The sequence below is a fragment of the Vidua chalybeata genome, chromosome 1 (assembly GCF_026979565.1).
Source record: "Vidua chalybeata isolate OUT-0048 chromosome 1, bVidCha1 merged haplotype, whole genome shotgun sequence".
NCBI classification, from domain to species: domain Eukaryota; kingdom Metazoa; phylum Chordata; class Aves; order Passeriformes; family Viduidae; genus Vidua; species Vidua chalybeata.
In genome coordinates, this window is record NC_071530.1 from 16,354,968 (window position 1) to 16,476,863 (window position 121,896).

Here is a 121,896-nt window from a genome sequence, read left to right on the forward strand (position 1 = left end):
ATAAGTGTTACCTGGGGAAAAAAAGGGTTTTCAATTCAGCCATACCAGTACATTAGGGATGAAAAAATTCCAGACACCAGCTTTAGATCAAAATGGAACCCTCTGCCTGGCCACTGAGCTGTCTGCCAGCAGAGCAGCCTCCTCGTGCTTCGATCCATTGATTAGGATGTTGGCAACCATGGCCAAATGACCTAGCTGAAGTACAGCCCAGGAGTGTCATTAACACGGTGGCTGTGCCCTGCTGGGGGCTGATGGACAGGGTGCTAAATGTGCCTTGGCACAACACACACCCTGACAGCTTCCCAGGCCAGTCACACCACTGCCTCCTTCATTCTGCCCTGGAGCAGGGCTCTCCTGGGCTGCTTGGGCGTGTTTACACTTCCCTGTGAACACAGGCCACCGGTCATAGTCAGAAATAAAGGCAAGCAAATAAAAGAGCTGGGACTGTTTCCATCTGCTCTGCCCCAGAGCACTGAGCATCTTGCATGCAGCACAGCTGAGACCTGCTGCTCCTGCTCCTCTCTGCTGGGAACAGCCTCATAGAGGAGCTCATCATTACCAAAGAAATTCCCTTCTGAAAAACATAACCTGGTGTTTCAAGACCTGGGGCTATTTTATTCACCATTGTGCTGCTGCAAAAAGGTACCTTCTTGCTAATCACAGATCATCTCTTGTGCTTTCTTGTGCTTTTAAACCTTAGGAGCTGTCCCTGGGAGTTTAGACTCACACTATAAACTCTAAGTAAAAATCTTGTTGCTTCAGCAGGTCTAACCAGTTTAATAAAGGGATTATATTTGCTGTAATACAACTTCAGGGAGCAAACTTTAAACAGACTTTTGTCCAAATAACATTTAAGGCAATTTGAATCCTTGTTCATTGACATTATTTGGAACAAGAATTTTTAGCAAAAGAATATTTCACATACACATAAGTCCCATCCTGAAAACTCTTCTCAAACAGATCTCCCTGAAAGTAATGCAAGCACAGCAACTGTGATACTGCTTAGAGGGTGGTTTCTTGATTTGGAAGAATATTGCAGCATCAGCAAGTAAGTTACATGTGGATTTAAGCAGTTTCCGAAGAAGCAGATACATTCTGCTGAGTTTGCTCAGTGCCATCCTGACCACAAATTGGATTCCACATTGTCACCATAAGCCACATCTAGCCACAGCAGCCACCATAGGAGGTGAAATGACAGGAAAAATTGCCCCATGCCCATCTGGCCTTGTAACAAAGGGGTTTATCAAATAACAGCTGAGAGGTGAAGAACTGTTAATACATAAATTACAGCAAAAACAGATGAGGAAACAAGCAAAATCCAGTCATCACCACTGTTTCCCATGGCACTTTCAGGATGTAAAGCCAAGAAGATTTACAAGATAAAACAAGGGTTAGATTCTTGGAAGCCTAAGGAATGACTGTCTGTGTGCTAACTGGGGCAGGCTTCCACAGCTCATGAAAAACAAAGTTATTTACTTCATGGAGAACTGTATTAGAGTCCCCATGCTAAAAATCTGAAGTTTCAGATTGCAGTAACATATCTACTCAACAAGAAGACAGCTCACACCATGCACATTTTCTGCTGTGTACACAATGTTTTGATATTAAATCTTTCTAATAGTATTTCCATCATATTAGTTTTGTTTGTTCCCAGAAATGATCAGTTCCATCACCTAGTGGCTTTATTACTTAAAAAGCAGAATGACCAGCTTTTTTTCTCTTCAGTTCACCTATGGAAGTAAAGGTACATTATGTCAATATGAAACATTGCATTCTCTGAATTTCTTAATAGTTTTGCAATAAATGGTGTCATGACAAGAAATTGCATTTCTATACAGAAGCCTGTTCTTGCTGTTCTGAGTGTTGAAAAGAAACCCATCAATTGAACAAAATCTTCCTTTGCTCTTACATGAAAGATGTGTGTCTTTCTGAGCCAGTACTACGGCTCAAGCAGTTCCATCAGCTCTCATCTGTGTCACAAGCATGGACAAGGCCACTCATCTGCTGGGGGCTGATACATCTAGACTGGAGTAACACCATTATGAATTTTGTCTGACATTTTCCATACTCAGCCCCCTGTCCAGTTGCACAGGCTTCTGCCAAACATAGGCCAGAAGGCTACAGATTTTCCATCAATGCTTATGCAAATTGAATTTCTGTGAATATTGAACAAAATCAGTTTGGCTGTCTCCAAGAGAGCACTGTGTGAGCCAACTGCCCTGGATTCCTCCTGCTACAAGTGGTAAAGCAGATATTTTAGAGAGGAGAGTCATTAGGCCTCATTCAAATCTATTGAATGCTTTTATCTTGGAAAAGATTTCTTTTTTCTTTGTGTATGTGTGTATGGAGTGTCTGTGACTAACTTTGCATCAAAGATGTCACTCTGCTAAATCCATCCATGAAAATAAGAGGAGAATGGGTCAACTTCTTTTTTGCAGGGTCACATGCTGTTGTCCATGTAGTCAAAACTAACACTGCAGCTGAAACAAGCAGCCTGTCTGCTCTGTGAGGTGTGTCACCTATTCTCAAAGTACTGTTCTCACCATCGACTAATCAAGAATGATTTGGTCTGACCTGAAGAGTCTAACTGAAGAGGGTCTTTGCATGAAGTGGTAGAAAAGACTGTCTGTTGTAAAATGCGGTGACCAACCAGCGAGAAGAATGATGTCTGAACTCTAATGATTTCAGAAGGCTAATTAATTACTTTATTATACTATATTACACTATAACTTTATTACACTAACAAGAACTATCACTAACTAACTAACTAGAAAACCCGTGACTCTTTCTGCCCTAGTCCCGACACACACGTGGATCCAATTGGTCAATGAATCCAAACACCATCAGCAGAATCCAATCAAGCAATCACCTTGGGTAAACAATCTCCATACCACATTCCACATGGGCACAAACAGGAGCAGCGAATGAGATAAGAATTGTTTTGATTCTCTTTTCTCTGCTTCTCTCACAGCTTCTCTCAGGAGAAATCCTGAGAAAGCGAAGTCTCTCTGTTCAGAGGGCATGTGAATACCACAACTGTCATCTCCTAATGAATTCCAGGTAGCATATAAAGTCATAGGTAATGACAGCATGCATGGAAAGCGTCTTTTGTGTTTTACTGATGCATGGGATTTCCTTTTAAGTTTGCAATAGAAAATGCTTTCTTAAAGGTATAAAAATTATATACTATAGTTAGATGTCAAACTGAATATGATGGTCTGATTTTTAACAAAAATACTTCTAAAAATACTCTGGAATTTGTGGAATTGTCTTACTAATACACAAATATCATTAAATTTGTCTCTCTGGGCACTTCTTTCAACAGTGGGGGGTTGGTCTTCCCTGAGAGCATGAAGGGTGGTCAAAAGGGATATAAAGGGGAAAGAGGGAGATCAGTCACAAGCTTCTGAATTGATTGGGGTTTTTTTCCACAAGGTTCTATTTAATGTGTAGTGTCACACATTACCCAGGATTTGAACTGATGGAGATGATCAAATCCATCTGCCAATGGATTTCACAGAATCACAACAGCTTTGGAGAGATCTCCAGAAGCCATTTGGACTAACTCCCTGCTCAAGCCAGAACATACAGAACCTGTTGCCAGGACCATGTCTAAAAGGTTTTTGAATAGCTCAAGGATGGAGACTCCATAGCCTCTCCAGGCAATCTGTGCCAGTGCTTGGTCATCCTCGCAATAAAAAAGTGTTTTCTGGTGTTCAGAGGGAACTTCTCATGTTTCAGTCTGTGCCTGTTACCTCTGGTCACTGGGCACCAGTGGAGCCTGGCTCTGCCCCCTTTGCACCCTCCCCTCATGAATTCATATACACTAATAAGATCTCCCCGAGCCTTCTTCTCTCCTGAACAATCGCAGCTGCCTCAGCTTTCCTTATATGTGAAGTGCTCTAGTCCCTTCATCATCCAAACAGCCTCAGGTATCTGAGTAATTTTGCTGTAGCTTTCCAAGGATCTTGCAAAATGTATGTCTTGTTTTGTTATTAATGTCACCATTTCTTATAACTGGCTCTGAGATCACAGGTACAAACACTGAGTAGCAGAGTCAGGATTACATTCCACCAGCACCATAGGAACAGCCTGTTGAGTAAAACATGTCTTAATCTGTTGACTACATTAAGTAAAACATTTACATGGGTCCATTTAGGATACAGCATTTTTGCTTTACAGTGAAAATCAATGTTTGGTGCACTTGTAAGGTATGACTGAAAGAAGCCATTATCAGTATCATTCCCACTGCCAACTGAATGCCTACTTCTCTGGAGTGTCATCTGAAGGAGAAAACACATGTTGGCTTCATGAAATCCTGGAGTTTGGCTGCCTGGATCTGGGGCCAAGGCAGATCAGCTGGGACCATGGGGAAGAGGCTCCCAGAGGCACAGTGGGGAGGCCATGGATACAGCCAGCCCTGGTCTTGGGCCCTGGCAGAGCTTTGGCCACCGCTGTGTCGTAGTCCTGCCACAGGCTGGTTGTGGCCCTTGATCCAGGTGCAGAACACACCTCGGGTGCAGAACACACCTCGGGGCCAACAGGGATGTTATCAGGTGTTTTATGATCCAGGCAAAACCAGAAACAGACATTGGTTTACTTGCAGGATAATGCATTTATTAGTTCAGCCTGCAAGGTCCTGTTATGCAATAGGAGGATGTTTTGATGAAGTGCCTAAGCAAAAAGTCCATCCACGACCACATTTTCCAAAGAAACATTAGGGCTCTGTGCCATTAATTCTGTATTTATGTTGCTTCTGTTTAGAACATATCTGAGTAATTGCATTTATGGTTGTACTCAGAGAAGGGGAGCCAGGTGTTTTAGCAGTTTGTCCAAATGTTATATCACTTCAGGCTCTGCCTGGAAAAATTAATAGTTTTTCAAGTATTGTCCCAGAGTCACATTTATCTGATTACTGAATACGCATCCTGTTAATGGGATCCTTCCTCTAATAACAGTGTTGAGAGTTTGGAGACTGAGGGCTCAGAATCATTAAAAAATACCCCTATGTAGTCAACTGTTTGAGATTAATTGCAAACACCAAAGAACACTGTCACTAAAAGCCTTTTGTAAAACACAGATACAGATTTTTTTTTTCACAAGTAATTTATCTAAGTACAATTCAGGTTTTGAGAAGAACATCATTTTTTCAGGAGGAAGTGGCAGCACAGGTCTCTGCAGTCATGTTTGAGAGCTGATGAAGAAAAAAAAAACCTTTTAAATCTATTTAAACTAAACTGGCTGAACGCCAGATCCCAGAGGTGATAATCAGTGGCACAGGGTGTAGCTGGAGGCCTGTCACTAGTGGGGTCCCCCAGGGTTCAATACCAGGCCCACTATTGTTTATCTTATTCATCAATGGCTTGAATGAAGGGGCAGAGGCCTCTTCTGTTCCAGCAAGTTCACAAAGCTGGCAGGAGTGGCCAATACCCCAGAGGGCCATGCAGCCCTTCAGAGGGCCCTCGACAGGTCGGAGAGATGGACAGAGAAGAACTGTCTGAAATTCAGCAAGGGCAAGTGCAGGGTCCTGCACCAGGGGAGGAATAACGCCCTGCCCCAGGACAGGCTGGGGGTCAACCTGCTGGAAAGCGGCTCTGTGGAGAAGGACCTGGGGGTTCTGAAGGACAACAAGTTGTCCATGAGACAGCAGCGTGTCCTGGGGTGCAAGAAGGCTGATGGTACCCTGGGCTGTATTAGGAATACATTGCCAACTGCAAAGAGCTGTTAATCTGTTCAATTTATAATGTTTGGTAGGACAGAAGAGGACTCAGGACTTTCTCACTGCTCTTACAGTACTGCAGGTTGTTTCTGGTTTTGCAGTCCATTCTGTTGCTTGTAGATATCTTTGCCTTCTCCTCCAGCTAGTTGCTGCCTTCAGGACATCAAACAAATCTCTGAGCTATTTTGTCATCTGTGTGGATTTTCTGGGCTATTTTTCTAGTCATATGTTCTATGTATTTATCAGGCACAAATGAAAGAGTAGTCAGTACTCTGCTATTGCTGCCTTACCCTGTCTTACAAACTGCTAATTCTAATTGCCCTGGCTGCAGCTGAAAATCCCTTTGCCAGAGCATTTTTTGAGCTTCGGTTTCTCACTGTATTTCTGGAGGCTGGCAATGGTCTTGTTTTTGTTCAAATATTTTGACTTTTGGGACATTTATGGCAGACTCACAGAAGCAGTCAAAAGCAAAACACATAGAAGAGATAAGAGAGGGATTTCACAGTGCTGACTGTGCAGTGATGGCTTTGATGAGAGAAAACCAAAGAGCTGTAGCCTGCCAAAGTTGGTGCTTCAGAATCAGACCTGTCTGTAAAAAGGCTGAAATCAATAGATTCAGTCACAACTGTGCAATGTGGACATCTATGAGAGATTGTCATACACCTAACATCTGCCTAACATACCTTTATCTACTCCTGCTGTGCAAAGCAGCCCTGTTGGATTACTGCTTTGACCTTGACATCAGTTTTTGCACAGGGAACAGCACAGAAAATGAGTACAAAAAATGTGTGTTTCTATGCTTTGTAATTTGCCTGGCTGTTGGTCAGGTTATGCCACACCAGAACCACTCTGGATTTGAAATCCTCCCTGTGCTTTTCTGCATATGTATATGTATAGAGTTAACTGCTCCTCATTTCATTACCATATTTCCCTCCAAAATGTTTGGGCAAAGTCACAGGGATCTCTGCCCATACAGAACCATAAGCTCAGAATGACTCAGGTAGTAAGGGACATGAACAAAGTGGTTAGGAAAAACCATCATGGATTTTCCACAGAGATGTGGTGGCTGACTAGCCTGAGAATGAATGAAAACACTGAGGAGAGAGAGATTTTATGCACTTTGATTCCATAAAGACTTTCAGCAGTGTCCTAATGCATCCTTGTAGCCAAACTGATGCTAGATAGATTGAAGATAACTATAAGCTGGATGGAGTGTTCACTGGACTGCCAGGCCTAAAGGGTGATATCGCTGTGCCAAGTCCATCTGGCAGTGAGCCAATAGCAGCACCCTGCAGGCTCTTTATTAACTGCCTAGCCAACATCAAGTCAGGTAGGAGCATCTGGCAGATTGAAAGGAAAAGCCACTATTCACAAGGACAAACAGCTTTACAGAATCTTCATTATTTCCAACCATAGTGAATGCAAGGCCTTGCTCCTGGGATGGCTTAGCACCCCTGCACCTGTTCCACTCATGAGACAGGAGAAGCACCACAGCATTACAGTGCAGGAACTGACTGGCTGCAGAGCAGCCTGCATGAAAAGGACTGGGGGGTCCTGATGGGCAGTGGACTGGAGTTCACTGTGCACACTGACAGCAGTGAAAGCCAACAACCAGCTGGGCAGGGAATTCTGCATCACACTGGTGTCCACCAGTACACCACACTTGACTCATTACACCCCATCCTGAACCCTGGTCCAGCTCTGGGCTCTCCACTATGAGAAAGATATAGATGGGCCTGAGCACTTTTGGCATAAAACAGCCAAGATCTTTGGGGCTGGCACATCAGAGCTAAGAGAGACTAAGGGAACTTTTCAGCCTGGAGATCAGATTATTTCAGGGGGACTTCATAGACCATGGATACTCTACACACTGGAAAATAGAACCACATCTGCAAGGGACAACTCATCAGAATTAGGGAGAAAAGGGAGAAATAATACAATACCCTATTCCCATATTAAAAGACTATAAACAAAGTTTTCTTCAGTGTCTTTGTGGAAAAGTCTGTTTTTTCTCACTGGAACAAAAGCAGGGCAGGTATTAGGGTTACAAAAATTTGAAGTAGGAGAGCAGATAAGGGACAAAAAAATCAAATAGGATAAAAATACACTTCAGGAATTTTTTAAAACATTTTATTACTCTTGTTTATTTGGGCTTTCATAAAATTTTGTTAATTCATAATAAAAATATTTGCTTTTCTGTATGCTTCACAATTGGTAACAATTGGTAAATTGTTAATATTTTTGAAAACATAAGCAAAACACTAGGATTTTGAAATTGACAACATCAAACTTTCAATAATTTATAAATATTTGGTAATATTTAAAAAATAATGATATGTTAACAAGAGAATATGACAAAAATGCTGATAAGCTTATGCAGCCTTATGTGTATATTTACTGTTTAGAGTTGCAAACATACAATTTTCATCAAATCTTGAATACAATTTAAAAAATGCAATGTGCAATAAAATGTGTAGGAAATTACCAACTTACTTCCAGTTAAAACTATTGAAAATTAAGGTAAAAGGTAAAAGACATTGAAAGTAAAAAGTCAGACAATTGACTGAAATTAACACAGCTAGCAGAATAATGGCAGAAGAACCTGGTGTGGGTTTTTCTGAGTCAGTGCAGATGAGTACATTCAGCATCACCAGATGTTCTGCAATTACACATTCTGACATGCTACAAAGGGACTGAGTATTGTCAAAGTTACACAGCTCCTGATTGGGAAGAGTCCTATAGCCAGCTCCCATTTTCTGCACTTTCAACCACAGCATTCTTCTTTTCAACTGTTCCATTTGCATTGCTTGTTTCTTCTAACACTACCACTAAACTTGACAGAGTTGTGTGAGGATCAAGCAGTTTCACAAGGGGTATGTCCACCTTTCGCTCCTGAAAGACACGGTTCTGAATTGTCATAGCTAACATAGAGTCTATGCCCAAAGACGAAAGTGGTGTATTCATGGTAAGTTCATCTGCGTTCACTCCTGTGAGGTCACTCATCAGTGAGGTGATGTAGTCCTCAGATTTGAGAAAGGCAGTCTCTGGGACTTCAGTTTCCTCAGATGTTTCAATCTTGATCTTGAAATCTTCTGACATAAGTGATATGAAGCGATTTTTGAGAGAAGTAATCTGAGTAAAAACATGATGATGCAAAGCTTGAAAGTTCAATTTGACCACAGCTTGCTGTGGTTTGTTTATAAGTAAGGTCTTCCTGAGATAGTCATGAATTTCATGCACTTGCAGAATGTCTATGCCCTTGGATCCCAGAATGCTCTGAATGTAGTTTTGGTTGAGCAGAATGCCGAGATTCAAAGCACCCCAGTTAATGGCCTGGCCTGAAAGCCCACAGTTCCTCCTGTAGAGGCAGAAGACATCCAGGAAGGAGTTTGCAGCTGCATAGTTTGTCTGAGTGGCATTGCCCAGAAAGGAAGTAACGGAGGAGTAGCACACAAAGTAGTCAAGCTCCTGGTTTCTGGTAGCCCAGTGAAGATTTAGGGTCCCTGCTACTTTTGGGCTCAGCACTTTGTGAAAGTCAGCCAGCTTCAGCACTTCAAGGTGGCCGTCGTGTAAAGCAACAGCACTTTGGAACACCCCTTTGATCGGACTCCCCACAAAGGTGTTGGCAATGGACTGGAAAGCTTTCTCAACATCACTGGTCAAAGCCACATCACACTGCACAGACACTACTTTGCTCCCTTTGTACTGCTGCTGCAAAGCCCTTAACTCTTCTTGCTTCTCACTGCTGGGAATTCTCCTGGAGAGAATTGCAATACACCCTCCTCCGTTCTCGGCTATGAATTTCACCGTTTCAAAGCCAAGTCCAGTGAGCCCCCCAGCTACTACATAAACAGCATTCTGCTTGAACAGCTGCTTCTGGGGCTCGTACAGTGGGATATCTGAAAGCACACTGATGGCCTTCTGCCTTCTCAGAACAGCAAGGGGGACAGAAGTGCAGGTGAAATAGGACATCACAGAATTTAGCCCTTCAAAGTTCTCAGTCTGCTGAAAAACAGAACCTGAGAGATGTCTAAACTGTTTCATATCCATGGAACTGATCCAGGCATGCACGGTCTTCTGCACTTCCTTTAGAGGTGCTTTCCGGAAAAGGCTGGCAATGGCAAGGATATGAAAGCTGATGTTTTCATGATCAATTTCACTGACATTCTGGATACATTCAGACTGCTGACTGCCACACACGATCACCACATCTTTAAGAAAGCACATGTGGGCCAGATCCTCCTGAGACAGTCTGTTGACTGGAGGAAGAATAACCAGAGCACTGCACAGGTTGATATACTGGAACACATTAGGAGTGGGCTTTGCAAGGACTGTTCTCCAACCCATCTCTTCTGCTGCTGCAGAAAGAATGTAGCACAAAACTGAGGATGGCTCTGTAGTAATAATACCCAATGTTCTGTCATTTTTCCCTTTGGGTAACCTCTGAGTGAAGATTTCCCATGCAATGATGAAGTATGACACACAAGGGACATTCTGGAGGAATGGGAATTTCCTTGCATTGAAACAAACTGTTCCTGGAATCTGAACTCTGGATGATGCAGCAGTGGGATAACATGAAACCACATGATCTCCCACTTTCACTTTTTTCACATCACTGCCTGTTGCAATGACTGTGCCACTGAAATCAAGAGCTAGAAGCCTGTGTTTGTCTCCTGCCTGTGAGTTCCAATACAATGTATTACCAAAGTTGCAGCTAGAAACACTAATGGGAAAATAATCTTCTGAGTGCAGACAAATTTTATCCACTTGAATTTCAACACTCTGTTTGTCAAGCTGAGTAGCAGTGCCGGTGGATAACTCCCCAGACAAGTCTTTTGCTGTGTATGGATCAGAAGTGTACAAAGTGAATGATTGTGATTTCTGGAGAGATCTTACAGGTTGAATGTAATCTGCATCTACAAAAGGTGTGCGTCTGATTTCCGACACATAAAGTCTTCCCTGGCTGATGCAGACTTCTGGATAGTCCCCACCTTTGTACTTGACAAGAACATCTGCTAACACTGAGATGTCCAGGGAAGTGAAGGAGCTGAGGTCAATCAACTGAAATGCGATTTCTGGAACTTCAACAATACAAGTTCTGGTCATGCCATACAATGCAAACCCACAGTTAATGTGGTCCACATATCTCTCTGTTGTTCTGTACGTGATCACTCTGACGGAACAGCGGGATGTCTTCTCTCTTAGTGCCACCACTACCTGGCGATAGGCTTCGCAGTACTTTGCCAGCTGATCTACTGCTTTCCTTGGGGAATCTTCATTTAACTTTTGGATTCCCCACAAGAAAAGAATTTCATCATAATCCTTAACCTCTGCTCTCATTTTATTCTGTGTATCGCCTTCCACAAAGCATTCCCAGCCTTCGTACATAATATATCTCGAAGCAGGATGCAAGTATTTTTTGAGCTGCTCAGCTATCCCAAATTTGTCTGCAAACACAAGGACTCTGGGCTTAAACCCCAGATGTCCAATTGTCTGTGAAAGAGAGACTTCTTTCCATTTGTTTTCAAACAGAAACTCATTTTCTCGGGAAGATGATTCCTTCATGAAAGTGATGGCAACGCGCTTGAGCTCAGCCAAAACAGAGCCGTGTTTGTCCACAAAGCATCCACAGACCTCAAGGCAGTTCCCAGTGGATTTGCTCATTCTCATGTATATCATCATTTCCTCCTCCAGCGGGCGAAGCACCACAAGGCTGCCTATCCCCGAAGGAAAGCCTGCTCTGGACTGCAGTGTCCTTGAGGTCAGGACAGCGGTCATCTGCAGAAAACAGTCGAGCAGCACTGGGTGGATACAGTAGCTGTACATGTCTCTGGCAATCTCCTCATTCACCTTTATGCTTGTTATAGCTTCCTTTAGCTCCTGGCAATAATGCACATCACTGAGCTGCCTGAATATGGAGCCATACTGAAAGCCAACCTGAGACAGTGCTTCATAAAGCTCCTCTCTGCTAATCACTGACCTGCATCTTCGATAGATGGCTTGGAAGGAGATGCTGCTTTCTTCCACCACACCTTCAAGCCCCTTTGCCACTTGGCCAGCAGCATAAACTGCGTTGGAGGAAGAGAGAACCTCAAAGGTTGTCATGGCTTTTTGCAGACTCAGCTTGATACTCAGCACTTGGGAATTCTGTGTAAGAACACATGGTGCAGAAAAACTGATACTCAGCTGGCAAGTGCTCAGAGGCACTTTAGGTTCTGACCTGCTCATCACAGAGGCCAGACCAAGCTCCACATAGAAAGCACCAGGGACTAAGGCCACCCCATTGTTCTTGTGCTCATATAAGTATGGTGTCGTGTCCTGGGACACCAGGCAACCAAATTCCATGTTGTCACTGTTTATGCAGTAAATCAAAGGATGACTGGCACTGGCACCTCTTTGGTTTGCTTGGTGATGGATATCCAGGTAGCCCATGAGTTTTTGGCGATCAAATTGATATCGTGGAATGGCCACAGGAACACTTTGATACCCATTATAAAAGTGCTGCCAGTTGGGATTAAATCCCAGTTGAAACAGATTTCCTACCAGGGTGAAGAGTGTCTGATATTCTGCATCTGTTTGCAAAGAGGACAACACCTGTGTGCCTTTCCCTAGCGTTTCTTTTATGCTTCGCTGCAGTGCTCGGTGAGGACTTATTTCCACAAACACCACGTTTTCCCTGCCTCTGGCTGCAGTTTGGATGGCTTGTGTGAAAGCAACAGGCTTGCGAGTATGCTGTGCCCAGAATTTGCCCTGAGCAAAGTCATTTTCAGATGCAGCCACCCCAGTCAGTGTTGAAATCACTTCCATTTCCCCCTTCTGCCTTTCTAAAGGCTCTATCTGCTCCTCCAGCTCCTCAAGTATCATATCCATGCTGGGGCTGTGGTACGCAGCTGGAACATTTAAAACATGAAGAAAGATGTTTCTCTGTCTGAAAGCTTCAGCTAACTCTCTCTGGACAGCTTCCACAGCCTCTACACTCCCAGACAAGGTGCAGGAAACGGGGCTGTTGAAAGCAGCAATGCACACCTTTCCTGAGTAGGGATGCAGGCGTGCAGCAATCTCTTCAACAGGGATGTTTCCAACTACCAGCATTCTGCCGCTGGGAGTCTTTGCCTGCAGCCTGCTCCGGTGATAGATCACTTTTACTGCATCTGCCAGGGAAAGGTACCCAGCAATATGTGCAGCAGCAACTTCCCCCACCGAGTGGCCAACAACAGCAACGGGCTTAATACCCCAGTGCTTCAGGAGGGAAGCTACAGCAACCTGCAGGGCAAACAGTAAGGGCTGAGAAAGCTCTGGATTCAACAAGTCCTTTGGGCTATGATTTCTTGCTGGCAGGAGGCTGATGGCAGCGTGCTGCTGAAAAAGGTCTTCTATTTCCTTACACTTGTCTCTGAACACCGGCTCTGAGCTCAGCAGTGCCTCACTAAACTCCTTCAGCGTTACGCCATTGCCACAGAACACGAACACCAGCTGTGGTTCCACTTTGGATATGGCAGGTTCCATGCTCGCTGCCAACTTAAGCTCTTGCTGCAAGTGTTGGAGGGAGTTTGTGACAAACGCCTTTCGGTACCTGTAGCTGGCATGGCTTCTTCTGCAGGCAGACGTATAGGCCAGGCTTGGGAGAGTTACAGAGTTCCTTGTGCTCAGCTGCTCAGCTGTGTCGGCCATTGTCATCTGAAGGGACTTAGGGGATGCTGCTGACAGCAGAACTAATTCCAGGGGCTTCTTAAAGGCAGCAAGAGGCTCTGGCTGCTTCACCTGCCTAACTACAACATGAGCATTGGTTCCTCCAAATCCAAAGCAGTTGATGCCAGCAACTCTTCCATACTCACTGGATTCTTCCCAGGGCTCTACAGCTGTGGCAACAGCAAGGTTTAATTTCTCTGTATCGATGCTGCTCATCTCCTTTGAGTAATGCAAGGATGGAACAATCTTTCCATGGTGCATCATCAGGAGCACTTTGATTAATCCAGCTGCTCCAGCAGCTGATTCAGTGTGTCCAATATTTCCTTTCACTGAACCGATTTTCAGAATGGAAACTAGGGAGGACCTGTTTTTGCTAATGACACTGCCCAGGCTCTCAGCTTCAGTAGGATCTCCAGCAGCAGTTCCTGTGCCATGGGCTTCAATGTACTGCACAACTGAGGGATCAACATGACTTTCATAAATGCTGCGCAGTAACTTCTCTTGTTCTATTTGAGATGGTCTCGTGATTGGAGTCGTGGACCTGCCATTCTGATTGACTGCACTGATGTTTATCACACCCCAGATTTTGCTGTAGTCTTCCTTTGCCTGTACCATGAAAAGTTAAATTGTTTTTAATAAACTCATGCTTTCTTTGTAAAGAAGACAACAAAAAGACACAATACAGCCAAGAACAACCAGAACATGATGCTAACTTTTAAATGCGAGATCCTTTCCCTATGCTACAGAAAGTGAATAAATTCTAAAGAAATGCTTCATTAATCTTACACTTGGATTGGAAAAACTTCTATGGAATAGTCATTATTAGAGCTGAAGATAAAAAAATTCAGGCAAGCAACCAGTCTTATTTCAGGTTGCTTCACAAGCAATCTTACCTTTTTCAGTGGTTTGAGGAAAACAACACCGCAGCCTTCTCCCCTTCCATAGCCATCTGCTTTTTTGGAGAAGGGTTTGCTTATGCCCTCTGGAGAGATCATTTTGGCTTTACTGAGAGATACAAAGGTGCGGGGATCAATGATGCAGTTCACCCCACCACAGATTGCTGCCTCACAGTCTCCTGGAGTCAAACAGAAACATACTCATGTTGAGATGGCCCTGGTGATAGACAGAAATAGTAAGCAATCATGATTTCATTGTCTAGCACCTCATTGCCTCATTACCTGATTTAATGGCTCGCAAGGCATAGTGCAGAGCAAAAAGAAAAGACGAACACGCAGTGTCAACAGTCAGAGACGGCCCAGTCAGATTAAATGTGAAAGAGATCCTGTTGGCTGCAATGCTCATTGCTGTTCCAGTACCATCATAATGATTTATTTCACTCACAGTTCTGCTGGTTATGATTTCATAGTCTCGATTCATGAGACCTGGAAAACATCAGATACATGTCCAGTTAACCCAAGCCAAAATAGGCATGTACAGCTCAAAACCTGATGGTGTGGTTTGGTTTTCAGTGTTAAGATGAAACCATATGGCACCAGGGCTCCTGTCATGAAGCTTTGCTCCAACACAAGTCAAAGGCAGAAGTCACAGCAATTTCCCCTGGACCCAACTTACACACACATACCTAACACTGGAAATTCCTACCTGCCCAGGAAATGGCCTTTCCTGATGGCTTAGCTCACTCTATGATGCAGCTAAGATCTCCGTAGTCTGCTTAGACCCCTGTATCTCACTTTGAGTCTGAGATACAGTTTTGGGACTCAGGTTGTTTTAGTTTAGCTATGAGAACATTTATCAACAAGTTACAAGGAGGGTAGTTCAGACATAAATGTACAAGACATTAGCTTCCTCAGATGTACCAAGTTAAAGGTCACAGCACAAACTACATCCAATATTCTGTATTTATCTTTTTTTTCACACTTGCAACAGTAAGAAATAGTAAAGAAGAGCAGGGCCTGTGAGAGCAGGCCTTTCTGGGAACACTACACTTGAAATATGGTGGATCCCTAAGTCCATGAGCACGTGTGGAAAGTGCAGTAGCTCTATTCAGAGAGCAAGGAATAGCGCCCTCAGTGGAAGAAGAGCATCTCTCAGACTAAAAGGTAATCTAAAGCATTTCCCCTACAGGTACATCAGCCAAACACCCCTAGAAAACTTTTTTTTAAAGATACATAGATTGCACCAGAAATAATGTTCTGTTACTCTACTATTGTCTTTTAAATATCTTTCAACAGCATCTGATGCCATCTCCTCCGTAACTTTTTGGGTACTGACAAAGGCAGTTGGACAAGTGCACCTTGGTACCATTCTAATGGCCACAGGTGGATTTCTGCTGCTTTAAAAGGATATTAATCCCCAGAATACTTTAACCAAAGTAATACTGGAAAACAGAATATTGGGGGAAAAGTGTAGGTCTGTGTAGAAGCCCAGAAGATAAAGGGCTAATGTGTACGTGTCATACACCGATTGCCAGAGAGCCAGGGAGCCAACCAGCCAACCAAGGATTGTCAGTAATAAGCAAAAATTGTTAAAAAAGCCAAAATGAGGCGGGACCATGAGGAGGTAGGGCAGCACTTCTCTGGGATAAACATCCTTGTTCTGCTCCACAGAGACACAATCACAAAATCACAGAATCAGTTAGATTGGGAAAGACCACTGAGATCATTGAGTCTACCCTGTGCCAGAATACCACATTGTTCACGACACAATGGCATGAACTGCCACATCCAGTCTTTTCTCAAACATCTCCAGGGATGATAACTCCATCAGCTCTCTGGGCAACTAATTCTCATATCCAATCACCCCTTTCTGTGAAGAATTTCTTCCTAATGTTCAACCAGAAACTCCCCTGGCACAGCCTGAGGCCATGTCCCTTCATCCTGTCTCCAGTTGCCTGTGAAAGATGTTGATCCCCACATCACTACACCCTCCTTTCAGGCAGTTGTAGATAGCAATAAAATCACCCCTGAGCCTCCTCTTCTCAGGCTATAAACCCCCAGCTCCCTCATCTGTTCCTCACAGGACTTGTGCTCCAGAACCTTCCCCAGCACTGCTGCCTTTCTCTGGACTTACTGCAGCACCTCAATGTCCTTCCTCAATTGAGAGGCCCAGAAGTGGACACAGGACTCGACTTGTGGCCTCAGCAGTGCCATATCCAGTTGGAAGAATCATTGCCCTGCTCCTGTGGTGACACTATTGCTGATACAGGCCAGGCTGCCACTGGCCTTCTTGGCCACTTGAGCACAGACTGGCTCATGTTCAGCTACTGACCACCAGCACCACCAGGTCCTTTTCCACTGGGCCACTTTCAAACCACTCTGACCCCATCAATCAACAAAAGACAGCACCAGCACAGAAACAAGAATGAAATATTGACCCAAGTTCAGTCTTGGGACGGAGGGGATGAAGACCACCCAAGAACCCCAGTCTTTGATGCATTTCCAAAATGGTCTGAAAGAAGGGACTGGACATGATAATTTGCATAGAAAGAGAGCAACCTGTCTTCAGGGCAGGGAAACCTATTTATAAAAAGGTACCCCAAACAAACCTGGAGGGTCCTCCAGGACCCTAGACATCCCATTGGCCAGACCAATACTGGAACAAGGACTGGTGATCACTTTTTCCCTCTTTTTCTCTTTCTCCCTCCCCTTCTTTAATTTATCTCTTCCTTTCCCTCTTTTCTTCCACCCTACACCTTTATCCACAACCCACTGCCATGTGCTGATGTAGCAGGTCAACATTCCAATTTCCTTGCCAAGTGTGTAATTTACTAAGAAAATGTTTTCTGCAGATGTGAGAAATTATGCATCTTGGGTGCTCCCTTCTCCTTAAGGGTGGAACATCACAGCCTGGCTTGGGAGTGTCTTTTCTAAGAAGGGTTGGGTTGCACCTGCAGTTCCCTGTTCCCTTCAGTGCCTGAATACAGGAAGAAGAGTACCAAAAAGAATACAGGAATTGTACCATGAACTTCTAGAATAGCCTGGTAATTCTTACCAAAAGCAACCACTAGTGCCATAGCACAGTAGCCTTAGATCTCCAGTCTAGATCCAGCCTAGATCCAGTGCTAGATAACATATTGAAAGGTTATAAAGGATTGCTCCAATCTTTGTGAGGTTCAAACACACTTTCTTTGCCATGAATTTTTCATCTTACCAATGAAAACACCTGTTTTGGTGCCACTGAGAGATTCCACAGGAACTCCTGCATCCTCTAGGGCTTTGTATGTGCACTCTATCAGTAATTTCTGTTGCGGATCCATGCGTTCTGCTTCCATATTATTAATCCCAAACAGGTGGTTGTCAAATGAATTAAATCTGAAATACACAGACCAGAATAAAATATAACATATGTATATAAGATGCATTTACTTCTAGACTCACAGTAAACATTTTTTGCAACTTCATGAAAAGCCGAGCAGTAACTGGTGTTGAGGCCACACTTCCCGTTTATGAAATTCAGAAGAAAATGTTTATAAGCCAAAGATATTTCATGTCCCACTATAAAATATGTCATTTTATCAGTGATTCCGCATTTCAGAGTTAAGAGCCCACTCCTACCCATTTTTATTCTCATGGTTATTGCACTACTACCAACTGGATTCCTCAGACTGTGAAATGTGCAGAATGAGACTTCCTCTGCTATAATGTGGCCATAGCCAGTAAGTTATACACAAATAAGTTTTGTACCTTGTTTTTAGCCAATACAGACCAATGCTTTACAATTTAAAACCAAAAAGTGGAGGATCAGCTCAGGTGTTTTCAACAGATATCCATGCGTCTCTAACAATACATTCATAAATACTTTGTGTGTTTTTATATTTAAAAGCGTCTTCAAAATATGCCCATGCTTACAAAAGACCAAGTCCAACTTTAATCTTGTATCCCAAGATCAGATTTATATGGCCTTCTATAATTTCTTGATTTCAGAGCAGGATTCAATATCTAACATGGGACTAAGCACTAAAGTAATTCTAGGTCCCATGATTCAACCCTGCCAAGTATAAATTTCAGGAGACAATAAGATTTCTTCTGTGCATGTCAACTTCTCCCTTGAATGAAGCTCTACAGCCTGAGGATTTTAGGGGAATGTGGAATTCAAATTTTGACCTTACTGCAATTTGCTATTCTTCACCCTATCACAGCCCCTGAGCAGCCTCTTGTAGTCTAAGTACTACAAAAGTCAGTGGTGCAGCAGGGTAACAGACTCACTCATCGAGAAGAGCAGCTCGTGTTGTACATATTTTTCCTGGCTTGTTGCCATCTGCATCATACCACTCCTTGGCATTAAATCTCTCGGGGGGGATTTCTACAGTGCAGTTTTTGCCTTCCTCCAGGACTTTCCAGAAATTGTCAATTCCATCTCCTGTTGTACAAAGTTTTAAAAACAGATTAAATGATGTGCTCCCCATCCCCACGCAGACTCAGAAATACACAATCAGCAACAAGGACCTCTCACATGTAAATCTAGGCTGCTCAAGCAGACTTGCCACAGAAAGAAGTGATCATTCTTTGGTGAGAGGAAAATGATAAAGCATGATGATCCCCTCACTGCTTGTCTAAAAGCAAAGGAACCCCACAAAATCCTTAACCATCTTCTCTCCCTATTTCCCTACCATCTCACTGTATCTACTCCCCCTACTGTAATAAAGGAAGAAGCTTTCTTTTAGGAAAACCCAACCAGTTTATTTTACGGGCATTGCTGATAAGAATGTCCAGCCCTTTATCTGTCCTGTTCCTATGCATGTAGAGTCCTGTAACAATGCACAATCACCCAGCCAGTGAACACACAGAAAGTTCAAATCATCCCAGACCCATCCAGCTCATTTGTATGAGTTTCATGTGCAGCTCAATGCCCTGCCCACAGCCAGCACTGCAGCTTCTTTTGTCTGTTTGTTTGTCTGTCTGCAGGCAAATTCAAATGAATTTGTTTCCACCACAGCACCACCTTTCAAAAAGATCCCACAAGCAGCAAAGCAACAAATTCAACTAAGGGACAAACCGACAATTGTTTGTTTTCTCCATTTCAGCATTAATAAAAGACTCTGCTTTTCAATGTTCACTCACAGCCTGTTTTGCTTTTACCCCAAAGTTACCTCCAGGAAAGTTGCATCCTATTCCAACAATAGCAACTTCATCTGCAGTCTCGATCTCCATCTCCTGGGCTGCACAAGACAGAAGCACTGTCAGTCCAGTCCAACAATTATGCATTTACCATTGAATAAATATTAGGTTAAAAGGTAAACTTCCCACAGACACACAAACTTGTTCAAAACTTAGTTAATCTGAAATCATCTGTTGCTGGTTGTGATGACAAAAGACACTCCCCACAAGTGACCAGAGCTCTCTACTATGTTTTTCCTCTTGTCTCTACTTTCAGAGGGAATTCCCCACTTAATTCCCCAGACTTTCTCATGCACAAAAGACTTCCTTTTTACTTTTAACCTCTGCTAACAAATGTTAATCTTTTGATCGCAAAGATAAGAATTCTCTTTGGGGTCAAATCAAATATCCCAGGATAGAATTGACAGATGATTTATTTTTCCTTGATTCTGAGAAAGGAACATGTCAGATGAGAATCAGTTCAGTTTAACTAATTAGAACTCACTAGGATGCCAACTCTAAGCCCTGCACTCCTCCTGGACTTCCTTCAACCCACAAAGAGGAGAAGATTCTTCTAGAAAGGTTTTGTGGGGGACTCCTGGCAGTGGGGAGAGTTTCCCATCCCAGGGATAGCACAGCAGGTCCCAAAGAGCCTTTCTCAGTCACTGACTGACAGTAGTGAAGCAGAGATGAGGCTGTTTCACAGCCCCACACATCACTCAGAGTTATCACTTCTTGGAGGTTTGCTTTGAAAGGTGAAATTAGAGAAAACTGCTCAGATTCACACTGAAAAATTTACTTCTAGGTTCCATTAAGAACAGAAAAGTCAGAAAAAGTTAAAAGGCCACCTAGCAAAAATAAGTAGACCAGAACCTGGTTTTCTAGGAGTGAATTCTATTTTACCAGCAATGTCAATTCAAAATTGACACAACAATTCTTTCTATGATTTCTTATTTTAATGTAACTGCTAAACTAAAGCTGCAAAGCCCAACGAAGTATTTTATCACCAAAGTACTTTTAAGTATTTTTCCTAAGTAATTACTTAAATAGTAAGTAATAGAAAATTCAGGACCTTCCAATCATAACATAAAACATATCTTTGGCATCTCTGGAGCTATGTAACTCTTACCTTATATCATCCCAGTGGGGTGGAGCAGTAGGATGTCTGTGGAAGTAGTTTATATAGGATTCTGTGTGGTTTCTTTTTTAAATGGGCATGCTAAAATGTTAACGCCTTTTAAAGGAAAAATGAAAATGAGTCATGTGATTAGTCAGTAAACCCGACTAAAGTTCAAAAGTAATTCCCTGAAGTGGTAAATTCTTGATGTCATAACTTTTCACACCAAAACAGTAGTAAAAACCTCTGTCTTATCTTTTTACAGTTATCAAAACAGTTAATTTGAGATATCTTGTCATGAAATAGCTCAGAAAATCTTTATGATCCTAAGACTATGATTTAAAAGACTCTGTCTTTAAAGTAATAACTCAGTTTGGTTTACTCTTAATATCAATAAATATGAACTAGTGTAAAAGCCCTATCTATTTGTTTGTGGCATAATTTATGAAAATGAAAAATAAACTCTCTAGAAACTTAAAACCTGAGTCTCATGTTTGATTCCACAGCTACTTTCTTTTGCTGAGCACAACCTTTTAAATGTAAAAGCACAAAAGCCTTGTCAGAAGACAAAAAATCCCAAAATATTTCTAAGCCTACCACAATATTAAAGGCAGTATTGAACTTTCTTTCTAAAACCTGCCATCTGCTTGAAAGCCAAACAACACTGGAATATCCAGAAATAAGCTCTGAAGTGATCAAGTCCAGTAGTCACTGCTAGATCCCTTTTTCACTGTCCCTCATCTGAATTTATCCCAACCACCTAAACTCATCTTTCTCTTCTTCTGACTTTGTAATGGAAACACAGGATTGCATTCACTTATGATTTAAGTTTTCCTTGATGGTGGGATTCAACTCTTTCCACAAAGAAAGCAAAAAAGCATTGTGCTGTGAATAAAGAGTTTTTCTGCTTATAGACAGAATAAACAGCTTATTCTGTTATATTTTGCCACCAAGAAGTTTCATAACCTGCTCTGAAAAGTTTTAAATTTGTCTCTCCATTTCATAGCTGAATATCTCAGTCACTCACCTTTCTCAATTCTGAGACTGTTAGGAGTTATTTAATGATTTTTAACTAACATACTTCCTCGGTATCATTACGAGGCTTATTAACAAGATGGCTAGTCTGAAAGAGACTTGAGAATCTCCATAGTTTACACATCTCTAAAGAGCACTCTTGTTAGTGCTGGTACCACTAACATTCCCTGGCAGAACAGAATTCATCAACTGAACTAGGAATGCACTGTGGAACCTCTGTTACAGTTTCACAATCAGCACCTGAAAGCACAGGTTGCTAAGCCATATTTTGAGGTATTGGTTAGGTACTGGTAGAAAACTGAAATGAATCCTGCACACCTGTGGTCATCAATTTCAATGCAAATTAAACCAATCTGAACCCCAGTAATCCAAACACAATATGAACAATGGGAACACTAGTGCAGGACTAAGAAAGAGCTGTTCACATAATTGGTTCTGAACATTTTTGTTTATAGTTTAGCAGTGTGTTGCCTGAGTGCTGATGGCTTGCACTAGTCTCATCATAGTTGGAATATATTAATAAACCCAAGTGCTTGCCCAATCCTTTTGAGCAATGACAGAAACAGAAGTAGGAACTAAGTATGGAAGCAAATGTAGCAATAATGGATTGAGTCTGTTACTAACGTAGGCAGTCTATTTATAACTGAATTACATGTTGCTTTGTCATCAAGATGTATGATTGCAAAAACAAGCTTTTTATATGACAGTAAAGGATGCAAAACTGTCTGCATGCATTTGCTGAAAGCCTGAAACAATATCCAAGCCCTCATTCAGACTAGCTGTGGATAGTGTGGTGCCATTGCTAATAGTTTGAGCATGGACAGAAGCAACTACTTTCCTGATGATCAACAAGTAGAAGAGAAGATATGACATCATAGTATGAAGATGTTTGCAACATCTTCCTAAAATTTGAATGATAAGGAAAGGATGGAGCACAAGAGGATTTCTCTTAACTTTCTAGAGGTGGAATCTGGAATCTGCATGCCTTGTGTAAACTCTGAACATTGCTGGGACATGGATAGGGTTCCCCCCATTTAACCAGAGCTATGCAAATGTTATGCACATAGTCTATGGTAACCATCTAGCTTTCTTCTCCAAAGACAACAGAGAAAAACCTGCAGTGGGAAAATCAGATCAATTTAGAGAGTTAAAGTTATATAAAACCACTTTCAATAGCAAATGCAGTAGAACAATAATTTCCCTATACCTATTCAATATTCTTTTTCGTGTATGCAGGGATGACATTAATTTATTTTTCTATACACTTAATCTGAGATGTGAAATAAGATTATTAACTCACAGGACTCCCAGTTTCCTTTTCAGAATTGTAGCTTCTCAGAAGGAAATACCACATCCTGTAAAATCCCCACTTTCTCTATTCCTGTTACATGACATTGCATTCAGCTATCTCAGAAAGTTCCCCTGAAAATTTCACTGTTGAGTAACTGCATCTGGTATCAGGGCTTACATTTAGATGTTTAAGATATTATTTTTTTTTAAAAGATGGAACATAACTGGTCAGAAATAGGTACATCACAAAAAAAAAAAAAAAAAAACCAAAAAAAAACCAAAAAAAAAAAACCACGGGTAGAACTAGCCTTGAGCCATGTGCAGCCTTTATAGTAAATACAAACAATTTTCATAGTATCATAGAATACCAGGTTGGAAGGGACCTCAAGGATCACCTGCTGCAATCTTTTTTAGAAAAAGCACCAGATGGCCAGCACCCTCTCCAGCTGAATCTTAAAAGTGTCAAAACTGGGGAATTCCACTTCCCTGGTGAGATTATTCCAGTGACTTTTTCCTGTTGTGAAAAACGTTCATCTTCTGTCCAAGTAGAATCTCAATTGCTGTATTTGACCTCTACATAGTCTGGTTTTCCTTATCATACAGCATGACTCATTTTCCTCTTTATCCCTGCCTGTCTTTATGAAACAGTCTATTGCCATCCATTGTAATTCTTCAGTCATGTGAGTTGTCCCACCATGGTTCAGTTATTCCCATGATATCATAACTTTCTGACTGATGCATGAAATTCCAGTTCCTCCTGTTTCTTCCTCAGACAGTGTGCATTGATCAACACACACTTGATATGTCAGGTGGCTGTCTTCTGGTTCTATATGGCCAAGCAAATAAGGAAGATTTGTCATGACTCTGTTGGCCTGACTTATTCCATAGTTAGTTGCAATGGTGTAAGTGTTACCACTTTGGATCCCACCCCCAGAGTCCTCCTGTTTAAAGCCAAGCTTACTAAGTTGTCCTGCTACTGAAGATCATCCTTCCGCTTCCAGAGAGTTGGATTCCATCCCTCTTGAACAGACCACTGTCATCAAAGAATATCCTGTTCTCAGGCCCACAGATGGGTGCTTCAATACCCCTTAACAGTGCGTCACCCACTACAAGCACTTATCATTTCCTTCTGTGGCATCCCTTGCCTGCTGCTGGTATAGTTTCTCCTCACAGACCTTGTTCATGGGTGTCTATAGCAGTTAAAACTTCATATCTGGTTTTGATTGTAATGCTGGAGGGTGGGGAATGAAGCAGAGTCAGGTTTTTTTGGGTCATGAGGGCCAAAGATATCACATTCTCTGTGTTGCCTGCTACAGGTGTATGGTTCTGAAACCACTTATCTATCTCCATCTCAGCCTCTCTAGTACTGCACAGCCTTTTAACTGTTTCCTGCAACTCAGCCAGCTGATGCAACACCTTGTGCACATCTTTCGCAGAAGAGTGTGGCCACCTTTTCTCCAGAAGAATGTGGTCACTCATTGCAATCTACTGCTTCTACTGAAATCTCCTTCCCTAACAGTCCCATCTGCAAGGAAGCCTCAAACATCTCAGAGGCTTTCTCTGTAGAATCACTGGATTTATATCTGAGGCATGTGCCCACCATTATGGCAGAGACTTAGAGCACTTCCCTGGACTGTGGGCTCACAGGCAGGGTGCACAGCCCTTCTCATGTGCCCTTCTCTGCTAATGGCTGCACCCTCTCAAGCCCTGTTTGCCTTCTCGATCCCCATCTGCCCATTCTAGTCACATTGCTCCCCAGGGCCATTTCAGTCTCCCACAGTTGCTCCAGGCAAGGCCCTGCCTTGGGTGTCCCTGACAGCAGAAACATCCTGTACCCTTTGATCTAAGCTCAGCCATGCACCTTACCATTGCCATCCCTGCATGCCTCACTGACTTCCCTCAATATTAAAGAGTGATGCCGTTGAGCAGGACAGGAACAGAGAACTCCAGATCAGAAGGCTAAAAAAATTAACTCTGATTTATTTCAAATGCACCGCTCTATATATAGAGAACATCGAGAAGATTAATTTCATTGGTCTTAAAGTAAAAACATCCCACACCATTGGTGTGCAGTGAATGACACACAGTGGCAGGACATATCTATAAACAATGTGAATAACAAGATAGATTAGAGAATTATTTACATTCTTTTCCAACTGCTTTCCAGGCTCTTGCCTGGTTAGAAAGCCTTTCTCTTTCTCTCTGACTGAGCTGAGAATACCCACATTTCCTCCGTTTCATTTACAAAAAGAAAAAAAGAAAAAGAAAAGAAAAGGCGGTGTTTGCGCCCTCCTGCAGGGCCCTTGCAGGAAAGAGAACAAACACAGCTCGAGAGCCTTATCAACTCCAATCAATCAAAACCTCAATTTGGATGTTGACTCAGAACGGTCGAAGAGATTCCAAACTCTTATTATAAATTTCAAGAAATCAGTTACCAACTCTAGGATAGTAACAACTCATCGTCTGTCTGCCAAAGGACTGGGAGTCCAACTTGTCAAAACCCATTTCCCAGTGTGAGCAGATGCCCACAAAAGAGCAGATAATTTCTAGTTTTCTCCAGTACTAAATTATTGAACAATTAAGAATTTTAATGCAAAAATAAATTGTGTACATTTTAATCTAGCCTGCAACCAAAACAATTATAAGCAAGGCAGAAGCTCTCTGATAGCTTGACAGCTGATAAATTGCAGCCTGAGGCCCCAAATAACAGCTCAATCAACTCAAAACTGTTCCTTTAAGAAAAGCTGGTTTTCTTCCTGGGCCCTATAAACCTGTTAGCAGACCTCAACTTGAGAGCATGTATAAGCCTTTGCAGATTGGCAGGCTGTTACAGGATTACAGACAACAAACATGTTTTCACAGAAATTGCATCTTCTGGCAATTCACAAGGGTCTTATGCAAGTGGTGAAACAACCATAGAACTCTGTTTAAATATACATAGGTATTACTGAAGGGAGCCTCTAGCTGGCCAAATGTACAGGTTGCTTTGTCATTCTTGTAGGCAGCAATAATATATTTAAGTATTTTAATAAACTTCACATACATTGACACACAAGACTTGCACACCTCCCAACACATACCAGGTCATGAAGTGCAAATGGCTAATGTTAGCCAACAGAGTGATAAGTAAAGTCAAATGAATTAAATATTCCTTGCTAAAGACAAAGGAATTTAAAAACCCTTGCAGGATCTCAGATATACAAATTCAACACCTTCATACTCACAGTGAAAAAAGCAGTCAACATACACCTGGTCATGCAGATAAGCACTGCACTGTAGAGATACCTCTGGAACTGAGAAGTGAGCAGACTAAGAAACAGCTTCTCACTAACAAAAGTATTCCTAAAATGTAATATGTTGTTGTTACTAGCAAAGTAAACTTAGATCCACCTCAGACATTTGCAGTTCAGACTACAGTTCCAGTATTTATTAACAAGTCTTCACAGCACAGTCACCAACACAGGGGACAACAGGTGAACAACAGCCCAGGAGAAAGATTATTGGTGACTCTTCCATCCACCTGTGTGCTTGCTTCCCTGCAGGATGACTAATTGGCATGCCAACAAAAGTTGTGGCAATGCAAGTTTTCATAGAATCACGGAATGGTTTGTGTTGGAAGGGACCTACAGAGATCATCTGATCCAGCTCCCCTGTTCAAGCAGGAACTTAAAACTTGTCAACAGAGTTCTGTGAAAACTGGAAAGTTGAAATAAGGTTCCAAACCACATTATTAATGGAAGTAGAAAAAAAATACCAAATAAGTGAAACTGTGGTGTAGATGCCAGCATGCAATGGTACCATTTATTTTCTGTACTCCATGCTGCACTCCAACAAAGATTATTTTTGTTCTCTGATTTAAAACATCTTACAAAACATGTTCATCTACCACTGTCAACAGGAAGGCAATATGGACTATATCCAAATAAAGACTTCAAGACCTACCTCAGGATTTCAGTGAGTGTTTGAGACTTAACAGACAAATTTAATTAAAAATAAAACCAACCAACAAAAAAATACCCCCAAACTTGCTCACCCAGAAGACCAGAATGTCAGCTGATAAGATATCTCTATCTTCAGCTTAGAAGAACTCTGAACTCCTGTTGTTGCCATCCTGTTCACACCCAATAGCTCTGTGCACTAGAAAAGTAAGCATCCTGTTCTAGCAAGCCTATGAGATTCCAGAGACACACTAGGCAATCCTGTGAATTCAGTCTGGTCTAAAAGGCCCAGAGCACAACCAACACATGTAGATTATTTCAAAACATAGCACTGATGACATTCATTTCATTTAACTTTGTGGGCACTGAAAATGGTGACACATTTTCAGCCTTTAGTCAGAGCTAATAAATTGCTCACAATAATGAGGTTCTCTGTCATCTACACACCTAATCACTAGAGAATCACCAGGAAGACTTTGAATGATCTACACTGAATTATTTTGCTAGTGGAGGCAGTAGCTGTTTTAGATAAAAGCCTTCATCTTGATTCAGAAGCAGAATCAGTCATTTTCACCTCCCAAATGAGCACCCTATCTGCTAGGGTGCAGAGCCAAGCTCCATTGTGCTTGCCCTCTTGCCCCCTTTAACATCCTCATGCAGCCACTCAGCTAAAGGCTCAACCCACCTCAACCCTTCCTGGTCAGTGGCTGCAGGCAATAAGAGGCTATTGAAGAAGTTGCCAGCTCTTTACCTGATTGCTATTCACTTATCTTTAACTCCTAGTACACAGAATTACCCATCTGCAGCCTGTAAAACATGGGATGATCAGTGTCACCCAGAGTGGTCATTTCCTTTTTTACTGACAGTAGAGCTTCTTCCACTCCTCAACCTCTGCATTTCTTGTTGTTCTCCCTCCTGAGTCTCCCATTTCCTCATCCGACTGGGGGATAACAGCCACCTGCCTTTGGCTTCTGGATTCACTGTAAAGTCTGTAAGCCTATCAGCTAGGTGAGTGTCCACCATCAAAGTCTTAAAGTCTTACCCACCAAATGAGTTTATCCTTTCTGGCTACAGTATTCCTTATAAATCCACAGTTGATTTCTTCTGAAGACTGTAGAAAAGCTTCAAAGTGTCAAGTGAGATGACATTTCTTGACAACAAGGCTGACAACAACCTATGTCATAGTAAATCAACCTAAAAAGACTCATGAACTAATCTTCATCTTCCACATATTTTCTCAAATGACCAAAAAAAAAAAAAAAAAAAAAAAAAAACAGAAAAAAACCAAACAAACAAACAAACAAACAAACAAACAAAAAAAAAAAAAAAAAAAAAAAAAAAAACAATGAACCAAAAGGAAGATCCCAATCAGAGAATTACCCTGCTTATTCCTGAGCAGGGCACTCCCTACCAGGATTATGTTCTCTTGTTCTCTTGTATGACAAGAACTCTGTGAGAACAATCACAAAACAGAGGAAGGAACACAGGTAAATACGGATATTCAAGGAGTCTTTAGGAGAGGAACAGCAGTGTTCTGCTGTGCCAAAAGAAGTGCTCCTTCAGTCTGCCTCTCTTGCAAGAGGTTCTGTTCCACATCAACTAACAGTCCTCCCAATAAGGAAGAATGGGTTGGTTTCTTGGTCTTTTGTTTACTGATTTTTTTTAAAACTCAAGCCATTCCCACTAAGCAAGAGATCTCAAAGTAATTTGAAATATAATAGTTGGGGTTAGAAGGAACCTTTAAAGGTCATCTAGTCAAAACCCCCTGCAATGAGATCTCTTCAACTAGACCAGATTGATGAGAGCCCTGTCCAACTTGATCTTGAATTTTTCCAGGGATGGAGTACCTAACACCCTTCTGGGAAACCTGTTCCTGTGTTTCACCACTCTCATTGTAAAATATTTCTTCTTTCTATCTACTCTGAATCTATCCTCTTTTATTTTAAAACAATGAGACCTTGTCCTATTACTTCAGACGCTATTAAAAAATCTGTCCCAGTCTTGCTTATAAGCTTCCTTTAAGTATTGGAAGGACTTCCTGGAGCCTTTTCTTCCCCAGGCTGAACAACCCCAGCTCTCTCAGAGCTGTTTCATTGCTTTGATCTTTTTTGTGGCCTTCCTCTGTACCCCCTCCAACAGGTCCATGTCTCTCCTGTGCTGAGGACTCCAAAGATGAATGCAGTACTCCAGGACAGTATCACAGATTAAGTGATCCACTTCACCTGTAAGACAGAAGTAGCAATATGTTTATTGATATAAACAAGCAATTTAACAAAGTCTGTTAGTAAATGTGACAGTGGTTTAACAAGATTTAATTCCAGGTATACTTGATTTTTACTGCATAAAGGTCAGAGTCAGACAAAACTGTTGACTCATGAGGTTCAGAAAAAACCCACTGCTTTCTTAACTGCTTTCTGTGGGATGCAGACTTAGTCCCAGACTAGGTCAGTGGTTTATGCCTCAAGGATAATCTGTGCACAATCAATCCTTTATATCACTCAGCTATGATTTCAAAGTTTAGCATGCTATTAATCACTTACCAAGAATCTGTTGCAGTAAGAGGGCTCTCAGCCACAAGGAGTAGGCCTGAGAGATGCTCAGAGGGGGATTCTGGCATTCAATTCACTCCCATGCAGGACAGCTCAATGGGCCAAGGCTGTCCACTATTCATGGAATAAGAAGATTGACTTGCAGTCATACTTACACACCAAGTTGTATTTTGGGTTGTTGCATGCTCAACTAGCCCTAAGTTGCTGGCAAAACAAACTGCCCTTAGTTGTCGAGCAAGATTTAGGGCCCTTAGCTATTGGGTTGATATCTGTAAGTCAGATACAGCCATCACAACTACCACTGGTGGCTATTAAGCAGAAAAAGGCAGGGCAGGGACCACAGTGTCACAATGGTGTCCCACAAGAGGAAAGCACAGGAAAGCCAGATCTACTGGCCACACATCTTTTGATGCAGCCCAGGATGCAGTTGTCTTTCTGGGCTGCGAGTGCATTGCTGGCTAAGTCCAGCTGCTCATCCACCAGTGTGTCCCCAAGTTGCCTCAGCAGGGCTGCTCTCATTCCCTTCATCCCCCAGCCTGTATTGGTATCAGAGATTGCCCCAACTCAGGTAGAGAACCTTGTACTTGGCCTTGTGGACCCTCATGAGATTCCCATGGACTACTTCTTGATCTTGTCCAGCTCCCTGTGGATGGCATCCTGTCCTTCAGGGCTCTCAACCGCACCACTGAGCTTGGTGTAATCCACAAATTTGCTGAGGGTGCACTCAACCCCACTGTCTATGCCATTGATAAAAGTATTAAATACTACTGATCCCAGTTTGGAAGCCTGATGACACCACTGATCACTAATCTCAAATTGGATATTGAACTATTCAGCACTAGTCTCTGGTTGTGGAAATCTGGCTCTTCCTAAAAATTTGTTTTGGGAACCCTGCAGCTTTAGAATGAGCCAGAAGAAACTGAAGAGCTGATCTTTTGCTTTACTGACAGAAAAGTTCTTAAGAAGACATTATTCTTCTAAATAGACCTCATGGAAATGGCAGACAGGCATGTGAACTGCAGATCTGCATATTAATCTGGCACACATAAATTTAAGCCTCTTTACCTAGAACTAGAACATTCTAGATGGTGGCTGTGTAAGGATCTACTTACATGGGAGATGAGTGTCTAAGAGCCTTTAAGAGTTTATGGCGATCTGGTGTGCTGATTTGGGCTGGGATGGTTAACCATCTTCACAGTGGCTGACATGGGGCTGTGTTTTGGATCTGTGCTGAGCAGAGTTGATAATACAGAGATGTTTTTGTTATTGCTGAACAGGGCTTACACAGAGCCAAAGCCTTTTCTGCTTTTTGTACCACCACTCTAGCAAGGAGTGCGTGGGAGGTTGGGAGTAGACAGAGCTGGGACAGATGACCCAAACTGACCAAAGAGGTTTTCCATACCATATGACCATATGCTCAGTATATCAAGCTAGGGAGAAAATCAAGGAAGGGGTGGGAGAGACACAATACATTTGGAATGATGGCCTTTGTCTTCCCAAGTAATTGCATATTGCACATGACAGAGCCCTGCTCTCCTGGAGATGGCTGAACACACCTACCTGCCAATGGGAAGCAGTGAATTAATTCCCTTGTTTGCTCTGCTTGTTTGCACAGCTTTTGCTTTTCCTATTAAACTGTCTTTAGCCCATGAGTTTTCTACCTTTTATCCTTCTAATTCTCTTTCCTAATCCTGCAGGTGAGGGAGGGAGTGAATTAGTGTCTGCCTGGGCTTGGCTACTGAGTGGGGTTAAACCGTGATCATCCTTGTTTGGTGCCCAATGTGGTGCTTGAAGGGTTTGAGATAATGACAGATCTGATTGGGATGTGCTAGACTGAATTTATATCTGTCAGTGCTGTTTAGCTGATTGTGAGTGGGCACCTATGCTTGCCATGGGGTTCGCCTTCCTGACTGCATGTTAGAGCCTAGTGCTAGTTAGTGACTGTTTTTTGCTTTTGTTGCTTACTGTAGTGCTCTGCTACTTCTTATCTTATTGAATAGTGCCTGGGAACATCTTGATAACAGCCATGGTGATGTTTGCCAGCTTAGGCTGGCAGGTGGCCAGGGTGCTCCTGCTGGTTTTGTGCTGCTGCACTAGACAGGCTGGAACATTGGTCTGAACCTGAGCTGAAGTTCAGAGGGAGCAAGCAGCTGCGTGGTGCTTGGTTGCTGGCTGGGGTTAAACCACGACATCTGGTCAGTTAAGGCAATGGAGCACTGAAGAGAACTGGCTGTTGGTGGTCACTGCACTCCCATTCCAAGTGGGTGCAATGAACATGAGGAATGGCTGGGAAATGAAGGAAAAAGTCTCTTTCAGTTAGAGGATAATTCCTATCCAAGAAAAGTAAAGGGAAAGGAAGGCAGCCAGCGTTACATTTGTGTTTTACAATTAGTAATGTGAGAGCATTGCTAACTGAACAGGTGTGATTTCTCTGGACCATATTCCAGTAGCTGACCAGTGAAGAAAAAGAAAGGGATGAAGAAAGATAAAGGTACCAGAGGAACACCAAGATGAGATCAGGATGCACTCTGGTTCATTTATGAAAAGTAATATTTAATGTATCTGTCAATACCTAGGGATCAAAAAAGGTTTTTTTATAAGGATATGACATGTCAGAATTCTAAGAAAAACACTCCCAAGCTGACAGGAATTCAAGAAGCTGAAATTCTCTAGAGGGTTCTTCTATATTGTGTGTAAAGTAGGTACTGACATCTCTGCAAATATTCTAGCTTACAAAATGAAGTTTAAAACCACATGTTGATAAAAAAATACAGGCACAGATAGAGCCAGACAAGCAGACTTCCATGTTTGCACCAGCAACAGAAGATATTACCCTGACATGCACACCCATAATAAATAGATAGATGACAGGAGACTGGATTAACCTGACAAGGAGAAACCTTCTCTAATAGCCTGTTGGCACAGAAACACTGTGGAGTAGGAGGGCAATGGTTACATTAGTTGTGTGTTTGGCAAAAAAATTTGTTGTCAAGGAAGCATAACGTTTCCTTCCGAATGTAAATGAAATTGGAAGGGATTTGAAAGGTCATCCCCTCCACAGATAACAGAATAAATGCTCACATTAGCCCCTGCAATATCTTTGTTGTGTTTCTGCACTCTAATAAAGCAGAGTTCAGTTCATGTTCAGTATCAGTATTCTCTGATATATAAATAGACAAAATTATAAGGTAGTGTTTAAAATAAAAGCTACCACCAAAAATTTTCAAGCAGACATTGCCTGATCAAAGCAGGAGTAAAAGACAGCACTGTAGTTTTACTCTGCTTTTCTCCATAATAATGTGCACTTACAGTTCTGGAATGGCTGACCATTTTATGATGAAACCTATAAATATATATGGAAAAAAAAAAAAATAAAGGCAGACTACAAAGATAACACACCCGAGTAAAAACAACTGATCAAAGAGGTAAAAAATTTGCAGTTCTCATGGAAGAAAGTTAGGAAACCATTGTATATTAACCAATGTATATTAAAGAAAGTGAAATGTTATGGACCCTTTATAAGGATATACAAGTACAAAAGTTGATTAGGTTCTTTGGTGGAATGATGTTCACATTACATCATACAATTGCCTTCCAGGGTTTTATGCAGTCTTCTTGGGAAACCTCATGATTAAGAAATCACTGTGGAGACAGGAATTTTTCTTTAAGTCAACTTGGAAGGAAATATTCCCCAGAATTAAAGTAATAAAATCTGGCAGCATACCTTGCCTTTCTGGTATCCTACACTGATAAATGGAAATTCTGTTCATCATGACAAGGTTCAGTTGAAACAGACAGTTTCTATCCACAGTATCACCCACAGTTAAAACACTTAGGCACCTTCACTCTTCCCAAAAACAAAAATGAAAATCAAATGAATGCAATTTCATTGTGGCAAGCGCATTTCTCTCTCTCAGGATTTTTCATAAAGGTGCACAGAGAGAAATAAAACAGAAAACAATTTCTATTTCTGCTCCTTGTTTTTCTCTTGTGGAATGTGTTTGGGGAATTGTTTACCTGGAGTGAGTTCTTGGTTGCATCATGGTGGATTGTTTGGGCCTGATGGCCAATCAGATCCACCTGTGTCTGGACTCTCACGAGAAGGTCACAAGTTGTGTGTTAGTTAGATATGGTAGTTAGAGAAAGTAGCATGTAGTTTTTAGTATCCTTTTTTATATAGTATATTAATGTATTATAGCACAATTATAATAAAGAAATCATTCAGCCTTCTGAACTGGAGTTAGACATCATCATTCTTCCCCTTGGGTTTGCCTGCATCTACAATTTTATCATGCAGCAGAGGAGCCATTCATCCTGCCAGCACCCAGCATGTGGCAATTTCACAGCGTCACTGTGTGCTCCCAAAGCAAAGTGGCTCCTCAACACAAATAAACATCTGGTAGCTCTAGGTCCTGGTGCCAGAATAACTTCTGGAATTTCTTTGGAATCTTATATTCTAGAGAGACAAGCCACCCTAAAGGAAACCAGGAATTCACTTCCCATTCTGCTGTCACCATCACCCAGCCACTCCCACCATTCCTTTGTGGGCATTTTCCTGAAGGCCAAGGAAAATGTGATCCTTTCTTGCATGCTGGCTGGTGAAGGCACAGAGGGCACACATATCCCACTGGCAGCCCCCAGTTTGACAATTAAACTGTTCCCTTTGGACACAGGGCTCTGAGGTGCTGCATTTCCCACATGCATGGAAAGAACAGGATAGCACAGCATAGGATGCAATTTCTCTGTTAGGTTCTGTGGAGGGCACTGTAAAGATCAAGTCGATCAAATTTCCTTTAGAAATGGCACTGGCATAATTATGCTGCATCATGGTGGAAGAAATGGGGTGGAAGACTTCTTGATGTCACTTAGTTTTACCCCAGTGTCCGTGTGTCTAACACAATTTGCAAAGCACTTTCCAAGGGCAGACTGGATGCATTTGGAAATGTCCCTCTGTCCTGGCATTCCAAAGAGAGGGTCAGAAATAAGCCATCTATGCTCTGACTGAGAACTTGGAACTACAAACGTCCATTCCTGATGTAAGAACACAGCTCTGCATTTTGAAATTAAAATACACTGTACTTTCTGAGACTTGGTTGTGTCACACTTCACCACAGTCTGTGATTGAGCTCAAAGACTTTGTGAAAATAGACAAGCAAGACAAATTCAGTCCTTAGCTTCTGGAGAGCTGCACTGGTGTTCACAGCTGATTTTACAACTTTTCTAGACTACCTCTATAGTAAGAACCAAACCAAGAACTTTTTACAGTGAGGATTCTCAGGTACTGGAACAGATTACCCAGAGATGTTGAGGAGGATCTACCACTGCAGATGTTCAAAACTGGACTGGACAATGTCCTGAGCAACCTGCTCTAGTTGACCCTTCAGAAGGGCAGGGTAGACTAGATCTCTAGACTGCTTTCCAACTGGAATGATTTGGGGAAATTTATTTTGCTTTACAATTAATTATGATATTTTGATTTCCTATTTTTTCATGAAAGCAAACAGCTAAGAAATGAAAAGTAGCTGAAGGACAATATTAACATAACTTGAAATAAAGCATGGAAAAATTGTCATTTTTCCTGTGTAAACTAAACATTCCAACAATAGAATATACAAGCTAGAATTCCTGACGAGATTTTCAAGAAATTGGGAAAACTTACATGAAATGCTATCTCATGGCATTTTATTTCAAATAACATGATTACAAAAGATCTTTGCAGTATAAGGAAATTACTTTAGGCTAAAGGGATTTATTGAAAGGACAGAAATCACAAAGATATTTTCTACCTGTGAAACACAGAGTAGATAGGGATTTTTATTAATGTATGTTTGGAAATAAATACCCATGGAGCTGAGAAAGTTTGTTGACATCCCTTCCTCCTTATTTCATAAGAATTTACACGTCACAGGTTTATTTTAAGACTATGTTCACCACCCAGACAACTAAGCATGAGTTAACAAAGCATGAAGATGAGTCAACAACACGACCTTGTGGTGGCAACAGCCAACCACGTTGGGGGCTGCATTAGCAAGAGTGTAGCCAGCACTTTAAAGAAAATAATAATTTTCCTCCATTCAGCACAAGACTTCATCATCACTGCAGTGCACAAGAGACATATCAGCTCACTGGAGTGAGACCAGTGAAGAGGCACCATGATGGTTGGGCCCTGGAGCACCCAAATGTACCAGGGCACAGGACCTAGATCTCGTCTGAAGATGACCATGGGTAGGGAGCATCCTCTTGCTGTCTTCAGACATACGATGGGAAGGGTACAGGGAAGACACAGCCAGGCTGCTCTCAGAGGTATCTTGGGAAAGAACAAGGACAAACTGTCACAAATTGTATCAGAGAAATTTCAGTTAGGTAATGTCACAGGCAAAAACTGTTTCCTCCTTCAGGGAATTTCCATGAAAATAATTTATTTGCCAATTAACAATCTATTAATTACAGATTCTGGTATCAAGGGAGACTGAAAAAAAAACAAACAACCCTGAGGAAAAATCCTGCTTTACTTCATACTTCTTCCTTCCCCCTCAGACCTTTTGCTCCTCAGTGCTCTCACCCCCTGCTCATGCTCAGCTCCTTTGCTGAGGCAGTGGCCAGCGCAGGAGACTGGGACCAGTGCACACGGGGCTGGTTCCTTCACTGGCAGCAGCTTCTCCAGGCTGCACCTTTCAGCTCCTGCTCTGGCAAAACCTTGGACACAGCCCCTGCCCAGGTATGCTCTTCTCTCTTCCCTCCTCCTGCTCCACTGCAGATTTCTTTCCTCCTTTTCCTCCCACCCTGGCCTTGTTTCTCCGTCTGCTTGATGTTTGCCACTGTCACTTTAAGACACTTTTCCAGAGGTGCCACAGACTTCCCTGAGAATGGGCCCAGCGATGCCTTAGGTCGGGTCTGTTTGATCCTGCTGGCATTGACTGTGACCAGCTGAGGGCAGGCCTGGTCTCTCCTCACAGAGGCCACCCCTGCAGGCCCTCCACCAAAACCTTGACATTTATGAGGGGAAAAGTCATGATGAAGTAGTCAAATACTGAGGCAGGTTGTGCAGAGGCTCTGGAATATGTACCCTTGGAGGTAACTCTAAACTCATGTGGGAAAAGCCCTGAGTGACCTGGCCTAGCACCTGCAGCAGCCCTGCTCCGAGCAGGGCACATGTGACATGAGTGCCAAAGGATCCTTCCAACCCCAGTTATTCCATGATTCTACAAAACTGATGGAATCACTTCCAGGCTCAGTAAATGTTTGAAAGACACAAAAATGCAGAGACCAAGCAGCAAATGTTTGTTAGCATTACTGGGGACAGCTTTACCTTCCAAAATAAATACATATTACCACAGAGTTTGAGCAGAGACAACAGGCAGCCATGGGCAGAGCAGGAGACAAGCCCTGCTCCAAGTAGAGGGAAATGGAGGCTGAAGGGGCAGTCTGAAGAAGAGTTTTCAAACAAGAAAAAGGCTGTGAAGCAGGGAGTTTCACCAACCACACATATGTTGATTTTTAATTTCAAAGGCTGTGCAGAAGGTCACACATGCAAGAAACTGCAATTGCTCCCCCTAACCTGATGTCTCTTCAGCTAGGAGCTGGTTCAGCCCTGGAGCCATTGTGACATAAGTCATGTCTGCATTTGTGAGCCTGCCTGGGCTGTTTCTGAAAGACACCTGGGCTGAATTATTCTTCTTGCTTCTTGCAGGGTAAAAATGCCCCAGAGACAGACAGTGGACCCTGTTGTGGAAGAGAGAAGGTTCTGGCACTGCAGTTTCAGAGTGAGGTTGAGCCTGGTTCTCCTGCTCTCCCGAGAAATTATCTGACTTTGAGTGCTGTGCAACAGGGACACAACTCAGCCACCTGAACAGTGAACAATCTGTTTGTTCTTTTGCTTTTCAGGGTTTTCTTATAGCTGCTCTTGACTGGTTTATGTGGACTTCAAGTGGACAGTGTCAGGCATATTCTGACACCACCTAGAGATAAGGCCACTAGGGATATTAGAAATTAATTGATTATAAGGCTGGGTCCCCACAGATCTTGAAAAGAGGCAAATACAACCCGCTTAAATGTGGATCACCAGCTATCCCTGTCAGCTCTCTTCTTAGGCATGTCAAGTATCTATCAGCTTGTTTGACCATCCAAATAAAACCTCAATGGAGGTGAATAACCAACAATGGAGGACCCATATTTCTTCACTTGCACCATCACTCAGTGGATTTATTCCACATGATGATGAACAGTAACCAAAGTCCTTTGTCTTTTCTCTTTCCTGCTTCAATAGGAGTTTTCTCCTCAAGGTGAGATTGATTTCAATAGGAGTAGGCTCTAGATCTTTTATATAATTAAATCATAACGATAAGTGCATAATTAAATCATAACAATAGATAAGATACAACAAGAGCCGAATAATAGAATCACATCTTATAATTTCAACAAAGTTACACACACAAATATAATGGTGATTACTTGAGCCTATCGTAAGGTTGTCTACAAGTACAAAGTCACAATAGGTTCTCATACAGGCACATCCATTCCCTCAGAGTATTCCCTCCCACACTCTGTTCTCCAGGGGGTAGGCTGCAGCTCTGTTGTGATTTAATTCTGACACAATGATTTGGTATATAGTATATACCATACAGCTTTATGCATTGTTAAAACAAAAACTGTGCCTTTATTGTTGGCTGGGTTATAAATGAAATTAACTAGGTAACACCAAGAGTGGAATTCCCTTTTAAATCTACTTGCATTATGTCAAGTTACCCTTTGAATTTCAGTGGGCAAATTGCTTTCATCTCCTTTATAATTTCTGCCACAGTAAACTTCACCCACAACTGAGAAGCATATGTGGTGTAGAATATACTAGAGTTGCCATACTGATTAGCACAAATAAAAGAATTGACAGTGTTGTGTTCCAATGTGGGAAACTGTGACGAGTTCTTTTAAAAATAGATGGTCAGGAACGAAATTAAGCCAAACGAGGCAAACATTGTATCTGAGAACCGTTTGTTGGTAATGAAAGAGAAAAATAAAAAGGAGTTACCTTACTAAGAGGGCTAGAGAAGACAGAGCAGGAGAAAGAAAAATGGGAGAGGGTGAGGAAGGGAGAGGAAGGGAGAGGAAGAGAGAGAGCGAGAGAGAGAGGAGACACAGGGAAAAAGAAGGCATTACCAGCGGAGGTCAGGGAGTGCCGTCGACAGCCACGAGGCGGGGGCTGTGCACGCTGCCTGCCTGGGGACAGCCCCCGCGGCGATGGGCGACCGGACATGAGGTGCGGGGCGCTCAGGCAGGATGTCCTGAATCCTGGACAGGGTCGCGAAGAGGATCACGGTGGTGGGCAGGCTCGGAGGCGGGCAGGGTTGGACGCAGGGCACTCAGGCAGGGAGGCAGAGACGAAGCAGGCAGAGCGTCGGTCAGGGACACAGGGAGGCAGGACAGACGCGAGAGAGAGCAAGAGCCAGCGAGGGCAGAAGAGCCAAAAGGCTGGACTCCAAAAGCAAGTTCAAAAAGCCCCCAAAAAGCATCAAAAGCCAAAAGACACGACAGCCCCCAAAGAGTCCCCAAAGCTTGTGATGCAGTTATTTTTATGGCCCTGGCTCCTCCTAAAGACTGCCTAGTAATAGGAGACCACTGGCCCAGTCCAATGTCCCACTGCAGTCCGTTGCTAGAGACCTTATTCCATCTGACTGGAGAGTGTCTCTGGGGTACAGTATCTTCCGTGTTCCCCTGCTGACTGCCTGTCCCATGTGAGACATAAGATGGCTGCCAGGCAAAGTCACCCCAGAGACAAGGCTTTGCTCCATCTTCTCCTAGCTGCCTCCTGGACATGGCACACATGCACCCTTCCCCCATGTGCCCCTGAGAACTATTGGTGAGACATAACAAAACTGAATTGGCTCCTCACAGAGGGCCTCCACCTTGTGGGTCGAGCTTGTTTATGTGTGAACCAAATTTAGTTCATGCTGGCAATGATTGCTCCTGCAAGAAGGATAAGCAACCCTTTGATGGTTAGCTTGATGTTCAGTGCAGATGCACGGCAACATTCCCAGTATCATTCCTGGGAAGAGAAAACAAGTCCTGGAGGGGTTAGTCCAAGCTGTTGAATAGCTCGAGCTAGTGACAAAAGTCCTTTTTCCCACTCAGGATATCTCTGTTCTGTCTCTTTAAATGCAGCTGAGTTGAATAGTAAAGATCTCTTTGGTCTGTCAGGGACAGTTTGGTCTTGACATTCCTCAGGTAGAATCTTAACTTTCAATTCATTAAGTGTTTGCCATACTACTGTTGCTGCTTCCTCCACCTTTTTGGTGGATGGCTCCTGCGATTAGAGTTGCCCTCCGTAAAAGTGGGATGCTCTCTGAATTTGCCTTGCCAGTTTTGCAAAATTTAGCACAGCAGTGGTTAAAGGCATGGAATATCAAAACCCAGAATGTTTTCAATATGAATTTTAATTGCAGCGTGAGAAGCTGACATCCACTTCTCCATATCTCCTCCTCTTTTGTTTTTCCCGATGGCGCTCCGCAAGCATTTCCCCCGCCTGCAGCTCACTGTCCCTTTCCCGACCCTGAGCTCCCCCAGCTCGCTGAGCTGCGAGCAGCCCGTGTACCTGCAGCCTCTTGGAGCGCTCCAAGCAACGCGTCCGCCGGCAGCCTCTCTTCCTTTTCCTGACGGCGCTCAGTAGCGAGCAGCCTGCAGCCTAGTCTCCCTTTCACTATCGCACTCGGCAGCAAGCAACACTTGCTACCGAAGCCTATTTCCTCTCTCATTTAACTGATACTGCAGTCTTTTCACCAAACCCTGCTGAGATCCAACCATTTCTCCCCCTGTCTGTTTGTCGGCATACCTCTCCTTTTGGGCAAAAAAATAGCAGATAAAACTGCTTTACTTTCCCCCTTCCATACCTTTTGTTGACTTAACACCACATTTATCCATTTAAGCCCTGCCTCAGGGCTATTCGAATTTGCAAATACTGTGCCTGGGGGAGTTGGGCACACCTTATATTCTTCCCATCACTACTTGTCTGGAATTTATGGGTCATGGAATTCATCCTGTCAGTGATGCCAAAAAAGGGCTGTCACACCCTTAGGGTGAAGGGAGCAGCCAAGATTCGTAAATGCTCCTGGTTGAAAGAAACAACAAAATTTAGAGGGTTTGCAAAAAATCACAAAGTTTTATTATACACTTGGCATGGAAATTGGAGTGTTAGTCCTTGAGCTACTATACAAGTGGAAGGAAGGAAGGAAGGAAGGAAGGAAGGAAGGAAGGAAGGAAGGAAGGAAGGAAGGAAGGAAGGAAGGAAGGAAGGAAGGAAGGAAGGAAGGAAGGAAGGAAGGAAGGAAGGAAGGAAGGAAGGAAGGAAGGAAGGAAGGAAGGAAGGAAGGAAGGAAGGAAGGAAGGAAGGAAGGAAGGAAGGAAGGAAGGAAGGAAGGAAGGAAGGAAGGAAGGAAGGAAGGAAGGAAGGAAGGAAGGAAGGAAGGAAGGAAGGAAGGAAGGAAGGAAGGGAAGGAAGGAAGGAAGGAAGGAAGGAAGGAAGGAAGGAAGGAAGGAAGGAAGGAAGGAAGGAAGGAAGGAAGGAAGGAAGGAAGGAAGGAAGGAAGGAAGGAAGGAAGGAAGGAAGGAAGGAAGGAAGGAAGGAAGGAAGGAAGGAAGGAAGGAAGGAAGGAAGGAAGGAAGGAAGGAAGGAAGGAAGGAAGGAAGGAAGGAAGGAAGGAAGGAAGGAAGGCCCAAACAGTAATTCACTGGAATCTCATTTTGAAACTTCCAGCAAATGCAACATAACAACAAAGAGAGAGATTGTGCCTTCATCCAAAAAATACCAGAAACCTTGCTGGAAGTCCTATGACCAGTTCCTGGCCCTGCCCCAAGGAGCATATTTTATCTTATTATAACTTAATACAAAGTGCATGAATAGGCCAGGGAACAAGGACAAGCATTTAGATTCTGGGAGAAGATGGGCATGCACTACCTGCTTGAACACCACTCTGAACTGAGAATTGGTGGAGCCATCTTTCCATGCTGTAAGGCAGATTCCCAAGCCTCAGAGTTTACCTAAAGGCACTGGCTAGTGCCCAGTGGGTACCCTGACTGGATAGCTACTGCCACCAGGTCAGTTCCTAGGTTTCAACAAGTTAGGAGCTACAGGAAATAGCTTCTGTCTGACATACCTGTCTCATGGGAAAAGGAACACCTGTGCTTGGAAAAGGGAATGACCAGGATCCAACCTGCTCTAGGTGCTGAGTGCAGCAGGAGATACATAACCTTGCTCAGAGCCTGGCTGGCTCTTTTATACTCACAGGTGCCAAGTCTGTCTTCCCTAGATGGGGAGAAGAAATACCTACAACTTTTCTGCAAGTACTGGCAGGAGAGGAGAGAGTTGCTTTTCTCAAAGGCAAGGAGAAGCGCCTGCCTGTGGCATACTGTCCGGACACCTCCCTAGCACTGTCACATCTGAGCATAATGCTTTCAGCCTAAAACCACTCAAATCACTGTCACCAGGCTGCAGGATAGTTTTTGGACTTGGAAAGACCCTTTCTATCACTGCTACTGCATAAAGCTCTGGCATATCACACCACTGATATTCTGTGACTTGCCAGTTGGAATGGCTACTCCTTGTTTCAAAGTCTTTATTTCTTCCACTGTCACTTTCCCGTTTTCTAAACCAGTACATTGAGAGAGCAAACACTGAAAGATATACATCACCACTGTCTGTGTTTTGCTCTCAGATGGAAGAATAATGCATGGTAGTGAAGTAGCGACTGCAGCCGCTTCGGGGAAAACACTTAAAAAGTCCATGACCTCTAGAGGCTGAAAGAAGGCGCGGGGCTGTGCCGGGAAGCGGCAGGGTCATCACGGAGCCAAAGCCGGGCTCCGGGCAGCGGCTCAGCATAGCGGGCGCTGCAAACGGGCCGGACCCCACGGACCCAGAGCCAAGGGGGAAACGGAAGGCAGGGGGGACACGAACGCGAGCCGGCGCGCTACGAGGGGAGCCTCGTCTGCCCGCCCGGCCCCCACTGTCAGTCCCAGAGAGGTGGCGGAAGCCCCGCTGAGTCACGGCGGGGGCGGTTCCGCCCGCTGAAAAATCCGGTCCGAGGTTCTGCCGGGCAGAGGACGGTTGTGAACGCCTTTCCTCTCCTCTCCTCCGGCGCCGGCACAGACCGCACCGTCAGGCCCCGGCGTGGGACGCGCCCGCGGCGAGGAGCTGCGGCCGGCAGCCCGTGCCCGTCTCGCCCATGGCGGGGCCGCGGGACCCCGCGGAGCGCTGCTCCTGCCGCAACACCAACTGCGTGGAGCGACCGCTGCGCCGGCTCTTCGAAGGGCTGGCGAGCGGCGTGGCCGCCTGCCCCTGGCCCTTCGTGCTGGTGCCGCTGCTGCTGTCGGGCGGGCTGGGCGCCGGCTTCCTCTTCCTACCGCAGCGGCAGGCGAACGACATCGAGGGGCAGTTCACGCCGACGTGGGGGCCCGCCAAGGCCGAGCGCGACTTCGTGCGGCGGCACTTCCCCACCAACGACTCGGAGCGCTTCTCCGCCCCGCGGCTGCCCACCGAGGGCGCCTACGCGGCCCTCATCGCCGTGGCGACGAACGGAACCTCGGTCCTGGACCCGGCGGCGTGGGCAGAGGTGCTGCGGCTGAACGCGACCGTGCACGACGCCAAATACGAGCGGCTCTGCGCCCGCAGCGCCGGCGGCTGTGCCAGCCCCAACCCGCTGCTGTCGCGGTGGGGCGATGCGGGACCGCCCGCCCCGGGGAGCCTCCGCTTCCCCGTCAACGACAGCGTCTTCCTGGGGGCCGCGCTGGGCGGCGTGGAGACGGACGGCGGGCGGGTGCTCAGGGCGCGGGCCCTGAAGCTGGTGTATTACCTGCGGGAGGACGGCCCCGAGGCGCAGGACAGCCGGCAGTGGCTGGAGAGCTTCCTGCAGAACATCTTGTCCAAAGTGGCGGAGTTGCGCCTCGGCTCCATTCAGGTAACGCAGGGGCCGGGTATGGCCGTGCGGAGCCGCCGAGCCTGAAATGTCCGGGCAGCCCCGTCGCGGAAAGGGAAAGGGAAAGGGAAAGGGAAAGGGAAAGGGAAAGGGAAAGGGAAAGGGAAAGGGAAAGGGACGGTGGCGGGAGAAGGCAGGCAAGCTGCGAGGGCTAGGCCAATGCTTCTCTGCCAACTTGGTGTTGGGCCTTGCTTGTGCTTATGCAGAAAGGCCAAGAAGAGGAGAAGTGCTTCAACATTTCTTGTTGTTTTAACGGCAGGTGACTTACTTTACCTCACTGTCCAGACAACAGGAGTTTGAAGGAAATGCCAAGAGTGTGATTCCGCTCTTCTCCGTGACGTATTTCTTAACAATAAGCTTCGCAGTCATCTCTTGCCTAAGGTAAAACGTCTCTAAGCCATGGCTCAATGAGCAGTGATCTCTGCTGTTCTTTACCTCCCCCAGTTCATTTCTGCTCTTGTCAAGTGAAGGCATTCTTGAAGCTGCAGAATTTCTCTGACATTTTATAGGCAAAATTTATTTCTTTGCCTTTTACTGTCTACGTATGTGTATCTCCCAGCTGCTTAGATGGCAGATGAAAACTTGAACAAATGTTCAGGTAGATGAGCAGTAGCTTCATTGATTCCTGCAAGTCTGGGTACAGCCTTAGTTGTTTTGCTTGCTAGTAGAATCAGAGCCTTACCTGCTGTCCACAGAGAACTTAACCTGCCCTTTCTTTGTGCTGATGGAAAGTGAACCCTTGCATAATCAATAGCTGTACAGCAGTGTCTGTGTCCTGTACTTCCAAAAAAATTAGACTTGTAGGGTGAGTGGGCTGGTTTAGTGCTTTCATCAAGCATCATACCTATTATACCACATATACCACATATCTTGTGGAATGCTTAAGCCAGCCCTCTGGGGCATCTTGGCAAAAAGCTGGTAGCCAACCTGCCTGCTGAGAAAGTCTCTACGTGTCACATACTGCCTGAAAGGTGCTTCCACTGATATGCTACAGCACGAACTTATGTAAAATCAAAGATCTTCTAGAAATTCACAACTTTTTTGGGTCACCCAAAGTCTTGCCTCACTAGTAGAGCTTATGTATCCTTATTTTGCCATCTGTTGTTATTGATGTAAAGATCAGTACATATCCTTACTCTTCTGAATATAGTTGGGCAGTGGTATTAATGTGTATAACACCTCCTAGAGAAGTTAATTTTGTGTAATGCTGACACCTGGGAACTCTCCTAGCAGCTTTCATCAGGAGTTATTCTGAGAGGGTATCACTGGTACCTGTGTACTTTTCATGCCAAACACCTTGGTGAAATATTTGACACATAACTAAGATATTCCTTGAAATATTTTCAGACTGAGCTGTATAAGAAATAATATCTGGCTTGCAAGCTGTGGAGTGCTTTCTTCTGGCTTAGCTGTATTAAGCAGCTTTGGATTGATGCTCTTCTGTGGAGTGCCATTTGTGGTCACTGTAGCAAATGCACCATTCCTGATTCTGGGTAAGTAGAAAAAGTGAGTTGTATTCAGATACAAAGATCAGAGTGAAGTTAAAACAACCTAATGGTGTCAGTCTTTTATGATGTGAATGTCAGATAATACAACATTTTGTCCTGAAGTGAGTGTAGGAGATACTCAGAGGTGCAGCCCCCTCAGAGCACCTACAGGTAGGCAAGTCCTTCAGCTCAGCTCAGTGTGCCCACAGTGGGACTGGAGATGGGTTCTGGTCCAAGGGCAGTTTTCCCCAAAAGACAAGGCCTCATCTAGATCCACTGCTACAGCAGGAAGATTGCAAATGAGAGAGTGGTAAGGTTAGCACTTCTGGCATTGTTCTAGTGTCCCTGGAAATGTAGCCAGGATGATTAATCCTCTGCAATATAACATCTATGTACAAACCAGTTGCAGTCAGCTGCACAACTGAAGTGATGCACCATTTGTGCAAGCAGCTCCCCTCAAAATCCCAAGGAAGTTGGTATTGCATCCTTGTTTCACAGACTGCTTAACAGCCAGTGCTGAACATTCCAAATACCGCTAGTGTTGCTGCAATTAGATAATGTTTCCAAGTGCATAATGTTGCTGCAAACAAATTACTGCTTTTAAAATCCTTACTGGTCTCCTATATCATACCTTCTTCTGATGTTTTCTTTGGCTTGGTCTCATGCTGAGGAAAACGCATGGAGCTCCCTGGTTGACAGAGGCTGTGCATCATCCTAAGATGTCCAATGCAAATGCTCCTTTGGGCAGGCATTGTTTCTTTGTTTCCTGCATAATTCTAATGCATTTTTTAAATTTACTTTTGTTTGCTCATCAATTGCAGTGGCTCTGATTATACCTGGAAAAGGGCTTAAGCCAGTCTCTTCAGATCTTCAGAAAAAACACAGACTTTTGTCTTCCTTGCGTTAAAGCAAACAACTTCTCAGTACATCAGAGGATTTGCTTTGAAGGCTGCTAGCTTTCCAAAGCAGCCTGTCTCGCTGCCATCCAGTAATACCTTTTGATGTTCTGCTTAATTTATCTTTGCATGTTTACTGGCAATTGCCTGTTCAGGTAGCAGGTAGTGATTTCATCTCTTCTGTGCTTGGCTAAATCTCACTCCGCTATTTGCACAGCCTTGCTTTCCCTTTCGTGTGATTAATTTTCAGTGAATAGGAGAGCCCTTGACAACATGGCAAAATACTGAAAGGTGTGAGATAATAATCTGGAGGGTTAGCAGAGGTGAGAGAAGCCCATTGGCTCTTCATTTTTGAACTTCAGCTCACTCACTCTTAGCAAAAACCCGAACCCAGGATCCAGTCTTCCTGGCAGGTTTTCCCAGGGACCTGTCAGGTAATATTTATGCGCGCATCAGTATAAAGGTGAACAAAAATGAATAATAAATCATGAATAAGTGCTGGAAAATAAATTGGAGAGAAGTGAAGGGAAAGATCATAAAAAAAAAGTAAGCCACCAGAAAATTGGAATCACTCTTCTTCTGTGTGATAGCAACTGCTCTTCCTGCCTTCTGAAGGCAGAACAAGAAATTATTGGTCTGTGTTGCTGCAGTGCTGAGGAAGAGATTCCAGAAATAATGGGGGATGCTTCCAGTAAGAATAGTTGAGCATCAGAATATGTGATACTTTGAAATCTGTGTCATCTGCATCAGGGGACACATGGACATCAGCTGCAAGACACTTTTCAGAGATGCAGTAGGTGTGTTCAGTCCTTCATCAGGGTTGCTGAGGGATCAACAACACATCACCAGGAGGTGCTAAAAGGTAATACATTCAACTACACACAAAGGATCTGTTTTCCAGATTCTCTTGTAACTTGCATCAGCACTCCAGCAGTGTTAGTAGCCCAACTTCCTTTTTCAGATTTTAGGCAGAATGAAATGTGACTAATGTTGTAGTTTTGTTGGGTGTTGGTGGAAGCTGCCATTGGCAGTGCAGCGTTAACAGTCTCTCCTCTTGCAGGGGTTGGCGTTGATGACATGTTCATCCTGGTTGCTTCCTGGGAACAAAGTTCAAGGAAAAAAGAGAAATCCAGTGTTAAATCTCTGCTGGCTGAGACTTACGCAGAGGCAGCACTTTCTGTGACCATCACCACTCTGACGGATGTTTTGGCCTTCTTCATTGGCACCTGGACTGCTTTTCCCTCCGTGAGGTCTTTTTGCCTCTATACGGGCACAGCTTTTGTCTTCTGCTATGTATATACCATGACCTTCTTTGGGGCAGTTCTGGTATTAAATCACAGAAGGGAGCAAGGGAACCGACACTGGCTGACTTGTATGCATGTAGATGTAGGTAAAGATCAGGCTGAGAACTCCTGCTTGTACAATGCTTGCTGTATCGGCAGCTGTTCTAGGCAGCCATCTCAGCCAGAAGGTGAGCATCCAATGAGCACATTCTTTAAAAAGTATTATGGGCCTTTTGTTACAAATAAGTGGATCAAGGTGCTCATGGTGTTGCTGTACGGAGCATATTTGGGTGGTGGCATTTATGGGTGTACTCAGATCAGGGAAGGCATCGATCTCCGAAATCTGGCAAATGATGCCTCCTACGTTATTCCATACTATGATGATGATGACAAATACTTCTCCACATATGGACCCAGGGTCATGGTTGTCATTGCTGAGAGTGTAGATTACTGGAATGAGTTGGTGCGTCTTGACATTGAGAGCTGCGCACAGAATTTAGAGAACATTTCCTATGTAGATAAGAACCACTCAGAGTCATGGCTGAGAGTATACACAGAACTTGCCAAAAGGGGTTTGATAAATATAAACAGTAAGACTGACTTCTTAAATAACTTAAGTGTACTGTTCAGAATTCTTCCCAGTTTTGAGTGGGACATAAACAAGACTCGGGATGAAATAGAGGCTTCACGTTTCTTCATCCAGACAGTGAATGTGACATCAGCTGTGGATGAGAAGAATCTCCTCAATCAGTTAAGAGAGGCAGCCAAGCAGTGCAGCATTCCACTGAAGGTGTATCACCCAGCCTTCATCTACTATGACCAGTACCTGGTAATAGTGCAGAACACTGTTCAGAACATTGTCGTTGCTGCCGGAGCCATGCTCGTTGTCTCCCTTCTGCTCATTCCCAACCCATTGTGCTGCTTGTGGGTGACTTTTGCTATAGCTTCTGTTATAGTTGGCGTTGCTGGTTTCATGACGTTCTGGAACGTCAACCTCGATTCCATATCCATGATCAACCTGGTCATTTGCATTGGGTTTTCAGTAGATTTTTCTGCTCATATTTCCTATGCCTTTGTTACGAGTGGAGAGTCGTCAGCCAATAAAAGGGCAATTGATGCTCTGTCCCTGCTAGGTTACCCAGTTCTACAGGGTGCAGTTTCTACAATATTAGGCGTAGTTGTCCTGGCTGCAGCGAGCACCTACATCTTTAGGACATTCTTCAAGATCATGTTCCTTGTTATTTTGTTTGGGGCTCTTCATGGTCTTGTTTTTATTCCAGTGTTTTTAACATTTTTTGGAAACTTTGGCAGATCACCCAATACCAAATCTAAAAAAATTGAGCTTGAGAAATTATAAAGGTTGTTTGTGAGTAAGTTTAGTGTGTTATAATTTATATTTATTATATGTAGATTCAGTTGTAATGGCTGTCAGGGAATACAAGACATGAAGAAAATGAAAGACAAAAAAAAATACAACAGGGAAGCCAGGTAAGAAAAATAATAAATTAAAACTTAGAGATTGCATTTGCATTTCTTACTTTTGTGTCAACATGTTAATGTTGTTAAAATTATTTTGTGTTTACTGAATGTATTAAAGTTATTATAAACACTGTCCACTGTGTCAGCTTAATGGACTACATTAAATGTTTGTCAGGACATCTTCACAGTGGGAAAGAGCAATTTCATTGAACTGCATTTTCTACCTTGTTTGCCTTTGTGCTGTAACTCATCCCAACACTGAGCTGGAAGACAGTTTTTTGCCCAGGAGGCTCAAATATTGATGTTTTACAGAAAAATTACAAGAGGTCCAAACTCTCTCAGACTGCAATATCTCGTAAGCCTTCAGGAGACAAAATGTGCTTAGGTTTCTAATTCTCATGCAGCACAAGAAAGCCTTGGGGGTGACTCACCCCAAGCTGATTCCCATTTTCTATTCAAAGCCTTTTCTTGGTGTCCTGTTTTCTAGCTAAGGTTGAGCATCTGCTACCCTTAAGATGTTTGTGTGTAGCTTCTGTTGGCTGCAGTTTGCAAAAGGATGTGCTGTAGGTTATTGAACTTGCATGGACCTCCTGAGTAACCAACCACCCTGGGAGATGCTGTGCTATGGTATGACAGGGCAAGGATTCCCTAGAGAGAATCACAGCCTGATTCAGGACAAAGTGAAAAGGCAATTCAGGTTTAAACAGATCAGTCCTAAATCTGTAAACCCATAAATTCCATTCTGTTCATCCTGTGATCTGTTGATAGAGCACAGGAGCTTTCACTGAATAAGTGCTAAGAATATACGAGAAGTGGCCTTCTAACTTGTAGGGACAAGACAGTAGGTAAAAGTCAATTCATAATTTGTTGCCAATATCATGAATGACCCATTGGAAATAAGTGAGTGATGGTAACTGATGTAATTCTGGAAAAATTGGTGTAGAATGTATTAAACCATTCAGTCCAAATCTGCATTCAGTCCAAATCTGTGGAGGGTTTCTTCTGACTGAGCAAGTGGGACAGAGTCTGCCTCTGTTTCCTGTGACTTCTGGCCCATTTCATGACACTCAGTAGACAGGGCAGGATCCTTCTGTTTCCTCCAGAACAGTTTTTAAAATAGTAGTGAAAGACATAAAACTCATATTAATTTTAGAAGAAATCTGCTCCTGATCTCAAAGTCAAAACCCCATGCTGAATCTCAGAATTACAGCTAGCAGCATTAAGTTTCCAGGACAGGGCACTAAACACAAACCTAGATTCAGGAAAAAACAAATGCACTAGAGTGCACAACACCATGCACTAGAGTCCCCACTTCTCCCATTAAATGTTTCATGGTCTGTACTAGTGCTCTAATGGCAAATGTTGCAGCCATTTATGCACTGATGATGCTGTGGAAGGAGCAGACGATGCTCTCATGTTGACCAATGCCAAAGGAAGGCCTCTTAATAAACACATGTGAGTGATGGGTTTGGAAAAAGGGAAATCTACTTCTGAGGGAAGTAGAGAGACCAGCCCATTTAAAGCATGTACTCTTACCTCTGATTGTATTGTTTGGCCATGTTTTAGTAGCAAAAATAGTTCTCCTTACTTCTAGCCAAAGTTTCCAAGCAGATCAATAGAGCAGAAAGTTAAGAATGGCTTGATTGCTCTATCTTCATGGCCAGTTTAAAGGATTAAGATTTTCAAAACTCTTCTGACACTTCAGCTGACTTAGGTCATCACAGAGTAAGAAGCAGCCAGAAGGAGCAGGCCACAACTTTCTTTGTGTTAAGCTTGCTGGTAGAATTCTGGCATGCCAGCCTCAGGAATACATAAAATTCAGAAGTATGTCCAAGTTTGAATTTCTTATTTTTATGTGCCACCCTGCTTGTGACCACTTCAGAGGTATTTAAAAAGCAAAGTGTATCTAAGCACTTAGTTCTGCCCTGTTTTCAACAGTAGGCAGCTGTTCCTACTTAAAGGAACACCCGTCTGATTTCTGGAAGCTGCTTTTGTGGTTGTGATTTTTTGTGGTTGACCCTGGCTGGACAGCAGGAGCCCACCAAAGCCACTCTGTCACTCCCCTCCTTAGCTGGACAGGGAAGAGAAAACACAGCAAAAGGCCTGTGGGTTGAAATGAAGGCAGGGAGAGATCACTCACCACTTACCGTCATGGGCAAAACAGTTTTGAGTTGGTAAAATTAGTTTAGTTGCCATTCAAATCAGAAATCAAACCAAATTTTAATACTACTTCTTCCCCTACCCCTCTTCTTTCCAGTTTCCATCTTCACTTCCACTTTTCTCTACCTCCTCCTCCTCAAGCAGTAAGAGCAGGGTGGGGGTGGGACAGGAACTGGGCTTGCAGTCAGTCCATCACAGGTTGCATCTGCCACTCCTCCCTCCTCAGGGTGAGGAGGACTCTCATGCTGACCCTCCTACCTCTCCTTCAGTGACTTTGGTATCTGGAGAGCTGTTTCTCTCACATACTCACTTCTCTTTCTCTGGCAGCAATTGCTCTTGGGCAGAGCTTCTTCCTCTTCTTTAGGAGTGTTGTCCCAGAGGCTTTACCACTGGGGCTGATGGGCTCAGCCCATCAGGAGCAGGTCCTCCTAGAGTTGTCTGGCAGTGCTCTACTGCACACAGGGAAGCTTCTGGCATCTTCTCCCAGATGCCACCCATGTAGCCTCCTCACTACAAAAACCCTGCCACACAAACCCAATCCAGTGCTCTATCTCTGCCCAATAATATGAAAGGAGAAATTCCAGCTCCTAGGTGCTCCCAAGAGCACCAGCAATCAAATCCAATGCTTCAACAGACAATTTTCTTGGAATGTGTTACACATACAAAACCAACTAGGAATGACAGTCAACTCTTCAGTAATACTTGTGCTGTTAAGTTGGCCAGAAAGCAAAGAAACCCTTTACACTTTATGGCTGATCTTATAATAATCTTTCATGACCCAATGATACATCACTTTTTTTTTCCCCTTTTTGATGCTATCCTATGCATACAGCAAGAAGTTTTTAAATAAGAAAAGTTGGACTTCAAGAACTTACCCCCTAAACAAGATCATTCAATACAGATTTTAGTAACTTCAAACAAGAAAAAGTTTTTTTGCTTCTCTTAAATGCAAATTCACATTATTTAGCTGGGAAAAATCCCTTCCAAGTCCCACTACTGAAGCAGCAATTGAAAAAAGGTGTGAATTTCTAGTGAGAACATTCCCTAGAAATCTCACTTAGAGAGAGTGCAATTTTGCCATAATTCTTAAATTTATTTACAATTCAAAATGTTTTATACACCTCAATTTACATACTAGGGAACTTGGTATTACATTTTATAGCAATTTACAGTAAATAAGAAGAAAACAAATGTGCATAATTAAAATTAACCTTTATTACTCCAAAAACAGATGTCAAATATGTAGTATATTTCTGTTTCTGTTGGCATATTTCCAAAATACAAGTACAACTGTAACTAGTCAGCCTAGACATTTCCTATACCGTTTTATAATACTTGGAAGCTCTCCCACGCTGAGCAGGATGCCAGTATAGTAAGCTGACAAAAACAGGCAAAAAGAAAGTTGATCTTGTTTTGAAAGGGGAAAAAAAAAAAAAAGGCATGTGCTTTTACTAAAAAAAACTAGGTTATAATCAAGCATTACACTCAGAAAATTCTAAAATACTATGTTACTTCTAGTTTTCGGTGTAGCTACCAGTTTCCATTCACATTTCTTGGCACCAGCCCAACTATTTTAATGTCCAAGTATGGTAATCCTCAACATTAATATGCTAATACATGCCCTCTCTGCAACAGAAGCTTGTAATCCCACAACACTACAACTGATTGTGCAGAAGGATTATGATCAAGATGTGTTATTCCTAAAATCCAGTTCCATGAGATCAGAGGAATACTGGCATATAATTGCTAGCCATCACTTCCACTTGATTGGAAACTAGTCTTGTTTTCAAAACCTTTTTTGTATTCTCTTAAAATTTCCCAAGGTTTCTCTAAGGGTTGAAAGGAAAGGTTTTATCTGCCTACTTCTACCATAGAACAGAACTGGGAATGTTATTTGAAACAACACATGCTTCAAACATTTTCTGAATTACTCTTCGGTGAGCAATGTTGTCCTCTTCGAAGAGATTATCTGTTGGATTATCAAACGCCGTACATAGTATTAATAGAAACTAGTTCTGTAGACTCTCCAGCAGTGTAAAAGCACGGTCATCAAAGCACTGTCATCTGTCTACTGCAGTAATAAAAATTTTAAGAAACTTATCAGCAGCACATCAGAGGTCACAGGTATTTCTCTTATCCCTGCTATGGTTCTACCCAAAACATAGTCCCAAGAGGCTTAGACACATTTAGCCTATTGTTTTCACAATTTCTCTCCCAGCCATACATGTGTGTATTTTAACCCCAAGAGTACTGGAAACATGACCACTAACATTTTTGTGTAGCATGGTGCTCCCACAATGCAGCTTGTTCATTCTCTGAGATGTTTTATTACATTTCTAAATAAGAAGTCTTTAATAGTGGTCTCTAACCTCAAACAGAGTATGAGCAATAGCTACACAACATACTATTGCTTTACATCTCAGTCTGTCACTCTCCATAACATCCCAGAGCACATATTGTGAGGTATCACTTCAAACACACATGTAGCAGCATGGCCCAGGAAGCTGTGCCAACACACACCAGTGGATCTGCATGTTTTTCTGCTCAGCTTCAACACATTTGATTGAATCAAAATGCTGAATTCAACCCTGAGATTTATCCTTCTGAATAACTTCTTGTGCGAAGAGTATAAGGAGCAGAGGATGAGGAACTTGCTTTATTTTGTGTCTTATTCTGATGAGACACAACAAATAGATGAGTAACAGAAGCTCACAAGAGACAGACTAATATTAAAGTGACACTAATGCCATACACACATCAGGAAGAGAAAAAAAGGCTATGCTGCATAAGACTACTGCATTGCTAGATGTACATTCTTCAAATATCAGTTATATATCCCAGAAGTTATCATCTTACTTCTAGTTTTTTCCCCTCTAAAACAATTTGGATTTCTTTGGCATCCAAAGTCTCATATTTCAATAAAGCTTCTGCTAAATTCTTGTGTTCTTTTGCATGTGTCTTCAGGATGTTCTTCGCTCGCTCATAGGAGTCCTAATTTGAAGAATATGTAGAAAGAGATTTTAAGACTTTACAACAAAAACAACATCAAGATTCCACTTTAAAAATTGTTTCCAGGTAAGTACAACTTGAGACAAACATTTAAAGTCATGCCTTACGTTTCAAAGCTAGGACAGTTCCTGATTCACAAAGCTTTAAAATACAGCTGGCATCATTAATGAAAAGCAACCAAACAATTTATGCCATCTGTGCATTTTGCACAAGTAGGGCTAAAAGCAAAGTCCTGAGACAAACCTTAGTATTGTTACTCATGACTTAGAAAAGACTTACTAGATTTGAAAATTTCCTGACTTTTATAACAGTTTTTTTGCACTATGAGCAAAGCAACAGCATTCACAGATATTTCCTCAAAGACTAGCATTTTAAAATATTTATAAAACCCAAAACACTATGTAGTTTCCTGAAAGCTACCAGCTACTGCAAGTCATCAGTTGCAGCAAGTAGATGTGCACTGCCAGCACTACCAGCTTCAACTTTTAGTTCTACCCTGGTAGTTCTCACAAGGCCAAGTCAGTTCAAAAACAACTACAGCAAAAGTGTAACTCATTTAAATGTTACAATACAAGTAATTCTCCTGCCTGTACCAAAGTAAGTCAGAATACCAGAACAGTGATCAGGAAGTTCAGTGATTATCAAATGTTACAAATTTCCCTAAGCATCTGACACAGATCACTGTGAGGAACAGGATACTGGAGGCAACACTCTAATCTGATACAGCCATTCCTGTGATTTTATACAAAATTACTTATCTTGGCAGTTATGAAATGTGAAAGTAACATAACACATCCACATCTGTTCTAAAACAATCTGTAGCCATACTTTTCCTGTGAATTGAATAGGAAAAATACAAATCCTGACCAAATATAAGAGAAGTGTTAAGGAATATATTAAAGAGCCCAACACCACCAACTTGATTTACACTACTTGTGCATGACAATCACCAACAAGTTTTGATATGAAGAGACTCAAAGTTGCAGCTACAATAAATATTTGGGAATACTTCCATCCACATGTGTATTTTCACCAGTATACGTTACTTAAATGAATTAATCAATCAAGCAGGTGTTCAATTCATCTCAGAAGTATGAGAGTGGAGGGGGAGAGGCTCTTACCCGTAGAAGCGTCCTCACTTCCTGTTCAATTGCAGACTGGGTTTCAGGGCTGACTTTCCCTGTATCAGTGTAGGTCATAACACCAAGCTAAACAACAACAAAAATATCTTTATATTGCTACTGTTGCAGTTATACACATAAAACTCTATCAGTTTCAGCACCTATTGCTTCTGCATGCAAACAAAATCATAAGTCAAATGCCTGCTTAAGTGCTCTAAGCAGAACCAAAACAAGAAACCTATTCATCAGCTATGTAGTTACTGCAGAATTCTGTTTCAATAGGTCACAGTACAGATCCTAAATAGGTGCTTTCGTACTTAAAAACCAAAACAAAATGCCTAGACTACTAATACTTGATGGACAATCAACATGACTAAAGAAGCTTCTAAAGAAAGTCTAGAAAACCCACTGTTGTTACCCCCTTTGCCCTCCCAGACTCAGAATTATCCTCAATCCCAAAATGTCTGGCTTTATTATAACTATTTCCTGAAGACATTAGTAACTTTTGAGGCAATTTTGAAGTGAGGTGATTTTGTAAACTGTCAAATATACAGTTTTCTAGTTGAGCTCTCTATAGCAGACCAGGTCATAAGGCTTACTCTTTTTGTGATAACGACTTACCCTCATCTCAGAGATCACTGACAGACAAATAGCCTTTAGCTAGAGAACAGAACTTGGTTTTGCTCCATATAAATATTAAAGGATTGATAATAGTACCTTCTCACTCATTCCAAATCGAGTCACCATCAGTTTTGCAATTTTAGTAGCATTGTCAAAATCACTGGAAGCACCTAGAGAGCAAACAGATCTAAGTTACATTCTGAAACCACGCTAAACACGCCAGTCCACACCCTTCATCAAAAACTCTTTCAACTACTAATTAGCTGACCTGTTGTGATGTGATCACTTCCAAAAATGAGCTCTTCTGCTACTCTTCCTCCCATACAGACATCCATCTGTGCGAGCAACTGGGATCTGGTTTCACTCCATCTGTCATTTTCTGGGAGCAAAGATACCTGTAAGATACAGATCTGTGGTCAGGTAACAAAAACTGAAGAAGTACTGAAGTAATCTCAAAAATATTCTTGTTTATATCTGAAGCAGATAAGGATTTTGTAACACTTTGCACGCTCTGGCCTGCCTCTAGGATATGCATTCATCAGGATTGCTTGGAGGTGCTCAGTTGAACCATTGACACAGCCTCATCTGACCCTGAGCACCCCATCAATGTGAGCAGACCTAACTCACACCTACTGCTAGAAGAAACAAGAACAAATCAACTTGTCCAGAGGACTCAGACCAATGGTTTCCATTAACTGAACACATTAACTTGAAAAAGTTCAACAGGAAGAGACGTAATATTTTTCTGTTCAAATGCTTTTTAGATAAAGGCAAAACAGAAAAACGTATGGATATCTATGCAAAAAACAAGACAGGTAACCAATGAAACTTAAAAAAGCCAAACTGGACAAAGAACAACCTGATAAAGGATGTCTGTGTTAAAAGTACAGTTGAGCTTCTACCTACCAGTCCTTTAGATGCTCTTCAAAATTTTGCTGTTGGGTGCTATTTTAACTGCAGCAGAATCAAACTTACTTGTATTTCTCTTTCCTTGTACGTGTGAACTGTTATACCAGTGCACAGTAGTTTATTTAAAAATGAAGGAAGAAAGCTTTTTATCACACAGAAAAGATGACCTTGGGTTTTCCAAGAGACTGCTCATGACTGAGTATTTCAACAGACTACAATATTCATTAACATAATCACAGCACATAGCATCATTACAAATTCCTCTACACCACCAAACCAACATAAAAATAAAACTAAAAAAAGAAGTATTAATAAACTAAAGAAAATTTTTAAATACTAAAAAATGGATGAAGAAACACTCACATGTCCCAGTGTTGTTCCTCGTGTCATGATTGTGGCCTTGTTGATCGGCATCGCATCCTTGGTGTAATAGGCAATGATAGCATGTCCAGACTCATGGTAAGCTGTGATGGTTTTGTTCTTCTCATCAATTTCTACACTTCTACGCTCAGGTCCTTAAACAGAGGAACATTAATTTAACCTTTTTGTACAGCTGGCCACCACAATCCACACATTACATAAACTCAAACAGAGCACAAAGCAGCCAAGGAACAGCATGTGACCAAAGGGAACTAACACTTAAGTGCAAAATGTTTATGAGTCAGATTTTAATGTCTAAAAAATGGGCCCAAACATTCTACAGACAGGCTGCTTTTAAAGTAGTAGATTTAAAATGCAGTCTAAGTATCTGAGAAAACTCCATTTCTTCTCTCAAGCATAAACAGAGCAGATTTATAGTGATTATGTCTAAAATGTTTAAGATTTGTGCTACCACATGAGAAGTTAAACAAAAGCTCCAGGTTTCTGGTCATAGGTAGGGGAAGGATAAGAAATTAAGCCTGTGTCTCCCTCCAGGCTGAAGTATGACATGCAGCATTTTTAACTTTAAAAATGGTATGAAGTTTTAAATAATGTATTCCACACTAGATTTTATATACTACTCTCTGGTCTCAAAAGGTTCTATTCAGAAATAACTAATAGGAAACTTTATTTGTTAAAAAAAATCCAAACAAAAATTATAAAAAAGCCACTATAAAGAAGCCAAACCAAACAAAAACAAAAACCAACAAAAAAAACCTGACAGTGCAACTATCTGAAAAACAACACCATAAAAACTTCTCTATTCCCTTGTAAAAGTCCTTATCACAGAAGAAAAGCTCTGTGTATTGTAATATACGTTAATGTCTTTCATATAAAATCTTACCCATTAGAATTTTGTCCTTGGAGAATTCTAGTTCTTTCATGGTTACCATATCTTTTCCATCAACAGCTGCCTTTAAGGCAGCTTGATTTACAAGATTTTCAAGCTCTGCTCCAGAAAATCCTACTGTGCCTCGTGCAATTATTTCTGGATCAACAGCTGTAGAGGAAGAAAAAAAAAACAAAATAATTTTGTTTATTAGAGTCCATATTGCACCTGAAATTTTAAGCAAGAATCATATTCTATTAAAAATTATGTATTAAACAAAACAAACAAAAAATAAACCAGTTTTAAAAGAAATTAAGCCTAATTCTCAAGACACTATGAACTCTTAGGGACTAGAGAGAATCATGACATACGAGACAATTTTTGTGTTCTTTACTGATGCAGTGAAGCCACAATTGCTGATGGAGCAAAGGACTAACATGAGGGGGCTGATCCAGCATAAAAACTGTTACATAAAAAGATACTACAGTAAAATATTTACTTACATGGGTCATACTTGATTTTATTAAGGTACCACTTCAGAATTTCCGTGCGACCTCTTACATCAGGCTTGGGAACGGTAACTTGCATATCAAAGCGACCAGGACGTATTAGAGCACTAAGGGAAATGACAATTTAGTACATTGACTCAAAAGTGCTGCAGTAAACTTACTAATGTATATCAAGGAACAAAAATCCATTGTTGTTTCTAAAGATATCTACACATATGCAAAGAATATGGTTTTCTTATCTGCTTGTAAAAAGACAGATGAAAGGTATTTATTGACAACTAATTTCAAAGGTTTTTTTGCATTTGAAAAATTTGCATTGTGAACAAGGAATGCAGTATATCAATTTAGCTGAAAAACTTCCAGAAATTTCAAATGTTTGGACACATTATTTCTCTATATTTAACTCTGCAACCTATTAAATGCCAAAAAACAGTCAATACACATCCTTTTTAAGAGGGAAAACTCCAGCTATGACACTGTAATACTTGAAGATTATCATAAGCAACTTTGGTTTTGTTACTACATGGTCTGTAAAACAAGCAATGCATTATACTCACTTGTCTAATGCTTCAGGGAAGTTTGTTGCACCAATAATAACAACACCTTCATTTGGTTTAAAGCTGTGTGGAAAACAAGGTGTGAATTATTTTTTTTCTGGACACAGAATTTAGTTCTGTCAATAACCACTGCTACTGACCTCACTGGCCAGTAAAAAACATGCTTTCACACTACAACATGCGACCCAAGAATGACCATGGTTAACCCAGCAACTGGTTAAAAACATGGTCTAATCTCAGTGTTGAGCTTCTTTCTTTAAATATATAACCAGAAAACTGATTATATAAAAAAAACCTGAGAAATTATTTAAAATAAACAGCAGCTATTGTGCAAAAGCTTCTATATTCTTTACAGTGAGTCCATTAATGCTACTGTTTGCAGTACAAGAAAATAGCCATAAAAGCATATTAAATATATACCCTTAAAAGCATTACAAAAACTTACAACTTGAAAGCTGTCAAGAAGAAAAAGTTCACCCACATATCCAAAATACCAGTCAGTCAAGCACCTTCTGTGCACTCAGAATTCATATATTTACCCATCCATCTCAGCAAGAAGTTGATTAATGGTCTGTCTTGAATAGGGGTGCATTGGAGATTCAATTCTCTTCCCACCAACAGAGTCCAATTCATCAATGAAAATAACACAAGGTGCATTTGCTTTTGCTTCCCCTGACAAAAGGAAAATAGCAGAAGAAGCCTTGAACCACAAAAAAGAACAGACAGTCTATCAGGTAGTTCAGGATTCTACTGTTTCTGTTATTCTTGGATTATAAAGTGTTCTATTAGACATCACAAAAAAAAAACTGTCTTGCTTTTAGCCTAAGAAAAAGGAAATAGAATCTTGATTCTCTATCTTGCCATTTCAAAAATATATTTCCTCATCACCTTATATTTATCATGCTACAAGAAATCACTAGTAAAATAAACTATTGTCATATTTTGTATGAATTTCTTACAAGAGTTTATTTTATAGGCTTGGGTAGAGAATATTTCCCTATTAAATAAAAACAATATGAAATGTGATGGGTCTCAACACTAACTTACTTTAATCAAACTTGCTTGTTATTTTACAGCGAAGGGTTCACACTTAAGTTTACAGGTATTAAAACACAAAATAAAAATGCCATAATAAACGTGAAGACCATCAATTGGTACATGCATACCAGGATGCAATTAATCTCACCGCCCCCCCCGAGACATACCTGTAACATTAATATACCAGTCAGGCATCTACACTTCTGTAGTCAACAGAAGGAAATGCATTTTTAAGGTACTACATGTATTATATTTTGCACCCCATCCATGTAAAGTCACATTTTTTCTACAAATGCAAACTACTTTGTACATTGTACATACTTGAGCCTATCAATCTTCCATTTAAGAGGGAAACTGGATTTTCTCCTCCCAAGTAATATTTTCACACTTAAAATAGGAAGTCTCTCCTGTGAAAGTTATAAATCTAAACATTAATTTTGAAAGTTTTGTTATCATGCTCTTTATTCTGAGCCTGTTGATGGGTCTGAGAAAGGAAATATCAGCTTATTACCATGCTATAATGTCATAAAACTTTAATTCAGAGTAAAAAAAAAACTAAATATGAGGGCAGCAATTGAGAAGGTTAACACAATTTTTTAATCTTACATTTGCAATTAAAATTTACTACAATTTATCTAGTAAGTTACAATTTCAAATATTCAATTTAGTTTATAGAACACTACATTTCTAATTAAATTACTGCTTCTCTCTGGCACCATTGTAAAACCAGTTATAAGAGTTTAGCTATAATTTCACGTGATGGTTAGGAAGATTCTACAGTTAACTGATGCTCACGGAATTGTGACATTTACCTACACAATTAAAGCTTTATTTATTAGTCTCATACACTACTACTTTCCAGTAACTAGAATTGTACCTAATCAAGCCATGTAAACAACACTGAATACTTAATCTTACATGTGAAATGATTTCAAACACAGGAATATTTAACTTACTGAACAGGCTTCGGATGCGACTGGCTCCCACACCAACAAACATCTCATCAAACTCTGACCCGGACGCGTAATAAAACGGAACATCAGCTTCACCAGCCACAGCCCGTGCAAGAAGCGTCTTGCCAGTACCAGGGGGTCCGACTAACAAAATGCCTAGAAGACAAACAAAACAACCCAACAATACCACCACATCCACACAGTCTGCTTATATGAGTAGTTTCTTCCATGCATTAGAAGAAATAATATACACTTGGCTCCCAAAAGCTGTTAAGATCCCATTTCAGGTACTGCTCATTACTGCCAGTCTGAAGGAGCTTCCCGGAACAAATCTAGATACAATCTGATCCACATTTAAACAACAACAAAGACTTTAAGACCATACAAAGTAGAAGCCTGAAGTATTCTGCAGATTTACTCTTGACTTTATCAGTTGAATCCCTAATAGTGTTTGCTTCAAATTTACATTTTCCTGGCTGTTTCTGTGGATTTTTTTTTTTAATTAAATCCTTCCAAGTAACTGTCTTTAAACAGTGTAGAACTATAGAGCACAGTGTAGAGGAAACAGATTTCTCAGGTCTACACATTTCAGATTTATGTGGATTTTCACTACAATCTTAATCATCCTTTTACATGAAAACATTTGTTTCTGAACTATTTAAAGCAGTTAGGAAGATAAAGGTGCTAAAAGCCATAAGGAAGAAATAAAGGCCTTTTAAGAGTTCAGTTAATAAACCCCTGCTTTACAGGACAAAATACTACTGTTTATTAGTTCAATAACTGAAGAAAGCACAGTAAATTTTGTCTAACCCCAAAATTTTAATTTGCGTAACATGAAGAAATAGTAAGAAACTAGGCTGTAAAGTAGTCAGTACAGAACGTGCCTCACAGCTATGGCTACATAGGTTTTTCACTTCTGCTGAGCAATTATTCTTACCTTTTGGAAGTTTACCTCCTAATACAGTAAATTTGTGTGGGTTTTTCAGAAATTCCACAACTTCTTGCAATTCCTGCTTAGCTTCTTCAACCTATACATGAAAAACATGCCACGAATGTAACTAAGCATTTATAAAATCCTGCATGTATTTGTACGTTAAGTTTTGTATTAGAGATTAAGTCCCTAATTGTGTATTGATCAAAATACCAAGAAAAAGATAAAGTGTACCACAGAATTTGTGTGGATACCAATATTTAATTCAACCTATCCTAAAACTGTTTGCAGGACTAAGTAAGCATTAAACTTCGTAACAGTGAAGGAACAACCAAACAGTTCAAGACCAGGTGTGACCAAAGAAATAAATGCAAAATCAAAAATTCTACATCACAATATTAGTCTTATTAGTTAAAAAAAGATTAATTCTATCTATTTGTCCAAGGGGAAGGAAAGATGGAGGTCTGCATTTTGCCACTAACAGTCAAAGAACAATTGAACAGAAAAAATAGACGTATCCCATCAGCAGTGACATGCCCACTTTCTGGGAATCTCCATGTCTCCTGTCACAATAACACTGCCTGAAAGAGATGACACTCAGAGAGAAACAATCAAATGGCAGTATTATCTTCATATACTAATTAGCTTCTGCAAAAGGTAGATTAATATTGATATTTATGGCCTGCCATTTGCTATTATAGTCTTTAAAAATGTTATTCAACAAGTAGCGTGCACCTTTTATAAAGTGTTAAATGCCACAAAAACGAAGTAGAAAAAGAGTGGTTAAAACCTTCCTTCACCTTGGAGTAGTCAATGCATATAAAGCTTCACTTCATACAAAGAAATTTCTTGAACACACCAAGACATTCATAATGATTAAACAGACTCAATGATTACTTAAAACAAGAACTTGCACACATTTTATTTTTGATCTTACCCCTTTAACATGTTCGAAGGTGACATTTTTCAGCTGGATTGGATCAACTGCTGCATCAAAGATACTTGATGTTCGAAAGCGTACTAAGAGCAAACAGCAGATGACGAACAACAAATTTACACACAAAGTCATTTCATGGCAAGACTGGGTGCTGCACCTGAACACATGCCAGTAAGACACTGACCTTACACCTGCCCTTTTGACAGGGCATGTGTTCAATTACAACTGTCCAGCAGGAATAAGATTTACATTTCAAAAACGTCTTTAAAATATCTACAATTAATTCACTGATATGCTTTTTAGTCACATGTAGTACAGAAAACTCTTCATCCAGAAACATGTACACAAAGCCAGAACTTATCCCGCAATGTTTCTATACATATCCTAACTTTCTTGAGACCCAGGTGGTATCTTAGCATCAAGTCGAATGTCTTCAGTTACGTTAGCTCAGCCTTTTGATTGTTCCACTATTTCCAACAGGTTTCTCAAGATGCAAATTCAGCAATGCAAGTTCCTAGTTGCTATAAACTAGGCTGCGATTACAGATTGAAAATTCAAACCATCTTGCCTACAACTGATTTAGATAACACATCATCTAAATTGAAAATCAAATACATAACTGATGACCAGTCTGATTTCTCTGGTTCCAAGTAACTGCTTCACCAAAACAAATAAAGTAATTATACTGACACAGAACATTTTTGTCTTCATAAATGTTTTGCCATACTGTCATCTGCAAGGCTGTAGCCAGAAGCAGTAAATAACACTTAGGATAACTTTTCAGTGTACTAATAAAAACCAATCATAACGTCAAAACGTATTTCATTTATGCTAAACCTGCTGGAAGAAACAACACAAGTGAAACAGTGTGGGGAAAAAAGTTAACTAACCAGCATCAGAAAAGGAACCTTTCCCAGGTAAAAACGACGAATATATAGCAAGATAAAAACAAAGAACGAAGAGAAAGAAAGAAAGCAAACGTGATCTTCTTAAGGAATCTGTAAAAGAAAATAAAAACATATTTAACATGGGCTAAAATAAACTACTTTCTGATTGCAAAGACAAGATATGTGACTTAAAACAACTTACCAAGTGTTTTTTGCAGGAATACCTGTGCTTTCAAAAAGCCTTCTGCAAAACCAGTTTTAAAAGCATCCTGGTGTGCCTCCGGGATGTTTTTTGTTTTCATTAGTGTGTCTAAGTTTTCAACGTCAATTCGTCGCTTTCTCAGGATAAAACCCTGCAATGTTTTCCAAAGCAGTGTTAGAATACACCAAGTTTTCATAAACAGTTAACTTACCACCTGGCTAACATGGGTGATAGGAAAAAAATGAAATTACAACAGCATATAATTCACGTGCTACTGGGTTAGTTAAAGGCTACAGGCCAGTAACTCGAGTGTGGAATCCCCATGGTTTGAGCACAGGCATTCCCATTTTTGCTGAGCAAATCAGTTTTGGAGCCCTCTTGGATCCCAGCTCCAAAGCGAAGACACAGCCTAAGACAGATCTGTACCCAGCCAGCTTTGTTCACTGTATTCAGTGGGACTTATTAGCTTAAGCTTCTTGCTTTATTTCCAATTGCAAAATACCTTTGCAAGTATCATTTTGATGGAGCTTAAGCAAATACACCTCATATGCCCTGTCAAGTTTCAGAGCAGCACTGCAGAGAGCTAGCTCTGGTTTTATCTTCATCCACAGTACACCTAGTCCACAGATGCAATGAACCACATATGCCTAGAAGAAGGGAAAAGTTCAAAGATAATTTACACACATAATTGTGTGTAAAATGAAAAGCCTTAGTTAGCCTGACTTCTGTACAATCAGCAATTAGAAGCAAAGAGTACCCAGGTTAACTTGGTTTCCTTACTGCTTTGGATAATTACCTGCTGACTTGAAAACACACCTTCTTGTATGTTAAACTAGCTGTATTTCTGCTTAAAGAAATAAATTGTTTGACTTGAAGCTATTTTTAGTTTATAGTCTGTTTTAGAAACAGAAAATAAAGAATTTAATTTCTAGAGTTAAAACCATAGTTATATGCTGAAACTGCTCTCCTAAAAATTCAAATAACCTCATTATTGGTGACATATGGAACAAATATATTCATTAGTAAGAAAAAACAATACACTACCATTAGCTCAAGTTTTAGAATTAAGAAATATTTTTGTGCTAGTGAAAGAAATCACCCCTGGAAAATTTTGAAGCTTTATTCAAGAGAAAGAAATGGTTTGAGTAAGCCCAAAACAACTTAATGTTACTTGTATTTACCTTCAAAACTGAAGAAAGTGAACTTTTTGTTTCTGTGAATTGATCAGATGTTGACTGCAGACGCCTCGCTCTTGATCTCAGAGTCTTAAAGTTACGTGTCTGTATGTAAACTTTACGTAGTAAGAATAAATAGAAGTTAAAACATAATCATTACTACCACAACAAAAAAAGTCTTAAGAAATTTCCAAAATTTATTATATGAAAGAATATGGAATATAATCTTCCCAATATATCCACTGTACTGTAAGTGGATAGTTAGGTGATCACGAACTCTATCTGTCATCTGACCTCGCAAGCAAATTTCTGTTTCACACAAATTTTCATGTTAAAATAATCTGGGTTCATGTCATAAATTATAGCTAATTGGTCAACTCAGGGAAGAGGAGCTATTCAGACAATTAAATCCAGGCAGGCTGACAAAGATGAAACATTCAGAAGCAAATCCAGAAGGATGGGAATAGTGCTTTGTGAGCTCTGCTGGTAAGATGCCCTGAGGAGATCTGGAATGGCTTCAGTGTACTGTTAACTTTGTAAGTGACAAAAGAAATGAGACCATTTAATTATAGTGAGCTTATGACACTCTAAGTTCTCTCCTACCACACTAGAAACCTTGTGATGGACATTTTACCACAAGTGAAGAACATTTTTCTTCTTTTATTACTATACTTTAAAATAAACACCAACACCAGTCAATTAGATCGGTTTCACTGAGCTTTTCCTTATTCTAAAACAGCACCAGATAAAAAGAATTTCTGCAGTTGACCCTTAAGCCCTGCTCAAAAAAGGTCTAACATTTGATCAGGTAGTACTGGACCTTGTCCAGCTCAGTTCTGAAAATCTCCAAGGATTAAGATAACCACACTTCTCCAGATGATCTCTTTCAGAACTTAGCCATTCACATTGTGAAAATTTTCAAACAGGTTTTATTTTATTTGCTTTTACTTGGGATTGTTGTCTCTTCTTTGAGGTGTATGTGAGAAGGGTAACTGATATGGCTCCAATAGCATCCAGTTGGACCACTCCTTGCCTTTTATTCTATTCTATTTAACTAAAACCTCATAACCTTCAGCTTCCCCCCTATATAAAATCCTTAAAAATAAGCACCCTTCCTTGTGACCCATTACTGGGCTATCTCCATGTTGTCAGCATTTCTCTTTGCCACAGGATACAAACACAGATATACCTAGAGGTAGCATCAGAAGAACTGAATTTAGGACAATAAATACCTGAACTATTCATTATGTTTTCACTAATCCCTCCAGTCACCAAACCCTTCCAAAAATTCAACTGGTTGAGTACTGAATTCAACATATTTATTGATGCAAAAATAGTCAGTTCATCTGTGGTCTTTTGAGATTATGATCCACAAATACTGACATCTTGGCACAACATGGTGATTACTAAATTCTGGAAATACACTACTCAAGTGTAAAAAATATTTTTTACTCAAGTGTAAAAAATAACTTCATGATAAACCAAAGTTTCTCCTGGAAGCTTACTGGTATTTCATGCCTCTACAACAAATCAAAAAATACTTTTCCAGAACAGACAAATTCTGTAGATATTAAAACCAGGGTAGTTTAATGTTTTATACCTGGCCAACACCGAACATCTGAACAGAAATTTTGGAGGGGGTTAGGATGTTGTCCATACAAACAAGATGAGCGTAAAGCACTGAAAACATCCACAAAACCTGTAAAAAGATAAAACAAAGTGTAAATATATCCTATCTTAAATAGCAACTCAACATTACTTACGCAGTTTGTTTTAGTTTTTAAAATATTAATTCTATTTTGCTGTAGGACTCCAGGCATCTTTAATTAAACAAATTACTAGAACATTATAAAAGCTTTGAAGCATTTCCAAGTATTTATTTGCTTTCAGGCAGCGTCAATGAGCTATTTTTTTTTTATCTCACAACACAATGCAATTTAAAATCTTTTCTATTGCAGCCCTGCAATATTATTCCTTACACTCCTTCTTTCTAATGCAGTACTATATAGACAGTATCTCAAATGCCAGCTATATACTTCTTTTTCTAATAGATTCTTAAGCATCTGCAACAGTCTTCATTTCAGACTAATTCAAACAAAACATCTTCACCTGCAAGGAACTACTCTTGTTTATTTCAGCAATGAAATACTCTACATGGAGTGTTAACAGTTTGCTACCTTGAATTCCTTTCTAATTAGTATCTTTGTGTCACATTCCTTCAAGTAAAAAAATTGATAAAATTATCTACAGCACAAGAGATTAGACTAAAGAATAACTGTATTCACCTTTATAATTTAACTCTCACCAACTCTCATAAACACTTCACTCAAACATACCATGCTTATTTTCAAAGAAGGACTGAGCAGAGACGTACGACGTGTGCCACTGCGAGGAGACTTTGCTTTCTGTACAGTAGCCAGGAAGTAGTCTGTTCACCAACTCTCTGAACTGGTTAGCTTTCAAATCAGACAATCCCAGATCTCTTAAATTTTTAAATACAGACTGCAAAATAGAAATAAATGTTTAAAATGTATGTAAGATTACCATAGGGAAAAAATTTCCCGGTAGAAGCAAATACAGACTGAAAAAAACATATCAACCAAAACAAAAAACCCCACAAAAACCCAACAATGGAATCGCAACACAGTCGTGAGCAGTACAACCTATGCTGATTTCCACAGTTCTGCAGTTAGTGAGCGATTCCATGCTTTTTCTCCCAAAAAAGTGCTTAATTACAAAACTTGTAAGAAATGAGTTGAAAGAGAAGTGGCAATATCTAATACTACTTGGCACTGTTTTAATTTTCAATGTCAAAAGCAAGAAATACCCAATGATAATGAAAGATATTTTAAAAGAAAAATAAAACCAAACATGAAACCATGCCACTTAATCTCTCAAAAACCTTCAACACATCTTAAGTTACAGTCCTCATTTTCTCACAAGCAATAATGACACAAACTTTGCTAGAATTCAGAATAAAAAGGTAATATAGGGTTTATTAACAGAAAACTTATTGTTACTTTACAGAAAGAACCATTAAAATGGAAATGAGAACAAATCCGTTCCTCATTTGCAAAGTACTACTGAGACGAGTACCAGCTCATTTTTTAAATTAAATACTGTATTTTTGTAGAGTCCTTACTGGCAAAACACTGACTGACTGCAGTTCTGCCAAAAGGATACATTCTATGTGTTAACACCCTGTTTTGTTATGTCATATTACATTATTTTATAGACCAGTGCAATATTACATTCACTTAAACTCATATTACTCAGTTTTAATATCAGTTAAACCATCACTTTTTCAAAAAGTTTTTTGTACCTCACTCTTCTGAGGATCATGCTCTGGGGAGGTGTCCCTCTGGACAGGCTGTATGGATGGTTTGCTGGCAGAAGTTGTGGAGCTTTTTGGTGAGTGAAAGGCATTGATAAGGTGACTCAGAGGAACAGTAGCCTGGAAAAAATTAGATAAAGACTTAAGCTTATCTAATTGGCTAATTATTTAAATATACTTCTATTTAAATATACTTCTGTTCCAAACTCTAACTTATAATAGCCTATCTTGTACACTGCCTTTTAACTGAGGACTTAATTATAAACCACATGATCTTCAACACCACAGTGCTGGCTGATACCTCTTTTTAAAGAGAAAAAAATGAAAGTTTAAGCACTTTAGAAAACTCGTATTTTCATCTCTAAAGCAATATTTTTATAAGTTGAATTATCTGTGCTTTTTCTTGCATTATTATAAGCCATTCCCAAATGTTGCCTTTATGTTTTCTTCCTTGGGATCACACTTTCAGCTTAAGGAAACTAGGCAAAGCACACAGTCAAATCTGCAGATCAGCATTCAGCCAACTCCACCTCATGAATCAGTACAGAAGCCCAGGTGCACCACATATCAGGGCTCCTCCTCTTGACAGGACTACATCTCTTGTGAACATATGGGACAAACAACCCAGCAGTTCCAAACCGCCTCAAACTCAGTACACGTCACTAGGAAGGAGCTGGGACACAACCCTGGCTACTGGAATGATCCCTGATTGCAATTCCTGATTGAAGCACAATTGGGTCTGTCTATAAATATCTCCTGCAAGGACTACCATCTTTGTGTTGACTAGACAGAAGATCAAAAGAGACAATCCTGTGAGACATAAAAACTGCCTCATAATTAATTGTCCAAAATTGTGATTAGACTCAGAGTTTGTGGTACAACCATAAAGCCTCTAAAGTCAAAGCCAACATCCCAACCACTAATCAAACTTTCTGTCTGCATTTCCCACTCTGGTGAAATGACACCTTCCCAGAAACATACAAATTCTTCCATTTCACTACTCTAATGAAAGCTTTGAACACATTCTCCACATGTGGAAAGAACAATCAAATCCTACTGTGTTAACAGACTATCACATACTAATACAACACTTAAAAATAAAACCGAAACCACTGGTTAAGATCAAAGTCCATAAAACTCACCGGTCCAACCAGACTCATTGCCTAATTAAAGGTGCCTTCCCAATTGCGTTCGGACTGTTCCGTGTAACAAATTACCGACGGTTTTCCCTCGACTAAGTCATTTCCTCTTGGCTTTCACAACCCGTTAAATTAACAGCATAGTTTAGCTGTAGTAACACACGTCACCACCCCTTGCTTCTGCTACAAAAACAGACACTAAAAAGCGCCATCTAAGGTTATTTCGTTGTTTCAGAATGCTTTTACTGTACTTTCCTCGCTCCTCCATTTATGTATCTTTTTCTTCGATGCGGACCCCACACCCCCGTAGTCCCCACCCGCTCCTCTCCCTGCTGCGGCCCCGCTGACGCCCAAAGCGCCGGGAACGTGGCAGGCAGGAACTCGGCTCCTCCCGCTGCTACCCGCAACCCCCGGGCCTTCCGAGCGCCTCCGCTCGGACACAGAGCGAGCCTCCACCGGAGAGCGGGCCCCGGGCGCAGCGAACCGCGCACGGCACCGGGCCGGAACGCCCCGCCAGCCCCTCACCTGGGGCTGCACGGTGGAGAAGGAAAACATCCTGCCGGCGGGGCCGGCGGCGGCCGCAGGCGCCTCTTCCGCCTCGCAGCCCAGCCGCAGGAGCCCGCCCGCTGTGGCCGCCGGCGGCTGAGGAGACCCCGCGGCTCCGCTGCGGGAAATGTCCGCCCCGCGGCCGCGCCGACCGGGCCGAGCCGCCCCGGAAGGGGCGGCAGCCCAAAGAGCTTCCGGGCCGCCGCCGCTGCCCCGCGCAGCCGCCGCCTCCAGGCGGAGGCGGAAGAGGGGAGCGGATGCAGCCGGGGCCGGGGCCGGGGCCGGGGCCGAGGCCGGGGGGAGGGCAGGGCCCCGCGGGGGACCCGCTCGCAGCCGGCGGTGGTGCAGCTGCCAGAGGGTCCTGCCCCTGGTCGGTGTCATCGCCCCCGGGTGTTGTCCGGAACGCGGGTCGTTAACCGGCGCGCAGCGCCAATTCACACACCCAGGCGAGGTATTTCTAACTTTTGTTCTAGTTTGAGCAAAGTAGGGACATAGTGGTGACCCACGAAAGGCTGGCTTACAAATCATGTAACTTGACACTATCCATTTTAACAACGACATCAACATTCATTGGTTACAAATTGCATAAGTCTTCTGTTAATTAGACTTCAACCCCGTATTTGCTAGCTATAGATCTCGCTTCTCATGCTAATCAGTGTGTAGGTGCAGTTCTTCCTTCCACTTGAGTCTGGGGTCAGTTTCGAGTAGGTGGTCAGGGTGTCCCACTGCCAGAATTACCATTCCCCAGTTGCTGCTCAGTCCTGACTCCAATCCTGGCGGGTCTTGTCCAGACAGCCCATTTGTTTTGGGATTGTCTTTCATTTTCCTTAAAACAAGACATTAGCCACGTGTATGATGTTTCTAAAGCAATGGAGGATAGGGAGGTGATTCGAGACAGCCAGCACAGTTGAACCAAGGGAAAATCCTCTCTGACCAACCTAGTGGCCTTCTAGGATGGAGCAGCTGTATCAGTGCATAAGGGAAGGGCTACAGATGTCATTTATCTGGATTTCCATAAAGCCGGTTTTTGTGGGGGTTTATTAGCGTTTTCTTTCTTTCACCCGACCACTGCTCTTCATTGAAAGTGCTTCCCCACACCAACTTACACTGCTCTGGGTGAGCACAGCCCCACTGCTGCGTCCCCCTGCCTTTGTGTACATCTCTTCTGTTTTCCACTAGCACTCTCATGACCAAAGTCATGTAGCTCAGCTTGCTGATTTGGCAGAAACTTCAGCTGACAACAGCAAAAAAATCTAAAAGGTGATGAACATTTACCTAGATCCACTCCATGAAGCAGCTTTCCACTTAGCTATACAATGGCTCATGCTGCCTCGAGGGAAGAGAGAGAGAGAAGGTGTTACCCTCTCTCCAGTCAGCTCAGGCTCAGGTAGTGGAATACACGTTCCTGATGCACTATCATTGCTGGCATACCCTGATGTCTGCCCAGGGTGCCAGCACAAGAAGTAATCCCCCCTTCTCTCAGCTGGATTTTTCCACTGGCATTGCAGCCTTTGAGACACACCTAAACGTTGCAGAGTTAAATAACAAACACAAGCAAGGATAAATTGTATTTAATACCATTACAAAAAAAGCTAATTTAAAACACACTTTCTGCATTTGCTTATTAAATTGCATGTATTGCTGGGATCTGTGGGATAGCAGCTTGCCTTCACAAGTCACAAGCAAGGTCTCTCTGAGTAGGGTCAGATTGTAAGTGATGGATCTTGGAGCAAAACAAGGGCCTCATAACTACTCTGCTGTGTGAACGGACACCCGCTGTTGTGCACTGACCTCTGCAGCGATAGCTCTTTGCTGATACACAGACTGCAACAGAACAATTATGATCAGTGTGAACTAAACATGAACAGCCATGTACATGTGAAACCAACATAAAATCAGTAAGGCAAGGGTTAAAAAGGTGACCTAGAACACAGCTGAGAGCAGTAAAACTGGTAAACACTGAGGGCTGTGCAGTGTAAACAGAACAGAAAGCCTGTACTCTGGGAACAGGAGGATGGCAGCTAGGTCAGAGTACACTGTAAATGCCATCTCTGACCCTGCTGTCACAAGAGGGAAGCAGAATGTAGCCATGGAGATACCCAAAATAAAGAAACAAATTGTGGAACAACCCTGCCTAAGATAAATAGCAGATGAAGTAATCAAGAACTGTTGGGAAGCAACCGACCGCATTAATCTAAGTCCTGATCAGTACAGACCCGCCCAGGGAGCGGTTTGCCATTGCTAGCCCAGAAAATGCAAAGAGACAGCGAGGGATGAACGGCAGTAGTTGCAACTGGACAGGGCGTGTTCTCTGGCAGACAAGCCCTCCTGGCTGTGCCATTTTGGACACAGGAATTGGAGCTATCAAGTATGCAAGTGTCAGAAAATTATAGAGAAAGAGAATATCCTTGAGTTGGAAGGGACCCATCTGTCCAACTCCTGTCCTTGCAAAGGACACCTTCAACCTCCCACGGGAATGGGGGGATAGTACCTGCTCACAGCAAGTTACAACCTAGAGCCAAGTAGGAAAACCTAGATGCCCACCCAAGCAGCGATCAGCCAGCCCAGAGGGGCGGTGGTTTGTCACGGGCACGTTCTGAGGGTGGCAGCGGGCGGCACTCGCTGCCAGCCGCGCCCGGCCCGCCACGTCCCGCGGCCACCGCGGCGTCTCGCGAGAGCTCCCGTTGCCGTTGGTGACGGCGCGGGCGGGGCGGGGCCGCTTTGAATCGCGGCGGGCCCGGGGCCGGGCGCGCCATGGCACCCGAGCGGCCCGGGGAGGAGCGGGGCGATGCTGCCAGCCCCAGCGCAGCCACAGCTGCCGGCTCGACGCGCGTCGAGGTCCCCCGACCCCCCTCCATCGAGGAGTTCACCATCGTGAAGCCTATCAGCCGCGGCGCCTTCGGGAAGGTGTACCTGGGCCGCAAGGCGGGCCGGCTCTATGCCGTGAAGGTGAGGCGTCGCCGGGGTCGCGGCGCTGCCGCCTCCGCTGCCGAGCAGCCGTGTGCGGCAGAGGGGCGTCCCGAGGGGACGGGGAGGCCCCGGGCCCTCGGGGAGCGGCCGCTGCTCGGGCGCGCCCGGTGCCCTGGGACGCGCTGTCGCACGGCCGTGCCCTCCTCTCACCTCCCTGAAGTCCTGGAGGGTTTGGTATGGGGACTTCTGATAACGACACCTGCTTTTAAAAGTGCTTTACATAAGGGGAAATAACGGCAAAAATCTTGCCAAGCGCCAGAGTGCTGTTGGCTTCTCGCTTGTAAACAATTGCCGTAACGGAGCCCCCTCAGCTGCCGGGGGGCTAAAGCACCGCCTCTGAGAGACAAGACGAGAGTAAATTATAAAAAAACGCTCTTGCTGAGTAAGTATTTAAAAAAACCCAGCCAAAACCTGTCGCGTTTTCTGTGTTGTTGCACAAAGGACTAAAATATAGGCTTGTTTTTTTGTTAGTAAGACCCTTACCAATTATTTGTGCGAACTTGACTTTGCGATTAAAAGGATTATAATAAGCTCTACAGTACACAAAGAATAGGAAACATAAAAATAGTAATAAAAGATAGGCGTTGCTCTGCAGAACTATATATCTCTATGCAGTTTTATTATGAGCATCTTGAGGTTAAATAATTTGTGTGCTCTGTTTTGTTTTTCAGGTGATGAAAAAAGCAGACATGATCAACAAAAATATGGTTCACCAGGTGCAGGCAGAGCGGGATGCATTGGCTCTCAGTAAAAGTCCTTTCATTGTGCACTTATACTATTCACTTCAGTCAGCAAACAACGTCTATTTAGTGAGTTTAAAAATGGCTGTGGCATTTTATGGTAGTCTTGAAAACTGAGCTTGAACTGTAGTGATATCTCAACGTATTTTTGTAATGGTATTCCTTAGTCACTTTTACATCTTTCTCAGAATGGTTGAACAAGTGAAATATTTCTCTTCCTCTGGTGTCTTTGGGCTCTTTCTGCTCATGTTCCCCACTGTTACAGGAGAAACTTAGAAATTCCAACAACTGCTCTGTCTTAGAAATATGTAGAGATCTTAGGGAAAACAAGAAATAATTCTATTCAAGCAAAAGCCAAGTGACTGGAAGATGCTCCATAGCTCACTTAAAGGAAATCTATTTTACTTATTGCCAGTGCTCAAGTTTTGTTACAGTTGTTGGCCTACATGACAAGATGATAATTGAGTGGCAGAACTAGATGCTGGTCCACACGGGAGCACTGTGGAGCACGGCAGGACTTGTACATGGGTTTAAATACTGCTTCCACATAAGGATTCAGACTGTCTACAAAGGGTCTGGCACAATTTGTGTGGTTTGTTGTAAGCACACACAGGGAACAGCTTGATGAAATTCTGAGACAAGGTTGCTATGCCCTCCTACAATGCATTTTGAGTGTAAACAAAGGCTTCTTTTACTGGAGACTGAACTGCTGGATGGAGTAGAGGACTTCAGGGTGAAGGATTTATAAAGGAGATGCTAGAATCATGTCTGGGTATGTGTGTATATATATGTTTATATATATGTGCATGGAAGAATATTGTGTATAAGTACTGGTGAGATTTCCTGACCAAAACCCCATAAATGCATTATTGACATCAAAGAGTGAGTTTCAGAAGCCCTACTGACTTCTATTTTATTTTAAATATGACATGGGCCATCATAATGTGTCTGCAAAATGGTATATTGGGTTTGTGAATTTTTTTTGCACTCTTTTTCAAGTGTCTTAAATGCACAGTAACTCTCACTGTTTGCATTTTTGATTGTTTGCACTTACTTCACAAAGCTCAGGTCTGAATTTAATATTGTGTATAAATGATTGCAAGATAAAGTATTGAGATACTTTGGTATAGAACAGGTGGTCTTTGGCTTCAGGCGTGGAGTTTCACAGGAATGCTTTGCACTTCATTTTCTATACTATGGAAATATACACTATTAAGCTAAATATAGATTAATATATGAATATAAATATAGGTTAAAATACATAATATTCAATATAGAAATATATAACATTTATAATGTAGAAATTTTTCTGTAGTTAACTCTCAAAAGCTCTAGCCAGCTTTTTAATTAGCTTGTAAAAGTAATCTAGGCAAATAAAATAAGCAAATGGTCTACAGAAAGAAAATGTTTAATGTCTGCTGTTACATGACACTTTAATTATTTTATCCAAGTGAAAAGTATTGTGTGGGAAATGAGGATTGAACAAAGCTACTTCTATCTGCTTCTGCTCTTTGAAATCATATTTTTCTAGGGGTGAAAGTTTTTTTGTATTTTACTTGCAAGTTTGAAATGTGTTTTAAATTTAAAATGCTTGAATGGCAGGTGATGGAGTACCTTATTGGTGGAGATGTCAAATCTCTTCTCCATATTTATGGATATTTTGATGAAGAAATGGCTGTTAAATATATTTCTGAAGCAGCATTGGCTCTTGACTATCTTCATAGGCATGGAATAATCCACAGGTGAATTTTTTTTTTCTTACAAATAAATATTTGGTAGTTTGGATTTTTTTATTTTTTCACTCTAACACATAACCGTCACTGTTTCATTGTGGCAGCTTTCACAGGCACTTCATTTGCTAGAGCTCCTGGAAGCTCTTTTTGCACGTGTGCACTGCAGCAATGCCATGAAACAATGGCTAAAATACAATCTGTCTGTGTGTGCTGAGCACACAAACCCGCACTGCTTTTCCCTGCCAGTTCTTTCCCAGTCTAGTGCTGTATTAGCAGCTGTGATGGTTTAGGAACCCTCTGGGTACTGCACACATGGGCTTGCCTGTAGGACAAAGGGACACTGGCTACCCTGATGCTCCCCCACAGTGAGAGTTCTTTTTGCATTCAGCAATGGTACAGAGAGCACACATGAAGACTTCTATGGAGGTTTGCTTGTCACCTGTAGGAGCTGCACATGAGTGCATGTGCTACTTGTGAAGGACACTTGTCGAGCCTGCTGAAGCACAAAATATGCAACTCTTGACATGCATGTATGATTTTTACAAAGCCTGAGATGTTTGTGCCATATTTAATGCTAAATATATTTGATTCATTTGATGTGTTATTCAAACTGGAATTGTCTGCTGGCTAGGAGATGTCACTATTAAACAGCTCTAACCAATGTTTTGTATTGAGTGTTTCTGTTCACTGAACTTCCTTTGTGTTGCTCAGTGCTCTTTTTGCTGATTTCAGCTGTATTCGTATTTTCAGAGATTTGAAGCCAGACAATATGCTCATTTCTAATCAGGGACATATAAAGTTGACAGACTTTGGGCTTTCCAGAGTTACTCTGAACAGAGGTAAGAGTTGTTTCTATCCTTTTGGTTGTATTAAAATGTATTTCTGCATCACATTTCCATATTCTTGAATACTTCACATCCCTGTAAAAAGCACCTTTCAATTAAATAAGTGCAAATGTTGCAGTAATACCTGATTTCTCATAGGTAAGTACTGATTACCTACGTGCTAGTAAGGGGTCTGCTCTTAGCATTGCACTTCAGAAGGTAAAATATTTATTCTTTGGGACAAGGGTGTATGAAATATGATCTAGAGCCCTTTCTTTGGAGGGATATGGATTTCAATGGGTGAATGAATAATTCTGGCTTGTTCCTGTTTCTCTGACTACTTCTGGCCTTCAGTTCATGTCTCTCAGTCCTGTATAAATTAATTTCCAATCAATTAACTGGGACATTCCAGACATTAGTTTGAGGGATAAGGGGAAGATCAGCTCAGTGCTTTGGCATGTGAATATTCTCATTTGAAGCAGAAAATACAGCTGAATAGTCATGACTGTCTGGCACAGGCTGCAGATCTTAAGGTGAATAGCCAGTTTCTGAACTGGTTTGTACCTCCTTAGCCGGATCACCCAAACTTATGCTGCACATAAGTTTTTTGAGATGGCTGCTGGAGGGTGCATCCTTTTTATATAGTTAAAGGAATGTAGAAATTCAAAGTTGTCTATGGAGTTTGATTCATGGTTTTAAGAATATAAAGGAAAATCTTAGGTATTATGTATTTTTATGATATTCTGCTTTACCTGATGTTCTAATGCAACAGATTGTTGTGTCTAGTTGAACATTTTATGAAAGCTTTAAAGCTACTTGCTGCTAGTGATCAAAAAAAAAAGTATCTAAGGTTGAATTTTCATCTATGAAAAATTCTTGTGCAGCTATTTTGAGATGCCTTTTAGAGTGATGGCAGGTTTGGAATCAAATTTAGTATCCTGTTCCACAAGCCACAAGCTGGAACTGCTGACTAAAAACCAAAGCTGATATAAAATTAGAACATGTAGTGCTTTCTGCATAGTCAGTTGGAAAAGAAATTTGGCTTCTACAGCTTCTGTATGCATAAATGTATGGATGCATAAGAGAAAACACCTTGTGTTAAGAATGTACAGGTAAGTCTTCCATTGGTCTTGGTGGCTTCATTTGTATATTTGTTGAGTATGTGACTAAATTTTTCTTCGTCTTCATGAAACTTAAGTAAATGTCTGCAACTTTGCCTTTGTTTAATATCAAAATGAAAACCTGATCTATTTAATTTTGCTTTTTTTTTTCTTCTGTAGAGATAAATATGATAGATATCCTTACTACCCCATCAATGCCAAAGCCAAAACAGGATTACTCACGTACTCCAGGACAATTGCTGTCTCTTATCAGTTCTCTGGGCTTTGTAAGTAATTTTCACTGTCTTTGAAGTACTTAATCCTTTTAGTTTATTTACTATCTTCAATTCAATAGTTGGCATGCTAAGGCTATTCTTGTATCTCTTCTGCCAGCTGGTAGAATGATTTATGATATGTTTAGAGTACTTTGAAATTCTGATGTGATTATCTTGGACTGTATTTTGAATTGTTGACTTTTTAATGGGAATGGCCAAGCTCCAACACAAACATTGTAAACAATGTGTGAAGTTACACTCTCAGTTCTGGATTGAGAATTTGTTCAGACTCCATTAACTTTTAACTGTGCTTCTTTCTGCTTGTTAGTATACACCTCCTGTAGGAATGAAAGTGCCAGGGCACAAATTGAGTCCAACATCTGACAGTCTGCATGGAGTGGTTTCTCCTGTACCTATGGCCCAAAAGGAAAACACCCCTCTTTCAACTAAATTATTCAAAACACGTGAGTATACCAGGCCTTGTGCTGAGGAATCCTCTGGCTGTAAGGTTGTGGTCTTTTAATTTTATGTGAGTAGTTTGACCCACTTCATAAAAGGTGTGATTCTATTGGTGTCTTGCTCTCCACCATTTCTCCAGTACTTTACATATGACATATTTTCACCTACTCTACTTATGTCACCTTCTAAAGTGGTTTTGTTTGATTGGGTTTTTTCAAATCATGACCCCTGAATTCAAAATCACCCTTTAACATTTTATGGAAATAGTGTCAGGTTTTGACATACTTCCAGTGGAAATTGTTAAATATAGCAATGTATGTTTTCATTTAAATTGTCTGATCTTGCTGCTTTCTCATTTCTAACCTGAAACAAGAAAGAAGGCAACTATACTGCTAATGTTTGTACTGCTTTTACATTCTTGGCAAGTTCCTAATTCAAAAAATGCGTAAATTGACTATGCAGGAAAGATGATAAGAGAAATTGTTGTCACACATAGCTTTCCTTAGTTTCCTTTGATGTGAAAGCTTAACATAGTGTGAAGTCGGTCAGTACATGTTGCCTGTTTGTATCAACATTTGAATTTTTTTTTCTTTTAAGATCTGGATAATTCTCAATTAACACCCGTGATGCCAGCGAGGAGTTTAACTCCTACTCTGCTTCAGTCAAGAAACAGGTTTGGTACCTCCAGTGTCAGTAAGTCTCACACACACGTGTCCAGTGTGGAATCAGAAAACTGGAGCAGCCCCAGGTGCAGGAAAGATGTAGAGGTCAGGACTGTTTCATTTTTCCACTCTAAATTAAAATTAGTTTGTACTTGTGTATGCAAATGTCTTCTATTTACTCTACTTGCCTCAGTTATTTCAAGTGTTGAGAAACTTTCCTACAGTAGAAGGAGCAGGGGTTGTAATTTGTGTTGAGTAGGCTTTTGGATCAAACCGATATAACCTTTTCCTTCAAACAAATATTAGTCCTTTGCAATATAACAGGAGAAGCAAATGCTATTGAGCCTGCAGCAAAGGAGTGAAAGAGAAGGCTCCACTGACCATCACTGGTTTAGCCCTATGCTGCACAAGGTGGGCACTGCTGGGAGCAGTGGCTTTTTGGAAGCTGACCTTGTCCCTGTAGCTTTATTTGCTCAGCATTGTGGGTGAAAGAATTTCTTTAAAAGACAGAACTTGTGAAAAAGATAAAATCCACTTCAAATTTCTACTAGCTGTTAAACTGAAAAGTTTAAGGCTTTTATTACTGAAGGGTTTTTTTATCAACTAACCTAACACCCATAATTATAGCTGATAATATTTCATCCTAAAATATTTTATCCTATTTAAATGTATTAATGAAATTCTACTCAAACCTAAAAGAAAATGCTGCTGTGCTATGTAGATCTTTGTCATGATTCCTATTTAGAGCATACAGAACAACTTACATTTAAAACAATTTATTATTCTGTATTTACCTCTTTCTTAGACCTTGGTTTTGGTATTGTATTATGAAAATATTAGTAATATCAGATTTTCTTTTTGTCATCTCTGAAGTGTAATATACTACAGGGTACTATAATGGAGTTCTTTCCTGTGGACTTTCATGGAAACTAAAGACTTCTGTAGCTTTACTTCTTAAAATAAAATCACAAATACAGCTTCATTTACTCTATTTTTTCATCCTTTGGCATTTTAAAATACGGCATTTTCTATTCTAGCAAGCTCATTTTATGTTCTTAAAAGAAGTCAAATTATCAAGTTATCCTTAATTGGGTTTTGATTTTTTTTTTGTATTTTGAAGTCTAGTTTTTCACTCGTAGTAGTTAGAATGAGTAAGGCTTGCAAATCTGCATTTCATTATGGAGGTTGTAATAAAGTATTTCAAATTAAACGTTTCTGTAATGCTGTAATAATATTTTTCTTGATAATCAAAACTTAATGTGCTTTTTTGCAGCAAAGTGGAGATGAACCTCGTTCTACAACATGCAAAACCAGTAACAGTGGGTCAGCTCTCCTTTCAAATGCAATGTTGCCAAATAGCAAAGGTATTGAAGTTTTAAAGAAAAAAGAACTCGAGTCTGCCATTTCTCCCATTGCCAGCAATGAGTCTGGCAGTAGGCAGAAGTTGAGAAGTGAACGTTTGGATATAACAGACACTCCCGTGAGCACTCTGGATGGGAAAGGTGTAGTAAGAAAGTGTATTTCTGAAAATAAGATTTGGAAAGAAAAAGTCTTTGTAAATAAAAGAGACATGACTTACGAAACAGCAGAAACTTCCAGACTACAGCAGTCACTTTCAAGGCAGAATGAGCCTGTCAAAGAGGAAGTGATGTTTGAAAAGCCAGGTGTAAAAAGAAGCTTTGAATCAGTTGACACTAGTCCTTGCCAGGAACTTAACTATGTTAAAAAAAACAATGCAGAATATAAACGTGGCTGTCAGATCTCAGAATTTCCGGCAAACAAAGGTTCAGGTTTGACAACAGAAATTCAATCCTTAATGCTTTGTAATGATGGATGCCTATGTGACACCTGTGAAAGCAAGGAAGAAGTTAAGAGGTTTATTAGTAACCAGGAAACAGTAGAAAGATCTCTGACTCCAGCTGTAGCTAAAAATCTTATGTGTGATCTGGATGCAGACTGCGGAAAGGATGATGAAAAGGAGTACATGAACTCAAGTTTTTTAGGCACTGATGATGAAAAACCTTTAGATGTCTTCAGTGCAGATTCTGACTTACTTCCTGAAGTGTCTGTTACAGAAAGCCATCTAGAAAAACAGCTTTTAGATTTGGACAGAAGTATTAAAGACCTCTCTTTTGAGGAACCAAAACCTGAAGGTGTGCTAATAACATCACCAGAGTCCCGAGATGCCTCACAGTATGGAGAGGAGGCACATAGAGTCCAGGACTGCAAGCCATTACATCAGAAAAAGGATAATGACCAGAAACACGTGGAAGAAACTTACCTTGACACAGTACCTTCTCCTTCAGAAAAGATGATGGAAGCACTGAATCTCTTAAAAAAAAATGCTGTTGTTTTTCGGAGTTACAATAGTCCAATCAATATATCCAATATATCTGAGCCATGTAGCATGGCCTCCCTAGATATAATGGATCTTTCACCTGCTTGCAGTGGCTCTTACCCAACAGCTATCACTCCATTACAGAAAGGAAGACCATATCAGGTCTATCAGGTAGGTAAGGAGGCAGATAGAACTTTGTACATGCATTGGACATTAGGGACCTGAAATTATTTGAGTGGTAAATTTAGGGAAAACTCAAGTAATTTGAGGTAGTCTGTCAAAATTACCTCTGTTGAAAGGGTTTCACTTACTGCACTTGTGTGGCCAAAATTATAATATCTGTAAGAATTTAGCAGTAGCTTTATGTTCACTGGTTTGCTTTTGGCTTAACATGCATTGACTGTCCATCTCTGAGAAATCTTTGCTGTTACAGTGAACTGATTAATAAAAGCCTGTGATATTTTGTCTCAACTGCTCCTAGTGCAGTGTTGTATTTTCTGTGAGCAGTTACAGGTTTCCTAAAGTAATGGGAAGTATTTGATTTTTTTTTTCTTTTTTGTTATCCTGCACTCTTCCCAAGTGTGAATCCTGTTCAGCTGCTGGTAACTGCCATTGTACCTGCTACTTTCTTTTTTTTTATCCTGGTAAAAGTTATGGCGCAATGTATTCTGTCAAGTGCCAGTTACAAGCCTATTAAAAAGATTGATGTAAAGAGTGATAGCTGCTGGATGTGACCCTGGAGGAAGAACTTAGGGAAAAGTTCCTCAAAGAGTAGGCATCTTTATGCTTCAAGACTGTTGAGATAAAGCAATAGAAGCACATTTCACACATGCTTTTCAGGGACTGTTTTGTGACTTGTTCTTGGCTTGAACTTAAGTATCAATTATTACATCTGTGACTAAATCTGGAGATGGGAGTTTCTGAGGTGGTTTTGTTTGACATCTGAAGTCCTTGTTCCATCTTTTCAGACCCCTTATCGGGGGGATGCTGGCACACCCTACAGGACTCCAAAGAGTGTGCGAAGAGGAGCTGCCCCTGTAGAAGGTGAACGTATCCTGGGGACCCCAGACTACCTGGCACCTGAGCTGCTTTTAACACAGCCTCATGGTAAGGCAAACCAGCCATCTGTCAGTACTTGAAAGGTGGCACCTTTTCATTTCTAAATGTCTGTAGAACTGTAAACACTTCAAGCAATAGGATTCAGAATTCTTCAAAAATAGCTAGTGCTAAGCTTTTGCCATCATGGGTGGCTGTATTTGCTTCAGCTGCTCCTTCCATTCATTTGCTGCTTTCTCATAACCAGAGGTTTTGGTTGTCCATCACAGTCTTGCTTGCTGCCAGTCAGCATTGGAAGCTGCTTTGGCAGCCTGAGACTTGTATGTGGCTTAGGAGTAGCAACTCGGTCATCCTGAATGTCCTTAAAGATTCTTTGGGATGGGAAAGGGGGAATTTAGTGGAATTCTAGAGTGAGAGGCTTAAGCCTCCAATTATTTTTAGAATGTCTTCTGTGTTTATTGATAATTAAGTGTTATTTGAAGCCAGACAATTTTATGAAGTTGCCTTAAAATCAGTTATTGAGTTGAGTGACCTGATGAAACACTCCAGACATCTGATGGGATCTTCTGTATAAGGGTGCAGTAATAGCCATCAAATTTTTGGAGGCTGGTTTTTTGGGTTTGTTTGTTTGTTTTCAAAATACTATACTATACTAAAATAGCACAACTTTGAAGGGCATAAATTTCTTTGTGTCAGATTCTGAGGTCCACTGAGATTAACAAAAAGTCTGAAATAGTTTTCTGCTAACTTGCAAAAAGCACTAACAAAAATTAAATGCAATGTATCTATCTCACAGATGTATCTATCTCATACAGTTGTTGATGTACAATTGCATTTTATTTCCACCCCAAAAGTATACTACTATTTTGTAGAGCTGCAAGTCTTGGGAAGATTACATGAGAGAGAGACCTTAATTGAGAGGCAGTGATTACTATCCTGTGGAGCAATAAAATTCTAATAGAAGTTAACAAAAACTCTATGAAGAGATTTAACAATTTAACGATAAAAACTGAAAATGCTAAACATATGTAGTTGTTGTTTTGCACTTCCATTTAGGATTCCTGGATATCTGGCAGATGTTAAAACTGGATAATATTTTGGAAATGTAATCAGTGCTACTTAGATAATCTGAAACTTGGTCACAGGGTGATTTCTCTGTGGTTACTGGGTTTTCAGGACTTTAGTGAAAACTTGCAGAGTCTGGGGTTTGTGTCAGGAAATTACAAATCTCCCACTACCTTCAGTGAAGCCAGGGTTTTTGGAGCTTCAATTTTTCCCTCACTAAATATTTCATGTGTTGAGCTGCTTGTAAATGTAGTTTTAATCCTAAATTAATCATGTTACAAAACTATTTTATTTTTGTTTCTAACTTAGATTTAACATTGCCATCTTTCCTTACTGTGGAATACTACCTTAAGGAAAAAAATCTTCATTCCTATGTCGTTGGAGAATCATACTTGATATTCAATGTTTGTATTTGTTATGGTTTTTCTTGGCAATAATTGTAATATTTTTACTTCGTTGTCTTTTCATATGCAGGGACTCTGATCTCTGGTGAGTTTTCTATATTCTGTGCAGAACTGAGGTGTTCAGCATAACTGAACAGTCAAAGTATAACCAGATCACAGTTTCTGAGAACATTGTTTGGGTGAACAATGTTTTTATATAGAAAGACGTGTCCAGTATGCCTCCACATAAAAATGTGTGATGCTTGCAGAGTAAGGAAACGTCCTATCAGTGTGACTAAGCTATCAGAAGTCACACATGTAAACATGTACTTCAGAAGGAAAGTCAGCGTTCTTAAATTGTTTAACATGAGGTAAAGCCAGAGACACTTCTTCTCATTGCTGCGTTTCACTTTATTACAGTCAGTCTGATTTACTTTACCTATAGGTGAAGAAGGTTCAGGTGCTCAAGACCTGGTGTTACTTCTTGCTTCAAATCACAGAATCATAGAATATCCCAAGTTGGAAGGGACTCACAAGGACCATTGACTCAGCCCCAAGAGTCACAGCATGTCCCTGGGAACACTGTGCAAACCCTTCTTGAACCCTTGCCAGGCATGGTGCTGTGACCACTTCCCTGGGAGCCTGTTCCAGTGCCCAGCCACCCTCTAAGTGGAAAAACTTTTCTTAATATCCCACCTTAACCTCCCCAGCACAGCTTCATGCTGTCCTTGGGTCCTGTTTAGCAGGGATATGATAGAAGTTAATCTAATTTTAGTTAGACTTTGTGTGGGAAAAATTGCTGCTGAAACCTGGTTATTACCCTGTTCAGGTTGTGATCTTATTAGACTTTGACTGGAGCTGGGAGTATTTTACTGAACATCCAAGTGCTCTTAACAACAGTGGATGTGAACTGACTGCTTTGATGTGCTTAGCTTGGTGGGCACTCTTACTGCTGTTAGGAGCTGCTAAAAGTGTACTAGATTACTGGTTAAACACTTTGGTTTTCAGCATTTCTAAACTTCACAGTAGTTTTTGTGAAATGGCTCAAAACATTCATTTTGCTTGGAGGTGTCCTAGGTTTTTTATATGCCAAAAAATCCAAGAGCAATTAGATTTATTATCTTTCAAAGTTTTTTTTTATTTTTTTAATAAAGTTGTGGCATCTGCTCTTTATACGGTGGAGTGGGCATGGCATGAAGATGCAGGAAGCTTAGAATGCATGCAGTGGTGTGTGGGATTGCTTTGCCTGCTGGTTTCAATGTAGATTAACCAGAGAGATTGGCAAAAAGGCAAAACCCTGGAATATGGAAAACCAGAACTATCTAATAACAAAGCAGAGATAGCTTTGAGATTGCCCCAGTCATTTCAGTGTAATGGAAGGTAATGCCAGCTTCATGTGTGCTGGTTCATTTCTGCAACGATTATGATGTTCATCATAATTTAGACAAACAAAAATTAAGTTCAATAGTCTGAGGTTTTTGGAAACTTTTTAAAGAACTCAGAGAAGGACACAGGACACAGATGGCTACCTGGAGCACTCATCCAGGCTCTAGTTATGAGGCATATATTTCTTATCACAAAACAATCTCTTGGAGAAGTTAGCTCCTGGATTCTCTGTGATAGGAGTTGATAATTAGATTGTTACTAAGAGCCCCCTTGGTTTTATCACTAAACCCCAGTGTTACCTGTAATGAATTAAGGAACAGAGTGGCTTTAAAAAACTTTTAAATATATTTTTAATCTGCATGAATATTAAATACAACTTGCCTCTTCATAATTTTCAAGAAACTTGCAGAATTTAAACACTCTTCAGCTTTTGCTAATCCTTAAGTCTTTGCAAGTATCATTTTTGTAAGTGTAATTCTGTGGATTTATTTTACCAGGTTCTGCTGTAGACTGGTGGGCCCTTGGAGTTTGTCTGTTTGAGTTTCTAACTGGAATTCCACCTTTTAATGATGAAACACCAACACAGGTCTTCCAAAATATTTTGAAAAGAGGTAATCTGTTTCAGTAATCATGGTAAGTATGTATTTCCAATATTTGTTTTATAGTTTGAGTTACCAACTCAACTCTGTCTTCGTCTGTAGATATTCCCTGGCCTGAGGGTGAAGAAAAGTTGTCTGATAATGCCCAGAATGCAATAGATCTTCTTCTAACAATTGACACTACTAAGAGAGCTGGACTGAAGGGTTAGTATTGAAATTGTTCTTTGCAACCAATTGCAAATTTTTAAGTGGTGATCTTCTCCTGAAAACCTAGGCTAATAAACTTCAATGCCTCACACGGTTCTGTGTATAGTACTACAGCACTTAACAAGTTGTGGTATTTTCTGTATTACTTGTGGGGTTTTTCCTTTCTGAACAAGGTAATTCTGGGGCTGGATTGTTATGTTGGTTTTTAATTTTCTCAATTAAACTTCTGCTTTACTGCTGTTCTGCTATGCATTTTTAGTATTGGACATCTAATGCACCAAAGTTCTCTCTTATCTAATGGGTATTTGGAATTTTTAACCTAAATGACGTTGGGAACCTTGATTAAAATATGATAGTTTGAGAGAGAAGCCTCCTGCACCAGTTAATTCAGAGAGAGCAGTTTTTTCTTAGGAATCAGCCTGTCTTAGCTGACTGCATAGGAGAATACAAAGTTGGACAATATAGACTGTACAAAGTCTACTTTTTTTTTCCCCTCATAGAAGGGCTTAAACATTTGCTATTGTTAACAGTGACTATGCTTTTTAAAAAAAAAGTTGATAATGGAAAGAAATTTAGTGAGATATTTTGGAAACAGAGAAAGAAATCTTATGAGAACTGTTAAGGAAATCACTAGAGAAGGAAATTACTATGGAAAGGTTTACACAGCCTTACACATAAAGAGACTACATGCTAGAAGCTGAAATCAAGCCAAATTAAAATAGAGAAGGCACAAGATTATGAATGAAGATTATTATGTCAACAGAAAATCCCATGACTTTGATAGTTCCCAAAAAGCAGTCTGGAGGTGTTTTAGTTAAACACAAGTTATTGTCTTTATTTCTGGATTTTAGAGTGAAATCTAAATTGCCTGTCAAGGGCAGAATTTTAAAATAGGTGCCATAATGGTTTCTTCCTATCTGAGCTTCTTAGAAATTAATTCTTTGTCAAGATTTACAGCTGTATCTGGCCTCTTTGTCCAATTTATAGTTCACTGAAGTGAAGTTGGATGAGTAGTTTTCAGGACAACCATTAAGTTTTCTTGTTGTATCTAAATTTCCATCATTGTCATTTTCTCTCCCTTCTCCCAAATTTGTGCTCTCCCTTTTATCACTACAGCATGAAGCCTTTTGTACTGGGAAATCCCAGTTACGTTGTTGTAGTGCTGTGCTTCTCTAAATTCAATCTTTCTGGGTAAGAGCAGCTTTGAGGCTGCTTTTGGCTCAGTGGAACTGTGTGGAACAGGTTCCCTGGATGGGGATGGCAGCTACTTGTTCTGCCAACAGTTTGATCCTACTAAAGTTGCGGGTAATCAAAGCCCAATTGCAATTTGCACTTTTATGAACTTCTAAAAAAGGAATATAGAGCAAATCTACTGACAGTTACAAATGAGGGAACAAAGTGACTATGGGGCTTGGACATAAGGAAGTTTATAATGCTTATGTGAACTTCTGTTTCAGAACTGAAGCATCACCCCCTCTTTCAGGGGGTGGACTGGGATAATCTCCAGAACCAAACAATGCCATTTATACCTCAGCCGGATGATGAGACCGACACCTCTTACTTTGACGCTAGAAACAATGCTCAGCACCTGACTGTGTCTGGATTTAGCTTATAGCATCAAGATAAGTGAACATTCTTCATGGTTTTGCACACTTACAGGTTGTCTTGTAACCTAGTTTGGTCTTGACTAAGTTTCCTTGCTGAATTTAGTGTGTTTCAAGTTACCAGTCTATTTTTATTATAGCCTTCTTTATTCTAAAGTGAAACTACTGTATGAAACTGGTATCAAGTGCCTTTGTGCTACTTTTTATCTCACTGCACCTTACTAAGAGGCCAGAGCATTGTGTTTCTTGGACCTAATAACTCTTGGCAATAATGAGGCTTTTAATAGTAATGAATTTAATCCAGTTAGGAAGTGTGGCATTGTTTCCTACCTAAACATAATAGGGAAAGCATATAAAGGAATTGTGTCTAATTAATAATTTACCTATTGGTGGTTCAGTGTGGTGGCAAGCTGGTTTGGGAGCAGTCCTGTCTGAGCAGTGTGAATATATATCCACTGTGCAAAAGTGGTCATTTCTATTCAAGGTGGAAAATTGAAATCTTAATGCAGCATTGAAATGTCTTATTTGTCCTATTCCCAAGAAGGGATGGGAAGATACAATGGTGTTCCAAGTTAATTTGGCTACAAGTGGCACGTGAGACTGACAGGAGTTCCTCTGGTTATTACCCTGTCCTAGAGAAATGGGGCACGGAGAGGATACTTGGGGCAAGTCTGTTAAACAAATGCTCTGCTTTAGTCGTTGTGTTGTAACCACTTGGGCTGTAGGAAGCTGGACTGAACATACGTTTTAGCAGTTACTGGTTTTATATAGAAAATGCCCAGTGTGTGTGGGCTCCCTTGTGTCAGATGACAAGTGACAGGTGATTTTTTGGATTTCTAACAAGTAGTATTCAAACTGAAGCTGCCAAATATTAAATACTGTAATATATTGTAGGCTAACAGACTGTTCTGTAAACTCACAGCCAGAGCTTGGATTTTGACTAGAATATAAGAAGTGTATATTCTGTATAAACCTAAATTAGGGGGAAGTATATTTAAATTTATCTTTAAATGCAATACAAATCTTGTGTCTGCTAGGTTTTAGAGGTTTATTTGTAGATAATTCTGTTTAAATAGTCTTCAGTATTTTTCTTGCATATGTATCTCTAACTTACAGAAGATTTTAATTTTTCAGGTTAATACATGTTAGATAAAGATCATTTGTGCTAGATGGTGTTACCAGCCAAGGGCCATGTGCCAAGCATTTTGCCAAGTGCCTTTTGGTTTTCATGAACAATTCTTTTTGTAGCAGTAGTGAGTTGTCCCTTCATCACCCTGCTATCTGGAAGACAAGATTTATTGATAGAATTCTGAGCAAATAGTCTGCCAGGCTTCCTGCTGTCCCCTCAGGTTGCTGGGAAAGGAATGGGAATGAAGAAAAAGGAAGTTTCCTAGAAACACCTAAAGGGAGCTGATTTTCAATAGCTCAGAATGACCAATCACAGCTCTTGTTGTGTTAACTGAATTTTGTGAAACAGAATCTTGGCATGTTGCAAAACATACAATGACTCTCACTCCCTTTGCTAAGGACTGCAGTTTCAGAGAACTTCTAAATTTTTCAGTCACACTGCAATTGTTACATGATGGAAAAGGTGCAAACGAATGAATGCACTACTGAAGCAGTATTCATAGACAGCATTCTGTGAAAGTGATGAGAAGTTCTTTAGTGGTTTTCCTATGTACAGTTAGAATATATAAACTGGGGTAGGAGAGCACCTTAATCACTGGTATTTTATGCAATTTATTCTTCCATTTCTAGTAATCTAGTTGAAGGAAGCAAATCTTAAAAGAATTAACTATGATTACATGTCAAAGAAATAAGAAACTGAACACCACAACAGCTCTTTGTCTTCAGTGCTTTACAAATGGTTACACCTGTTCCCATTTGGCAGTATAACACATTCCCATCAAGGTGGAAAAACTTGTTGCACTTGTATAATCTTCTTTAACCCCTTGAAATAGTTCTTAATAATCTACAAGGGCCAAGTAAGCTTCTATAAAAACCTTATCCTACAAGAAAAGTGTGGAGTTTCTACCAGTTGATTAATGCAAAAACATAGAATTAATACAAAACCAGTTGATTAATACAAAAACACAGAATCTTTAGAACAGTAAATTGGCCAGTTGACAAATCTGAATGTTTAATGTAAAGTTATCACTACACTGCTGTCCAAAATGAAAATTTCACACCATTAGCCCTGAAAATATTGCAATATCCTGTTCTCTTCATTATCTTGCATTTATCCTGGTTATAGCAAACATGGAGTTGGATGTCAGATGTTGATAGTTGAGATTTGTGATGTGGTTTTGTTTGTTGTGGGGTGTTTTGGTTGGTGGAGCTTTTGTCTTTTGTAAAAAGGTGAATCCTAGCATTATTGTTCAACATGGAAGTCCTTGTCAACTCAGTCCTACTGGTTTTGTCCCACTTGTTGCTTGACTTGAAATACTACAGGTAAAAGTTTAAAAGGTATAATGTAGTAGCTGGAAGAGACCTAGTTTTTCTTATTAGTAAAGATCTACAAATAATAGTATAGGCTGGCAAAAGTTTCTAATCCTTAGAAGCTGTGGAATACCACTTGGCAAGACCTACAGCTGTTACATGGTGCTTCCTGAAGGCGTAAACTTTATGTACATAACCTACACATAAACTCTGTAGCTTCTAGGTTATCTTGGGAGACAGTTTATCAGCCATTAGCACAGTCCATCTAAAAACTACTGGAGAGATCAGTGTTGTACCTGCTTACACAGAAGCAGCAGTTTTGGACAGTTATTCCTAGCCCTTATGTGCTGTTGGGCTCACCTACATATGGGGCAGTGTCTGGGGGCCAAGGTGCTGAAGTGCTGCCATTTGTTGAGCTCAGAGATAAGAGTTTCAGCATGATTGGGTTTACCACATGCTTACTCTGGCAATAAAATGCATTCTTTTCCTTTCTACTTCATTCTCCAGAAGTTCACTTTGCACTTACTTCAAAATTCACGCTTCAAAAATTCACTTTACTTTTGTGTAAATATATAAAATAAAATAGTGCAACTATGCTGCTGCTTCTGCATCTTGTTTGTCTTTTATTGTGTTACTTGTGTGTCTGCTGGGAGTGTGGCAGATGGATTTTTACACAAAGAAACCCTGAGTGCTTCCCACTACCTGAGCAAAGGCAGTGATTTTAAGTAAGGAAATACCTATTACTTTCAGTACAGGTCTGTATGTCCTTCAGTTCATAACTTGCTAGCCCCTGCCTAGGAGCTTCAGTACCAGCTACATTTGTGTACTGAAATGGCAGGAGAGCAAAGTCCTGAGCGGTAACTCCTGCAGGGAGCGAGTCTCCTCCTCTGCATAACTCACATGAGCCAAGAAAGGAAGGTGGCTCCATCTATTCAGCACCTGCTGTGCTGCCACAGCACCAGAAGAGAAGCAGCAGAGCCCTGAGGATGGAACAGCTGCACCAGGCACACACTTAGACCTGGCTCTGCTTCTGTGCTCTCAGCTGAGCAGCTCTGAGGGGATGGAGTCTCTAATCTGGTTTGATACAGAGCAAGCTTCTGCCTTTCAGGTGAAGCCTGATTTGCTGCAGCAAACCAGACTGATGTTTGCTTCACAAGTGCAGTTTGGGGCTGAGTCTGGCCCTTTCCAGTGCTATGCAGAACTGATTAGGCTCCCAGCCTTCCTGCAGAGAGCACAGGCTTAAGCAATGTATCCCAGGTCTGAGCTCCAGCCATCTGCTTATGCTACTGCCTCCACATCAAAACTGTGTTTCTTTGCACATGGGCAAATGATAAGAAAACAAAACAACCAATTTTCCTTACCTTTAAGCTGAAATACCTGCCAACCAGAAACCTGTTCAAATTATGGTAAGTTTGAAATAGGCCCAGTTCTGAGATACAACAAGTGGATTGTTAATCAAGTGATGTTGTTACAACTTTCAGGTTGTGACTGATTCTTCATGATACAGCCAGCAGGCTCCTGTATACACAGCATCTGGTGTACAGCATTTAGGAAATATTAAATTCAAGATAAAATACAAAATATTAAGGGATTGATTTATTGGAATATGAATAAATAACAAGGATAGTACAAGCCTACATTTATTTCAGGGAGAGGTTAACAGTACCTTTGGGAATGTCTGTCCCATCTCTAAGAGCTCGACCCCTACAAGTGACACGGTTCTGAGCTGTGGGAGGCACTCCAGGGTGGTTTGTCCTGGCAGAAGACATGCTGCTTCAGGAGGCTGGGGTTTCATGTGACCTTCAAGCTCAAGTGTCCTCCCTGTATGATTTCTATCCCTTATGATAAGAAATCAGTCACTTTAGGGATTTTAAGCTCAGGCACAAAGGCTTCAGGTCCCAGCAGAACTTCCAGGATAAGCTTTGTTCAAACCTGAGTTTTCAGTACATCTCATGCCAAAACTCATGTCTGGCACATGAAACCATCTGCTTGTTACAGCAGTCTTCAAAGAGGTTACAGCTATTTTATTTTTTTAATTCAGCTTTACAGTAAGAAAATCAGAAGAGGGGAAATGTAACTAAAAAAAAATTTCACATAACTAAAAAACAAGATTAAAATTACTCTGGTAAAACTGACATTAAATTCTGTGATTACATTTTTATACAGTATAGCTTATATGAAAAATGTTTTCCAAACTATAAAATATTTTCAGAAAGGACCAAAAAAACTTTCCTTAAAAATTATTTGTAGGATGTAGTCCTGGTGGAAAATGAAAGCACATCAATAATGGTGAAATTTTTGAAGACTCAGAGCTTAACCATGGATTATGTTGTGATATAATTCTTCATAGCAAACTGTAAGTTTTCTGTTAAATCTAATTTTAGTGCATTTGCATTTTCCATAGATTTAGATGACATATATTAATTTATTTTAAAATTAAGTGCAAAGGATGCTTTTGTCAAGCAAACTTCACAAGGTTGTACCTCTATCTGTATATGGGTTAATAAATATTCTGTGGGGAAAAGAAAAATATCAGCTCCAAAATTAGCTGAAAAGGTTTTTTCTGAGAGGAAGTAGAAGGATAAGAAAGACATACCAGAATTGATATATATCATGATGTGACTTGGGGAAAATCCACAATACATTAAATCTTACTTTAATTTAACAGAAAACCAACAGAAAACTTACAGTGCACTGAGCTTTTTAAAAGCTTAAAGCTAGACTTACCGAGCTAGTTTTCATCTCATTTTAAAGCACCTTGTGCCTAAACTATGCATTTCAGTTAAAATAATCTGTTGTCAACAAGAATACAGTTATGAAAGTTAAAAAGATAAGGTGCAGCCTCTTTACAAGGATCCCTTGTACCACATGCTGTTCCCAAACTTGTATTTGACAGTCCCCCTGTTATTAATGGCTCTAACTTTCAGGATATATACAAATTCCCAAATCTTTACAATTTTACAGGATAAGTGAAGGATTCAACTTCATTTCCGACCAGTTTATATGGAAATTGCCCCACACTAGTTTAGCAGCAAAAATAGCAAGTTGAATTCCTCAGAGCTATATTATATTTTTCCAACAGCTTACAGTGTGTTGAATTTATACTTTTTTAGAGCTTTCACCTGGTAATATGTAATGCTGTGGAAAAACAGGCAGGGATCTTGAGACTATAAAAGTATTTCAATGTAAAGTGACAGTTTTACATATTTTTCATTTATTCTTTTACAGAGATGTTATTCTCTTCATCAAGTGACATCAGCAAGGCCAGTAATTACTGAAAGCCCATCCACAAGCACATTCCAAAATAATTACTGTTCATACGGTGTTGAGGATGGAATTATTCAATTAATTTGTTACCTCGGAGCTGTGAATCATTCAAGTTTCAATAATATTAGTCCTTAAACATTTAGCTCAAAGGTAGTACAAAATATTACTGTAACATAAGGAAGATCATCCCAAATTCGGAGATTCTATGAGAATTGAGACTTCCTTTGCTTTCCAGGGCCATCTTCTCCTAGAAGTCCTTAAACATAGTCATGAATTCTCAGTTCAGTTTTCTAGAAGAGGAAACAAATAAATTAGTTTAATGTACCTTCACATATAAGATGATCTTTCATTTGTCTAAACAAACATATCAATTAAGGTTACATGTGAAAGGTTTCCATTCCAATAAAACACAACAGGGCTTTAAGACACCCAAAAATTTGCCCTCTTACACCAAGGAGTAGAAAATTCACTAAGAATTTGGAACTGCAGATGGAATTCCACAGAAAAATCCCTGACCCTGGTTCAGTGGTGTGCTGGCTCAGGCAGAGCAACACTTAAGAGCTGCTTTCCCCGTGACTCCATAAAACTTAAAATTAGAGGGCTCTAAAATCATGAGCTGAACCTAGACAACTTTTACTATTATGAAAATATATTTCTATCTGTGTTTAGGGCCTTTAGGATTCAAGTTTTCAAGCCGTCTTGGTGAAGGCTCCAGTATGAGTACCCAGATTTTCAGCATTAAGTTCCCCATAAAGGAATAGGGGACAGGTTAAGAGGTGCTGGGATGGAGCTAAGCTACCTCAGCCCAGGGACAAGAGCTAAACACAAAGCTCTTGGTTACAGAAGGCTGTTCCTCCACCAGTTACATGGAATTTGCTACACTGTGCAGAAGAGCTTAGAAGTCAAGGCTCCGCAGCTGCAGCACAGAGAGAACTTCGCATGGTAGCAGAGACTTGTGGTTTCTGCTGCAGGGACAGTTCACATAATTTAAAACTAAAAGTACACAGACAGGGTCAATGCAGGCACTGTGAACAGCTATTGCCTAAGAACTCACACACCTTGCCTAAGAGCACAAGCTGAAACTGGCCACAGGACAGGAGAAAAGGACTCATTTTGCAATTCCGTTTTCTCACTGAGTGTACTTGATCAGCTTCCTACGCATTGTTAAAGGAGATAGCACTCCAGATAGCAACGTGCTGCAGAAGCACATAGTCCTTAAATTCTGCCTATGAGTAGACTTCAGAAATAGAGAGAAAAGCTCAAAAACGCAGAAAATTCTTCAGTTGTTTCTGTTATTGAAGTTCATCTCAAAACAATACATGAAGGAGTAAACAAAACATGGGGCTATGCTATCTCTGTGTTTCACACCGACACTGGTATTACCACTGGTACAAATCCTAGTGTCCAAAAGTCAAACAGAAGGTTGAAAAACAGAAGCATTTGGCAATGAACCACAAGAATCATTCTAAGACTGGAAAACAATTTTAAAATGAGATTCCAGTTGCTCCAGTTGTTTTGTTTAAGCAAGAGATTATGAGATGACCTGGTGACAGCAAAAAAGTAACCACAGAAAATACATTACAGGCTCTTTGTTAACTACATAAAGATACAGGAAAATCCAATGGATGCAAACTGAAGCTGGTCAAATCCAAACTAAAAGCAATGTACCATGTGTTTATTCATCAAAGCACTGAATTACTAGGGCAATATACTAGAAAAATTGCTGGAAAGGGTGTTTTTCTAAAAACTGATTTCTGTCTGAATCTGTGGCTGGATTGAGGGTGCTACAGAGGTCAGAATAGATGATCAAAAAAGATTTTAAAGAACAGCACACTGTTCAGAGAGAGGGAGAGAACACAGCCATGCAAGAGCAATTAGCAGAACACTGAAGTTCATAGAAGCTTCAAGTAAAATACTTAAATAGTTTTGATTTAAAACACCCCAACTTCGTCCTTGCTGACAAGGAAATTTCCATTTAGCAAAATGTGCATAACTGCCTGAAAGCCTTAGTACTGCAATCTCTGGTTTCATCAGACAGTGCAGCAACACTGATGCTGCTGCTGACAGCTCTGAGCCTGGGAGCTCCCTGGCAGATTTGCAGCCTCTGTGGGTGCTGTATTGTTTACAAAGCCATGGGCTGGGCCCAAAGAGCAATGATCAGTGACAGGAGTGTACTTGGGGGCCAGTAATCAGTGGTGAATGCTAGGGGTCGATTCTGGGGCCAATCCTGTTTAACACCTTTAGCAATGGCCTGGATGACAGGCAGAGTGCACCCTCAACAAAACTGCAAATTACACAAAACCGGGAGTGGCTGATATGCCAGAGGGTGGTGCTGCCATCCAGAGGGACTACAGCTGGCTGGAAAGAAGGGCTGACAGGAACCTTATGAAATACAACAGGGGGAAGTGCTTAGTCTGGCACCATTTGGAGAAACTACTCCAGGCATCAGTATGTGCCAGCTGGGAGGCAGCTTGGCAGAAAAGGATCTGGGCATCCTGGTGGACACCACGTTGAACATGAGCCAGCAAAAAAGGCCAGTGGTGTTACAGGCTTCCTTTCCAACATTATCCCTTCCTGCATTATCCCTTCCAACAGGGTGAGTGAGGTGATCCTTTCTCTCTATTCAGCACTGGAGAGGTCACACCAGGAGTGCTCTGTCCACTTCTGGCTACAAGAGAGACATGGAAAAACTGGAGAGAGTCCAACAAAGGGCCACGAAGACGTTAAAGGTCTGGAGCATTTCTGAGGAAACACTGGCACAGGTTGCCTAGGGAGGTGGTGGAGTTTCCCTCCTTGGAGATAATCAAAAGCTGCCTGTACACAGTCCTGGACAACCAGCTTCTAAGTGTCCCTGGCTGAGCGAGGATGTTGGACCAGATGATCTGAAGAGCCTTCCTTCAACCTCAGCCACTCTCTGTGATTCACCACAGGAGACAAAACTATACCATGAAAACTAGCAAACTTTAAAAAGCTAGAGCAAATTCAGCTAATTCTCCTAAGATCCACACACATGCAAACTCTCTGCAGTCTGACAGAGGAAAAAGACGTAAAAGTCAAGAGCATACTAACCTAACAGAACCAGGTGCGAGGCTGAAGTAAGCAAACAGTAACTAGAGAACACTCACTTGACCTTCTGATGCTTAGAGATCTGAGAAAAGGCAAGATCAGAGTACAACTACCCTTCAGCTGAAGGAAGTCAAGGTAGATGTTACAAAAATATAATAGTAAGGTACTAGTAGATGTAAAATATAGGTGACAGCACTCTACAACAGATATGATAGGAAAAAAAATCTCATGGCACAAGGGGACTAGGAAGCCTAGAAACAGTGAAAATGGCTCAAGAAAATATGAGGACTGGGAGGATCAAAGAATATTATGGAGACACTTCCAAGCTATCCAGCCTCACCCACTTGTGCATGCTCAGAATTATGTATCCTGCATCACATTTCATAGATTTAACATAAACTGCCACATATAAAGCATACTACATATGAAGTCAAATGAACCAGTACTTTCTCATACTGACAAACTTTCAAGGCAAAGAATTTTCTGTTCTGTCTAAATAACATGATAATATTACCTATTGGTTTAAACAGGTGACACACAGTGTATTTGTTCTATTGAATACACATCTTTACCTTCGCTTTCTTTGGTGATACACATGTACCAACCACTGGGCAATAAATGGCCATACAATAGCAAAAGCTAGAATACCAGGAGAAATTTCAAAGGGCCACCATGATGGTTTCTAAGGAAAAACAGAAAAAAATTCCAGTGAGCAATCTGTGTATTGAATACCACCTGTATACTTCTCATCGCTTCACACGCTACAGTACCAAAGAAAATAATAGTAAGACTGTAAGAAAAGATTAATCTATGAAGTAATTTCCTCAGACAGATTTTTTTTACCTCCTAGTCAAGGAAGAGACAATACAAAAAGCACATACCAAGAGCTAGAGATAAAATATTCAAATTAATCTTTTTTCACAGTTCACACTTTTTACATATCAAAAACCAGTATTTTACCTTGACAGAGGAGGCGTGCTGGTAATTTGACTGTAGTGTTGCAGATTTTGCCTTTAAATACAAAAAAAGGCTTTTAAGTATAAAATAAGGAAACTGCAATTAAAATTTTTCTTCTTCACGAAACAAGAATATGAGGTTTTTCATCTTGTGATGCCTTTGCAATCTGTATATATCACAGTTTAATGCACAGAAACCACCCCATGGGACCCCACATAGCTGCTAACTTACCTCTCATGTTTCCACTACTCGTTATAGTAATTTTATCACTTCTCTGTGTCTTAGAAAATGAATCAGTGTCACTTACTGGACCTCTTTACAGTTTTTGAAGGCTCCCCTGCTCAACTTGTCATTGCAACTTTCTCAGATCTAGTCTAGTCCCAGTTCCAACCCAGAGCAGAAATCACAGCAGCTTAATTTGCCTGCTTGCATGTCTCAACACCAGTCTATACTAAGGTCAAAACCACTGTTTTAGTTTGCCCTGGGCTACAGCTACAGGCATGTCTAACAACATACAGGAAAGAGAATACTCCATTCCATTTCTTCCAGGCAATCCTGAAAATGGAAGTATCAGAATCTTTTCAAGACTACTCCCATACACTATTGCGGTGCTTCCACAAAAGCAAAGCAGCTGGTTTTCTAGGTCTTTCTTAATTTAGGTAAACATGAAACAGAAGCTTCTGTTTCTCCTTAGGTAAGGACAGCAAGCACAGCATGAACTGCTGGGGAAGAATCTTTTAATACTTATATTGCTCACGCAAAGATAGAAAATCAATCTGTATTTAACCAAACATTAGATTCTTGAATATCTGTGATGCAGCAAAAGTATGGTTTTAATAAATCCTTTTCTATGGCTGCCTTAGATTTGGAGTATGTGCATCCCATAGGATATTGCTTGTACAGCTTGCTCATTCTCATGCAGATCAAAATATATCAGCAAGTCAAACAAAACCAAACATTTTCAGGTTACTGGTTCACCTATATTCACAAAGTGTTCTACTGAAACAGAAAGAAAAATAAAACAGTGTATCAATAACATCTACACTTGCTTAAGAGTTCTATTGGCTGGATGAGGATGTGATGTACAATTCCAATAAAGCTGGATTACTTCACGAGGAAAGAAAGCTATGAACAATCAAGTCTTTTGCTATCTGGAAAATGGAATCTGAAGTTCTGCCTGTGAACATTTACCATCTGAAAGATTAAGATAATTTCTCACTTTCTTTGAAAATGCTTTGAATTCTCTGGGATCATGCACTAATAACATTAACTGTGGAGTCTCCATATAACTCAAGTAATGTGTATCAATAACTACGGCCAAGATCAGTCTGATCAGACATCAGTGAAATAACATATGGTTAATTTCTAGGTAAAAAATGCATGTTTTTGCTTACATGTATCAGAGTTATGAATTGTGCTCCTTAGAGTAGATACCAATAGGAAATTTTAAGTTGGACTCAACTACAGAATGTGACTGAAATGTCTTTACAGTTTAAAAAAATTTTAATCTGAAAAGGCACAAAAATATCCAAGGACATTTAATAAAAGGTGATGAAATAACTCCAAAGAATAGTACCTGTGATGCTGCAACAGCCTCCAGCATATGCAGCCTCTGCAGGACATTCTGCATGTCCTCCTGCAGCCGCATCAGCACCACTGCAATCTGCTCATTGAGGCTTCCCTGGGGGCCTCTGTCGGAGCCCCAGCGCTCACCATCCCCTCCACTGCCCATCTGGCCACCCTGGGAACCATCTCCTAAAGGCTGAAGTCTATGCCCTGTTGTGAGGGAGGAAAAACAGAAACACAAAATGGGCTACAGATCTACTGAAAGTATTTAACAGTTCAGTTTTCTTCCTCAGTTTTCACCCACGCCTGTGTACTCCTCGTCACAGGCTATATTCAGACAGTTCAGCAGCACTGTGAGGTCACTGAAATGTCATCTGAGATGTTTCCCTACAGCCTTAGTGTGACAGTATCATTCAAAGTCCTAGAACTGCAAGAACATTTACAAAAAGCTATTAGCACACAACCAGTCAAGTTCAGCAGTAAATTCTGCCCTAGCAAAAAGTAAGATCTGTCTTAGTATGTGTTTTAAAGTTTGGCAAAGTCTCCAGCTAGAAAACAAAGATCACTGGAATACAGTGATGAGAAAAGATAATTATTTGAAATTGACAATACTCCCTTGAACTAGATACGACTACCACTAACTAGCCTGTCATGTTTCTCCTTGTAAGTAGCAAACTTCAATAAAACAACAGAGAGGAGAAGGGATGGTTAACTATAGTATGTTCTTCATAATAGTTTTCAACATAAATGTTTTATTTGGATTTTCCTTTTAGTTCTTCCATCTGATTACTTATAGGTGCTACATAAAAAAGATGCTATATATATATAAAACACTTTCTGCCTTTTTTTGGTTTTACAAGAAAAACTGATTTTATCCATAACTTTACAGATCATACCACTGGAATATGGTAAAACTGATTTTATCCTTAACTTTACAGATCATACCACTGGAATATGGTGTTGCTCGTAGCTGACGCTATTAGAAGTGTTACAGAATTTAAAAGCACAGAGGTCCAACATAAACTGAACATCTGGGCTATTGTGTGATTAAGAACCATGAAGTTTTAAGAATCATAATGGATAATATAAGAATCACTCAAAGGTGTGGCTAACATTCCAATTACATACAAAACAACATGTCACTGGTATCTTTCCATGGCATTCCATGGTTTCAAATAAACCACCACAGAGATATAAATGCATATGTATTTAACAATAAGTATGTAACTTCTAAAGAAACTCCTCTCAGACACAGATTGGTTTTAAGGATTACATTTCCAAAAACCCAAGTGCCATAAGCAGCAGCTGGAGTATAAGTTACCCACTGTAATAGCCATTTTGTTATCTATTTTTATTGTGATGAGCAGGAGCACTATACACATGACTGTCCCACTGGACAGTGCTGACAGGTGCTTCTCAGACACCAGTGATTTATGGCAGTGAGAAGAGTGGGAAACACAAATCCAGGGTCACAGTACCTCTCCCTCTTCTGACACTGTAGAAATCTGCTTTTTCTCCACCTTTTTTCTCCTTGTGAGGACCCCCATTACTGGCTTTGCCATCTTCTCCTCCACATTTGACTTCACCTTGTTCTTCAGCTACTCCCTCTCCAGTATTTCCAGGTTGGAGATTCCCGTAAGTCATGCAAGTGCGCCTTGGAAAATCCGTATTTTCTAACAGAGGACTGTGATTTACATCCAGGAAATGGGATGAATGCTTTAAAGATCCTTTAGCTGATGTGATGATCTCCAAGGGCTACAAATTAACATGAGCAAGTAAGTAAATTCTGTAAAATATGACAGTTAAACATTAAAAAGGAAAAAAATATCATCTTTACTTTCACATTAAGAAAATACTTTGCCCAGAATTAAGACCTCTTTTAAGGGGAGCAGTTGTTTTCCTGTAGAATATTCTTAGTATTGTCTAAGTGTTATTTCCAGATTGAGAAGGCATTTCAGGCAAATCTCACAATAGTTGATACCACAGGAATTTCTTTAGACATTTCCAACATACACTAATACTCAATAACTACTAAAATAGAACATTAACATCTAAAACCATTCCATTTTCCCCTGTAAAACTGGCTTTGCTTCCTAGACAGTGAAACAGCCTCTTCCCTTGAATTTGGGAGCCATGTCAGAAGGCCCATGCTGTCAGAGCCCTGGGCATGCAGTGTTTGCACTCAGAGCAAAGAGAGCACGCAGCTTATCATCAGTCTGCTCCAAACAGCTTGGCTGCACCTGCACTTCACACCAAACAAAGGAAAGGTAGAGTATTCTATCAGCTTCTCACACAAAACTGGTGGTACTGCAGGAAGACAGTAAAAAAGGATGACACAGGTGCTCTTCAGGTTTTGCACTGGGGTTGTCTTGGTGGGTGGTTCAAGCAGCCCTTGCCAAAGGGCAAGGACAGGCCTTTGCACAAGGATATGCTGAAGCAGACTGGGGACCTCAGTCAGCCAAAAAAGAACTTCATGGAGAAGTCAAAATAACCAAAAGGAGGGGCAGTGAAATGGAAACTGCTGCCCAAATTTGTAAAACAGCAGTTCTGGATCATCAGAACTGAAGGGCAGACTGTTGGCTACATCTTTTCCAAGAAACAGCAGTATTTATTTCTTTTAAGTGAACCTCTTCTAGTTTGAACTGATTGACCTGTGGTTCTACCTGTGTATTTCTTTACATATACCTAAACATTTGTTATTTTGTGCAAAACTAGAACTTTCCTCATGTAGGTTGGGAAACTCTGACAAATTATCCACCCACTTCAATTAAAGAATCTCAAACAAGCTTGAACAATACACAAGGTTGGGAAATCAGCTAGATAAGACAGCTTGCAGCACTTCCATCAAATTACATTTCCCAATGTGCTTCATTACTGTGCAGAATTTTGATTTGTTAAAATGAATTCCCTACATACTCAGGAAAAAGCCAGACAAGAGAATGATGCAATATTTGACTGCTTCTGGCCTTTCTGATTTCAGGCATCATTCACACATTTCTCTCCAGAATCCGGAAATGAGGTTTCTGAGTACAACCTACAAAACCCACACTTAACCTGGGCCTCTGAAGGAGATCTAGGCCAGAACGCCAACAAAGATTACAGTTATGAGCAGTAATCAGCAGGAGCACAAATCCAGTCAAAACTATGGCAGCACAGTTGGTGCTCACATTTTATAGGGAAGTCAGAGGTGTACATTTTGACTGAAGAGAATACAAGAGAACACAGAAATTCTTGTAATCCCCCACTTCTTTAGACCTAGGCCACTTGCAGGCACTGCCCTACATGCCACCTGCTAACACTTATTCTTTATTTATTCTAAGAAACAAATGCAGAAGTCATCAGGCCAGAAAACAGGCAAGCAAAAAGTGAACTGTTACGAAGATACTTCCCATTTGTTAAAAATAGCTGAATTCTGGTCCCTACATGTTGTAAGACCCTACATTAATTTGTGGACACAGACCTTAGTTTCTTTATACTGTTTTTCCTTTTTTGACAATTGTTTCTTTGCACTGTTGTTTTTGAAGCCTTCTCCACACATAAATTCTCTGAGGGCTTCAAGGCTTTTAGTTTAGCAGTAACCAAGTTGTAAAATGCTGGCAATGAAAGGAGCGAACCCCTCTAGTCCAAACAGAAGAACAGCATGCATGAGCCACATCATTCACCTCTGCATATCCATGTTCACTTGATTGAGAGGAACCTATTAAAAAATAAGCAGCATACCAGCTTCAAAATACACCCATGAATACTAAACCCCTACCTCTTCTAGTCCAAGCTGCTCCATAGAGTCACAATAAACTTCACTGTCTGAATCACTGGTTAAGTGCTGAGCTGCTGAGATCTCTTCAGTATTCTCTTCACTTGCACCTGCAGGGAAAGAGGGATAGCACACATGGTTTGTAAATGTCAGCCAGTTGAGCCAACCCTGGCAAAGACTAGGGCAATGACTTAAAATGTGTAGGTGAGCATCAATTCATGACCCTTCTATCTACAACTGTCATTCTAAACTTCCGATTCTGAATAAAGATGTTCTGTTAATTTAGGAATTTAGAAAATCTTTACTAGTGGGAAAAGTATACTTCATAATTTTAATTTTGCCTTTTTCATTATGCTCTTCTTCCTAAGCTCAGTATAAAGCAGTTTTGCCTAAAGTTATGTTAGTATTAAAAATATAAATTCAGATCCCAGTTTCAATGAACTGGCATTTATAAAATGTTCAGCTTTTCAGAATGTTAAACCAGATATAGGTGATTTTTGTTTAACTACAAATTCACTTTCAAAGGCAAATAGTATCTGCATAGGTAGCATAATGATATTACAAGAAAACACTTATATTTCTGTGGGTTTAGGCCTCTCTTGTCTCTGAATTCCTTTCTCTTTCTGTAAGAGATACTGAAAGAAAGCCTTATTTTTAACTGGAATTAATTACTTTGTTTTAGTATTCTGTCTTCAGATTTCTGCAACTGAAAGACACTATTGCTAGTCTCTGAATCCTGGGATTAAGCTTTCAAGAAAAGAATATTTTTCATTAAAAACATGTGCAAATGAAAACATGGTCTTGGAAGGACAATACCTTGGTGAGCAGCGTTCTGAGCTATTTCTAGGCTTGGCTCCATTTTATTTGTTTCTTCCTCTGGGTTCAAGCCATTCAAGGCAGATTTGGTCTGGATGCCATTCTGCATATCTGGGATAAATCTGTCTTTGTAACAGCCATTACTAACAATACCTTCCAAATCCTTAGCAGCTGCTGTTTCAGGTTTCACATTCTTATAATCTGTAAAAGAAAAGAAAACTTTGCAAAGAGAAAGCTCTATACCTAATAGCTCCAACCATATTTTTTCAAGCACCTAGCTTACTAATGGACTGTATGTGTAATGTATCTGCAGAACAAAAAATGCTCCTATATTCCCATTTGTCTGGATTGTTCTGTTCTTGTAAAAAGCACAAACAGCAGATACTTAAAACATAAGTAAGTAAATCCTAAGTAGGTGTCTCTTCTAAACTAAATAATAATCCTAATGTCCTTGGAGGACATGTGTATAGAATTCTAAATATGTTATTTCATTTGGGTTTCACTAGATGCTGTTATTTCAGCATCCAGTTCTTTATGGACCCTCTAAATGAATCTTACTTAAAGTTCTGTTTTATTTTCTCTGAAGAAAAAACAGTAATTTTCAATTCTACTCTTACAGGCCACGTAGTCATTCATAGCTCTTACAGAAAAGCACTGGCAACAAAACCCAAAACAATGCAGGGTATAGATATTTAGAAAACCTTTTGACAGAACTTGCTAGGCAAGTCAAAAATGATATGGCATAGCTTGCAAATTCATACTAGTTTTAATTCTTACAGCCTAGGTTGAAACACAGGCATCTTTCACATATGCATTCACATGTAATTCCATCTAATTCCCTTGAAAAAGCATTCATGCTATTTTGGTCTTTTCTGCCACTTAGGTGGCTAAGAACAACTCTGGGACACACACTGGTCCAGAAAACTTACCCTTTCCATTTATCTGCACTTCTTTTTCTTCCTCTTCACGAAGCCCTTCTTCTTCTGATTCTGCTCCACTATCACTGCTTTCAGCTTTTCCATTTACAACTTTTATATTTGGAGTGGAATTCATAACATTACTAAGGTCTAAGAAAAAAAGCAAAGATAAAAAGATTTATTTTAAAGGAAACATACACCACCACTACCACCCCCAAAACGATCAGTCACAGTTCCACAAAAGTAGGTCCATATTAGAAGATGTACCAAATAATGGCAGCTTATTTCTGTAAGCTCTTTATTAATTGGTTTAATGTTTCTCTTTTGTGTCCCATCACTGAGTGCCTGAATGCTGGTACAGATATTCTCAATGACTCTGAGGCAGCCCCCAGGGAAGAGACTGCAGCCACTTTCAGAAGGAGTCTCAGACCAAGCCTATTACTGTAATTAGGTTACAGGTGCAGCTGGGACTCATGTGGCATGTTCTCTTAAACCCAGAAATCACTGTTTTAACAGAATTTCCCTTTTGGGCTGAAATGCTTCAAACCTGCTCACGGTTCAGAGGCAAATCTTGAAACATTATATTCAAGTATGTGAACAAAAGAATTCTGAATAAGGTAAATACAATATTCCACACATCTTCTGCTGTAATTTAGGCAGATGCAAAATATGGTAAGATGACGTTTATACAGATCTTTACTTAACAAATGACACATGAAAATAAATTCCCTGATTTCAGTGAAAAAGGTGATGAAATTAATATATACACTGAGCATTTTTTTCATAAATATTTAAAGAAACAAATATTGAAATAGACAAAGTAACTACCAAATCCTTGTTTTCCACATCTTTGATCACTCTAATGATCACAATTTACTGTAATCCTACAAAAAACTGAAAGGTAAAGATTCATTAAAAAGATGAAGTATATAAAAGAAGAATCTACCATCTCCTGTAGAAAAAGTTATGGTAAAATACATCCTAATGCTCATTTAAGCCTCCTATGTTAGGACAGAGTACAAAGGTACAAAGAGGACACAGTTTCTGTGAGACATGTGCACAGATTACATGTTGGCTCCAAGGCTGAAATCTGACTGTTTTAATTGTCACCACAGCATTTCATTTGCATAATTTCTACGTTCCCTTGTCAGAACCTTGAAAGATTTATTCTCACATTTAGGATTAACATTAAACTGCAAAATAATATCCAATTACACTGGAGTTGCCAAACCAGCTTCACTACTTTCTCTGCTACATGGTAATTTAAAGCTAAGGCTTTTTTCTACTTTAATCTTCCAATGAAGAGCCTTCCCACATTTCTCTAGTTTCCAAGCTTATCCACAGCACTTTAAAAAAAGAAAAAAAAAGGTAAAATAACTTATTGTATAGTAACAATGAATATGTTAAATATTAAGTTCACCTTAGTTTTATTACAAGGTAATGTTTCTGTGGGCACCCTGCATCACTGCTTTGGATTGATTTAATCCATCTCTTTATCTGAAGATTAAAAAACCCCTACGTTATTGTAAAATGAGAATTGGAAAAGCAATTGTCTATCTTGTACACCACAAGAATATAAGCACCTGCTCATTTTCTCCTCACAGAAGGTCACTACTTATTTGCATGGAAATTTGCTTCACAAAAGAGAAATCCCAACATAGTCCCATTTTTTTTCTCACAAGTGTGTTTCGTGAATTGTGAATCCCAGTTCTCAAGATGTTTTTCTGAGAAGCAGCAGCACAAGAAGGATAAGGCAGCAGTTATGAGCATTAGGCACAGACACAGCCCCCTTGGCACCGTAAGGCACACGTCACCCTTCCCTTTAACAACACAGGGGTGGGGACACAATCATCCATGTGTCCTACCCTGCCGTGGGAGTAAACAGGAAAGACAAGACCAGGAGGAACATTGAGCTGTGAAGGGGAATTAAAACTGTGAAGCTCCTCACCCTACCAAGATATTGCAAAAAGCCCCAGCTACACCATAAGGCTTTTCCTAAGATTTACTTACTTTCTTTTTGAAAGGAATGTTTCTGAACATTCAAGCATGTTCTTTCTTCACTTACTTGCAGTAAGGAGATTATTCATTTGGGGAAACTTCTAAGTGATCTTACACATATATTTAAATTAAGAGGAGGAACTGAAAGAATGTATCAACAGTTACAGATTTATGGTATCGTATCACAGGACACCTGAATAACTGAAATCCATCAGGATCGTATTTCTTTCACTAAGTCATTCTTAGCAACAGTGTTCCCAAAGACCATAAAGAGGCATTGCTTTGATGCACACTCTTAAGAACACAACCCTGTACAGAGTTTGGCCACCTGAAATGCCAGGCCTAATTGTGTGCTTTTCCTCAGAACCCTTACACTGCTATCCTCATCAGGTCCATCCCCAGTTGCTTTTACTACATGGTAAACCCACAGTTGGCTGCCATTCTCTTTGCTCTGAGTATCTGCTAAGGAACCAGACATGATGGTCAATCATCACCTTAATCCTGAGGATGACAGGTTTAAAGACTAAGCAGAGCCAGCTAGCAGCTACATCCCCTGCCAGTAGGTTAATGGCTGTTCCCTGAGGAATGTATATTCTCAGTGCGAATGACACAAGTTAAGCAAGCTTTTAAAACCTTACTTGGTTTGTGCTAATCCCACCCAGCCACCCCTCAACCCTTTATTTCATCTATTCACTTCAGCTGCACGGAAAAATGTTAGAAGCTTTTTTCTGTTGCCCTACTTTAGATACTGTAGAATTCCTCTTGGTTTATTATTTTCATCTCACTACATACAACATCAAACTGCGAGATTTGTGACAATTTTTTAAATCAAAGCTGTACTGCTTTTTAGCCATAGAAGGAATTCTATTCTGTAAAAGCCTGGGGTGTGAATTTGGGGTTTTTAATGCTAAACAGTAGGAGCTGTATAACAGTAACAACTTAAAATTTTTACAAAGAAAGATTTGACCAAAAAAAAAAAAAAAAAAAAAAAAAAGCAAGATGGAAAGGATGTGAAGAACAAAGAACAAACATGCAGCTTCTCTACAAACTTTCACCAGATGTTTATTTTCTCATATCAGCTCTGTTAAGGGATTTTCTACAAGCCATTCTAAATATATTTCTTTAAAGGCATCACTACAATTCTCCTCAATGACCTGCATAATGGGGCTAAGTTTCTCAAAAGTATGTATGTGATTTTTAACTCTTCACATATTTTGAGGCCATTTTTTTTACCCAGATGGGAGTTCAGAGCTTAAATGCCTCTGTAGATCTGCCCCAGCTTGAAGGTCATTTGACAAAGAGAACCTTGCCTAGCAGGTTTTTCTCAAATGCCTTGTATTTTTGTTCTGTGAACAGCCGTGTAATTCTTATATAAAATTAACATGCACTTCTGGAGCTGTACTGATGGTTAGCCCAGTACACCATAGTATCATCCTCACACAAGTTCCACAGCCTCTCACATGCTTTGAAAATACCAGTGATCAGGAACCAGTCTGCAACAGCACATGAAAGACATGATGAGACATTTAGCTAGCTGTGTATACCCTCACTGTTTAATAAAAATTACATGTTTTCATGAAATACATAACTTTATTATCTGCTCAATAGCAGGAAAATCTTAACCACTAGAAGATTATTTCCATAACCTACACTTGTATCACCTTGTATAGGGATCCCCCTGCACACCTGTGTTTATGTTAAGTCTCAAGGAGTCTATATGCTGTACAAAGTTGTTTTCATCATCAGGTAACAGTAATTATTTTCTAGCCATCACCCCTTGATGTCTCATGCTTATTACTGATCCAAGAAGGCTCCCTACTTCAATTCCAAGTTTGTGCAACCATGTTCTGCCATTTCCAATACACCTGGTTACACAAATCCCCACCTCATTTTGAAACTGATGTACCAAATACTGCAAGGAGTGGTGCCTCCATGAGACATGAGGGGTACATGCAAGCATCTGGGAGCAATAAGCTTTTCAGCTAGAACAAGTTTCTATTCCCTCATTTTCTTGCATTCTTTTTAATATAGGACACTATTAAAAAGACATCTATATCACTATACTAAAAAGATATTTTCTTCTTTGCAAAGACAAATTTCTGAGGGCCCAGCCTGCTCTGTAACATCTGTTCTACACTAGTCAAACAAGCAGCTATCACAAATAAGAAGAGATTTTAGAAGAGTCTGTCAGAAATACAGACTGAAAAATCTAAAAGTCTTTACTTTAACTACCATGGTTTTATTTCTTTTAAATTTAAGTGCATTAAGTGCAAGTTCTCTGACAAATGTACACCCTAATTCACACATCGGGGCAGTCACATCTTCCTCTATATAGTTTTCCTTTTTTTTTAGTCTGGTTTAGTCCTCCTAAACTTTACTATAACAGAAAAAGCCTCTCCTCATTTTTATTTTTCTTTTAATATACTCCAAAAGACTACAGCCTTGTTTTGCCAGCATTCCTCTCTCTGCTTATGTGCTTTTCAAGCTGTTACACTCCAAGAGATGCTTCTGTATTTAATTTTAAAAAATTAATCAACAATACTCACATCTTTATTTACCATTAATAAACATTAAAACAATAGTCTGTGGATAAGAACAAACACAGAAAACAGTAACTTCTCAGACATTCATATTAACTTGCAAGTACAGTATTTAGGATTACTGACTAGTCATTCCAGACTTTTACACTTTTCCATATCTAAGGAGTTTCTCATCTCCATCCATATTGCCAGTACCTTTTCCCAAGGATTTTCAGAGCATGTTCCATATAAACAAGGATACCAAGTTTTGGGGTTGACTTGGATACATTTCCCTCCTCCCTGATGCTCCTCAGCCTTCTGCAGTAGAGACAACATGCCTGGGATTTCCTGGCAGAGAGAAGCCCAGGCAGAACAGCAGCTGCCCCACAGGCATTCCCAGCACTGGCAGGTAGCTCCACAAAGGCCCCCGGCTGTCCAGGGCCACCAAGGACACACAGCTCGGTTACACGGCGCGTGTCCAGCAAGACCAACAGATCCAGGCTTTGCCAGCTTGCTGTCAGCACCTCAGCCAACGTGTGAGAATGAAGGTAAAGAACAGCTGCTTCTTAGATGTTGTAACTTGAAAGCACAGTAACATCATTCCAGGATCCAGGATGTCAGGAAGCCCTGTACTACTTGCCTCTTGGAGGAGCAAAACTTGCTAAGCTCTTTTCTGTGCAGAAAAGATAAAGTCATCATTTGGAACTTTCACTTTGCATGACAGCTAGGAAGGAGCATTATTACACTCTTGAGTTTTGTCCCAGAAAATACAAAATGTGAGCACAGTGAACTCAGAATCCCATAAAGAAAACTGAATTATGCTTGAAAACAACACAAGGCCACATAGCTGAGTTGCACATTGTAGCCTTGAATTGTAGCAATCAAAAATTGTTTTGCCCTGTACCAGAAAAAAAACAAAAACGAAATAACATTAAAGTCATGTTCTCCTGCCGTCTGCTCCAAGCCTACCATCTGAACTGCCTTTTACAAAGCCCGTATCAAACACAGCCTCAGAGCTAAAACAAATGACTTTTCTATGCATCTTAAAGGCTACAATTAATTATTTTTGCTACACAAAGTTAAACATGAAACACCAGTCTGTGTCCACTGGGTACTTTTCTGAGAGCAATCAAGATATGACAACTTGTATCTGTCCTTCCCCAGCCTCCCACACCTCCATCCACTGCTTCTTTGTAGCTTGTCTTTGTAGAACAGAGCTCTGAGAAATACAGATTCCAGTTCTTTCATCACAAGTTCTTAACTACATTAAGACAGCTAAATAAAAGACACCAGAATTATCTGGCAAGCGGGTACATTTCCTAAATTATGAAACCTTAAGAGCTTTTGCAATTACTTTCCCTTTTGTAGGGAAATCTTGTCTGGCTGGAAGGAAAAAAATCCAAATTCAACAACCAATTATGCACCAAAACTGTTACTGTTGACTCAAACCAGCATGAATCACAATACAGACAGGCTTTTCTTTCCATGGAAGAAAACATCTCATAGCTCCCTCCACTTACAAAGAAACAATTTTTTATTTTACATTTTCCCATTTGGATACTTTGCTGCTCACCCTGTGGCAATATATTTTCTGATCACTCTGTATGACAGGGGAGCTGTTGAAATACTCAGGCTTAGAGCTACACTGATGCTCTGCCCTGTTTCCAGCACTGTTAGACAGCACTGACATAAAGCCATCAGCTTGAAGTAGAGTTCACGAAGGAGGCTGAGATTTGGTGTGCAAAGTGCGAAGCGGGTATAGATTGCAACAGGACAAGCCATGGCTTGTTGAGTCACTGATTCCACATCTCACATCTCACTGAGACTCTCCACTGACTGGCACTTGCCCTTAATCTTCTCTAATAATCCCATCCTGCAGCAAATGCTGAAGAGAATGTTCTGAAGGCTGAACTACTGAGATTTTAACAAAAAATGTTTGGATAGTAAGTTTCACGCTAGCCTTTCTGAACATAATTTATAACCTTGATTATACCTGTTAATTTATAACTGGAAAATAGAAGGGGAGAAAAGTTTGAAGGATGGGATTTTAAAAACCTCACTCACCCACACACCCAGCAGCTCCTCCTGCCTCAATACAACTCCTCACTGTGGTGCAGCCACTAACAGAACCTAATAAAGCACTGCAGTTCAGAGCAATACGGATTTTAGCTCTTTTTCCCCTTCTTATGAATGACTAAGATTCACCAACATTGAGTTCTGTAAAAATCCTAGTGAAGAAAGGTGGAAGGAAAGGGAAGGAAATCTGTTAAGCAAGTACCTTTGAAGTCAAAGAGCCATGAAAAAGTGAGCTTATGAAACAGAGGGTGTTTCAGAGCAAAGGCTCACACACGAGCAGAAAGAGCCACCAAATGCCCCACTAGAAAGCAAAGATACTGAAAACAACCTGAGAAGGTCTTTGAGAAAACAAAACTATTTGAACAGATAAACTACTCATACTCCATCTAAAGAAACACAGTTGGAAAAGATATTGTATTTTAAGAGCAAGAGAAGTATTTCTACCTGAAAAATAGTAATTAGGAACAGGCTCACTTTTTTCAAAGCTGCTCCTGTACTAACTACTGCCTTTGAAATACAAATGTTTACACGTAATTGCTTGTTCTAAAAGCACACAGACCTCATTGAGTATTGTCTTCTAAACCTAGCTCCCATATCGAATGCAAGAAGACATCAAGCAAATTGTTAAACAGCTGTGTCTACTTGTGAGCTGGGCCAGTTCTGCCATTCACACAAGCAGTGCCCTGCACGGGTTCCTCCTTAACAGCCTGTGCTGCCATCAGCACTGCCCCAAACCAGCATATGCAGCACTACACAGCACCTTGCTTCAGCAGACCTTCGTCTGGTGCAACTGCAACACAGCTGGGAGAAAAGCTTTTGGGAGAGAAACGGTCCTTAGGAAGTCAAGGTATAAGAGTATAATGCTGAAACTACCTACAGCCTCTGCAGTACCTAACTTCTTGTTACTGGAGGCAAATTTGGTTTTCACAAAGGTTTACTAACACCATTACTACTCAGCATGCAGGCAAAGGGTCATCTTTATTTGGTAGGATTTTAGAACAGATTAAATGCCATTTCACAAAGCAGAAAGATTATACAGAAAAATCCTACTGAACAACCTGTAAACAATTTCCAGATACTTTGCTTAGTTGTTCAGACTCCTTAACTTACTGTGGGAGTCTGTCAGATAGGGATTTCCTTGCTCCCCTTTTAGATTTACTCTCATTCCGAAAAAAGAAAATCCACAAACATTGTCAGGGAAACATTCTGAAGAATGAACTGGTTCTGAAACTCTCAATATTTTCCACCCTCTATCAGATCACTAGGTGCCAATCCTAGCCCACCTTTGGCTTCTTCAGCTATTATAAAACAAGAAAGCTTGAATTCTAAAAAATTCACATTTACTGAGCAATGGTGTTTTGAAGTTTCTTTGCCTTTTTAACACTGACTTAGACATCAGGCTTCTTGTGCATTTACTAACAAGTTCAAAAAAGTTAAAATGCTACTCTTCTAAAGCACCTATCCACCTGATGTGTCCCTCTATTCTTCCAGCAGCTACAGAAAAGAGTCTTTCTATAATGCTGCAAGAGTTACCTCTTCCCTTCTGCAGTGCTATGTCAGCTAAGAGCCCACTTTCTTTTTTGACGTCCAGTATATCACATACCCAAAAATAATTTGTCAATGACTTTGTCTGTAAAGAAACACTTCATACCTGTCAGACACTACTGACACAGCTTTCCAGAGAAGTCAAACTTCTCACACAGCTGCAGGGTGACCTTTCCAAACGCTACCCAGTTCATATGCTTTCAAAATAACTCTTAGATTTGCTCAGCCTATTGGAGTGAATTCTCTATTTTTCTTTCTTTACCATCACATTCAAGTCTGGGTATTTGTAACCCATGGATCCAGTAAGTTTGTCCTTGTTTTCTAGTAGATGTTACAAGTCATTTACTTCAATGCTGGCACGTCAGACTTTTGTGTTCTTTATTAAGGACCCACAGACTTTATTGATTCAGAAAGGCATATCAATGGTTTGTATTTAACATTTTCAAAGAAACCACAAAGACTAGAAATGCAATTATACTTTTTTTGTTGGGGCCAATCTGCTAGAAACAATACACAAGCCATGACTGATGTACACTGAGTTTACAGACAATTCTCTTCCACTAATTCAAGAAACTGTTAATTTTGGGGCAGTGGCATACAATTCCTAAACAATTAGATAATGATCTGCATACAGATTAAAGTTTGATGAAAGAATGGAAGGCAAACTCAAAACAGAATGGACCAGAAGATGGGGTACAGTATGAAGCCAGGTAGTCAAGAGAAGGGTCCTGGTTTTCAGAACATACCAATTGCCTGCCCCTGAAAAACATACCTTGCACAACAGAATTTACAGACTGTAGGGGTTTGGGGGTGAGGAAAGAAACAAGACTAGATAAACTCACACAATCAAAACATAACCGTGTGTCAATTTTTAACAGTATTGTTACCAGTGTCTACATCATCTCAGACAGATTTTGGGCCCATTGGTTCTATTCTTTAGTGTGCATCTGAAAGACGGAAGGTAATCATGCTTCTATACTTCTGCAAAATGTTTTGATATCTGTACTGTAAACAACAATAATTATTTCCAGCTTCACTTTTAATCAGGGAAGTGGTAAGAGCACCAAAGAAAGGCTTCAAAACGTTAAATGCAATGGTAAAGTTGTAACATACAAGGGACTTTGTGAAAATCTGTCCTAATTTATTGCGGCATAATCAGATGTTGCACCTGTAAGTGGTATGAATGATGACATAGCACCAGAATTATTGCAACCATGACAGAACAAGGTAAAGCTGAAATCTGCTGTTCTGTTTAACTTACACTGCCTTATACTTAAACTGCCTCTTTAAAAAATAAGCGTGCTAGATTTGTTATGGAAACAGGTACAGTTTAACTTCCATGCTTCTCTGTGTATCTACTCAAGTCATTTTTTAAAGAAGTGGCTTCTGGCACTGTGCCACAGACACCAAGTCCAAGTAAATCCTTATTACACAGATCACTGACCTGAATCTACTGATACTCTTACCCACCCATCAATCCAGCTGTCAGGCAAACCTACTGCATCCCACACATGAAGTATACACAACTTCAGTTGAGAAAAAAGTTACACCCACTTTCAAATGGCCATGTAAAAATTTCTACCACTATTTTTCCCCAGAACAATGGAAAATTATTTCTGTTTCTCTAAGGCTTGATAATAAAACCACATTCCTTTAAGGCAGGGGAAAAAAGCCACATACAAAAGGCAACAACCAATTGACTCATGCTTCTTAAAAACATTAACCAATTTATTTGTGCAATGGATTTAGTTTTAAAAAGTTTCAAGTTTTGCTCTGCTGCATTTCAGTTTTTAAATGTCATTTTAAGCCAGATTTAAACAACTGTAAGGGTTTTACAACAGTCTTATGAACACATTATCTGTAACATAATAACTGGTATGATCAAAACATTCTCACAATGGTATTGCTAAATAAAGATCAACACACTGATTTTTATGCAGATGTGATACCACTAGGTTTGCCACCTGTCAGTAATTTAAAATGTTTAAATATTCCCTTCATGAACTTGAGCTTTAGAAAATTTGAGAAGTCATGATTTAAAAAGCTAGATTTGATTGGGAGAGTAGTTTTGTAGTTGTTTTGTTTTAAATACTCTCCTTTCTTCAGGCTTTCTTCAGCAGCTCAAAAAGCCCGTCAACAAGGACTAAACATGCAGCTTCCTGGACCTAATCATCTCAAAGGTAAAATAAATACAAACCCAGCCTAATGAGGTGGCAAGCCCAGAAGTCACAAGTGTTAGCAGGAAGTTCCTACAGCACCAAAACAATGGAAATGATGGATTTACACATAATTTATTATTCCTACCTTCCAAATACTTAGAGACTTTCTCCATTCGAACTGCCATATAATAAAGAGAATGAACAAAGAGATGCAACATTTAGCTTTTAAATCATTTTACTGAAAACAAGCCCCAAAACCACTGAGTAATGATTATTAGTAGTACAAAGAAAGTTATTTGTCCGAACCTGATGTTAGGTCAGATCCTCTGTTCTTTTTATCTTCTACTATTTCATAGAATGGGCCTATTACTTGTAGTAACTCTTCAACTTTGTCCGTCATTGGCATACTCTCAAGAATCTGCACAAGTTCAAGACATGAAACATCTTATGAAACAGCATTTCAATCATTCATTCATTTCAACTGATTTTAGAAACTGCTGGTTATTGCAAAACCCAGAAACATTTCACTACGTCACTAAACTTGTTATTCTGATGTTTTTTTACTTTTTTTTAATTACAGGGAAATAACATAAAACTAAGTTATTGAATAAGAATCTTATAATTATATTAATTTTTTTTCAGGTGAAGACAAGATGAGAGAGCTAATGCATTTGCCAACACTAAAACACAGCCTTGACACAGTATTTATTAGTAGACCTTGGAATCCATTATTTCTGCAATTTTGAACTAAACCATCTCAAAGTTCAACAGGCTGCTGTTAGTAAATATCATTATTTCCATAGAGAAAATAAAACGGAAATACTTTTTTCATCTTAAAGGACTCTTTGTACTGTCAAACGCTGCCACCTTGAATGGAATGTAAGGAGCAGATCAGAAGTGCTCTACTAGATCCTTCTAAGCCCAAACAAAAAATACAGCAAAACAAAGACAGCACAAAGACCCACTTAGAAGAAGAACGAACCAAGTTCTGCTCTTGAAGTAATTTGGAGCATTTCTTAATTTTAAGTTATGAAACAATACATTTGATCATATGATAGGAATGCAAAATCTTAAGTCTAGAATAAATTAAACAGAAGAGATTCAATAGTTGGATACTATTTTTAAAGCACACGGTATTATTGTCCCATTCCAGTTTAAGTCCTTTCAAACAAGCTTTTTGCCAATAGCTTTGCTCCTCTTTCATCCTCCACTGTTTTAGTTACCATATTTTGAAAGTAGCAATAGCTATAGGTAAAAACACAGGCTGAAGCAAACTAACAGCTACAGTGCACCTCCTCCTCCTGAAGGGCACCAAGAAAGCAACAGATGAAGGTACACGCTGCCACAGAACACGCTGCTCAAAGGCACCAAGCATGCCAGCATGCAGCAGGAGCATGCAGAGTTACTGCACAGAGCAGGAGCTCCAGGCTGGCTAACACCTACCAAGTCAGCACTTGCAAACCAGTCAAGGATACCAAGAGACAACAATTCTATCGACCTGCATTTTCACTGCCACTTCTCTGATCTGTTCAGTGTACATAATTCATTCTGTCTTTGTTAGGAGAAATACTCAGATACAAAGAGCTGGATATGAAACAGAGATTGAACAACTTTGTGATTGCTGATTTTTTCACTTCAATAATGTTGAGAGAAACAAGAAGCCTTTTCTAGAATAAGGCTTGTATTTGTTATGTATTTATTACTATAGTCAGCTTTGTAAACTATTTCAAACATGAATTTCTGTGATGTCTGCACATTACTGTTCTTCATGTATTCTAAATGGACCTCAATGTAGTCTGTGCTACTTATAGCAATTCTTATATTTTTTTCTAACTGCTAGCTTTTAGGTGAGCACAAAAAGAAAAAATAATTTCACCAGCAAAAGTAACTGCTTGCTTATTATAGCCACTAGGCTTAATATCTCAAAATTTCAACATGAAAAATAAGTTATTATGTATCCTGATTTACTGTTTTCCTTGGATGCCACACAATTGATATATAGTGATGTTTTAAATTAGAAATACCACATAGTGTTAACACTTCATGCTATCACTTATTTGTAATACATAACAAAACAATATATCTGAAATGCAAACAAATTATTTTAAACAACATTGCAAAATAAATTTCAGAAACACTACCTGAAACAAACTAACCTTGAATCTGAGCTCAGGCGCATTCTGTTTATTTTAACTAAAAATAATACATTTGGTCACCTCTCACCAGCATATCAAACCCTCACCCAGATACATTCCTCAACTGTGATTTTCAAGGCTACCACACTAAGGAGTGAAAAAAAACCTAAAACAAATTTGGAATTTTGTGACAGGGTCATCTGATGCGTGTATAGCTCAAACGCAATGTGCAAATGCCAGGGAATGCCCCAGGGCTGGGGGAATATGGCAGTCTTATACACCCTTAAACACAGTCCTGGGATATCAGCATACAAGTGGGTTTTTGCCCCCTCGGACATGGATACCCACACAGCAACAGCAGACTGCCCACAGTAAGTCCATGAGGATTAGTGCAGTATGTGCTGATAGAACAACCCAGTGGATCCATCTGAAACACACTTCCATTGACATTGCAAGTAGAATCAATTGGGATGGAAAAGCTGGAACTAGTATTCCAAATGTGAGAGCTGAAAGAGCACCAAAGCAGGGTAAACAGATTCCCCATTTTCAAAGCTGAGCAAGGCAGGAAGTCATCTGCTCTCCAATCCTTACACATAATCTGCACAGAAGCAGAATATTTGTGGTTCATTAGGGTCAAGGAAGCAGACTTCCTCACAGGAGGCTTGCTAGAGTTTTTTTAGAACAAACATTGCAGTTTCACTTGGTTTTAGTGTCCTGACCAAACCAGTTACTGCACTGAAAAAAACCCATAAGGTAATCTACTGAAATATCAACACATATTGAATTCAAGATTTCAAATGAAGCACTAAACCTTGTGGCACACATTCAAAGGAATTGTTAAAATTTAGTGGGATTTTTAATCAAACAAACTGTATTTGGCCTTCTGTGTTTTCTGGAGTTGCTTATTTTCCAGTTTAGAGCAGATACAGTAATAGCAGCAGGAACTAAATTGCCAGAACTACAGATAGGAAAAAGAACAGTAAATCACACTCCAGCTCCTTGCTGAGTAAAAATTTTTGTTGTATCACCCATTAAACAAATTCAGAGTTTGATGTCAAGATAGTGGCCTCAGAAAAAAGCAAGTGTATTTGGAGCAGAATTTTTTCCCTTTGACTCAAACCTCATTACAGTAATAGACTACAATTATACTTTTATTCAGATTGACAGCAAATAATCTTTAAACTGGAGAATTAATCTCTAAAAGTTTCAGTGAAAAGACTGCAGTGAAAAGGGTTAGTTAAGAAATGACATGAAACTTTAAACTCGGTTTACTTTAGTTAATGCTACAATTCCCACTTAATATGGTAACTGTGACTGCTTACAAGTTACACATCTGTTTGGAAACAGAGCACATTGCTCAATGCTAATAGTTTCACTGCAACTATAATATTCATGGAATATTTTCGTAACAAGTACAGAAAATTCAGGTTGCTGAGTTTTTCCTGAAAAATAGAAAATTATTAAGTTTACATATTAGAATGTCTCCAGTGATGAGAGTAAGACCTTTGCTCCTAAAGTCCTTCTGGAAAGTTGTTTTAGTCACTTTTCCAGAATAAGGATCACTTACCTCTCTCAGCTCTAAGAACTGAGGCAGTGTGTGGTACAGTTTTTTTTCCATAACGCCCCCTTTATCATTATTCCAGTATTTCACTTTCTTTAGCTCTGTAATTTAAGCTTCATACCAGCTAGAGCTCTCATGTTTCTCTGAAAACAACACAAATTCTGTGTTTTGAAGGAACTTTGTAATTTTCTTCTGCCTACAGGCCAAACAGCATAGTACTGAAATGTAACAGTTCACATAGGGGATAACTCATTTGGAGCTTTGCAAGGAGTAGTCAGCAAGACCCCCCCTCACATTCCTCTATTTCTGGAACATTTTTTCTAGAAAATCCCTTCATCAGTAAACATACCTTTTTCATTTCATCAACATAGGCTATCATGGCTTCTTCTTTGGACATGTTTCCCAAGGCACTCCAAGCATCCCTAGGAAAGAAAGTTGCATACATCTTCAGTATCTTCAGATTTTTTTTCAGCTTGGCCTTAAGTAGGTCAGTTATGAAATGTCCAACGTTTCTCTGATACAAATAAAATGCAAGAATGATTCACATTATTTTTTATGTACAAATATATAATTTTCTAGGATAATCACACAGTGGAAGAAGAAGCAACAAAGTGAACAGACTGGGGACTGAAGAGTTCCTCACTGACTACCTAGAATTATGTACCCAGTAAGCTGTAAATAAGCCCAGATAAAAGACACACACATTACCCTTCTGACTAAGTTGAGTTTAAGATCCTCTGCCGTATAAAACAAACAGGCCACACTCTTCAGCCAGCACTTATAAACAGCTGTCACTAAGGTAGAATAAGCTACAAGAAAAATCTGTCCTTTTTGAGTTTAGCAACTGGGGAAAGACACATCAGTCTAACAGGCAAATAGTTACCACAGCAGCTATTTATGACCTAAATAAAATCTTCCCCTCTCCAACTCTGCAAGACAGAAAACTCTAACCAAATTTATCAGTATTGCACAAAGTATCAGTCAGAACACAGACTGCAATAAAACAGCTCCTCAGTCTTGCACATTATTTGACATTCCAGAGTATTTGTCCTACTCATAGAAAACCACCAAGGTTGGTGGCTCACATTCCAGCTATAACCAACCAGGTGGATGAAAGCTCCCAGCCTATCCCCTGCACTCTGGCTTGGAGAGGCTGAGGAGGAAGGAAGGAAGAAAAAAATAAGTCCTAGGAATCATTTCACAGATTCCCAAAACCACCATGACCACAAAGACAGCAATGATATTTGTTCTTCAGGACAAATCATCATTAAAATATTATAAGCAAGACATTCACATTGGCTTTTCAAAGACAACTTAGGAATTTGGTGAATCAGAAGTCTTCCCAGGCCAAGGCAAACACAGATAGTAGGAAGACCTGCCACTGAGCAGACAAACCAGAAAGACATAAACCCAACCTCCCCACCAAGAGCTCAAAGCTGTATTAGTGGTTGCCAGTGAGCACTTATTTATTCAGGCTCACATCACTCACGAAAACGCAAGAAGGAAGAGCTCCAGATACTCCTCCACATCATTCTTCAGAGCACCTAAGAATTCATTTTACAACATGGGATAAAAACTGCAGAGATACCATGATGGTGGCTGCCCAAGAAAAACCTGCTCATCTGCATAATCCAAGGGAACATTTCCACCTGCAACTCTGAGAAGTGATCAATTATCTGAGTTAGAAAGTCAGAATATGACAGAAAACTAATTCAAGCATCAAAGGTCATAAATGTTCTTTTTATTTAAAAAATAAAGATTTGAGAGAGTTTCTTTCTCCAAGTGCTACTCTTCTAAACATTTCCACTCCAAACATAAAAAAAAACATCTCCAAAACAACAAGTCATGAAAAGTTACCATTTGTATCTACCAATTGGATCCCAAAATCCAGGTCGAGGAATGTTACAGGGTCCTTGGGTTGCTTGCTTATAAAAGCTATAGAACTTGAGCATCATTTCATTCGTTGGCTGGAATGAACCTAGTGAAAACATTTTAAAATACAATTAAATTGTCATCAAGAATATTACTGAGTATTTTACAAACCTAATGGTTCTGTGAGAAAACAGCCTGCAGCCTGTTACAGCAGTACAATATAAGCCAACAGAGAACATCTTCACCTCATTGACTGAGAACCAGCACCAATGAAAATATTTACTGTACAAACAGCAAGTTTCAGATGGAGTTTAAAGGACTATAACCTTTCCTATTGCTAAGGTCAAACTCCACAATTAGAATAAAAAAAGGTAATAAGTAACATCAAGCCGATGTCCTGTCACTCAGTTTAAAGGGACAGGTTTAGCTCTCAGTAAACGAAGTATCTTGCAAGTCACTTTACTGTTAACAAATAATAACTTACTGCGAGTCTCCAGAACTAAAAAAAAAAAAAAAAAAAAAAAAAAAAAAAAAAAAAAATCTATCTAAACAAACACAATTAACCCAAAACACGGCCTTCTGCAGTGCTTTTCTTTACCTTAGGTATTTGACAACACTTTCAGAAACAGTTTCACCGTACCTCCCGATTTGGTTTTCTCTTCTTCCTTTGTGGAACACACTTTTGTAGAGGTAAAAAATGTAAACATGAAACTCTAACAGCTAGCAGGGAAGATTCATAGCCAATCCATTAAATCAAGTAGCTTGAGGTTGGATTCTAATCATTAGACGTTTACAGTGACGTTTACCTCAGAACCTCAAAAACTTCCGATTTTACCAGAATTGATGATGTATGTAATAAACAAATGGTTTAAAAATTATTATAACTCTTATCAAAAAGATACGTTCTGCGTTTTTTTTTTCCATTTTTTTAACTCTTTCAGCAGAGGGGAACTCACGGTAACAGCTCTGTTAAAGCAACTTCAGGATTTCAGGGAAGCTGAAATCGCGGGGAGCTGACAGATCCCCCGGTCCAGGCGCCCGACTGAGGAGCTCCTGGCAGGGCTCAGAAGGCCCCCGAGCCGGCGCTCCCCCGAGAGGCGGGGAGCAGCACTAATGCCGAGCTTTCCAGCGGTTCTCCAGCCGCTGCCGGGGCGGCCCCGCTGCCCTGACCCCCCCGCGGCCGCGGCCTCGCCCCGCCGGGCCCTGCCCGCTCCCGGTGCCCGCCCGGCACGGATGGCGCCGCTGCCGCGGGAGCTCCCCGCCACACTCACCATTTTTGGGCAGGCTCTGGATCACCTTCACGGCCGCCTCGAACCTGGTGGCGTGCAGAGAGCCGGTCTCGGCCATGGCCCCGGCCACTCACCGCCTCCTGCTCGGCTGCCGGGCCACCTCCGGCGGGGCAGGTTCGGCTCAGCTCAGCGCCCCCGCCGCAGCCACCTGCACGGGAGTGGTGCCGGGAGGAGCCGGGCCGTACCCAGCCCCAGCCCCGTTCCCGGCCTCGGCCCCGGCCCCGGCCCCCGCGCCCTCCCCTCCTCCGGCGGGGCCGGGACAGCCCGCCCAGCACCTCGGACCGGCCTCGCCTGCAACCCCGCCCGGCCCCGCGCTCAGCCCAGCCCGACCTCCGCCCCGGCCTCAGGCGCCCATGTTACGTCTCCCACAGCAGCTCCCTGCCCTTCCCTCCTCCCGCACCGCCCCGAGGCCGCGGGGGCACGCCGGGAAACGTAGTTTCTTTGTCTCTCCTTCCTCTTCCTCCCCTCTCTCCCCTCTGCTTGTATTGCTGCAATACAGGAAAATGAAAATTTCAAAACGTGCCATATTCCACCCGTTTTATCTTCAGGACATCTGCCATCTGGCAGCCTGCTGTGCTGCTGCCTCCCCTCCTCACAGCCATCCTCATACCCGCACCTAGTCACACACAATTCACCTAAATTAGCACTGTAGACACATTTTTTGAAATAGTTTTAATGATTTCTATTTACATTAAAATTTTAGGCATGCCTAGAACCCAGGGAGCAGGTATTTCCATGGTATCCAGAGATGCGGGTGAATACCAGCACAGTGCTACCAGTTAGCTC

General features: G+C 40.7%; 5 protein-coding genes and 1 long non-coding RNA gene across 12 annotated transcripts; 2 read left to right on the forward strand and 4 right to left on the reverse strand.

Moving 5' to 3' along the window:
- Positions 1-8,112: 8,112 nt before the first annotated feature.
- Positions 8,113-19,572, reverse strand: LOC128794951 (mycocerosic acid synthase-like). Its single transcript, XM_053955296.1, has 6 exons — positions 19,458-19,572; positions 18,574-18,727; positions 17,519-17,679; positions 14,587-14,790; positions 14,302-14,483; positions 8,113-14,014 (listed from the first exon to the last, which is right to left on the reverse strand). Exons 1-6 carry the CDS (start codon positions 19,570-19,572, stop codon positions 8,456-8,458), a joined length of 6,375 nt encoding a protein of 2,124 aa, XP_053811271.1. The 3' UTR covers positions 8,113-8,455.
- A 22,608-nt stretch (positions 19,573-42,180) lies between these two features.
- LOC128794633 (patched domain-containing protein 3) lies at positions 42,181-48,629 on the forward strand. Its single transcript, XM_053954724.1, has 4 exons — positions 42,181-43,333; positions 43,611-43,732; positions 44,699-44,844; positions 46,795-48,629. The coding sequence occupies exons 1-4, from the start codon at positions 42,602-42,604 to the stop codon at positions 48,372-48,374; spliced, it is 2,580 nt and encodes an 859-aa protein (XP_053810699.1). The 5' UTR covers positions 42,181-42,601; the 3' UTR covers positions 48,375-48,629.
- Positions 48,630-51,849: 3,220 nt separating this feature from the next.
- Positions 51,850-69,876, reverse strand: YME1L1 (YME1 like 1 ATPase). 2 transcript variants are annotated; one of them, XM_053954747.1, is made up of 20 exons: positions 69,753-69,876; positions 68,077-68,208; positions 67,091-67,256; positions 66,355-66,453; positions 64,761-64,870; positions 63,580-63,730; positions 63,381-63,488; positions 62,491-62,573; positions 61,560-61,650; positions 60,626-60,778; positions 59,171-59,303; positions 58,632-58,694; positions 58,069-58,181; positions 57,581-57,736; positions 56,680-56,831; positions 55,676-55,802; positions 55,504-55,577; positions 54,787-54,873; positions 53,513-53,647; positions 51,850-52,727 (listed from the first exon to the last, which is right to left on the reverse strand). In XM_053954747.1, the coding sequence occupies exons 1-20, from the start codon at positions 69,780-69,782 to the stop codon at positions 52,725-52,727; spliced, it is 2,166 nt and encodes a 721-aa protein (XP_053810722.1). In that variant the 5' UTR covers positions 69,783-69,876; the 3' UTR covers positions 51,850-52,724. The 2 variants fall into 2 exon arrangements, with proteins under 2 accessions (XP_053810722.1, XP_053810713.1); XM_053954738.1 differs by having other exon boundaries at positions 51,850-53,647.
- Positions 69,877-69,900: 24 nt separating this feature from the next.
- Positions 69,901-90,223, forward strand: MASTL (microtubule associated serine/threonine kinase like). 3 transcript variants are annotated; one of them, XM_053954703.1, is made up of 12 exons: positions 69,901-70,224; positions 73,415-73,552; positions 75,086-75,225; positions 75,967-76,055; positions 77,321-77,427; positions 77,744-77,879; positions 78,472-78,641; positions 79,810-81,045; positions 81,843-81,981; positions 85,262-85,375; positions 85,466-85,567; positions 87,028-90,223. In XM_053954703.1, the coding sequence occupies exons 1-12, from the start codon at positions 69,901-69,903 to the stop codon at positions 87,183-87,185; spliced, it is 2,853 nt and encodes a 950-aa protein (XP_053810678.1). In that variant the 3' UTR covers positions 87,186-90,223. The 3 variants fall into 3 exon arrangements, with proteins under 3 accessions (XP_053810678.1, XP_053810687.1, XP_053810696.1); XM_053954712.1 differs by having other exon boundaries at positions 73,415-73,459; XM_053954721.1 differs by lacking the exon at positions 69,901-70,224 and adding an exon at positions 72,523-72,722.
- Positions 71,386-72,430, reverse strand: LOC128794674 (uncharacterized). The gene is made up of 2 exons (XR_008433230.1): positions 72,318-72,430; positions 71,386-71,597 (listed from the first exon to the last, which is right to left on the reverse strand). It is a non-coding gene; the product is annotated as an uncharacterized LOC128794674 (long non-coding RNA).
- Positions 90,224-91,187: 964 nt separating the features above from the next.
- ACBD5 (acyl-CoA binding domain containing 5) lies at positions 91,188-121,504 on the reverse strand. Of its 4 annotated transcripts, XM_053954767.1 has the most exons (14): positions 121,441-121,504; positions 121,093-121,258; positions 119,807-119,927; positions 118,299-118,371; positions 114,560-114,671; positions 114,399-114,431; positions 103,969-104,106; positions 103,040-103,240; positions 102,227-102,333; positions 99,948-100,224; positions 98,480-98,679; positions 96,907-96,957; positions 96,519-96,628; positions 91,188-93,170 (listed from the first exon to the last, which is right to left on the reverse strand). In XM_053954767.1, the coding sequence occupies exons 2-14, from the start codon at positions 121,166-121,168 to the stop codon at positions 93,158-93,160; spliced, it is 1,512 nt and encodes a 503-aa protein (XP_053810742.1). In that variant the 5' UTR covers positions 121,169-121,258; positions 121,441-121,504; the 3' UTR covers positions 91,188-93,157. The 4 variants fall into 4 exon arrangements, with proteins under 4 accessions (XP_053810742.1, XP_053810760.1, XP_053810732.1 ...); XM_053954785.1 differs by lacking the exon at positions 121,441-121,504 and having other exon boundaries at positions 100,056-100,224; positions 121,093-121,390; XM_053954757.1 differs by lacking the exon at positions 121,441-121,504 and having other exon boundaries at positions 121,093-121,390.
- Positions 121,505-121,896: the final 392 nt, after the last annotated feature.

Bases quoted from the DNA above. Each gene is read 5' to 3' on its own strand.
- LOC128794951 (XM_053955296.1), bottom strand. From the start codon at position 19,572: ATGCATAATTGTTGGACTGGACTGACAGTGCTTCTGTCTTGTGCAGCC. The intron at 18,728-19,457 runs GTAACTTTGGGG...TTTGTACAACAG, and splicing joins AGGATGCAACTTTCCTGGAG to GAGATGGAATTGACAATTTC. The intron at 14,791-17,518 runs GTAAGATGAAAA...GATGTTTTCCAG, and splicing joins CAAAACAGGTGTTTTCATTG to GTCTCATGAATCGAGACTAT.
- LOC128794633 (XM_053954724.1), top strand. From the start codon at position 42,602: ATGGCGGGGCCGCGGGACCCCGCGGAGCGCTGCTCCTGCCGCAACACC. The intron at 43,334-43,610 runs GTAACGCAGGGG...TTTTAACGGCAG, and splicing joins TGCGCCTCGGCTCCATTCAG to GTGACTTACTTTACCTCACT. The intron at 43,733-44,698 runs GTAAAACGTCTC...AAATATTTTCAG, and splicing joins GCAGTCATCTCTTGCCTAAG to ACTGAGCTGTATAAGAAATA.
- YME1L1 (XM_053954738.1), bottom strand. From the start codon at position 69,782: ATGTTTTCCTTCTCCACCGTGCAGCCCCAG. The intron at 68,209-69,752 runs GTGAGGGGCTGG...AATTTTTTCCAG, and splicing joins TCTCCACCGTGCAGCCCCAG to GCTACTGTTCCTCTGAGTCA. The intron at 58,695-59,170 runs GTAAATATATGA...TTTTCCACACAG, and splicing joins CTTCTTGCTGAGATGGATGG to CTTTAAACCAAATGAAGGTG.
- MASTL (XM_053954703.1), top strand. From the start codon at position 69,901: ATGTCCGCCCCGCGGCCGCGCCGACCGGGCCGAGCCGCCCCGGAAGGG. The intron at 78,642-79,809 runs GTCAGGACTGTT...GCTTTTTTGCAG, and splicing joins GGTGCAGGAAAGATGTAGAG to CAAAGTGGAGATGAACCTCG. The intron at 85,568-87,027 runs GTTAGTATTGAA...CTTCTGTTTCAG, and splicing joins TAAGAGAGCTGGACTGAAGG to AACTGAAGCATCACCCCCTC.
- ACBD5 (XM_053954767.1), bottom strand. From the start codon at position 121,168: ATGGCCGAGACCGGCTCTCTGCACGCCACCAGGTTCGAGGCGGCCGTG. The intron at 104,107-114,398 runs GTAGGAATAATA...TTTTTTTCTTAG, and splicing joins AGTCTCTAAGTATTTGGAAG to ACCTTAGTAATGTTATGAAT. The intron at 96,629-96,906 runs GTAAAATACTGG...GTTTTTCCTTAG, and splicing joins AGCACGCCTCCTCTGTCAAG to AAACCATCATGGTGGCCCTT.